Below are 104,732 nucleotides of genomic sequence, written 5' to 3' on the forward strand. Positions count from 1 at the left end.
TCCCAAGGGAATTTTTCAGGCTGTTTAGCTGCTAAACCAACCAAAAAGTCTTTGATAAAGTCCTTAATCGCAGCTTATAAACCTTTTCTAAATGGTACTTTCTTCGTTCATTTATGTTCGGTGCTTTGAAGTAGACTTTTCACAGGTCTGTTTTGGATTAGATCCAAATTTAAGCCCAGTGAAGACCTGCCGCTTGATTTTTTTCCACCAGTTCGTCTCCAGCTGTATCTGTTTGCTGCTGGGCAGATCGTGGACACTCTGATCAGAGCTTGTTTGATGTCGCAAACACTGAGACTGAACCAGACAGGAAATGTAATGAAAAGGGCTCAAAAGCTCCGTAGAGCTGCAGACTTGGCGACAGTTCTCTGTGGCTTCAGGAATAGGAGAATACAGTTAGAATTTTTCGGTAGGTGAATCGAAAGCTTAAGGTAAACACAAAATGTGTCTTAGAAATAAAATAATCTTTTTTTTTCTGTTTGTTTCAAAGGTATGATATGATAGCAAGCTCAGATCCTCAGGTCCTCGTTACCTTGACAAACACATCAACCCCCACACAGTCATTTAATGCTGAAAAACGTCACCTATCACCCCTTTCAGAAAACATCCAGTGAAATAATGACTCTCAGATAGCAGTTATTTTCGTGCAAAAGGGCATAAATAGCCTTTGAATGACACCCAGTGGGCTGATAAGCTTCCTGCCGGCCCTGAGGCAAGGCCTCCCAGCAGCTGCCGCTCATTACCGCCTCGTTCAGGTTAAGCCATGGATCCACCTCTGCCTCTCCTCCCAATTACCTCTCCATCGAAGGCCTGGCAAGCCAAGAAAAGGAGGCCAGGCTACGGGCTGACACGCTGTCTGGCTGCACCGAGCCTGTAATCACACCAGAGCTGAAACGTGGCCAAGATCTCTTTCATCGCAGGTTGTGATAAGACTCGCTCAGGTCTGAGTTTCATTTGCAGGCGTCTGGAGGAGACTCATTAACAGCTGCTGCAGCACATGTTGAGATTCAGCAGGATGTCTGCGTGATGGTTGACAATTAGGTGATACCCTTTTTCTATTAACAATGAATCAAATCCCACACTGTGAACAACGGATGTGAGCCAAGATTTTGTCCAGGATGATCTCTGCCTATGAATATATCTCAATAATGACTGAAATAGAATAAAAATGTTTTGTTTGTTTATTTTTTTAAATCCATGATATATATATTGTTTCTGCCAATAAATTAATTATTCTATTTTCTTATGTCTATCATTTTTAAATTTTTGATTCAGTAAATGTATGTATCTTGTAAAATAAGTGAAACTGCTGTGTGTCCAGGACAGAGGACCTGGATGTGGTTTGCTTACTCGGATAGAAACCAGACCAGTCGTTGAGCTCAGTCAGCTTGAGGGTCTTTACATCTCTGAAAACATCAGTGGGCATTAACTTGATGAGCTGATCCCACCAAAACAGTATCAGTCAACAAATGCTAACAAATGCTAACACCACAATGTCTCATTTTTAATCGGTCAATTAAATAAAACATGTAAATAATGTGACTGTTAGAAGTTGTATTTTTTTCTGTTTTAATTGTGCTAGGCTAACCGCCTGTCTTTGTGCTAAGCTAGGCTAAACCTAGATCCATCTTCTTATGATTTATCTTATTTTACAAACTATCTGAATTTTCTTTTGACACGTCTGCATCACTCCCACCCCTCCAAGTTGTGACTGTGCGAGTCTTCGTTCAGATGAGCTGGTGTTGAGCCGGGGCCGTCGTTGAGAGCTGAGCGCCATCAGCGATGCAGCAGGCGGTCAGTGGGCCTGTCAATCAATCACAGTCTCCAGGGAGCTCCACCTGTGTGCTCGACAGGCAGGGAGCAGCATGCAGATGAAACAAACACACCCCTCTCTCCCAACGCTGCCTGCTTCACCACAGGGGAGGGTGGCGATATGAATTATTCACTAACACACACTCAAATAGACACATACACTTATATACACTGTGTGTATTTGCAGATAGACGCTGTGTGTATCATGCTTCACTGGATAAGGTTGTGTTGTGGTGGAATACATATATAATGTATGGAGGAGATGAGGCAGTGACAAAGATATATGAGCATTTATCAGCGTTGTCACCTCGGTTATCTGTAACACAAAGCTAAATGAAACACAAATGACAAAAAACACCCCCACCCCCAACATCTCCATCTCATCTTTGTATATCTGTTTAAGGTGTTTGGGAAGTATTGAGACTTTAAATAATCATAATTAATGAATAATTAAAAGTAGCAATATCACAATTCAAAAATACTTCATCACAGGTGAAATCCTGCTTTTAAAGTCTGTAGAAGTGCAGCATGTACTGAAGTATCAAAGTAAAGGTACACATTATGTGTTAACATGGCCTAAGCAGGGTTTGAATGTAGTAAAAAAATGAATTTGCACTTGAAGATTTTATGAATTTAGTTGTTTTCAAATGGCGAAATTAATAATTACATTTTCTACAGATTCTTCGTCAACAATGTGATTCAGTACAAATACGTTTTTTTAATACTACGACTGAACAGGAAGTTCTGAAGCTCCCAGTAGTAAGATTCGACAATTAGATCAATATTAGATCATCGCTGTGTGCTATGGATATATTTGGATATACTGGGTTTACCTCACATTATATTGGATATACTTCACATAAAGCAGGCGTAGCATTTATTGTTCCAGACCAGACAACATACATTTTACAGAGCTCAGGTGATGGGCCTCACACTAATGTTCTCATGGGTACCAGCACATTGGTATCACAGGAAGGTAAATGAGTCTATAGAAATGATAACACTGATTCAGCAATCAGCTTGAGCAGGACAGAGATGAAGAGCATGATGAAGGAGAGACTGACAGGAAGCTGCAAAAAGCAATGAGAGACACAATGAAGTGAACAGTCTGCAGTATTCAACAGGTCAGCACAGTTCAGACTGACTCAAAGCCTCAGGCAGATAACAATACAGATCTTCTACAAAAGAACTTAAGAAACAAGTTTTATCGAATCGTATTTTATTTTATTTTATTTTTGAAAAATGAAAGTAGTTTGGTTGTGGTCGTCACTCCTCCGAACCAGCTGGTGGCAGTAACGGTGCTAACAGAAGAAGGACAGTAGCAACAGCAGAGCTAACAGTGGCGTCCAGCTAATCCCTGATTTCAGAAGGTTTCGGCACTTTAATGTCCATAATCGTGACTTTCTGACTTGTCGACGAGCAGATATATTGAAAACTGATTGAAACTTCTGAGTTACGAGTGTGAGTCAAAGTTTGAAGCATGATTTCGCTAGCAGCTAACGCTAGCTACCTAGCCAGCTAGCGTTAGCTCTCGGTTGCCTGACAACGGAGCGGAAGCCAAACAAACCGAGCTAGCACAGGCTAGCACATGCTAACTGACCGAGGGAGTCCAAGAAGAACCGATTATTTCTCGTGTTTTTGTTTTAAACCGAGGCCGACAGGCAGCCGGTGAAGTGCACACATGGCGGAGGACGGGAGGCGGGGAGAGGAAGATGAGCGCGGCCCCGGAGCAGCTCACCAGGTGTTCGTGGTGATGGAGTGTTTACTGGAGAAACTGAAGGTGCTGAATTATGAGGAGGAAGTTCTGGCCAAACACAACATGAAGAACCTGTCCAGGTGAGATGACCTTCACTGGGGCAAATGGTTGGAGAGATAGTTCAAGCTTTTCAGGTGGTTCATTGATGTGTTAGTCATTTTACCAGGGCACTGCAGTACTTTAAATGCCGCCAGACAAACCAGTCAGTGTTTCATTTTACTGTTATTTCAAAAGAAATGAGTGAAACACATACGGTGCAAATGTGAAAATCATTTACCATAATGTATTACTCACAATTATGGTTGTGTCACTGCAGCGATTTAACACCACATTACAAAGTCTGGGTATAGCCACATATGAAACAAATATAATGGTGAAATGTAAATAGATTTCTGGGTAAATGTGATCTGAAGCTGGAGTTATCTCCTCTTTAAGGAGACTATAAGTCACATGTTGGACTTTACAGGACAGTAAGGTTTTTGAACGTCTTATTTTTGAGGAGATTAAGAATTAAATTTTGTTATCATGAGATCTGACCAACAGTAAAATAACATAAACAAAAGATGGGACTGATAAAGATGACACGGATAGATAAACATCAAAAAGAAAAAGGCAGAGAAAAACTGGTCAAGTATAGAAGAGGGAGAGTCTTCCTGGTTGTTTCATCTTATGATCTCCTCTGTGTTTTCCCTCCTCAGACATTATTTTGTCTCCAGTCCATATCTGGCATCCAACCCCGGAGAGCAGTTCTACATGTTTACCATCATTGCAGCGTGGCTAATCAACATGGCCGGGAGGCCATTCACCGAGCCTCAGGAGTACGACGAACCCAACGCCACCGTTTCCAACATCCTGGCAGAGCTCAGGGCTTTCGTAAGTGATGCCCTGCTCTGTGTCAGCAATAAAACACAGAAATATCCCGTCACTGTCGTAGTCAGAGTGAACTGCAGGTCCTGACACCAAAAGTCCTGTTTAAAATCAAGACCATAAAGGTTTTATCTATATATGTTTTGATATGTTTGGTTTAGTTTTAGAGGTGGGACATTTTTTTTACACTGACAAGTCAACCAGTTCATACAGACTTTAATAGTGATAGGCATGCAGCTGCTAGTATTTTGCACATATTTCATTCTCACTGGCATTACAAAGGCTGTAAGTGTTGACACTTAGAGATAAGATGCAATTTCAAGGACAGCCAAAATGAGCAGAGAAAAAAAAGCATTAAAAAACCAATGCCATCCCTCATAGAGCCCAGTGATACTTTAGTGTCATTACTGATTATAAATATATAAATATATATCTTTCTCTCTTTAGTTTCTTCTCAACAAAAGCCACAAAGGAAGCCAATATTGTCAAATGTTAAATGTTATCTGAAGAAAAGCAGCTGTACAGAAGCAAATTTTTAATAAAAATAAAATAAAAGGGAGAAAGATTTAGAGCAATGAATAAAGGCTAGAACTGCGACACTGTATAAGTTCTAAATGGGTGCTTGTGTTAACACAATTCACACAATTATTATTTCACAACTCTGGCCTCTAATTTCAGATAAAAAACAGTAGAAAAACATGATTAAATGTCATATTGTGATGTATCAGGGAAAAGTGTGGTTTTGGTCTCTGTATTGAAACTCGGGTATCATCAGCACTAGTGTCAGATAAACACTGAGTGATTATTTAATGACGAAGCTTCAGCACTGGACAGTTTTCTATATTTGGTTTGTACTAAATACTGGCGCTCACTACTCAGACCCAGTGGCACTGTCCTGTCTTCTAACAGCTTTACAGTTAGTTTTCATTTTCCTCTTTTGAAACTGGGTGTCTGCTTCATGGAGCTCAGAGTGAAAGGGTCTTTAAAAATGACAGATTTCACATTTACCCCGAAACTTGCTCTGCAACTCGACAGATGAATAGTGAATGAAACACATGAATGAAATATGTAACGATGAATAAAATATATTGGCGTGCTTTTGATCCCGACCTCAAACTCAGTTGGCTCCATGTTGTCAGCTGAACGCAGGGAGGTGAGTGTATGGGTGAGAGATCTGACTCTTCACTGCGTCTGTCAGGGTGTCAAGGTGGACTTCCCGCCCTCCAAACTGAAATCGGGCTCAGGCGAGTACGTCTGCTTGGTGCTGGACCGACTGGCTGAGGAGGCTCTGAGGAGGAGGGGCTTCTCCTTCAGAAGGTACTCAGACATGTTCTCCTCTAATGAAATCATTCTTGTGTCATTCTGTTGATACCAGTCCGTGCACCAGCGCTGGATATTTTCAGGTCAGATTGTGATATCTGGAATCCTCAGTGACTGCAGCACAACCAGTGTCTGAACTTAACTGAACTTTTTCTGGTTTGACCTCGTGGCCTGTTTCCTCTGTTTAGACCAAACTACCCGACAGAGACCACAGAAGAAGAGTCTATGATAGAGGACGACGCAGAGCTCACACTCAGCAAAGTGGAGGAGGAGATGATAGTAGGTGTCCCAGCTTTACTGAACTTCTTTTGACTTCTTCATTGTTACTCCTCATCGTTACAGTCACACAAAATGTTAGGACAGATTCAATAAGAGATTTACAACATGACGACATCATTCCCTGTCCACATAAAAAACATTTCACTTCGTGAGGAAGTAGAAGCGTTGCTGTCCCTTCTTACAGACCAGCTCAGAGTTTGCATTAAATTCCAGCTCATTGTCAGCGACTCTTCCCAGATATTTACACTGATCAACTAATTCAATTGCAGTTCCATCTATGAGGGTCTGAGGTGGTGAGTGAGCTGCTGTCCTCCTGAGGTCCATAACCACGTCCTTGGTCTTAGTCCGAGACAAAACTGTGCACTTCTGTTTCACTCTGTTTCCACGAGTCCAACTGTTGAAGCTCAGTTACGTGTTTGTGTGTGAACTCAGGAGGAGCCTGATGAGGAGGAGGAGAACGTGATGGATCTGGAGGCTCTGAAGTTACGCACCACTCTCACCGTGAGTTCACCTGGTCACACACACTTTCACATTTTGATGCTACTGCTCACAGGACAAATCCATAGAGCCCCCCTGCGTTATTAATGACTGTGAACACAGAGCCAGCCCTCAGTCCCAGTTCTCCCTTCAGCCTTTCTCCATTGATCTGCAGGCCATCAATGTCAGGGAGTCAGCTGGATAATTGAGATCCTTTTTTTCTTCAAATTATCTGCACATCAGTACGCGCTAAAAGATCACATCCATGGCAGAAAGAGGAGGATCAAAATAGATGCCTGCTTAGCAACAGGAAGAATATATCCTTCTGTTTGTTCTCTGACAGGAAGCAGAGCCGTCCTCCAAACCCGACGAGATCCTGGAGTCAACGGTCGACGCAGCAGAGTGGAACCTGGAGGTGGAGAGAGTCCTGCCTCAGCTCAAAGTCACCATCAGGACAGACAACAAGGTTTGGTCTGGTTTCTCTGAGCCCGCTTCACTTCTGGATCTGATCCAGGATCAGTTTCAGCTGGTTTTCCTGTCCATGATGTTTTTTTATGGGTGAGGAGGGTGACTCACATCCATATTTTAACTGTTGTGGGGGTTTTGTGGGATGTTTCATCACCGGCAGCTACATGGAGCAAATCAAACTTACGCTAGAAAATGTTTATTTTATGTTGATTTTCCTTTTAAAACGGCTCCTAATATCAGTTACAAAAGGTGATTCACTAACGAAGAGAAAAATTAAAACAGTAAAACAAAAAGTACAGAACTCCAAAGCGAATAAGGATAAGATATGTGTGAGTATGTAAACATGGTAGAAATAAACATTATGAGTCTAGTTCTAGAATATTTAGTTTATTTGATGTATAGAAATTAGTCTTAATGATTAGAAGTCTGGGACTCAGATGTCGCTGCAGTTTCCCGCCACTTTCCTACTGTGCTTGTTTCAGTTGTTTTCTGACTGGTCTCTGGTCTGTGTGTTGGTCTGCAGGACTGGAGGATCCACGTGGACCAGATGCATCAACACAGAGACGGGATCAAGTCTTCGCTCAAGGAGGCCAAGGTGCGTTCGCTGACCTGACTTAATAATACAGTTGTGCTGACTGTCTGTCTGTCTGCCTGTCTGTCTGTGTAAACCCTCATCACTCTGCACCAGGTATTATTGGTTTCATCGTACTGATGCTCTAAATGAACTCAGCCTGTTTCCATCTTTGCATATGTCCTGTGAGAAACATACAGAAGCCCCAACAGGCCAGTGATTTATTTATTTTATTTTTTTCTCTGGGAAGAAAGAAACGAAAAACAACTTGAAAATAATCCTCTGCAACACATTTTTTCATTTGCTTTTGTAATACTGATTTCTGTTCCCTACTATCCCCGTCTAAATCAGACTAAAAGCATTCCAGGTTTCCTTCTTGGTGATTTTTAATTTCTTCATTCACTCTAAACACAAGGTTCATATAATGTGTGTTAGCAAGTTATGTAACATTACTGTTCATTCTCTAGTCTAGAATCTGAGATAAATGATTTTAGCAAAAAATAAATAAATAAATTACATCACTTGTGTCTCACAGTTTGTTTTCACAGATAAAAAAAAACAAGAACAAAAAAAGCTTTCACTTGCCTTTCTGGACGTCAATAGGAACACTATTTTATTGAGCTGCATGGTTTTGGTTGAAATAACAACTAAAGCTTGAACTGAAGGAAACTGATGTTGAAGAGGAAAAACAGCAAAACAGGAAAATCCAGATTATAGGGGCAAGTCAGAGGTGTGTTTTTAGACGTACAGCACTGATGCTGCAGACAGAGAGAGCTGTGAGAACTCAGGAGAACAAATTACACAGGTGAAACAGTGAGAGTGAACAGTCAGCTCGTTTGTCTTCAGCCTGATCTCTGGGGAAAACAGCTGATGTTACAACACCACACCTGTCAGCCCACACGGATCCCACCACGCTATGATAATTAGTTCTTTCTTAATTGGTTTAAGTGCAGCAGGATGTGAGCTCCTCTGCGGTGGAAGTGTTTACTCATTTGCTGCTGAGTTGTGTGCTTTCTTATAAACATAACATTATGTTACACTGGGGCTCCTGTCAGTCACCTGACACCCACATAAAAATCAATTTAGTTAGTCATAGAAAAAAGGTTTATTGACTAAAACTTAAAAATGACAGGAAGCTTGTCCCTGAAAGATGCTGGAGACATCTTTATCAGGTCCAGTTCTGTGTGTCCTCTGTTGTCTCTGCAGAGCTACCTGGACAAACTGCAGGAGGACATCGGGAAGACTCTGGAGAAGGTGAGCAGCCGGGAGAAATACATCAACAACCAGCTGGAACATCTGATCCAGGAGTACCGCAGCGCTCAGGCCAAGCTCAGCGAGGTAAACCCCAGACACTCGCAGCTCACACCTGCACCTGAAGCCTGCAGCACACACACCTGTGAAGCCGGGATCAGTCTCCATGACGACAGCCTCACGCATCAGAAAGACGAGCATGTTAGAAATGTTTTGCCTTCACTTGTTTAGTTTGACAGTGTGTGACTTTACTCTGTGACACTGTGGTTGTTGACGCTCCTGATCCCAGGACTCTCTCTCTTCGGACCCCCCTGTACAGGTCCTGTGGACAGTCGCCAGGTTGTGAAACACCTTGGTGTTTTATTTGATAGTAATTTAGGTTTTGAGCAGCAACACCACAAATCTGGTCCAGTTGTGTTTTTATCATCAGACATACAAACTTTAAAGGTCCCATGTTTTAACTTCTGCAGTGTTTTGTCTGAAGCGTTGATGCACCAGTCTAATGGATAAAGAAACGACAAAAACACCGGAAACGTACAAAATGTTGGTCTATCATTAGATGTACATTTAGATTTCATATTGTGGTTTTCATCCAAAACACAAAGCTGCAAACACAGTTCAGCAGGAACCTGATCTCAAATGTCTTTTCTCCACCAGGCCAAGGAGCGATACCAGCAGGCCAGCGGAGGAGTGACGGAGAGGACCAGAGTGCTGGCTGAGGTCAGTGAACGCATCGCCCAGCAGCATTGTCTGTGGGAACAAAGATCTCCTACGAGCAGAAACCTCTTCATAGTTTGAGACATTGTGTGACTTTATGTGAACAGTAAAGTTCCTTCACTATTAATTTGATAAAAGTCGACAGACTTCCTGTTGTTTTTCACCAGATGTTTTGTCAGATGAGTTATGGAAGATGAAGAGTTGGTTTCTGTTGATTCCTGATCAGATCAATAGGCGCCATCAGGTGGTGAAAACATGTCACCACATGACTCAGTCCTGTCCTGCTCGACTGTTTCCATTCTCTGGAGCTGTGGTGAAACAGTTTAAAGGTGCCATCTGTGACGTGGACGACAAAAGAGGCCATTTATTTTCATTTCTGATACTAACACACATTTATTTAGTTGTAATGTATGTATGTTTGAATGCAGCTGCTAGTTGTTTGGAATCAGTAAAAACACGTATTAACTACATGAACCCTGAAATCCATATTTATGATCATTGAATGTGTTTAAGAGAAGCACTTTTCTATCTGCTTGACTGAGAACATGACAAATAAAAGTCATGAGAAGAGCAACATCATGTTAAAACCTGTAAAGTGAGGAATAATAAATTCAGGCAGGAGAAAGCAGAGGACAGGAGTTTAAAGAAGAATCAGTGACATAAGAAGAATTTCAAGGATTCATTTAATTATATATACAGTCTAAAGGTAGATGTCCATGTGTTTGTGATTATAAAGCAGGTCTAGGTTCTATATTAATACTGTGAAAGTATCAAAGCCTCAGTCCACAGAGAAATGCACACAGCCTGTATTCAGACACTGAGCCTTAAAACCAGCCGTCAGGACTTCTGTTGTTACTAGAGCTGCAGAGAGAAGCCTGAGAGAGGAGATGTAAAACTACACTGAGATGGTTTTTGGTTCTTAAAACCACAAATATATCTTCTGATGGAGATCAACACAGGAGAAGAGTAAAATATGGGACCTTTAAAACGATGACAACTCCCTGGATCTCCTCAGGTATTTTACAGGAAATGATGTGCAGACAGTCTGTTTATGACCTCATCTGTGTTTCAGGTCAGTGAGGAGCTGGAGAAGGTGAAGCAGGAGATGGAGGAGAAAGGCAGCAGCATGTCTGACGGAGGTGAAACTCAGAACAACAAATGAACAAATGACCTTTCTGGATCTGGTTCTCATTGAAGTCGAGTGTCCTCCTCACATTATGATGATGTTTTCACGTCGCTGAACACCCTGACCGCCTGTCTGTGTCTGTCCCTCAGCTCCGGTGGTGAAGATCAAGCAGAGTTTGACGAAGCTGAAGCAGGAGATCGTTCAGATGGACGTGAGGATAGGCGTCGTCCAGCACACGCTGCTGCAGGCCAAGCTCAAAGAGAAGTCCAACATGACCCGCGACATGCACGCCACAAACATCCCCGAGCCCGCCGCCGGGCCCTTCACTTAGCCACCTCACCAGGGGCCTGAGCCCAGACAAACACTCACTGCTCGTCTTGAACTGAAGCTAAAGTCTGATGACGTTGGATCCTTTAAACGTCCGAGAATTTCATTTAAAAACAGAAAAGTGTAAAAGTGTAAAAAAAATAATTTTTCAACTCAACGTGCTCGGCCTCAGTCCAGCAGCTGTTCACAAACATAACATTTTGCTCTTTGTTGTTATTTATTTTGTAGCTTCTTCTTGTATTGATAATATTCAGAGCCATTTTTGTGTATATGTATATGAACATAAAATAAATTTTGATACCAATTTACAGTCAATAGCTTCTCTTTTTGAAATCTTTGAGGCTAAATAATGATTTCAATGAGTTAATGAATTAAGTGACCACCAGATGTCACCAGCAGGTGCGTTTTGACCGGTGAGGACTCATTTCAATGATGAAACTGACACTGACGTCTTCATGTCTGTTAATAAGTTAAGCTTCAGAGCAGGCAGCAGTTGGCAGAGCAGAAACCCCCCAAAAAACCACCAGGGATATTTTGTTGGGATTTTGGTTTCATTTCACTTAAAACTTGTCAAGTAAATCAAACCTACTCCGGAAGTCATGGTGTTCTTCCTTCAAAATAAACATTGGATATACGAGACAGAAAAAGTGAGTTTGATCAATGAAAACTTTACAAAGATCGAGTTAAATCTGAATATTGATGATGGATACTGTAACATTTACTGTTGGGGAATGGTACGTTTATGACAGTGTCATTCATGTTTTCCTTTATTGGGATTAATATCTGGGTTTTTTAATTTTTTATCAATCACTGATTTCATTTGCAAAACCGTGAATTAGAAAAAAACACAAATGCTGAAATATGTAAATGATAACACTTATTTGAAAACATCAAATCTAAATGATGACTTTATATTACAAATACATTATTGAGTATGCCCTCACAGATATACTAGCATTATAACGCAACTTGCTCCGTGTGCTTTTACTTTGAAAATCCTGAGCGGAACCTGTATTGTTTGTGTTTTAACTTGACAGCCGGTGTTTCCGGTGAGGGCGAGGCGCAGTCAGCTGCTGCGGCTTGTTTTTATTCACACGGAGGAAACAAGAGGAAAAGCTTTTAATCAAAGTCCAGAGAAGGAGGAAGAGAAGAAGAAGTTTGATCGTTTCAGTGGAAGAAGATTAAAAAAGAAAAGAAAACTTCAGCCCGGTGAGTTCAGCTCGGTTCCGTTATTCTTTGTCTGGATCTGTGCAGTAAACTCTCCTGAGATCGACGGGAAATGCAAAGAAAGTACAAAACACAACAGTTTTATTTCATGCAGAGAAACAAACTAACACATGAACTTATTCTGCATCATGAGTTTTCTCTCAGGTGTGTTTTAATTACCATGCACCGCCGGAAACACCGCACATGCTTCCAGTCCTGGTGGGAATGTTACAGCTGAAAATAGCCTGAAGCATCAGGAATATAGGAACTATGTTCTAGTCAAAGTGTTGTAGAGATGTTGAGTCTATTTTACTGCGGCAGTAAAAACAGCAGACACAACATGAGGCACCAGAGCGACATTACAGGAGTCAGTGATCACAATGGAAAAGAAAATCATAAACTCTGAGCAGCTTCAAATCATGTAAAGAAAATTAGATGGAAATACTGAGCCACAGCAGAACCTCAGGTCACTGAGGATAAACTCAAACTAGAGAAAAATAAAGACACCATGAGGCTATTAGCAGGATATTAGATATTACTTTATTATTATTTAAAAGTACAATGCTGTAACAGTATTAGTATAATGATGAGAACACTGTAAAGCATCACTCCTGTAATAAGAGGCACGAAAGGAGAGAATAACAGAAGAAACTCCTCAATTTACAAATGAAACATGACCCTGTGAAAGCGTCTGCATGGATCTGATCAGACCTCACAGAGCTGGGTGGTCAGCATGCTGGAGCTGCTGGTGGTGGAATGGTTTGGTCCATCTTTGTGCTTCCTGCTACGCGTTTTCCTCCAACATCAGCAGCTCCAGCACAGAGCAGACTGCTGCTGCTGCAAAGCATGCTGGGAGGATGGGAAGAGTCCAACAGGGGAGCTATGGGGGGAAATTAAACAGATAAATGTGATCCTGTTATAAATCATTGAGGATATTGAGCATCAGTAACATTACTCTGTTATCATGGAGATAGAAATTTAAGATTGAATGAAAGCGACGTGAAAGAGACAAGAGTCACTTTTCTGAGCAACACAGACATTTTAAGACGATGTAGGAATCTTAAAGGATTTTTTTAAGGATAATAATCTCAAAATAAATAATGATACACTATTATGTTAATCTCACTTATTAGATGACCAAAATGAGATGTTTGCCTAAGAGCTTAGATTCTGTAAATTTATTTATTTTCTCATTTGCTGTAAAAAATGATAAGAAATAAGAAGAAGAAATTAAAAAAAATATAAAAACTAAACTTCAACATACAGAAATACAGATTGTACTATTAAACCAGGGCTGTAACTAATGATCGTCTTCATCATCAGTTAACCTGCTGTTACTCTCTTGATTAGTCGACCCTTCATTTTGTTTTTAAAATGTTAAAACGCCTTGATTTGTCCGATCAAGAGTCCAAACCCCCGAAATGTACTTTATCCTCCAAACACTCAGACTTCAGACAATTCTGCATCAAGACAGAGTCAGACAGTCGCCTCAATATGTGAAAATAATGTTTTCTTCCAAAAAGTCATTATAAAGATCATTTTAGTCACATTTCACAGTCAGAAAATGTTTAAGGATCCGGTTTCCAGATGGAAGGATTTGTTTTTGCTGCTCACGTTACAAAACACTGTGGTGAGACTTTGTGTTTTACACAGGATCATGTTCCTGCTCCCCAGAGGACGAACCCTTTAGATTTCATTCACCCCCATTGACAGGGACAAACTGAACTTGAGCAACAGCTCAGTCACCGGTTTGTTGTTAGTGTTGTCGCTTTCATGCTGTGGATCATCCAGGGGGCAGCAACGGTGCTCTGGACTGTTGTGTTTCAAATCACAAGAAGCACTTTACAGTTAGAAGAGGACACACACACACACACACACACACACTCCCACCCCCCTCCCCCTCCCTCAGCCCCCGGCATTCACTGTAAAACAGAGAGTCTCTGTTTGTCGCCCACTAACAGTCACTGACCCAGTTCATTGTCCAAACTGTTGTTTAGCTTTTATTCCACAAAGTAGAACAATAGTAGAGAGAGTGGTGGCTCTTCCTGTTAGAGCATCTTCGATAGAATTGCAGTTTCTGAGTGTGCTCAGTACAGACATACAATAAATTAAAGGTCCCATATTTTACTCTTCTTCTGTGTTTTATCTGAAGTGTTGATCAGAAGATATATCTGTGGTTTTTAAGAACAAAAACCATCTCAGTGTAGTTTGACATCTCCTCTCTCAGGCTTCTCTCTGGAGCTCTAGTAACAACAGGTCAGTCAGCCAATCAGAAGAGAGGATCTGAGGCTCTTCTGATTGTTTCAGGGAAACACCCAGAGAAACCAATTCCTGCAAGGTTGGATGGCTTTGTTGTGACATCACAAAGTTGCAGAAGTCCTGACGGCTGGTTTTAAGGCTCAGTGTCTGAATACAGGCTGTGTGCATTTCTCTGTGGACTGAGGCTTTGATACTTTCACAGTATTAATATAGAACCTAGACCTGCTTTATAATCACAAACACATGGACATCTACCTTTAGACTGTGTGGAGCTTTAAACTAATCTTAAAAAGTATAACTTCTTGGTCTGTGATTTTTAGCAGATTATGAAAAGGTACATTCACATCATGTCTTGAATAGAGTTCAACATTTAGAAAATGATACTGTAGGTACCACTCTCATGTCTGTGTGATTGGTACAGATCCTGTGTCAGGATGTGGTTAGCCACTTTATGCCAACCACTTTTTTAGCAGACTTTAAAGCCGTAAAGTACCAATCTGTCAAATCCAAATATAATCAAAGACCTAAACGTTAAACGTTAATGTTCATGGTACTGGCTTGTTTACAGCAGTAACGCCTGTATGTCATGTCCAGATGTTGACAGACACAGAATTTACAGAGTCCATTTAAAAACAACTAATATTTACCAGGGTGCTTCACAGAGAAATAACAGATTAAAATAGAGAGATTTAAAAAATCTGTAACTAAATAAATTAGATGGAATTACGTAGAGATGCATTGCACATCATCACTATGGCATCAAAAAAAATGTTTTTTTCATTTTTAAGTCAAAGTCTTTAATTTGGTTTGTGAATTTTAGTGGTGAAAGCTTTAAGAACTAGATGTTTGAAGTGTTTACTTTATGGTGTTTTGGCCTCATTAGATTACAGAGCAGGGACTGGTCTAAATGCAGTGAACCAGTCACAGGTTGTCAGGATTTATCAGATCAGACAGTAGAGACTGTAAACGTGCTTCAGCCTGACACCTCACCGTCATCTGCCCTGCTGTGAACAACACGCGTGACTGAGCCTCGAGTTGTCGTCTCAGTGTGAATGTTCCTCCAGCAGACGCAGGGTTAACAGGAAACATGAGCTCAGAGTCACAGCCCCTCTGTTTTTCTTTCTTCTGCATTTTTTCTCAGGCTGCTGCTCGGTCCCTGCAGGATGTGAGAGAGCCACAACAGAAAACACTCACACCGAGACCTGAGCGGGACGAGTTTACAGGTAAGGCTGAGAAACTGCTGCCACGAGGGTGTTTTTATAAACAACCTGCACTTATTTTGTGGTCTGATCAGATTTATTTTGGCCTGTAGACAGTTGATTCACTTAATCCCTCAAGTGCTCAGACTGGAGAGGGCTCCTCTGATCAGCTCTGCAGGGATTAACTGAGCTGACTGAGCTTTAACAAGCTACTGAAGAGCAGATCAGGAGGGACGGCACATTTTTAAAGAGCTGAAAAAGTGTAGATTTTTGTTCTCCACTTTCTCCTCTGGGAGACTTTATTGTATATTTTTCCTCTTTACCCAAACCGACACTGAAAGGCTCTCATGAACTGATGAATCTGATTCCTCAGAGCCATAGAAACGATTAAAACACAGCAGTCAGTCACACTTCATCGCCATGAACACACACTGTAGTTTATCTTTACACACACACACACACACACACACACACACACACACACACACACACACACACACACACACACTGCCACAAATACTCACTACAGCACCAAATGTGGATTAATCCTCTGCTGAAAATAGTTCCCAACAAATGCTTCATATATCTCCCCCTTTTTGTTTGATGAAAACTACAGTGAGCAGCTGTTTTAGGAAATTACTGAGCCTGTTTAAAAACAATGAAACCATGTGTTTGTGAAGTGTTTTTAAAGATTTACGTCGTCAGTAGAAACCGGTGTGTTCGGAGCTGAGAGCCACAGACAGAGGATGAAGACAGACAAAGCGTCCAGTGATTATTTTAACTGTGTTTCTATATTTGATTTTGTAGCTGTAACTATCTTTTCTAAGTGCGTCTTACTTCACTGAATGTAAATAACCAGATTTCATGGGTCTCAACAAAAAACATTTTGTTTAAATGTTAATGTACAAACAAGAAAATTAGCTTTGAGTTTTGTTTTAACCCTTAAAGTCATAGATTTTATTGAGAGTCTTATAATTTCAGCATGAGTTTAATCGACTTGGTCTGGTTTTAGTGTCTGGTGAAAATAAAAACAAGACATTTAACATTTTATAAACTAATCCAGAACCGAAACATCTCTGTAGTTCTCTTTTTATTACGTTTAAATCTGAAGTCCACACTTTTGTAAATAGTTCACGTCTCTCGCTGCCGTTGGTTTTAACTCCTGTGTTTCTGAAGTTTGTTTTTTTTGTTGTTCTGTCGGCTGAAAGCTTCTCACCACCGCCTGCTGCGTTTTCTTAATGTCTTTCACAGATCACCAGAAGAGACTCGGCTGCAGACAGACATGGCCCTGTTCTTCTCCGGAGCTGTTACAAGTACGTCTGCAACAACACAACAGCACCAACATCTGCACACACTGAACATCTGCACCGACAGGAGTCTTTCAGTGCTGCTCAGAGCAGTCGAACTCTGTGTGGTGAAAGTAGGATTTAATTTAACTTAATAAATACTAAACAACTTATTATTTTTTATCTTGGGATAGAGGGATAAAAAGATATTTGAGAGCGTGGCCTCTCTCAGCCTCTGTATTGGATCACTGTTGGTGAGGGACCAGTGTCCACAGGTTGTTCTTCTTTTCCACTGATGATTTGAGTTCATATGAAGTAAAATAATCCCTATTAAACAACACAACAATGACTCGGACAACACTGAAAACCTGGTGAACACACTGTACATCTGTTGTGAACAGGGAATGGTTTCCAACATATCTGTCCACACTCTGTGCACTGTACAAAACATCATTACATTGCCTTTAATTTAGAGTTTCAGCCGGATTATTTGATCAGTTATTGATCAAATATATCGTGAGCTAAATCAGGAAACCTTTCTAACTTTTATTTTTTGCAGAAACATTCACTTGGAGGATGAACTGATTAGATTTTAGTCGTCAAAGTTCAAAGTTGAAGGTCACTGTGACATCAGAAAACACATTTTTGGCCATAACCCATGATTTCATACAATAATCATGACACAGTGTAACTCTAATAAAATTAAAAACTAAATTAAAAAAAAAGGTTCAAACCAGTTGATACTGCCCAGATTATGTTACTGAACTATGTTTTTTATTGTTTCAGCACAGATATTGAAGGTTCTAGTGTAACACTGAACATCCCAACGCTCTGTTGTGTAGATTGTCGACAGCACAGCAAACAACAGGACAGTGTAAATTCCTCAAACAGGAAACCGCGCTCCTTCATTCATGGCTTTGCCGCTGTGAGAGTATTTGAATGAGCCTGAAAACAACGTAACAATAAGCTCTCTGTGTCACATTCCTACACGGTGTTCTTCATCATCATCATCATCATCATCATCATCATCATCATCATCATCATCACGTCGGCTCTGTTCACAGGAGTAGATTTACTCAAGTGGTTTCCCAGGCCGGCCTCAGGAATGCTCTCTGGCTCTTCAGACTGATAACAGGCGTCTTTATTTAGAAAGCTGTGTGTGTGTGTGTGTGTGTGTGTGTGTGTGTGTGTGTGTGTGTGTGTGTGTGAGAGAGAGCGAGTGTGTGTTTCCATTCTTTTACCTGTTTGTTAATGGAACTCCTCCTCTGGCGTCTGTTCAGGTTCACCAGTAAAACGAAGGCTGCGGGCGAATCACTCCTGTCAGAGGTAAAAACTTCTGCTTTGTTTACCTTTTCTACTCTAAAGGTATTTTGTGCTGCTGAGACACTGATTCTACTTTTATAAGATACATTTGTGAAAACTGTCCTCTCTCAGGCTTCTCTCTGGAGCTCTAATAACAACAGGTCAGTCAGCCAATCAGAAGAGAGGCTCTGAGCCTCTCTTCTGATTGGCTGATTGTTTTCTGAGCGATCTGATAAAAATATAGCAGATTTCAGGTAAACACTCAGAGAAACCAAATCCTGCAAGGTTGGATGGTGGGTCCAGGTGGGCAGGGCTTAGGGTGGTGACTGCTTTGTTGTGACATCACAAAGTTCCAGAAGTCCTGACGGCTGGTTTTAAGGCTCAGTTTCTGAATACAGGCTGTGTGCATTTCTCTGAGGACTGAGGCTTTGATACTTTCACAGTATTAATATAGAACCTAGACCTGCTTTATGATCACAAACACATGGACATCTACCTTTAGACTGGGAGGAGCTTTAAGTAAATGGGTTGCAGATAGCATGCTGACCTCCTACTGTCTTTGTCATCCTCAGCCTCGACCTGTCTCTCCTGTCTCCCGACTCCTCGTACGTCTGCTACTCCTCAGCAGACGGTGGGGACCCCTGCTGCTGCCGCCGCTCACCACGCCTCCTCACCAACGGATACTACACCGTCACCGAGGACAGCTTCTCCTGGGACGACGACGGAAACGTGTCCCTGACGCCCTGCAAGACCAACGTGTCCTACAAAGAGAACCTGGTCAGGTGAGAGCAGCACAGTGCTTTTTTTTTAAATGATAATAAACTTTATTTATACAGAATTGACATATTCTTTAACATCCACATGTTTATAACATTTATTTCCATTTCATTAACATTGTAATACCCTGCATATTAGCAGGGTATTACAATGTACACTGTACTTTCTGTCAGACAAGTCAGCAGGACAGAGCAACAGATCCTTCTCGTCTGTTTAACTGAAGTCAGACTTTAAGATATCTTGAGACTCTTTTCGGAGAAACTCCACTGGATCCTGCTGTGGTTCCCAACCTGAGGTCTGTGACCCCCTGAGAGGTCGGGTAGCACATCTGAGATAAAAAAAAAAAAAAAGAAAACACCTCTCTAGAACAAAAATGAAACCAACTCTTTAACTCAAAAGGGTTGTTGTGCTTTGTTGTGTTGGGAACCAGCGGCTGGTTTACTGGTTAAAGGACAGTTCCACTAAATGAACCATTTAAGTCCAGTTCAGCCCGAAGGATGAAGTCACATCAGCAACAGGCCCCAAAGTCACATGTTGTCATGACTATTAATGTACAACAGTTGTAAAACTCACAACTGTTAGAGACTCACACACACACACACACACACACACACACACTCCATCTTCAAACACCTCTCTTTATAGCACTGAGGTCATTCTCTGCGGCCAATCAGAGAGAGCCGTTAAGCAGGTTTGAAAGCTGTAAATTCTTCACGTCTGACATCTGCTGCCTTCGGGAGCCAGAGCGCGATGTCATCTGCCACGGTTGCCTGGAGACTCGAGTGTTATTGAAGCCTCCGCGTCAACATGAGAAGAGTTTCTTTGTTCTGTTACGTAACGGCACAACTCACAAAAGTCACCGTCTGTATTAAACTTCAGCACACGCAGGAACCACACAGACCGGATCCTGTTACTTTGCTCTGCAGCTGGATTGAGAATAAAACACATCTGGTTCATTACGTGATGGAACCTCTGGAGCCTTCAGCCGCCTAAAACACACACAGGCTTCAATTAGCAAACGAGCTGAAACGACATCGGTATATATAGAGTTTTGTTGTGGTGATGATGTTGTTGAGGATAAATTCAGTATGTTCGCTCTTCATGATGTTTCCTAACTGCATTTAAAGAGAAGAACTCTATGGATTTGGAGCTCAGCCAATCATACAGCTGCCGTGGTGAAACTACAATGGTGCCTCGCTTTAAATGTTGGTGCAGCAAGGAATTGTGGGACAGCATAATCTCCTTTCCTTTCGTAAAGGGAGGTCCAGTGTTTCCTATGCTTAAGGAGATAGGAAGCACTGAAACTCCTTTCCTTATCATTTAGAGACCTGGATCAGCTCTCATCACGGCTGCTGCTCAGATCAGGTTTTACCTCAGTGAGGATCCGTCCTAAGACAAAACCTTTCGACCGCGGCCCAGGATCAGGATCTTAAATGATTCTCTTCTTCTCTCAGGGTTTTCCGGCGCAGGCGGAGGCCTCGCGGCTCTCTGGCTCGCCTCCTGAGCGACGTCACGGAGACCTGCCAGTCGTGGCTGGATGAGAAAGTCTTCAGAGGCGTGTTCAGGACGGGACAACACCACAACTGGGACCAAGACCAGCACCAGGACCAGGACCTAGATAAGGACCTGGACAGAGAATATGAGCGAGATCAGGACTGGGCCAGGAGCAGCCATCAGGGCCCGGCCCCTCTGGACGAGTCCTCCTGGTCTGGACTCTGCCGCACCGAGCTGGACGACAGCCGCAGCTTCACATACGGTGGGTAACAGCTGGAGGTCTGGGTTCAGCCCGATCATGGATCTGATGTGGTTCAGATGAGAACAGATTCCAGACAGAAAAAAATACATAAACCAAAAAGTAATTTCTGTTTTTTTTTCCTCTTTCAGACCCAACAGAGATCCCACCCCCTCCTGACAAAGTGTCCCCGCCCCCGAAGATGCTCATCCAGGAGGAGATTTGCTCTGAGATCTGTCAATCAAAGGAGCGATTCACCCAGTCGCTGGGTGGACTCTCAGAAGTCCCGCCTCCCCCTCCCTTCTACACCAACACCTGCTGCTGTCAGGCCTCACCTGAGCACACAGGTCAGCTGCATCATCATCATCATCATCGTCATCATCATCATCATCATCATCATCATCATCATCATCATCATCATTATTATTATTATTGTTATTATTATTATTATTATTATTATTGTTATTGTCTGTGTGCCAGCAGGAACTTAACAGGAGATAATTACATTTTTTACTATAAACAGCAGCTGTAGTTTGTCCAGTGTTAACCAGTGGGTGGAGTCAGAGGTTAAGACAGCTGTTTTTTTTCTGTTCTTTCTTTCATTATCAAACTGAATTTCTGGTTTTAAAGTGCAGTAAAGAAAGAACCGCAGATGATTCCTGAGACGTTAGCTTATTAGCTCACAGCTCACAGCTTTTCTCATCAGCTCTGACATGTATTTGTGTGTGTTCTTGTTTCAGGGTTAACGATGAAGGCCTTCCTCCTCGTCATGTTCACCATCTTCATCTTCATGGCTCTTTATTCAGGGTAAAACTGCTTTTATTTCTGACTATTTTCTCTTTAACAGCAGAAAAGCTGATCCACTGGTTTAAACCTTCAACTTATTTTTAAAGGTCCCATGTTTTACTTTGAAGTGTTGATCTCCAGCAGAAGATATATCTGTGGTTTTAAGAACCAAAAACCATCTCAGTGTAGTTTTACATCTCCTGTCCTATGTGGACTTTTAACAAACAAGCTTTGAATGAATCCTCCTCTCCTCTGCAGGTGTCTGTGGTGGAGCTCCACTGTGACGTTGACTGTGTTCATGATGATTTCATCATTTATGTGTAAGTAACATATGAGATTAGACTCACACATCGGGTCAGTTTCATGGATCTGCTGATTAAATATTCTCCAATAAGACCGAGCTTTTCTGCAGTAAGAATATTTGTTTTGTGTTTAACATTAATTCACTTGTGTTCATTTCTGTTATATGTCAGTCAGTCTTCATTTTAAAGCAGTGATGTTTACTTGACTTCTACTGTGACAGTAGGGAAAAATACTTGGTTGAATTTAATTTTAAGTATTTTGAATGAAGGGACCTTGTAGCAGCTGTCTGCAGATTTAAAACCGATCATTTAAAATCAATATCAGTTTTTAAAAACCTGCAAACTGTACTGTACTCAACAATTTGAGGATGAAGAAACTGAGCAGTTTTGTCTCTTTCAGTCCTGACAAAGTCTGGACCAATGGGCGAGTGGAGGAGGGCGAAGACGGAGGTGAGTCAAAAAAATCACTTCAGTCACTTTTCACTTAATTTTGGCGCAAAGAGGAACATTAAAGGTCCCAAACGTTCACTTCTCCAGTGTTTTATCTGAAGTGTTGATCTCCATCAGAAGATATATTCCTCCAAAAACCATCTCAGTGTAGTTTTACATCTCCTCTCTCAGGCTTCTCTCTGGAGCTCTAGTAACAACAGGTCAGTGAGCCAATCAGAGGAGAGGATCTGAGCCTCTCTTCTGATTGGCTGACTGTTTTCTGAGTGATCAAATAAAAATATAGCAGATTTCAGGGAAACACTCAGAGAAACCAAATCCTGCAAGGGTGGATGGTGGGTCCAGGTGGGCGGGGCTTGGGATGTGGCTGAGAGAAGTGACTGCTTTGTTGTGACATCACAAAGTTCCAGAAGTCCTGACAGCTGGTTTTAAGGCTCAGTTTCTGAATACAGGCTGTGTGCATTTCTCTGTGGACTGAGGCTTTGATACTTTCACAGTATTAATATAGAACCTAGAAAATCTACCTTTAGAGTATATGGACCTTTAACAGTTTCTAATAATTCTGTTTTGTTTTTTTTTTCAGGATATCACATCAAGAAATGAGTAAGAAGAGAGAAGGAGGAAAAATTCTGATGGGAACTCAGCAGAAATATTTTACATTTCACCAACTGTTTGCATGTAAGTTGCACTTAAAGGACCAAGTTACACTGAGCTCTGGAAAACATTTTACAGCAACAACTGTGCGACTGCAAAACAATTCCCCCAGGTGTGAATGTAAATGTTTGTGTTTTATGCTCTGAGATGCATCGGCCAGAAGGGCTGCACCTCTCTTTCTGACTGAAATCAAATTAACCTTTAGATCTAAAGTAGAACGCTGGGGAAATCAGGATGGTGTTGCATCCAAACAAACTTTTATAGTTTCTGTCGACACAGCATTCAAGCTTTTTAAATTGAGAGCTGTACAGAAATGTTTCCGTGTCTCGCTGTGAACGGATGTTGTTTCGCGTTTCCTGGGTTAAACGTTGGAGCCATGAAGCTTTTCACCAGCGAACAGAACAGTTTGTTTCTGATAAAATGCTGAAGGAACTCTTTAACATGGTGACACAAGTTACTGTAGTTTAGCCATGAAAGATGAATAATTTCCATATCAAACACAAAACATCCAAATTACCTGATGTTTTTTGAAAAAGACTAAATGTATCTTCTATTGTTAGTAGTTGAACTTGGCTTTTTTGAGCTGTCCAAAGTGACCAAACGCCTGATGTTCAGTGTCTGAGAACAAATTCAGGTCCAGTGGCAAAAAAAAAAAAAAAACAAGCAGTGAGTGTCACTGTGAAGTTTCAGTTCAAATTAAAACAACAGCTGTGACTTAAAAAAAAAAACAACAAATGCACAAATCACCTGAAATTCACGTTGATCTACCTGGAATTTCAAACTGCAGGAGTTAAGTTCCACTTTTTTCCTGAGGAAACTGAATGAAGAGTTTTACACCAACATGACTGACGCTATAAAAAACCAGATTCATACACAGCACAAGCTGTTTTTAAAAAATCATGTAGGTGCTGGTACGTTAAAGCTGCACCAGGTGAGACTGACCAGAGAGGGAAAGATAACTCCTGACTGCTGAGGGACTCGGTTACATCCGTGTTGTCTGCAGAGGCACATGTTGTAGTTTCATGGCTTTACATTCACTCTGGTGAATTCAGACTTAAAAATGATCAGGTGTTGTTAATGTAAAATCAAACCACTAATATACAGTCAAAGCCTCTCAGTACTTTTAAGATTTGTGTCCTTTCATCTTTTAAACAGCTTGAAAAGTCAGAAATGACATCAGATGGAAAACACGAAGCTCATGAGATTTAAGTAATGAAACATTTTTATCATGTTCCCTTGTGCAGCTTTAACGGCGTCATGTTAATCTTAGATCGGCTCGTTCTCTGCAGCGTTTTGCAGTAAAACTCAGTTAAGTGCCTTAAGTGCAGAAATACAGAATAATACAGGGAAGTGATTTAAACCTGAAATGCTGCTCAAACATTAAACAGACCTGCTCCAGTGCTGAATGGAGATGTTTGATTTCTCCTGCATGCTGAAGCAGACGGGTGGAGTTTCAAATACAGTAGATTTATCTGTGTTCACACACTGTGGAGGAATCAGTGACTGGTTCTGTGAAAGCAGACTGAAAAGGAGTTTTAATGAGAACAGACACAAGACATGGGACTGGTTTATCCTGTCCTGAAGGAGCCAGAATACAGATCTGAGAGTTCAGCAGTGAACAAGCTGAGTGTGGCTTCGTCTTCATCAAGTTTAGTAAAGACCAGTTAAATACAGACCAAACATTTTTCTTCTTTCTCAGTTATCGTCTAACTAAAGCTCTCTGGGACTTTGTGTTGTTGTAGTTTGAAATGAAGTGAGTCCATCACCGTGTTAAAACGGTCCAACCAAGCAGGAAAACCTGAGGCCGACACCGAGGAGCTGAGAGCTGCAGTTCCTCTAACGACCACTAGAGTCTGGCTCCAGCAGTGAGTCAGTCCCATAGACTCCCATGTTAATGTCCAACTTTACAGCAGAAAGAAACATGTTTACAGCCTGGAACACAAACTGTTCTGCTCTCTAGAGATCATTTCCTCCTTCATGACACCTGTACGGCTGAGTTTTATAGAACTCACCTGTTTACATTTTATTAAGGACTAAAGATATGGAGAATTGAGGGCGTGGCCTCTTTGAGTGACAGGTGGGTGAACGTATGCTTGCTACAAACCGACATGCGGGAGAAATGAAAACCAAACTGTCTGATATTATCCGGTCCACTCCTCAGACCCAGGCCTCGGTCAGACAAGAGGTTTTCCCAGCCTCTAAAAACACAGTTTCAGTGTCTGTGCATCTGTGCCGGTTTTATAATCCATGTGTGAACGCAGCCTCCACCCAGCTGACATCACAGGCAGGAAAAACATCATCATCCACAGCTCCTGTACGAGGCCGGTCTGCTTCTGTGTGAAGGTTCACACTTTTTACAGGGATTTCTGAGGGAGCAATAATTTCAGAACGGAGAGGAATCTAGACGATGAGTTTTCTGGGAGAACATTTGGGATTTCTGTAACAAAGTCAGGGAGTTAATCTTCGTTTGAATGATCCCCTCCCCCTGAAGCTCGTTTAAGACGCCAAATCAGTAAAAACTGTTTGTGTGGATTAAGTTACTGCTCTGTGATTCCTGTAGGAGGAACAAAGAAATAAATGTTTTCATCAGGAAAAAAAAAGTATTGCAGGAAACTGGACAATGCAAATGTATAAAAAAAACAAAAAACAAAAAAAACACGTACTGTACAACTTTATAAGGTTTTGACTTTATAAAGTTTTTAAAATTCAATCATGTTTGGGCCTCAAACTACGCCAAGACTTTAAGCAAACCTTGAAAAACGAAGAGATGAGCTTTGCTTGTTTTTAGCAGCAGCACAGGTCAACTCTTCTGTGTGAAATTTAAATGTTTTCTATGTTTTTGTGTAACAAACTTTGACCAGAGGAGCAGATAAGTCTTCGTCTTCCAGATCATCTGAATAAAATAAGTAATATATAAAGAATAAATTAGAATACCAGGTAAACTACCACATCAACAAATTGTGAGGTATTTGTAGTTACAGTCAGGAAACTGACATTTTTCTGTTTCCAGTTTTGCGCTAAATGATGCAGAAGTGCTTGAGAAGTCAAACAAACATGGATGCCTCATGAACCAAGCTTTATCATAGAAAACAATATTTTTACCCCTCACATGACCAACTCTGCCGTCAAGTGCAAAAATTCAGTTGACAAAAAAAAATTTTCTATCTCAAATAACATGAACGCAGCATAAGATCTGGAACATGAAGGGTTAAAGGTCCAGTCACGCCAGAAGTGACGCAGCTAACTGCTAGTGTACTAGCAACCCAGTAATATGGTAGCACCAAATTCCACTGAAGTAAATTGGTTTTGCTGTAAAGTTTAATCGTATTAAATTCTGGTGAGACTGGGCCTTTAAAACGTTCCCTCTTTCTGTGTAAATGAGTTTCTGAATCGTCTGATGTGCATTTATTCACTCAAAGTGCCAAATTTGTTAAAATCTAATGATTCAGGAAATGTTACATCACCAATTCTTCATCAATGAACAAATATCAATCTATATTATTAATATTTTTAATACTGCTCTGTATGACTTTGTATTACATTGCATTTAAAGCTGCACTTATAAATATTTTTATATTAATGATGGATCAAATTACTCTGAAATGTGAAAGGTGTTGCTCATAGTTTTGAACCCACTGAGAATCAACACCAATAAAACCTTTTAGCCTGTTTTAGCTCCTAGTTTTGGTTTTAAAGCCAAAAATATGAGGCAGGTATTTTTCACAGCAGCTGGTGGAGACCAAAAACAGAGATAAAAGAGAGAGAATACTGGACGTCGACTCATCAGGTGGACACAAACACGACTCCAGATGAACGGTCACGTTCTGTGTAACTGCTGGTTGTGGAAATAAGCAAATAGTTGCTCACGTTATTTTTAGCTCATTGTGCTGCCGTCTGGTGGCCAAAACCAACTAATGCAGCTTTAAATGATCAAAGTTAAATGTGCATCACGTTTGGCCATTTTGTTTAATTAAAAAGATGTAAAATATTGAATTTAATTCAAATGTCAAAAGACAGGAAATTCCTCTGATTAAAAAGACATTTATGTTGTATTATATATATAATAATTACATGTATTACACGTTGTGTGTGAAGCAGCTACTGTACATTGTGTTAATGATGTTGTAAATAGATTTTTTTTTCATTGACTGCACTTGTTTCCAGAGGTGGAAATGTGATACTCTGCTTGCGACAGCACTTATTACATCTGTTTGTTGTTATTCCCCTGTACTGTATTCATGTCATTAAAGTCTCTGATAGTTAAACAGCTGTTCTGAAAACTGTAAAATTAAACCTTAAACGAGAGGCATACTAGATTTAAATTTAAAGAGAGAATTTCAAGAAAGAATTGAGATTTACCAAATTTTGTATGAATTAATTTGATGTACTTGCTTTCAGAGCGACAGTGGCAGGGACAGTGTTGATCGCTGTGTCTCCGTCAGATTGGATGATGGGTAGTTGCCCTTTTCGGGCTTTCGTTGGCGCTGTGATTTAAGATTTAATTTTTACAGTGTTTAGCATATTGACGGAGTGAAAATTAAAATGAATGTTTTTATCGTCCATTAAACTCTGTTATAAAGACAAACAGTTCATTTGTGATCAGTGTAACCTGGATGTTTGTTTCACTGAGACGGTTTTTTCTGACTGGAGAGGAGCCTGAAGCTGGAAACAAGCTCTGCTCCTGCTGCAGCTGCTGAAGTGACCACAGATGAAAGGTAAAAATACACTGGAGGAGCAGCTGTTCATCAGGAAGAGGGGAGATTTTTGTTGAAACAGAAAATTTAAACTACTCACAGTCCAAAATGAAACGGCTCTTCCCTCCCTCTCCCTCATACCTGTCGCACTCACCTGCAGGTTTGACTGTGACGGCTGAGGTTATATTCTCCTCCTGCCCTTTGAGGAGTTCATGAGGAAACTCGAGAAGGAAAATCTTCAAACCCTCACAGTGTTTATAGAGCTCTTCAAAATACAGGTGAAACGTAAGTGAGTATATTTACCATGCACAGTACCTGAGTATTTCCACTTGAAGTTACTTCATATTTCTACTCCACCACATTCAACAGCTAAAATACACTCAACAATAACTTAGTGTATTATTATTACATTATTATTGCTGGTTAAGATAAGACTTTAATTTAGCTCCACATTTACCTGCTGCAACATTAAGCTGATGTTTATACATTCATGCATCAATAATTATAATAATAATCCAATAATACAGATAATTCTCAAATGGGCTATTCTGCATAATGAGCATTTTTACTTCTGGCACTTCATATTTTTGCTGCTAATAGTTTTGCCCAAGTAAGTTTTTGGATGTAGTTTTGTGTATGACTACCACAGTGCAGTACTTTTACAGTACTTCTTCCACTAGTGCTTAAACCAGATTTTCTGTTTATAAAAAATGCAGCACAAACAGATGATGACCTGTCTTTGTGAGACTCAGAGAGAAAGAGACAGAAGACAGCAGCTGCTTTTATTACAAAAGGACACAATCACAAAAACCCAGTGACAGTTTGACAAAATGTAAACATGATCATTGTGCTTCGTCTTCACTCGTCCCACCATAAAATATAAAGTGATAAATACTGAACAAGCAGCTGTTGGGTATTCATGGAGAGAAGTTGCAGATTTAACTGTTTGAGACAAACATGCAGACTTTTTTTCTAACACAGATTCATCCAGAGTTACTGCTAAAACAGAAACAGCTGCAACAATCAGTCGGTTAACAGACGTTTTTAAGCTAAAATGCCACATGTGAGGATTTGATGCTTTTATTTCTCATATATGATAAAGAACTGAATGTTTTCACGTTTCAACTGTTGGTCAAACAAAACACAACATTCAATGGAAATTATAAAACAGGAATTTGCACTATTTTGACATTTTATGGAAAAAAAATTAATCAGTTAAAGCTCCACCCAGTCTAAAGGTAGAAGTCCATGTGTTTGTGATTATAAAGCAGGTCTAGGTTCTATATTAATACTGTGAAAGTATCAAAGCCTCAGTCCACAGAGAAATGCACACAGCCTGTATTCAGAAACTGAGCCTTAAAACCAGCCGTCAGGACTTCTGGAACTTTGTGATGTCACAACAAAGCAGTCACCACTCTCAGCCACGTCCCAAGCCCCGCCCACCTGGACCCACCATCCAACCTTGCAGGATTTGGTTTCTCTGAGTGTTTACCTGAAATCTGCTATATTTTTACTGGTGTACTCAGGAAACAGTCAGCCAATCAGAGGAGAGGCTCAGATCCTCTCTTCTGATTGGCTGACTGACCTGTTGTTACTAGAGCTCCAGAGAGAAGCCTGAGAGAGGAGATGTAAAACTACACTGAGATGGTTTTTGGTTCTTAAAACCACAAATGTATCTTCTGCTGGAGATCAACACTTCAGATAAAACAGTGGAAAAGTAAAATATGGACCTTTAAATTAGTAAATAATTAGCAGATTTATTGATCATGAAAATAATTAGCTGTGGTTTGAAAATGTCATGAATGATTTCAGCTGGGACATTTTATGTCAGTGAAGGTTATTTTTTATTTCTAAACCGTTGATAGAAGATTATTTAGAGAAACTGTAGCATCTGTGTCTGGTGTGATGCATTTCTGAGATAATCTGATGAGCAGCTGTTTGGAGAGCCAACAGTCTGCAGCTTTCACACCACCCACCGATGTAGACAGGAAGTACCGGTCATCACTGATCAGACTGTTGGTTGGACGCCGCGGACCAACAGGGGCACGTGATCCTCCAACTTTAAAATCAGATAAATGTTCACCAGGCAGCGACGAGAAACTGAGCCCGGGACAATCGAGTCTGTATCATGACACTTTACTACTTTTAAACGTGAGTTTCCATGGCAACTGAAGCCAAACCGGGGGGTAAAATGATCTCACATGGCAGAGACAAAACAAAACAAAACAAAAAGACATGACTATATATGAAGACTGCATTAGTAAAAGAGAATATGACTTCAAATCACTTTACAGGATATTTTCCTCAACGAAACAACGAATATCGACTTTAAAAAAACGTAACACTGTTTGTTGTTTTGTGTTTGTTTCCCCTAAAACGGATTCAGGAAAACAGCAGCACTGGTGTGAGCCGCCTCGTCTTCATGGCCGACATGTTAATGAAGATTTCTAATAACATTTCAGTTCAGCTGTCAAAATGTCCCTGTTGAACTTTGAGGTTGTGATGAGGTGTTTTCAAAATTCAGGATTTTATTGTTTATTTTCATGTCTTTACATTTTGGGACCACGTTGGAAATTTTACTTTAACTTACTTTATCCCTTGGACTGTTTCTGTCTCCTGTCCTCCCACTTGTTATTGGGGCTTTGATTGATTGATTCAGCTTTTTTTTCTTTAAATAAGGGGCCACAAAATTAGCTCATGGTTATGAAATGACTGAAACCAGTTGTCATTCAGTGAAGCTGGTCTGGTTATTTACAACCAGGGTTTTGTGACGAGTCGTTGGAGGTTTTCTCAGTTTCAGATTTAAAATGATAAAGACGTGAGGCTTCTGGGGGAAACAAACACTGCAGGGATTTTTTTCAGAGGCAGAACTGACCTTCAGTGCAAGAGAAGCTCGACAGCTGTTCGACAGCTGTTCGCTGCTGGGCTGTTGTGTTGTTGTTTTGTCCACCTTGTATGTGCCTCTGGTGGGGTCTGGGATCTGACCCCTGACCTTTGTCACTGTAACGTGGGAGTGAACCGTTTCTCTCCTGCGTGGACCGTGATGTGCCGTCGCAGGTGGCTGCCCGATATAAAAGTCTTGCCGCAGTACGAACACCTGAACTGTTTACAGTCTGTGTGGACCGTCATGTGGACCTTCAGGGATCCGGACTGGGCGAAGCGTTTTCCACAGTGCACGCAGCCGTAGCGTTTCTCTCCGGTGTGGACGCTCTGATGGCGTTTCAGGTTGCTGGAGTCGGAGAAGCGTTTGCCGCAGAGCGCACAGACAAACGGCTTCTCGCCCGTGTGGACCCTCATGTGGGTCTTCAGGTTCTTCAGACAGGCCAGAGTTTTACCACAGCAGTTACAGACAAACGACTTCCCCCCGCCGTCCTCTCTGCTGTGGTTGGCAGCTCTGTGGACTCCATCCTGATGTCTCCACCCGTCTCTCCTGATGAAAATATTTTGTCTCCCTGTCACCTCTTTCCTCCCTGGATGCTGAGGCTGGTCCGAGGCTGACGGCGCCCTCTGCTGGTTGTCTGGGAACACTGCAGGCGGCGGGTGCTCTGCGCCCAGACTCACCTCACTGACAGTGAAAGGGAAGCTGCTGCTGCTGCTGCTCCCTGGATCAGCTGAAACACTCAGCACACCGGCGTTCAACACATACGAGCAGCCGGGATCCTCACTCAGAGGATTCTGGGTAGCGTGGGAGGCGTGCTGGAGCTGCGGCTCATACATCAGACATTCATAGCTGCTGGTGTCTGAGCTCTGGCTGGTGTTCAGGGTGTTTTGGACGGTCACGGAGGTAGAACCGACTTCCCCGTTCGTCCAGGATCGAGACGAATCACCGCCTTCATCTGCTGCTTCCTGTTTTGTCAGCAGGGGCGGAGCTTCTGTCTTAGTCACCTGTCCTTCACCGACACGGCAAAAACTCCCTGGAGAGAAGAAAAATACATTTTAATTTGTTTCTGTGTGGGGCCCGTTTGATTTGAGTCAAATGTTCTACATGTACGGTGTCAAAATCTGAGGAAAATCTAGATCAGAAATTTTCAACAATTATTATTTTCATTATGTTCATCTGGTCCGTACGCAACACGCACTGATGGACCAGTGGCGGTCAACTCCTGGCCGCCTGTCTGACCCGCACTAACTGCTGCATGAAGGCAACTGGACTTTCTTATGGATCAGAGCGGTTTGAGATCCGTCTACGTCAAACGGGAACAACCATTAAACAGAGATGGTTGATGACATCACCTATCAGCCACCCATCCACCCCATAGCTGTGCTGAGTAAACCTGCTGAAGTTAGTCAGTCACGTTTGAGTTAAGTGGACGTGTCCCCTGCTGTACTTACTGTCCTGCTCAGACTGGCACCAGGACTCATCGTCGTCCTCCACCTTGATCACTGTGGTCGTCAGGCAGGCGGACTCACCTGCAGCCGGCTGAAATCACAGCAGAAGAAGACGGACAGTGAGGGACAACTCCAGCAGGTAAAGAAGGAGCACGGTGCTCACCCAGTCTCCTGCCTGTCATTACCTGCGTGGTCTCCTGTCCAGAGTCGGGGGGCCGCTCGGGGCCTGCGCACTGGGGCGGCTCCTGCGGGGGCCCTCTGGACAGCACCACCTCACCTAGACAACATGGTTCATGGTGACGTTTAAAGGTGTGGAACTGTGTACAGCAAGGTCACAGGCAGCGGCTCGTTTACAAGTAACACCTATACGCCACAATTAAGATTTATTGGTTTCTTAACTGCTCTTGATGGTTATTACTCTCCCACAATGCAATGCACACAGGGAGTGGAGGATCTGTTACAGTGTTCAAGTAGAAAAATAATGTTTTTTATTTTATTAACAGTGAAGAGCGCGGCGCCAAATACTGAGCACAAACATAAGGTGGAGTTGATATCTTACTTACACCTGTAACTCGAAGAATGAACATTCACACTCATACATATCTATCTTTAAACTTAAAGGGTTAAACCCTTTCTAAACTTACTTCTATAACCACATTACATGGACCTCGTTGTTGGCGCAGCGCTGGTTTATTTTCATCTTCTCAGCTCTGAATTTTACAACTTCCTTAAGCCTTCAAAATAAAATTCCATCACGGAAGTCGCCATGAAATATCAAAATAAGGCACAAAATGAAACTAACAAATATACCATAAAATAAACGTGTTACTGATACATGGCGCTTAATATATATATGTATTGTGAGTGAAAAGGGGCGTTTTCCCCCTTTTCACTCACAATTTGAGGATTATTTTCCCGCTTGTCCGCAGCTTTCAAATGTTAGCTAACTTTGACTGTTGCGTGTAGAACAGGTGCTCAGTTTTCCACAGGGTCAGTAAACACAACTCACGTCCGTTACTCTTCATACATTTGAAAGTTAACGGTTACCTGCAGCTGATCGGCTCCTCCTCGGGTCGTTGCCCGGGTGATGACAGGCCCACTGAGCTCGAGCCCGGCCGCTCGCGGTGCTGCTCGCGGCGGCGGCGGCTCGCAGTGCGGTCGCGCGGGCGGCGCGGAGCTCCACGAGCCGCAGTTTCCTCCGCAGCGCCTCGTTCTCTTTGCGGCTCCGCGAGAGCTCGAGCTGCAGCACCGAGTACCCGCTGTCCACGAGCTCGCAGATCTCCGCCACGGCCGCGCGGGCCAGCGCCTCCACGATGGAGGCCAGCTGCGCGTGGAAGGCCGCGGACATGCTTCCGTCCGCCGCGCGCGTCTTTGTCCGAACGGGGACCGGCTCACGAGCCAGGTAAACGGACACGGAACCGCACGCGCCCGCTGCGCGTTTATTTTGAACGTGCGCTCCCACCTGCCGTAAACCGGCCCGACACAAACCCGGAAGTGATGCGAGGGAAGTGCGCATGTGCAAGTTCTCAAACTATATAGATATATATATTCCAGGTACGTCGACCTGAAAACATTCACTCCCCGGAGAACAGGAGTTACGACCATAGACCGGAAACACAAAGGTCACGACCAGTGATCTGTCCTCGTCGATTAATCGTTGCCTCGAAAGTGTCCGGAAACAGAGAAACACGTCACCACAGGTCCACTGGCCGCAGTGACGTCTTCACGACGCGCAGCTTAAAAGCAGCAGACATGAAGAAGCTGGGTAATTAGTATGTTTTTGTTAGTTTTTATTTTAATATCATTGTTGATGTCGTCATTATCATTGTAGCTAATGACTCGTGTGGTTTTTGTCCCTCACTGGAGCTGTTGTGTTTGTCATGTTGTGATCATTTTGCTTCTTGTTGTGTCTTTGTGGTTGTGCACCTTATCTTTGAAGCCATTTGTATTCGTTTCGTTGACTCAGTCTCCAGGCGTCAGCTAAGATATTAAACTGGCTCCAGTCCTGACACAGTCCTCCTTTCTCCTAACACTGGGGCCGCTGTTGTTTTTCGCCCTTTCTTATTACGATGAATCACATTGGACTGTAATTTAAAGGACAGGTTCACATCTGTTCGGCTCATCTTGTGATCCTCGCACAGTCTTCGTACTGTGTGAAAACCAGGTGTGAAGTTCAGCTGAAGCTAATATGAGGCTGTTGTGAATGTTTACTTCGGGTGATTCCTGCTGTGTTGGCCTTCATTTGGTTTAATCAACAAAAACTGGGGTCGACTTCAGCTCAAATTGACAATTACCGGCCATGACAACACCACCATGATTAAACTGTCTTATCAGGAAAAAAACAACCTCACACTTATTTTTTATAACAAGCTAATTAAATTTTTCCTTCAACTTTGTATTTCAATAAATTCTTTGTGTGAAGTTTTAATCCTGAGTGTAGAAACAAATGTATAACCACAGAAGCAATAACTGATACAAAACAATGAGAATTTGTTTTATTAACAAGAATGGCACATAAACTGTATTTCATTTATAGTGTTTTGCTTTTTACACAATCATCAACCTTTTATATGAAATGTACAGAAGCTGAGAAAGGCCATACTCGCAAATATTTTTTTTATCAGGAGAGAACGATTTGTTTTCTCGAGATATCCTGTTATCACCAGATAATGGAATAATCATATTCTGGAATAATAATTATTATCTTATTATCTCAAGGAAAACAAAAATTAATCTTCTCCTGATATGTGATTATCTCGAGATAACGAGCTTTGTTATCTATAATAGGATGAAAAAGATATTTGGCCTTTCTCTGCTTCTGTGGAAATGTTTTTTGATCTGTACACTAGACTTTAAACAGTAGAGACAGAGCTCATCAGAAATCTGGAAAAAAATGTAGGTTTCATTCCCAAATCAGGCATATATTATTTCACCAATGAGACGCTGTTATCTGGCAAATATTTTCTAGATTAACTGTCTGTGAAGCAAAAAAACCTGCTGAGGTGACATCTTCAAATGTCAAAACCAAATATATTCAGTTTCTATAATGATCAGAGTAAAATAATCACATTTGAAAGCTGGAATCATCAGATATTTGGAATTATCTTGTAAAATCACTGAAATGATTATTTGCTGATCAAAGTAGTTGCTTTAATTAACGGATTAATAGGCTAATTGTTAGACGTAAAACATATAGATATTGTAAAACATCAGGGCTCAGTTTGCTTTAAAAACTACGCGCTTGAGAATTTCACTTTCTTCTTTTTAAAACTGGATATTTACAGAACACGAACACACTCCTCCCCTCAGATGTTTGGGTGACACTTCTTCATGTGTAATTTGAGGCTGTACTTGACGATGAAGCTCCTGGAGCAGAAGGTGCAGGCGTACGGCCGCTCTCCAGAGTGCACGCTCAGGTGCGACTTCAGGTGAGCCGACTGGGTGAACTTCTTGCCGCACTGGCTGCAGCTGAACGGCCTCTCGCCCGTGTGGATCCGCATGTGAACGTCCAGGTTCTGCGACGTGGCGTACGTCTTGTTGCAGATGGAGCATATGAAGCGCTTCCCTCGGGCGCCGGCGCCCGGTTGCCCGTTACAGAGCTGAGACCGGCCCGACTGGTCCCTGTAGAGGGCGAAGTTCATCATGTCGCCGTCCTCGTACTCAAACGGCGAGTTGCTGCTCTCAGACAGCTGGCAGTCCGTGGAGGTGGAGCCTGAGACGCTGATCAGCTTGAGCCCGAACGCGTCACTGTCCATGTTTTCATTCTGGTGAAACTGAGCAAAAGACATCTGACTTTTCGACTGTTTGGTCCATGTGAGGCTGAGATCCACCTCTGCTCTGTTGGAAGGAGACTGAGACTCCATCAGAGAGCTGCTGCAGAAGTAAGTCTGTCTGTTAGCGCCCGGAGAAACCAGCGAGCACTCCTGGTGGACCAGGTGGACGTCTGGGTCCAGCTGTGAGGAGTAGGAACAAACCGACTCGCCCGCCTCCACCTCGTCACCGCCGAGCTGACCGGAGCAGCCCGGCTCGCTGCGGGGAGAGTCCAGCGTGTAGACAGACACGCTCTTCCTCTGCGTTTTCAGCGCGAGCTGCTCAGAGGACGACTTCGTCTCAGCCTCTTCGTTCCCCGGCCAGTGTCTCTTCATACCCCGGCTGATCGGGGTCGACGTGACGCTCTCTCTGGCTGCAGCCGTCCCTCCATCGGAGGATGTTTTGTTATCTGGAAGAAAAGACGCAGTACATCATCACCAAGGTCGAAAACAACAGTCTCCAGGTTTTCTGGTTTTTTGGCCGGCCCTCCGGTGTGGCCGCCCTTGAGGATTGAGGACGGTCAGTCCAACTACTGGACCGTCTATAGCGCTAATAACAGTGAAAGTCTAATTGGGACTAGACTTTCACTGTCAGTGGTTGCTCTGCATTTTGAGATTATTTTCGATTAAATATTGACGTATTTATAGGAGTTATTTTGCTGAGGCCCTTTGCAGTGGGGCCCTCACAGAACCAACACATGTACCCATTTATATAACCAGCGACCGTATTTGGGGCCCTGAGCCAGAGGTTGAGAAGCTCTGCCTGTGAAGTAGAGGTTGACACTCACCTTCCTCAAAGGTGTCGTTGCTGTCCGAGTCTTCGTCTTTGATCAGCACCACCTCCGGGAGCTGCAGGAGGTGAACAATAACAGAATTAATGTCACTAATACAGGAGAGAGTAATGTTGTATCTGTACATTTGAAAAACAGCTAATTAATCAAGATAAAATGTCTCTTGAGTCCTGATTGGCTGACTCATCTTTAGGGTTAATTTAAACGTTAATGAGAAACTAATTAAAGAGAGGAGATCAGGGATTAAGATCCAACAGTTGTTGAAGCCGAGATCAAGCTGCAGCCAAGTGATTCACGACCAACACACTGAACATTAATGCACTGACCGCACCACGTCTTCACCACGCACTTCATCATTCTGCCTTAATCCCATTACCTCAAAGTTAATTATCACATTATCTCAAAAACGACCTTTTGGTTTCATGAGATAACGAGATAATTAACACGTTATCATCAAGATGTGGCTTTCAGCCCGAGGTAACCAGCCTGAGATGAAAACAAATAAAAACCAGATATCTTGAGATTAAGGACCAACATGGCTGTGACAGCAGAGATAAGGAGATAATTAACTGCTGATCTGGAGATTATATGGGATTAAAAATATAACTGCATCCACACCTGCTCCTGGCAGCACAGCACTTTTAAAAGACAAGCTGCAGTGACTTGTATCTGCTGCTGTATTATCAATGTTAAACTGTTCAATTGCTAATGCAAAAAGGAAAAACTGTGAGTACCACTCACTGAGAATAAATCATACACAGGGGCAACGATTCATCAGTTACTCAACACAATGATCAACAGTAACTATTCTGATAATTGAATAATCGTTTTAATTAAGTAAAGTAATGAGAGGGTTCGGTGCTTTCCTTCGTCAAACATGAGAATAAACTCAATATCTGTCATTGTCATTCGAAGACGTCTCTTTAGTCTGTGAGAAATTATTACGAGAATGTTTCACAGTTTTCTGGCAAACAATTAACTGGAAAAAAAAAGGCAGATTAATCGATGATGCCAATAATCATTAGTTTCAGTCCTAAAATTATAACAATGTGGGGAAAAAGTTTTGTATTAACTAATTTCCAAAAAGATAAATGAACCAACTTGACAACATTTTTCTGTCTTGTCGTTTCAGTTTCCAAGTTCCTTTTTCTTTTCACTTTAAATGATGACCTTTTTATCTTGAGCATCATTATATATTGATATGCATTTACAGCATGTATATGTTCACCTGTTTTAATGAATTAGTGTTATTACTACTCTTACGTCTTCTCCTTCCTCCAGTCTGAAGTCCTGGGATGTTGCTGGAGGTGATGTGAGGCACAGCTCTGTCAGCTACCACTTACTTTTCACTGGGACAAGTTCAACTACAGTAAAGCTGAGTAAACCAGGGGTCGGACCTAGTTTAGTTCACTAAAACTACTTCAAACTAGTTTGTCAAAGTGATCTGATTTTGTTGTTGTTTACAGTTCAGATTAAACATCCCACTATTCATGGGAAAGTGCAAACGCTTCAGTTTGGCCACGGTGGTTCTCCCTCGGGCTGAGACTCAGGAGGTTCACTGAGCAGCGCTGCCCTCGGCTTTTACACATGCACTACACAAAGGTCAGGTGTGCGGCGGTGCCTGAAGAATGTGCTGCCTGGGCTGCTCGGAGGAGGTTCAGTTACAGTAGAGAAGCGACGGTAAAATAAAAATTTAAAATGGCAAAACAGTCATTGAACTACTTGAATCACTTTTCACATCTGAATTTAGTGGAACTATGAGCAAGCTGCTGCAAAATGTAGTTCAGCCAGTTTAATTACACGTCGTCCACTTCTCCACAACACAGGTGAGCTGTAGAAACCGGAGCAGGGTCATGAATAATGCACTGTTACAGATGGAGCGATGCAGTGGTGGATCAGACCGGAGATCACACAGCAGCCACGGCGCCGTCAGCATGTTGACGTTCGGCCATCTTTAACTCAGCCTTCATTTTGATCTCAGCTACACATCTGTGAGCTGTGACAGACACACAAACATCCTCTGTGCTAGTTCCTGCTGCAGGACCACAGTTTGCCATGATGACACACACACACACACAATGAAAACAATAGCGGCCACATGCTGTCGTGACAAACTGTGACGACATTTCTCATTCACTGTCCTCTGAAGTTTTACAAACCCATCGATCAGTTAATCAAGACAGCAGATGAATCCACAACAAACACTCATCAGTTGCAGCCTTATTGTACATGGCCGTATTAACGTCCTGCGGGGCCCCGAGTCCCAGGGCTCCTGTTGACCCACACAGTACATGTCAGTCTCATTACATCCACTGAGATGATTAAGTGGATCAATCAATTAGTCAGTTGACAGAAAATTATTTGGCAACAGTAAATTTGGTTTTAAAATACCCAACGTCCACTGGTTGAAGCTCCTGAAATGTGTTGAGTATGTTCCCATGGGCCTTTAATCATCCAGTTCCTGAGGGAAGCAGCTGTCAGATGATACTGACAGTGGCAGCTCCGCTCATCATTCATACGACCTGACCCAGGTGCTGCATGAAATCCACCCATTCTGACAAAACTACACAAATAAAACAGTGAGAGGGTGTGACATGTTGTAATTAAATCAAATGATGTGGGGATGAAGTGCTGCCGATCATGATCATCACTGATCTAATGACACAACAGTGTGGACTCATCCTTCCACACATGTTCATTTGAAAGGCAGGACTTTGTATTTTGACACTCTGGTGTTAGTACTGAATTGAGGGTGTCTGGAGCCGTTAACAGAGGAGATGCAGCCGGCCGTGTGTTTACCTCCTCCCGCTCCACCGCCGCGGCTCCTCCGGCTCCTCCGGCGCCGTCACCCCGCTGCTGCTGCGGGGGCTCCGCCGGCTGAGCGCCCTCCGCGGCCGCTGCCACCTCCAGCTCCGCCGCCCTGCCCCCGCCGCTCCCCCGGACCACGATAGACTCGATGAGGTGCAGCTTCTTCTTCAGGTCCTCGTTCTCCCGGTGGCTCCGGCCGATCTCCAGCTGCAGCACCGCGTAGCCCCGGTCCACCACCTCGCAGATCTCCGCCACGGCCGCCTTGGTCAGGGCGCCCATGATGACGGACAGCTGCTCGCGGAGCGCCTTGCTGCTCAGGGCGGCCATTCCCGCTGCTGCTGAGGGAACCGGGCCGGGCTCAGACTCCTGCTGACGGCCACACGGGGCTAACAGCCTGAGAGACGCGCGACGCAGGACAAGGAGCCGCAGCCCGAACCTGTGGACTACAAAGGCTGAGAGACGAGGTTTTTCTGCTTCCGCCCGACTCGCACTTCCGGAACACCGCTGACTTCAAAATAAGAGCCTGCTGTTGTTTATTAAAGTAACGCAAATTGGTAAAAGAGTAAAAGATGTAAATATAAATTCAATAACTACCTAAATTAAAAATAAAAATATAAAGGGGAAAAACATTAAAAAGTAAATAAAAGTAGGAAAAATAGGTTAAAAAATATTTATTAATTAATATAATATTTATATTTAATATTTATTAAAATAGTTGAATGGATTAAACGTAACTAGATTAAATAAATAGGCAGATCAAATAAAAACTAAATGGGTAATAAAATATCAGAATATTCGGATAGGTAGTTAAAAAAATGATTAGATTAAATAGATCTAAATAGATGGGTAGATAAAATGAGAAGATAACATATATACATAGAAAAGAATAAATCAAAGGTGAGATAAAATAAATGTTTAGATTAAAAAGCAAATGAATAGATAAAATAGAATTTAATCAAATTCATTACAAAGTAATTAGCTAGATACAAGAGACTTGGAACACTGCTCTACAGCCTCGTAGATACATGTGCAGGCTATACATTCTCATGTTTATTAAAAACTACAGCCTCCTCCAGGATCAGTACTCAATCTTAATTCTGCCTGTAAAACCTGTCTGAATGAACGACGGTTTCCTGCGTCTTCCACACTGACTCCAGCAGGCTGTTACAGCAGTCAGCAGGCCTGTGTGTGTGTGTGTGTGTTGTAAACAGATTCTTTTGTGTGCACAGTGAAAAGCTGCTTCTCTCCTGTCTGAATGGTGAGCAGCAGCTTGTGTGTGCTGCTGTTGTTCAGACTGTAAATGGGAAACAAACAGAACACAAAAGTGGAGCGATCTACTACTCACTTTATGATAAATGGGCTCCATATCCACCTTTTATCAACTCCGAGTTTCTCACTGGCAACAGAAAATCCTCATGTCTGATTGGCTGTGAAAATGTATTTATTAACCTGAAGGTAACCACAGCAACAGTACTGATGCTTTAGGCTCTGTTAGCTGCTAAGTGACAAATGAAACTCACCTAATAATGGTTTGTGGTTAATAGTGACCACAAACACACTTCAAAACAGGGAGGATTTAAACAAAGACTGTCTTTGTTCCTTTGATCAGTGAGTGTGAGAGAGACTCAGCGCTGAAGTGAAGGCGCCGTTTGTCATTTTCATGTATCACGACATCAAACACTTCACCATATTATCTGTCGCTGCATTTTCTCAGGTGCATCAGTGCATGACTCTTCTTAGGTCGCATGGTAACGAGCTGTTTAATGAATGGAAAAAAAAAAAAACAATGGCAGAAAATGTAAATCTTTGCACAATTAATCTTTAAATTTAAAAAATACTGAAGACTAAACTAAATATCTGTAGCTGATAAAACAGTCACACCACAAGATCCATTTAGTGTCAGTTCTGACTGGAGCGTCAACAACATGGAAGAGAACTCCATGAAGAGACAGGATTAGTTTTTAAATAGTTATTTTCATATCAGTTAATCTGTTAATTATGTTTTCTACAAATTCATTAGTTGTTTAGTTTATAAAATGTCCTGTACAAGTTTTTATTTTGTCAGACCAACAGTCCAAATATATTCAGTTTAATATTACAGAAGACAAACCAGTAGATCTTCACATTTGAGAGGCTGGAACCAGGAAATATGAATAAATAAATGACTTGAATGATTACTAAAATGTTTGACTATTCATTTTTTTGTCAACTAATCGATGAATTGTGTCAGTATGATGTGATGCAAAACCACAGAGCAGCTACTACATGGACCTTGTGCTGAGGTTGTTCCGTGAACGGTTATTTCTGAGGTGGTGAATGTGAAAACCAGAGGAACCAGCTGCTGCTTCTCTGTTTGTGGAGTTATTTTTATTATCAGTGAATTTGCTGATTAATTGATTATTTTATCCCTAAAATGTCAGAAAACAGTAAAAATTATGGTAGAATTTCTAACAGCCTAAGGTCACAGGGTCAAGGTCAAATGTCTGGTGCTCCATGTCTGAAAGGGGCTTTTCACACACTGCAGTCAGATGTCAGGACCCCCCTCCCACAGCAAAACCTTTGACCCTGAATGAAGCAAACAGTTCATCATAGATTGCACGTGTTTAATCCAGATATACACCAACCAGTGAACATTCACATGCTTCCTACAGGTGTCTGCTACAGGAATCTGCTGTGGATCCCAAAGAACTGAAGTGGACTTGAAACGGCCCACGTTCTTTTTGAGGTAAGAATTGATCTGGATCAAGCTGTAGTCCCACTTTGCTTCTGTGCCAAGGCAGTTCACAGAGTTGAAATTAAGTAAGGCCTGAAATGAAAACAGTCTGTCAGTCTACTGGTCACTGTTTCTATGTAAAAGCACAAGTTCCTCTAAAAGCTTTAACTGAAGTCAGGTCTGTTTAAATCAGCAGTTCAGTAACAGTAACAGCAGTAAGGTTCTGGTTTATCACAGTTTAGAGATCGTTGCGGTGTCCTCGGCACCCAACAGTACCATGAGTGCATAAATGTGTGGACCCGCCTGTCGGTCACACAGGCGCGGCCTCCTGCTCAGCCGGATGGTGCTTCTGCTGATGGATCCTCAGGTTCTGCTTCCCTGCGAACCTCTTCCCACAGTGCTCGCAGGCGAACGGCCGCTCTCCGGTGTGGACGCTCTGGTGCGTCTTCAGGTGACCCGACTGCGTGAAGCGTTTCCCGCACTGAGCGCAGCTGTACGGCCGCTCGCCCGTGTGCACGCGCACGTGGGTCTCCAGGCTCCGTGACGACGTGAAGCATTTCCCGCAGTAGCTGCAGACGAAGCGCCTGTCCCTGCAGTACCTGTTCAGGTCGAGGGGGTCCAGCCTGGAGCCGCCGAGGCCCAGCGCCAAGGGAAAACCTGCGGCGTTCAGGTCGGACACTTTGTCCAGGAGCGTCGGCCGGGGGTCCGGTTTGAGATACGGCCGATGGGGCACCATGCTGGGCAGGACCTGATTGGTCCATGAGGAGCAGAGATCCAGCTCTGTGTCGTACGGGAGGGAGCTGATGAGACACCCGCCCCGCTTCAGCTCAGAGGTCCCGGGCAGGGAAGCTGGACTGCCCCCAGACCCGAGGAGGAACTGTTTTCTCGTGTGGGCTGCGGACTGAGCTTCACAGTCCGACTCTGAGGCCAAATCAGAGGCCAAATCAAACGCCACATCTGACGAGATGCTCTCCGTGGCCCCTGCAGGGCCCGGAGACCCCGGTGCACTGTGGGAGTCTCGATGCTCGACTCTCTCTGACAGTCCGTCGCTGCTCTGATCCCACGGCCTCACGTCGGCCGCAGAGGTGGAGATCATCATCCCGGAGGGCCCCTCCTCACTGTCATGGGCCTCCGACGGCTGCACCTCCGTCCCTGCAGACACACAGACCAATCAGCACGAGGTTAGAAACATCTCATAAGACACTGAAACAAGGCCGAATGGATCAGTCTCCTGGATCAGACCCTGTCCTCCCTTTGTTACACACTGACAGACATGGATGACACATGGAAGAGTTCACATCTCACAGTGAGTCACATTTTATCTCTGATGCAAACAAGAGCGTGAAAAAACTGCCCTGGATGAGAAGTGTCTGTGTGTTCAGCACTTTAAACCGTCCTCCTGTTAAACCTGCTGGAAGGAGCTTGTGTTGATCAAATTCCTGCAGGAGATGATTAAACATCCTCCTCTGTCACCCTCCCCCAAAGACCCCCGGGTCAAATCTTTCCAGAAGCTTGAGCCATCAAACGGGCTCACTTCTTTCTCCAGAATGTGTAAAACCTACAACTACAACAGCTTTAAACGGTCTCATGTTTTACTCTTCTTCTGTGTTTTATCTGAAGTGTTGATCTCCATCAGAAGATATATCTGTGGTTTGAAGAACCAAAAACCATCTCAGTGTAGTTTTACATCTCCTCTCTCAGGCTTCTCTCTGGAGCTCTAGAAACAGCAGGTCAGTGAGGCAACGCTGTATCATCTCCCTTAAACTTTCTTTCATCCTCTCTTTCTGACCACCTGTGATCGCACTTTCATTTTGCAGCCGCCACAGTTAGAGCAGCAGTGAGTAAAGTGTTTGTCGCTGGATTATCAGTTTCCTCTCTTACCGTCCTCGTTGAGAAGCAGCTCATCTGTGGCATCGTTGTCATTCAGCGCCTCTTTTACCGTTTCTGCCTTTATCAGAACTACGTCTTCATCACTTGCCTCCTCAGCAGCCGTCACAGTGTCCTGAGTGGAGACGACAACAGTGAGATTAACAACAGCCAATCAGAAGAGAGGATCTGAGGCTGACTTCTGATTGGCTGACTGTTAATAAATACATTTTAAAAATATAGCAGATTTCAGGTGAACACTCAGAGAAACCAAATCCTGCAAGGTTGGGTCCAGGTGGGCGGGGCTTGGAGCATGGCTGAGGGTGGTGACTGCTTTGTTGTGACATCACAAAGTCCCAGAAGTCCTGACGGCTGGTTTTAAGGCTCAGTTTCTGAATACAGGCTGTGTGCATTTCTCTGTGGACTGAGGCTTTGATACTTTCACAGTATTAATATAGAACCTAGACCTGCTTTATGATCACAAACACATGGACATCTACCTTTAGACTGTGTGGAGCTTTACATGAGACATTACAGTGAGTGGAAAATCTCTCTGAAAATTAACAGTGAACAGTTTTAACTTTAAGTTTCTCAACCTTTCCAAATGAACTAAAGGCTCCTGCTGGAATGTGTGAACTAATGTGACGTTTTCATCATGATTTACAGTAGTTTGAGGTGTAAAGTACAAGCGGAGAGGAAACATTAGGAAGCCCCATGTCGGACCTGTGCTGCTCCGACTTGCTCTCACCTCTTTGGTCGCAGGGTTCACGTCTGTCGCTGCCTCTAAAGCGGGAACCCTTCCACGTCTCCTGAGACTTGAGGCTTTTGGCTGTTTGGCAGCCACTGTAGTTGGTAAGGCACGTTCTGGGTGAAAAACAAAAACACACTTACTATATTGGCTCCTGAAATGAAATGCAGGAGATCACAAAGGGCCTTTGAAGGGGATCTATGTGGGTAACTGATCCCAGTGGGATGAGTAAGGCTACTTTACTGCTGGGTACGTACAAATATTTTCTTATATGTTCATTTCCATTGGTGGAAGAATACTCAGGCATCTTACCACCATGCAGAAATACTGTCACGAGTAAAAGTCCTGAATTCAAGCTTCAGAATAATGTTTCTGATTTTATTGGACCATTAATGTGTCTGTTAACTGTTTCAACTTGTTTCATTACTATGCTGTTAGGTGGGTTGTGAATTTCTCCCCAGGGATCAACAATGGCCTTATCTTAACCTGCAATCACACATCATCACTTAATTGTTAATTATGTTTTGTATAATTAATCTGAGTCTACAAAGTAAAGTAAAACGCACTGTACTTCAGTGCCTCTGAGTTGTTGTGGAGTAGAAGTTTGAAGTTTAAGTTCTCAGAAATTGTACTTGAATACTTTTCACCGCTGGTCACCTTTGGAAAAATGGTTCCTATTGAGTTATTTGAGTATATTCTGTTAAAGAGGTGTGAAATGGCAGGGGCTTGTTTCATTGCTCTTACAGTTTAACACTCTTTTATTTTTCTGTAACATCATATGCTCTGAGTGAATTAAGTGTCTCGATGCCATTTCTTATTATTTGACATCAAGTCTCCAGTCCAGCATTCATCAGCAGGGGAAGGTTTAGTTCAGTGAGATGTTAACCTGGATGCTGCTGACAGTCGAGACGCGTCCTGTGCGGGGATCACAGCACGGAGGTAGTGAAGAGATAAAAGTGTTAAAAAGTTGACAATGCCTGCAGTTTGGAGTTTGATATGTATGCCGAATTTGTAAATGACCCTAAAATGAGTCGCTATGTGATGCTGAGGTAAATCTATCACATTTCTGTTACACATTTCATCACGGAAATGTTTTATGAACAGTTTTCCGATGGAGTCTGGTGCGTCGCGCTCCGTACGGAACAGCGGCAGCTATCGGAGCGATGAGGACTCCAACCATCGCACATCCTGCCCCTTCATCGGCGGGTGAATCTGCTGAATCTCCTCCGCCGCTGTTTGTAAAAGGCCCGGGGACTCACCGACAGTGAACTCCATCAGCCCCCCGCCGGCCTCTGCCTCCAGCCCGCTGTAGTCCAGCATCGCGACGCCCCCCCGGTGTCCCCGGGCGACGATGGTCTCGATCATCTGCAGCTTCCTCCGCAGCGCCTCGTTCTCCCGGTGGCTCCGGCCGATCTCCAGCTGCAGCACGGCGTAGCTCTCATCCACCAGCTCGCAGATCTCCGCCACCGCCGCTTTGGCCAGCGCCTCCATGATGGACGCCAACTGAGAATGAAACGCCTTGTAGCTCGTCATCTTGAGCGGACGCGTAACGGCAACAACCGCCGCTCAATCAAACCGCAACCGGCGGACACGGCGCGTCCGGGAGAAGAGGCCCACGACCGGCGAGCTGCCCGCGGCGAGCTGGTCCTTGTTCAGACCGAACACAGAGCATCCGGCGGCGGGACGCGGCGGGACGCGGCGGGATGCTGCGGTGAACTGTTGTTGTTTGTTGTTGCTCGGTTTCTGCTCCTCCGCATGTCGCTGAGCGACTTCCGTAACGCCACTTTCAAAATAAAAGATCAGAGTGACTCGCGGGGTGGCGCCTTCATGTGCGCCCTGTAAACTATAGATTCGATTTAGATCTCCCCCCTAGTTTGTGCTTCTCCTCTCTCTCCCTCTCTCTGTCCTCATTCTGCAGGTCTCTCTGCCTCTGGAGCAGCAGGATCCAGATCCACCACTACTCATCTTTACTATTAACCACTGTTACCTGTCATTATTATTGATAACACCATTACCTCCACGGCTGTAGGTACACAGGCAGACCCCCCCACCCTGAGCCCGGTCCTGTTGGAGGTTTCTTCCTGATAAAGGGAGTTTTTCCTCCCCCCTGTCGCCAAGTGCTGCTCTTTGTGGGAACTGTTGGGTATTTCTCTTTAACAAAGTAAGGTCTCGGCCTGACCCTGTAAAGTGCCTTGAGATAATGTAGATTATGATTTGGCACTATACAAATAAAATTGAATTGAAAATTGAATTGATTTCATACGTTTAAAAAAAATTAAATAAATAAAAAAGCAACACCACAAAACAACTGTTTCTATAGAGATAATTGTTTATTATGATAACATATATTTTTATTATTATTATTGATAATATTAGCAATATTTTCTCCCTACTATTTGGATACCGCCATTTTCTCAAAAGAAAGTTGAATTAAAGCTAAAATAAACAATTTTACCTCATAATTGTAGTTAGAACAAAGTCTGATATGTTGTACTATTCTGTGACATATTGGACTGTTATTAATAAACCTTAATATGTTGGAATCGACCCAGGCGATGTTGATCACAGGATACCCTCCAAATGTTTAAAACCGATCCTAACCTGACTGATCTGAAAGAGATCCATCTGATCCAAACAGACTGTCACTGGAGGGGAATCTGTCCAAAATGTAGTCTGCTGTGATCATTATGAGGCACTGTGTGATTCGTGCTGACACAGTCTGCTGAGATTCACAACCATAACCAAGTATAGCACGCGAACGCAACACCAGGTCGGTTTCCACAGCAACGTCTGACAACAAGAGAAGATGGTTTACAGTGAGTTAAAAACACAAACAAACTTCCCCATAAAAACACTAATGATAATATTAACTGTTAATCAGTGTGAATATACGATTTCCTGTACAGTTTTATCCTGATAGTGAAGTTTGTAGTTTGGGAATTTAAGAGCTACAGTTGGTCCGACCGTTAGCTAAAACTGTTAGCTAGAACTGTTAGCTCCGACCGTTAGCTAAAACTGTTAGCTAGAACAGTTAGCTAGAACTGTTAGCTCCGACCGTTAGCTAGAACAGTTAGCTAGAACTGTTAGCTCCGACCGTCAGCTAAAACTGTTAGCTAGAACAGTTAGCTAGAACTGTTAGCTCCGACTGTTAGCTAGAACTGTTAGCTCCGACCGTTAGCTAGAATCAGAATCAGAGCTGAAGTTCATCAGCTTGTTGGGCAGTGAACGCACCTTGGAGAGAAAGATACCTGGGAGCGGTGTGCGGAGTCCGCGCCGGCGGAGACGCGCATGCGCACCGGCACGTTTTCCTCTCCTCCGGCGTTTCACTGCGAGAGCAACGGTCAGTGACCTCTGACCAAAATGTCCAATAATCCCACAGGTGAGTCGAGAAAGGTGGAAAAATCCTCTGGAGTTGTTTCTCTGATGTTAATGAGCTCTTCTCTGGTGAAAGAGCTCCGGAAACCAAGGCAGAAAACTGGATTTACAAAGAAAATAAGGCAAAAGAGTGTGCACCAAAATCTCATCTCTGGTCGTTTCCTTACAGGGAACAAGCTACAACCACAGCCCCAGTGACAGAAACATTACAAGTGACGAGGAAGTGACGTCCTCACTGATGAGCTGCCTCAATGAGAGGACTGAGTGCGTTTTCATTTTGACCCTAAAGAGCACAGTGACATGTGAATGCAGTGGCCTGAGGGCTGTTTGTTCATTATGAATAAATCCTGTCACTGCAGAGCAGGTTCAGTCTTTGAAAATCATTTTAATATGTTTGTAGATGAGTACATGCATGAGTATGTGAAAATGAAAATGCAAATTGGAGTACTGCATTTTCTTTTTAAATGGTACTTAAATAAAGCGTCCTGTGGGCAGTGGGGTCACATGACTGCTGGGCTGAGGAGCACAGGTGGAGAGCTGGGCAGCTCACACAGGTGTCTTGAGTTTTCTTTGTTCTCTGTCCTGAGCTCATTCTGTTTGTCCTTCAGCTGAGCTGCTCTCACCTTTGTTCCTGAGTGAGTCGTTTATTTCATTATATTTCCTCAAGTCGTGTGTATTTTGTTGTTCAGTGGTACATTTAATCTCCTTGGTTTGTTCTCCCACCATTATATATTTAAAGCGATAATGTATGTACTGATTTTGATTTAGAATCGTTTGTTGATTCATTCAAGATAAAGTGATAAAGTGAATTTGATCTGTGTGTTCGCTTTCTTTCATTTGTAGACATGAACCACTCACACCCGACTGACTGCAAGTAAAAGATTAAAAACCTTCAGATGGAACCTGCTTGTGCTGCTTTGCTCACATTCATTCAGTCCAGTGTTTTATCCTCGAACACATACATGTGTCAGAAATCTCAATTCTATCATGGATTTTTTTTCAGTTTCAAGTTTATATGATAATTCTACTGAAGTCTTCTATAGGCTTCTGGAATGAGCTTAATGTTTATAATTGAGTTCTTTTCCTGCACCAGAAGCTGTGAGGACAGACCACTATAACCATGGACTGGACTCTACAATCATGATCAGGATTGTGCATTTAAAGGAGAACCGACCCTCTGACAGAACTCACTGTTCTTATTCCTGAGCCTCAGAACAGTTTGGTCAATATTTGTGAACATGCAGCTCTTCACTGAAGTTAGAAACCAAGGAGAGAACATTAATGTTCGATGTCGACCTGGTTTGCTCTTTAACAGTGAACAGGGCTCTGATGCTGTGAGGCCATAAAATGTTTCTATCATTTCTTGGCCCGAATGAGATTCAAATTTCAAACTTTGTGCCCAATTTAAAGCCAAATGAGACACAACCCAGCTACTGTAGATTATAGGGTCAGTAAGGGAACTCATTTAATTTCAGCTGTAGATGATGAGAACAAACCTTTGATTTTTTCAGTCGATCGTTCCAGAGTCTGTTTTTCTGCTGTTTTTGTTCATTTGCTCTCAATGTGAGAGATTCAATTAAAGACTGATGCATTTCCTGCATTAAACATTTTCATTGATCACAGATTTTAATCAGTGTTTTGATGGAAGACAGAGCTGCGAACATTTCAGAGTCAGTGCCGCTGTGTCTCTGGAGGATTCTCTGGTTTCCAGCTTCAGGACAGAGATGTTTTCAGACTTCACTGCTCCTGGGGCCCAGGAAGCACTGGTGACATTTCAGCCTTTTATTTATTCAAACTTGCTGTTTCTGAATGTTGTGATTATTATTCACCAGTCAGTTAAACTGTGTGCACAGCTGCTGTGGGGCTGTTACCTTCACTCACCGCTGCAGTTTATCAACTTTAAACGTTTCCTTTAAGCACTTCCTGTTGTTTCCGGCCTTCATGTTTCTGCTTTAATATTTCCCGTGTGTCCATGAGACAAACCGGAAACAAACTGGTTAGACTCGGTCGAGTCTTTGCCAGAATGATGTGAGTAATGTCAGAAACATAAACCGAGAACAAACACAGAAACACGCTGATGCTTGCGGCGGTGTGGAGGCCGGTGGAGCAGGAGGAGAGAGGAAGCAGCAGAGCCGCAGAGAGCCGCTGTTTATCCGCTGCCTCCTGCGCTGATTGGCCAGAAAACGCGCGTTTTCTTCTTTAAAAAGCAGCGACAGACAAACTGAGGCTTTGCTCTGTCAACAGCCTCCAGCTGATCTGCTCCTCTGCAGCACCGAAGGTAAGAGAGTTAACTTTATTCATCAGAGCCTGTTTGGTTGGAGGACGAGTCCTTTGCATCATAAGAGAAATGAACTGAAATATTGATGCTTGTTGTTTTGTTTGCAAAGAGGGAAACTCGGCACAAATGAGACGCTGGATATGTTGAACAGAGTTTTTGTAGCTGCTGAATCTGAGAAGTGATGTTATTGTTGGAGACACCAGTGGTGAGCTGATGCAGAGACCATGAGACAGAAGTTGTGCTTTTGTTCAAATCTTTGTGCAGACAACTGTGAAACTAGAGGCGGGTGATCTCACTGTGGCACATGATCAACTTTTAATATGAATGTACAGACGCCTTCATTAAAGCTGCTATATTCAGAGAGCCCTGGTTAATATCCAGGGTTAATGCTGCTAACCTGCCCACTGCCGCCTGTTAAACAGCTAGCCTGCTAACCGCGGCTAGCCTGCTAACCGCGGCTAGCCTGGTGCATTTGGCTCACAGACATATATTATATTATATTATATTATATTATATTATATTATATTATATTATTATATTCTTCACCTGAGCAGAGCAAGAGCTGACGTCACAAGCCAATGAGACACCTGCGGTAAAGGCGGCACACAGGAGGCGGGGCGGCTGGTTAGCGGCTGGTTAGCGGCTGGTTAGCAGCTGGTTAGCGGCTGGTTAGCAGCTGGTTAGCAGCGACTTCACTTTCAGATCAAAGCGCTTATAACACCTCATAAATAACTGTGCTGTTTAAAAGAATCCTCCACATGAGAAGAGAGAAATGTGATTGTGGCTCAGTTTGTACATGTCAGACAACATTGTTGAGGAAGAGCTGCTAGCTAGCTAACATCTGGAGCTGGTGTCAAAGCGGCGGAAGAAGACGTCGTTACTTCCGGTTAGGACTTTCACAATAAAATCAGTGGAAACAATGTGGATCGTGATAAAGCTCGAAAGATTGACATTTGACCTTTGGCCAGATCGCCCACCCCTATGCTCAAAAATTACAAGCACACATTCTGACTCTCTTTTTTTTTTTTTTTTTTTTTTTTTTAACTTGATCTGATTGGACAGCGATTGTCCCACAAAGCAGAGTCCAATCAGAGAGCAGGTGGTTCCTTTACCTTCATCTCTGCCTATACCCTGAAAGGTGTAGTAGATTTTCAAGATGGAGGACAGCATGGGCTTGAAAACCTACTACACCTTTCAGGATCTGCCGTGGAGCTGAAGGCAACTGAATGACCTGCCCTCTGACTGGACTTTGTGATTGGATTGTCATTGTCCAATCAGTCAGGTTCAAAAAAAAAAACAAACAAAAAAAAAAACCAACAACTTCTCTTTTTTTTGGCACCAGTAAATGCCACTTAAACCACAACCAAGTAATGTAAGGTTTTAAAAGTCTTTCCAGGATTCCTGTTGACAGTATCTGCAGGTGGAGCTGTGTGCGGTAACCTCCTTTGAAACTGATGGGAGCTAACTTCATAACTTGCACTGAGTTTATAATGGTAAGTGAAATGAATTATTTAAAGTAAAAATGTTTCTCAATATTGTTTTGTGAAAAGCTGCCTAAAATGTCTTGATTTGCCCTGCAATGGAAAATGTATTTTAGTATAACTGCATGTTTTCATAGAGATGCCAGAACCCACCTCAGGCCAGGACCACATCCTGTATGGTGCCGCACACCCAGCAAAAAATGGTAAGTCATGGACATGACTCCATCACATACCTAAACCTAAACTAGGATCAAAAGGATTTTGAGCTTATAAAGTGATGTTCACAAATAATTCCAAATGTAGTTTTAAATCAATCTTTGTAAACCTGCAAAATCTAAATGAGAAACTCAAGTATGTACACGTGAAGACATTGTGCTTGTGTAGAGGAGATTTGTATTTGAAAAAAGACCGTGTGATTTTAAAATCTGACCAAATGAAATGAGTGGTGAGGTAACACAAAGACACCGTGGAAGAACTGCTTTTGTCAATGTCTGTGTATAGATACAAAGCAGACAACTGTGTAAAACTTGGTGTTCAAAGCTCCTACACAGTGTGTGACACTGAATTTACAAGTACAATTCTGACGCCATCCTTACACCTTAAAATGATTGGAAAAGATGGTCCAATCACAAAGCAGAGTCCTATTAGAGAACAGGTGGATCTGGTATCTTCATCTCTATCGCACATCCTGAAAGATGTGGTAGATTTTCAAGATGGACGACAGCGCTGGCTTTAAAATCTACTCCACCGTTCAGGATCTGCGGCAGATGAAGGCAACAGAAGCACCTGCCCTCTGAGTGGAATCTGCTTTGTGATTGGACCGTCTTTGTCCAATCATTTTTAAAGTGTGAGGATGGAGTCAAAATTGTACTTGTAACCTCAGGGTCGTACACTGTGTAGGAACTTTGAGCATCAAGTTCCACAGTTTGCTGCTCTGCATCTGCTCACAGATTTGGCAAAAGCACCGTCGTCCACAGTGTCTTTGCGTTTCCTCACCACTGATATCAGCTGCTCAGTTTTTATTTTTCAGTTCAGATTTTCTTTTTATAAATGCAAATGTTATTTGCACTTTTCACTGTACACTAATAAGACATAACAAGCTGTACTTGGTATCAGATTAGACAAAACTAGAATTATGTTCTTAGAGTAATTTACAACACATTAGAACAGAACTGTGTTGTAAACTAAAGCTTGCATAGCTTTGATGAGCAAAGTGATGCATCAAACAGATGTTACAGAGCAGCTCCTCATTACTTCATTATATCACAATGAATTACTTCACAACGAATAGAGACGGCAAGTTTCAACACAAGTGTTCATATTTGTGATCACATCCATGTTGGTTTTTTGATAAATTAGTGATGACAATTAATATACTTGTTTGGAAACTTGCTGTCTCTGATTGGTTGTTCAGGAACATATTTGATGATATAATGATGAATTGATGAGGAACTACTCAGTAACAACTCTGTTTGATTTATCACTTTACTGGCCAAGACTCTACAAGGTGTAAAATACCACTTTATCTACAACTTTGCCCTGCAACGGAAAATAATTTTATTTAATACAGTACCATTGTATGTTTTCACAGGGAGCCGGAATCCAACTCGGGCCAATACCACACCTTGTCGTACTCCACAACCAGCAAAAATGGTAAGTCATAGTCATGACTCCACCCCATACCGATGTAGGCTCAAATTAGGGTCCAAATGATTTTGACCTTGTGAAGTGATGTTCACAAATAATTCCAACGTTTGTAGTTGTAAATCAACCTTTGTAAACCTGTGAAATGAATCTGTATGAGAAAGTCAAGTCTGTGTGTGGGAAAATTATTTTTTCCTTTTGACAAAGATATTTGTATTTGTTACAAGCAAAATGATGACTATGAACAAATGATCAGTGTTGTGGTGAAACAAGAACACTAAATAAATAAATGGTTTTGTCAACAGCTGTGCTGATACAGAGCAGGAAGCTGTGAAACTCTGCTGTGTGTGACCTGCTGAATTTTACAGTTTTCAGCTTTTTATCTGTACACAGACATTTACAAAAGCCTTTCTTTCATGTGTTAAACCCTCACCACTGATCACTTGTGTAGTTTTATTCAGAGAGATACATAGGTATTAGTTATTCAGATTTCAGAGTGAGTGTGTTAGGCTGATGAAAGCTGTGCTCCTCTTTGTGGAGCGCAGAACAGACTGAAAGACACTTCCCTCTTTTCTCTTTTCTTCCTGCTTCAACACGTATCAAGCTCCACCCTGTCAAGCTGTTTCTTTGTTCCCGCCCCCTCACAGATCTGTAAGTGTGAGGATGGGTGTAAACAACATGTTGTGAACTGCAGGAGATGATGAGTCTGACTCACTGCAGCAGGAGAACGAGAGCAGAGATCTGTTTTCCTCCTGAGCACAGAGACTGTTTCTGTTCAGAGAAAGTGAAACTGTGTGACTGAGACTCTCAGGAGGTGAAATGGCGCAGCAAGGAAATCAGCTGGACCAAGAAAAATTCTGCTGTTCCATCTGTCTGGATCTACTGAAGGATCCGGTGACTCTTCCCTGTGGACACACCTACTGCATGAACTGTATTAAAAGCTTCTGGGATGAAGAAGATGGGAAGAAAATCCACAGCTGCCCTCAGTGTAGGCAGACCTTCACACCGAGGCCTGTCCTGGTGAAAAACACCATGTTAGCAGATTTAGTGGAGGAGCTGAAGAAGACTGGACTCCAAGCTGCTCCTGCTGATCACTGCTATGCTGGACCTGAAGATGTGGCCTGTGATGTCTGCACTGGGAGAAAACTGAAAGCTGTCAAATCCTGTTTGACGTGTCCGGCCTCTTACTGTGAGAAACACCTTCAGCCTCATTATGAAGCAGCTCCATTAAAGAAACACAAGCTGGGGGAGCCCTCCAAGAATCTCCAGGAGAACATCTGCTCTCGTCATGATGAGGTGATGAAGATGTTCTGCCGCACTGATCAGCAGTTTATCTGTTATCTCTGCTCTGTGGATGAACATAAAGGCCACGACACAGTCTCAGCTGCAGCAGAAAGGACTGAGAGGCAGAGAGAGCTCCAGCTGAGTCGACAAAACATCCAGCAGAGAATCCAGGACAGAGAGAAAGATGTGAAGCTGCTTCAACAGGAGGTGGAGGCTATCAATGGCTCTGCTGATAAAGCAGTGGAGCACAGTGAGAAGATCTTCACTCAGCTGATCCGTCTCATGGAGAAAAGAAGCTCTGATGTGAAGCAGCAGATCAGATCCCAGCAGGAAACTGAAGTGAGTCCAGTCAAAGCGCTTCAGGAGAAGCTGGAGCAGGAGATCACTGAGCTGACGAGGAAAGATGCTGAGCTGAAGCAGCTCTCACACACAGAGGATCACACACAGTTTCTATACAACTACCCCTCACTGTCACCACTCAGTCAATCTACAGACTCATCCAGCATCAATATCCGTCCTCTGAGGTACTTTGAGGATGTGACTGCAGCTGTGTCAGAGCTCAGAGATAAACTACAGGACATTCTGAGAGAGACATGGACAAACATCTCACTGACAGTGACTCAAGTGGACGTTTTACTGTCACAACCAGAGCCCAAGACCAGAGCTGGGTTCTTAAGATATTCACAGGAAATCACACTGGATCCAAACACTGCAAACACACATCTGTTATTATCTGAGGGAAACAGAAAAGTAACATTTAGGTTCCAACAGTCTTATTCTAGTCATCCAGACAGATTCACTGACTGGTCTCAGGTCCTGAGTAGAGAGAGTCTGACTGGACGTTGTTACTGGGAGGTGGAGTGGAGAGGAAGAGTTCATGTAGCAGCCACATACAAGAATATCAGCAGAGCAGGGAACTCGAAAGAATGTGTATTTGGACGCAATGACAAATCTTGGGCGTTAGATTGTAACAAAAACAGTTATAAATTTAGCTACAACAAAATCAACACTCCAGTCTCAGGTCCTCAGTCCTCCAGAGTAGGAGTGTACCTGGATCACAGAGCAGGTATTCTGTCCTTCTACAGTGTCTCTGAAACCATGACTCTCCTCCACAGAGTCCAGACCACATTCACTCAGCCTCTACATGCTGGACTTTGGCTTTACTCTTCTTATGGAGGCACAGCTGAGTTGTGTTAACTCAAATAGTCAAAGGTCATTTAAGGAGCAGTTGGTTCAAATCTGTATTTTAGTTCATCAGTTTATTTTGTCTCCATGTTTGTTGCTAAAAGCTCATTGCTGTTGTGTTTCTGCACTGCACACAGATCACCTGTCAATCAAACATTATGGGTGGTACTTTGACCTCTTCTCATTTCTGGTTGTGTTGATGTTTGAGTTTGTTCAGGTGGAGCTGCAGCCATGGAGGATATCACTGCTCATCATCATGTTTGTTTGACCTAAACTCACATTTGTCCACATGAAAACACAAACTTGTCTGAACTCTAAATGTTTGTTGGATATTTGTGTTGATGTATTTGTGTGTTGTTGTTTCTCTTCCACTGCATGGGCCTTAACAGAGAAATCAGCAGACCTTCCTTTATCACTGATGTTTTGTTCTCACTGTGTAAAGACACAAATCTATAATTACATTTACATTGATGTGTTTGTCAGAACAAATGTTGTTGTTATTCAAATCAACTTACAAATAAGGTCTATGAGGTTTTATCAAAGTGTCTTTATCATGATAATAATCAATGAGGAGACGATTGATTCTTTTCTTTTCCGTCTGAGATTCAGGTGAAACAAACTGATTGTGTGGATGAAGTCAATCTGTTCATGAAATCACTGAACAAGAGTCATTGAACAGACTTTACTGATTCAATGTGGGGACAAACTGAAGCTTCACGTCATCAATAAAGTTGATTTTCCTCAATAATCAATCAAATGTTTTCTTGTGTCTTCATTCCAGGATCTGATTCAAAGCTGATGGAGAAAATATGAGAGTATATCTGAGACAGTTTTCCTCCTCACTGCTGACAGGTCCTGAGCAGAAAGAGTCTGACTGATGTAGTCACTGGGAGGTGGAGAGGGATGGTGGATGTACAATAACACAACAGGATTTTAGTAGAACAGGAATTTTAAATAAATGTGCATTTGGATACAAAGACAAGTCCTGTGCATTAGATTCTTTTTGCTTCATGTATTCAGACAGATTAATGTCCTGACTGTCTGAGGGAAATACGAACAGTGTGAAAAGGTGTGAAGACTCAGTGTTTTGATCGTACTCAGGTCAAAATATATTTTTGTTTATTTTTAATAAATTTGCAAAAGTTTAAAGCAAACTCTTTTCACTTTGTCATTATGGGATATTGTGTGGTAAAAAATGAATGTAATCCATTTTGGAATAAGACTGTAACATAACAAAATGTGGAAAAAGTGAAGTGCTGTGAATACTTTTATTAAATTAGTAAATCCAGCTGCCATGGCTGCTCGGCGTGTTGGTCTTTCACCTTATTTTCTTTGTAAATCCAGTTTTCTGCCTTGGTTTCCGGAGCTCTTTCACCAGAGAAGAGCTCATTAACATCAGAGAAACAGCTCCAGAGGATTTTTCCACCTTTCTCGACTCTCCTGTGGGATTATTGGACATTTTGGTCAGAGGTCACTGACTGATGCTCTCGCAGTGAAACGCCGGAGGAGAGGAAAACGTGTCGGTGCGCATGCGCGTCTCCGCCGGCGCGGACTCCGCACACCGCTCCCAGGTATCTTTCTCTCCAAGGTGCGTTCACTGCCCAACAAGCTGATGAACTTCAGCTGCTGGTGCAGAAGAACAGAGACTTTTCTTCATCTTCCGTCCTGTGCTTCACGGAGACGTGGCTGTGTGGATGGTTCCGGACTCTGCGCTGGAGCTGGCCGGCTTCCAGCTCTTCAGAGCGGATCGCGACACAGAGCTGTCCGGCAAAACGAAAGGTGGAGGAATCTGTTTCTATGCAAACAGTGGCTGGTGCAGAGACGTGACAGTGATCCTGCAGCACTGTTCTCCTGACCTGGAGACTTCCATCATAAACTGCAGGCCCTTCTGCTCTAAACATACTTGGCAGTAAAACTGATTCTGATTCTGAAGTACACCGCTGGTCATTTGTAGTTTCCAACAGCACGCGAACGCAACACCAGGTCGGTTTCCACAGCAACGTCTGACAACAAGAGAAGATGGTTTACAGTGAGTTAAAAACACACAAACTTCCCCATAAAAACACTAATGATAATATTAACTGTTAATCAGTGTGAATATACGATTTCCTGTACAGTTTTATCCTGATAGTGAAGTTTGTAGTTTGGGAATTTAAGAGCTACAGTTGGTCCGACTGTTAGCTAGAACTATTAGCCCCGACTGTTAGCTAGAACTGTTAGCTTAGTTTCTTCATAGCCGTTAACGTTAACGACGTGTAATGTGCTAGTTTAACTGACGCTAGCAATATTTTTCAGTTTCTAATGTAGGTCTTGTTGGCTGTCAGTCATATTTCTACTACTATCACTTTTACTGCTGGTTAAAGTCCTGCTAACTTAACCTGGAACTACCCACAGCTGCCATTTACCATTCACTTAGCAGACCAGTTTCTGCAATGCTTTTTACTTACTGCGCCAGCAATAGAAGGGAAAGCAGGTTTGTGTAGCACCTGTCAGCAACAGGTTAATTCAAGGTGATTCAATGCTAAATACGACTCAAAATAATAATGTTAATAATAATCATAATGGTGTTTATTTTTGAAGCACGTTTCATGCAGTGCTTTTGCATTTAAAATAAAGGAGCAGAGGAATTGAGGCACGTTAAAAATGCAGATATACAACACAGCTCTATGGTTTTCAAGTACAAAACATTACAAATAAAATCACTAGACTAAAATACAGTACATTACAATATTAGGTCAGTCACTTTAAAATGCAGTCAAAACCAATACTAGATACTTTATTAAAACACTGATTAAAAGCTGCATCTCCAGTTTTCTATTTACTTTGTTTCAGAAAGTTTGATGAAGCAGAGCTGGACGATCTTAGTGAGTGTGAAGGCAAATGAGGAGACAGTGAAATGTAATCTGGACCTGGACTGTTTACAGCTTCACATGCTGTATCAGAACAGAGAGATTTTAAGCTTTAATTCAGAAAACAGAGAGTTGGAACAAACCTGAAATCTTCTAGTAGTTTGTGCTTGATGTGTGGTAAAAATTAAATGATGATGCTTCACAATGTGGAAATTAAACAAACCATGTCAAAATAGTTGACACGAGTGTTTCTCATTGGGCACTGTTGGGCACGGCACGGTCTGAATGGGCTTTAAGACTGGAATGACAGCAGCAATCACACACAAGTAAAATAGTCTCTTCTGTTCTTGTCTAAAAACAACATAAACTTGGTCCGTGTGTGTCATTTTTTGTCGTCCAGTCACAGAGGACATGGTCCGCCGGCGAGCTGAGCACAACGAGTGCGAGATCTTTTCCCTGGAGGAAGTTTCTCTGCATCAGCAGGACATCGAGAGGATCGAACACCTGGACAGGTGGTGCAGGGACCTGAGGATCCTCTACCTGCAAAACAACCTCATCCCCAGGATAGGTGAGACATCAGACTGTACCCCCCCATACATGTGACTCAGGTCAAAAGATTTCTGGGAAAAGTTTAGTTGAAAAGTGAAAGATTTCATACATCTAGATTACATATGACTGTATATTTAAATGACTGGTCTTACTCACATGTTGAAATGGATTCATTCAATTGTTATTGAACCAACAGATATATGTAACCGAGACATTAAATTCAACTGACTTCACCCAGTTTTAGTGTAGCCCCTTTTTTGAGTGTTTAAGTGGAACTTCACCAACAGTTTCCACAGACATGTTTATGTTTCATCACTTCTTTCATATCTTATTTGTTCATCTAGAGAGTCTCGGTCGCCTGAAGAAACTGGAGTATTTGAATCTGGCCTTGAACAACATTGAAGTTATTGAAAACCTTGAAGGTCGGTGTATAAAACAGAGACTGTGGTGTTTGGTGTATTTGGTTTTGCCTTGCTGAAGATGAATGTGGTTATTTTTCCAAGTGAAATTTGGCTGAGTGAGTCTTCTTTTATTTTTAACCTTTGTCAGTTAAAAACATTCTGACTGGGGCTTTAATTTACTGTCTTTATGTTTGTTTCTGTGGATTATTCAGTGAATAATTTAGCTGTAAAGTGTCAGTTCAGGCTGAAGAAATATGTTTCCCTAAACAAAAGAAACAAAAAAGCACAATTCCCTCTCAGCCTGAGCAGGTGCAACCAGCAAATGTTTGATATGATGATGAATATAATCCATAGATTAAATCAATGGCTAGTCAGTTATGAAATTTGGCATCAATTACATCATTAGCCATTGATTAACCAAATGTTTCAGTTACAATTATGACTGTACGTCCATGTTGTTATTGTGAAACTGCCCCTCATCATTACATCACATCACTGTCAACCCCAGTGTGTAGTTTTTGCTGTAAATGTATAAAGGTGGTATTTGTGTGTTTGTCTCGGGTCCTCAGGCTGTGAGAGCCTCCAGAAGTTGGACCTGACGGTGAACTTTGTCGGTCGTCTGAGCAGCGTCGAGTCTCTGAGGCACAACATCCACCTCAGAGAGCTGTTTCTGGTGGGGAACCCCTGCACTGAGTTCGAGGGCTACAGGCAGTATGTGGTGGCCTCTCTACCCCAACTCAAGGTGACTTCACTGTACCTGCCTCCCCCACACACAGCAGCAGGGCACACCTGGTCATCCAGAGCTCTGCACAGGGAAAGGCTCCAAAAACACCAGCCTGGACTTCAGGCTCTCTAAAATCACTCTCAACTCTTCTAAAAATGCAAATCCAAAGACAGACTTTAAAGACCAAGTTTTACTCAGTTCAGCTGTGTGTCTTTCTCAGCAACAGTCACTCAATCAGTCTTGTTGAACTGGAATGATGAAAACTAATGTGGCTATACATTTTCAATATGGATTCTAACAACACATTTATCTTATAACATTTTTATTGTAGAAATTGACAAGAAAAAAATCTGCGGCAAATAAAACAATGAGAGAGAACCTTTTCTTACAATTATTTTCTTAGTTTTGACCATTACATTGAACTCAACAAATTAATTACTTCAAAAGTTCAGCAGGACAAGAAACACGGGTGGTGAGTACAGTGTTCGATGAATATTAGAGAGAGCAGCCAAAACTACAAACTAAGACTGGGCTGGTGATGAACTTGAATGAACTGCTGGATAGAGGTGTGTTTGAAGAGCTGTGTGTCCTCAGTGGCTGGACGGGACGGAGATCAGCCGGTCAGAGAGGATTCGAGTCTCTCAGGGACTGGAGGAAGTGAAGAGGAGAGTCTCCGAGCAGGAGAGGCAATATCTGAGGAGGAGAGCCAAGGAGAGAGAGGATGCGCAGAGGAAGGCTGCAGGAGAAGAGACAGGAAACAAAGAGAGGGAAGCAGGCTTCAACACTGGCATCAGCAGCACAGTGTGAGTACAAACAGCATCACAGTCCAAACAACTTTGTCTGTACTGTCTCTGTGTTTACCAGTTGTTTTGTGATCAGTAAATCTGAGATCATTACTCCACAGCAGCTTGTCTAAGTTAACTAAGTTATACAGATCATAAAGCATGTTCAGGCATTTGTGATTTTGGGGTGCATTAAGAAAACTGAACCGACCGACAACCGCTGAAATAAAGTGAGGAAAAGGAGAAAGTATCCAAAATAGAAATATTCAGGTAAAGAAACAGAAAGTAAACAACTAGAGCAGGAAGTCAGAAAACTGTGACTGGATCTTTTATTTGACTGCCCCTGAAGGATGGAGCTCTGCACATTAAATCATGATGATCTGAAATGTTACAGTCAACCTGAAGCTGCTGAATCTTTTCTGTCCTCATAGTCCAGGGTTGGAGGAGAATAAGGAGAACCAGGAGGTGGAGAAGAACACACAGCTGAAGACGACGAGCCCCGAGCTAGATGAGGAGGAACAGGAGAGGGAGTTCTGGCACACACCATGTTCCTTCACCCCTGAATCTCGTGTGGAGGCTCACCGCCACCTGGAGGAGAAGAGGAGGGCGAAGGAGAGGTAAGGTTTTTTTTACTTTGACCCCTTTAGGATGAGGACTATGTGTTGTCTCTTAAACGTACTTTGATTGACCTCATTAACGCCCCTCACCTACGATTACCCCACATGGGAGATTTAGCCTTTTACACAGCTCCTTGTTGTCCTCATTTATCATTTATCTTAAAAGTCACCGTGACTCATCTTCAACCTGAGCAGTAAACAAAAGACTTACAGAATGAATCATCATAAACATCCTGTGCAGGCAAGAAGAGCGAATCTCCTGCCTGCACAAAGAAGATCTAACAAATCTAACGTTCCCTGAACAGAAAGGCCTGAAGTCTTTACTCAGTATCAGCAAAGATGAGTTAACAAAACACACAATTTAACTCGACTTTCTGACACAATTTAACTCTGCTTGTGTTCAGTTGTTTGCAAATGTTTGGGAAGGTGAAAACAAGTAGACAGAGTGGATAGAGCCTTTCTTCATGTGTTAATACTGTTACTTTTTATTTTATGAAGTTATAAAATAGAAAAAAAAATTAACAGTAACTGACATGTGCAAAAGTTTGGATTCACAATGTCCAAGATCAGAGATTAGAGTTTTGTTGGGTCTTGACTCTTTGACTGCAGTTCACTGTTTGAGCCACTGGGTGTCACTATAACATCAACCATCATGCAGCAGAGGGCGCCGTCCACACTGTCACACTGACACACACTGACTCACACAGACTCACAATGACTCACACTGACTCACACTGAAACACACAGACTCACAGTCAGAGGAAAGGCTCAGTTTCTCCTCCCTCACACTTCAACAGAGCAAAGCTTTCACACACAACAAAGTTATAACCTGGTCATCATCTGCTCACACACACACACACACACACACACACACACACACACACACACACACACACATATACATACACATACATACACACACCTCACGGCCAAATTTACGTGGACACCTGAACATTCCACCCCTATTGTGACAGATGAGGGCACTTTAGGGACTGCATGCTGGTCTGTCCTGGCTGGGGGTGGAGGAGAGGGTGGTGTGTATTCAAACAGCCAAACTGTCTTGTCTGAAGAAGAAGACTAACCTTTGGGGAGTAAGAGCTGATGCTTTAAAGAAGCTGTTGCGTACAGGGCGGTGGTCCACTCAACATAACAATTTACCATCATTTATCAGCAAGTCCCTGAATATGATGACATGAAAAACTGTGAAGGCATCAGAAACACTGTAGGCTCTTCTGACTGATGCATGGCTTGTACATGCGGCTGTAGCTCAGGAGGCCGTCCTCTCACCAGAAGGTCAGGTCGATCCCCGCCTCCTCCAGTCCAAGTGTCTTTGGGCAAGATGCGGAACCCCAATTTCCCCCTGACAGCTGGTCCATCTGTGTGTGTGTGAGTGTGTGTGTGAAGGGGATGTATGAATATGTGTGTGAATGTATTCTAAAGCACTTTGAGTGGTCGATAAGATAGAAAAGTGCTATATAAGTGCAGAGTCCATTTACTATATAGTTTTTGACAACAACATGGTTGATAAGTGTGTTGCTGTTTATTGTATTTGTAGTTTATGGACATCTGATTCCTGTGTGTGTGTGTGTGTGTCTGCTGCATCACTGCTGATAATATAACAAACTACTACTGTACCTTGTTTTATTTATTTTTCTTGATCTATATAAGTGTAACATATATGCATATATACTGTAATATATGTATGTATATTCTTTTACTTTTATTGACATTATCACACAAATTTGTTGGAGTACTTTTATTTCTATGGGCCGCGGGAAGAGTTCAACAAATAAACAGCAGCTGAAGATGTGTTTTTGACACCGTGGTCATTAGTGTGCTGCTCCAGGTTTCACTCTGTCCTGCAGATGTTGAACCTGCTGCAGGGATTTACTCACATTCAGACAACGACTGGTCGATTAATTAATAAGTTGATTGTCAGAAAATTAATCAGCAGCTCTTTTGATAATCGTTTAATTGCTTCAGACAGTTTTAAAGCAGAACTTCCAAACATCTGCTGGATAAAGCAAATCAAATGTAACGCATGCTTTTCGTTGTCATATTTGAGACAAAACAAGAGACAAACACAAACTTCTGACACAAATACTGTTGTCTAAAATATAAGAGCCATCCACATACTTTTGGCCACATAGTGCTAAGTCATTCAGTAACTAAATTTAGGCTGTTGAACCATTTTTCAGTGATATTGACTCTGAATTGTGCTGAGGCCACAGGTGATGCTGTAAGACATGTGCTGCATTCTCAACCAATCACTAGGAGAACAAATCAATCAATCACTGTAATGACCGCACGGCTGAGGTCAGTCTCATTTGTTTCCAGTTGAGCAGCAAAAATCAGACATAAATACCAGGTTTGACAGAGAGATGAGCAGGACAGAGAGATGAGCAGGACAGATGAGGCCACGTCCAGAGGAGCTGCAGCAGGAACGAGCTGTTCTCCAGGACGAGCCGAGAGCAGGTTCACAGGGTCAGAGAGGATTTAGTTCTGACGCCTCGCTCATATGTTTGACTAATGAATCAGCCAGTGGGCTGGAGGGTGCCAATAGTCCTGACTGATTTACTGATGGTGTGTTTAGGTGTCAGAACGGGACTGTGATGTAACTGAGGAGCAGAGGATACTTATTGACCACTGCTCTAGAGGAGGACAATAAATACAACTACATGTGCAACAATCAAAGTTAGATTTTAGAAATTATGAAGGGTTGTAAGACTTGAAATCTCAGCTAATCTGCTTCATCTGGACTGTGTGAATGACCTGGCTGTAGAGCTCTGAGTCACCACCCACGGCTCTGATTTGTTCAATGACTGAAGTAAATTCAGTCATGTACTCACTGACGATTATTTCTCTGTTTGGAAAAACAAATGAGCCACTCAGAGGTGTGTTTCTACAGAGCTGCTGTAGAAATGACAGAAAAACAACGATAAGTGTGCAACTTGCAGAAAGTGTTGCAGGGTTAGGTTGACTGTGTTTTTTCATCCACATGAGAAACATTAAGTTAACTGCAGATATATCTGTGTCACTGTGTATGTGGGCTGATAAGAAATAACAAATTGCAGATATGTTTGAGATAATTTAGTCTCCATAGTTACCTGGTGTGTCCTCCAGAGAGCACTGTCTACTGACACTGTAAATATCTGGCTCCATACACATCTGAGTCTCAAATTCTAAAGTTAACAAGTGAAAAGGATCCAAAAGATTAATGGTGCTGTTGTTGTCAAAGGAAATCTTCATGAACAGTGTCATACAAACAGTGATGTAGACTCAAGCTACATCAGAGCTGGACGTGACACTGTGAAGGTGAAACTGTGCGCACATGTACGACACTGAAGGGACATAAATGGAGCGATTCAACAGAACAGCAAAATTGTTGCTGACATGCTCACGTTTTCACATGGTAGACAGGGACTGCTGCATAGTGCGCCATGTTAATTCTTCTGAAACAGGTTTGGCAGATGAAGTCAGAGAGCATCATCACTGATGTGAAACATTTGACTTGTATTTGTGTGTGAGTGAAATGGCAGCAGTTTGTCTGAGCTGGTCGGACAGAAGAGGTTAAGTGTGTGAGTGATCCACCTCATGTTTTTGTCTTTAAAATAAACTATATATAAATTCGCTGTTGACATAATGAGTCAGCCTTGTAGTTAATTCCCGTCAACGCTGCAGCTCTGATCAGTTTTAATCAATCATCTTTTAACTCTTTCCTTTCCTGTCTGGTTCAGTCTCAGTGTTTCCAGCAACAGAAGCTGTTCTCATGAAACAAGCTCCAATTAACCTACTGTCCTCTACTTGTTGAGCAGTAAACAACACAAACACAGTCAGAGAGCAGCTGGTGAACACAGTGGAGCATTTAGCAGCTAAAGAGCTGGATGTTTCCCTCAGGAGCTGGAGGAGACCAAACACAGAGCGTAAAGAGAGGAAACACTGGACTGAGACTCATCAGGTGACACAACACGACTCCTCATGGATGATCCTGTTGCTCTGGGGTTCATTTGTCTTAATGCCTCTTATGTCTTATGTAAAGTACTTTTCATGGCCTCATCACTGAAAGGTGCTGTACGAATAACAACCAGTCCTCCAACCTGAACAACCACCCACCCTCTGATACCACCCATAACAGTGTCTCCTGAAATAGCGTCATTACGGCAGCAGAAGCACTGGACCTTGGTTGTCAGGGTTACAATAATAAACATGCAGACTGTACTGTCCGTGGCGTACCTTCTCACGTTACCATGGTTACTATAATACCAGTCATGGCTTGGTTAGGTTTAGGAAAAGATGGTGATTTGGATTAGAATAAGTACTTCAACATTAGATGATGATTTGTTGTCATGGTTACAATAATAACAGTGAACGGTCATGGATAATAGAAACAACATAAACTGCAACTGTCACATGGGAATCGAACACCACTCTCCTGGGTCATATTCATCCATCCACCCCAACCTCCTCCTGACGTGGACTCTGTCGCTCTATAAACTACGTCACCGCACTTTTCCCTTTGCTCCTGTCATCATTACTACGACCACTAGATGTCGCCTAGCAACAGATCCTAACTATGGGTCATAGCAACCTGCTGACAGTCGACCTGTGGGCTCGTTTGTTACAGGACAGTCTCACAAATCAACTTAGAAATATTTGTGACCATGTGAAGCATGACAAGTTTATGCAGTGATACTGTCTCAGTTGTGCTTGTCGGCCGGTTGAAGTTCGTCTTCCTTCTAATGGGCAAAAAAAAAATTTAAGATTTGGTCATGCCCAGATCCCTCCTGAGCCAAACACATGTACGTCAGCCATGTTTGTGCACCAACCAAACCTCAGCATGTTTCAGACTAGTTGGTAGTGAGTTGGCAAATTATTTTGTTAAAGTCTAATTCATTTTCCCGTCATGCCACTAATTAGTGATTGCCCTTAAGATGACCCTCTTGCTGGGGTGTTAATTGGGTGTGTGTGTTGCACATCCACTTCTCAGTGTGCTTCCGTTCTCTCTGTAACACGCTGACACTCACACACACCTCACTTCTCTCTGTCAGAACAGTGATGTCAGCTGGCAGCTGTGAGGTTTCGCTCAGTGAGAGCATCCAGTGGCCTGATGAGGACAACAGACACACACAACACACTGATTAGTTGATATTAGTTAGCAGTTAGTTACAACTGACACATCAACATAAAACAAACCTTCATGATTCACAGGGAATCACAGTTTTAGGTGTTTTTTTCTTTTCTAATCAATTTTCATTAAAAAAAAAAAAAAAATCAGATTTGATGTTTCCAGGCAACAACAACAAAAAAAAAGAAAATACAGTTCTTCTTGCTGCTCAGATGACTTTACTGTGAATAAGCTGCTGCTGATGAGAACAGATCAGATGTGCTTCCACTGATTAAAAAATAAAAAGGGAAAATGCTTTAAAAAGGTGAAGATGAGGGTGAAGATTAGCTGCCTACTAACACTAGTATTTTACAGTCCAGACTCTCCACATCAATTTTTGGACTTTATTAATGGAATTTTCTTTTTTATTTTAAACAAAAAGGAGGATAGTAATTAAAGTTTCTGGTAATTTATATGCAGTAAAAAGTGGCTCAGACCCCTGGGGGCTCACCTGTTAGTGTGTACCATTTAGGCTTAGTCCTGTCACTGTAATAAAAGCAAGACAAAAAAATGATGCAGAGGCAGTTGACAATTAATTTCCCCTCCTGAATATAACCCCACTGATCAGTGGTAGCATCTCACCTCGGAGTTGAAAAATGTGTTTGAAGATTAGATTAGAAATCCTGTGAAGTTATCCAGCTGGTCTGTTGTGAAACTGTTGTTTTATCTGTATCTGACCGGTCGTCTGGTTTGAACGAACACATACTCAATATCAGTTCAGTCCTGCTCTTTTTCCTGAGCCATTAATCTCTCTGACTGCAGTGTTGTTGCAGGGGGATTCCTCTTTGTGTTTAGTTGTTGTCAGATTGTCGTTGTCATTGACTTTTAGTTTGTTGTTCTGTGGTTTAGGAGTGTCTTTTTTATTTTCACTTCCTCTGTTGTTCCATGATGTGGGCGTCGTGAAACCATGGCTGTAACTGTGATTAAAGACCAAACAAATAAACCTCACATGTAATACATCTCCAGAATAATAATTACACGAAGCCTCCTACATTCATCCAGCTCCTCTGAGACTTCAGGGTCTGTCCGGTGCTCAGCTATGTCCAAGGGCATTCTGACAGTGGTAGTGGACTCTGTGAGACCAACATCTCCACTTCACTAAACCCTCTGGCTGGGTCTGGTTGTTAACCCATCAGCCCTCTGGTTAGTGCACAGACTGGTCCACTTCTACTATGGGTCCAGCTGCTGCAGGAGAGAGCAGAGGTTTGTCTGGAAATACATGTGTCTTTGTAGTTCAGTAGATATGTATTAAAGCAGACTGCACTAGCTGTTCTCCACACACCTTGTTTGTAAAGCGATGCGTGACAGATCTATGTTACTACAATTTTCTATCCTCCCCTCTCCCCTCTGACCCACGAACACAGCGCTGACTCACAGCGTTGTTGTCACAAATGGCTGAACAGTGTGTGATGGATGTTGTTTAAGTGCTCTCAGCGCTGCTTAATCTCCTGCCCACAGGAAACTCTTTACATTAGCCCGAAGGTATCTCAGTGTTTGTGTTTTTGTGTGATTAGTTTAATCAGCTGTTTGTCCTGCTGTTGTGCTGCTGGATGTCTGTCCCTGCACTCTGCAAAGGGATGCTCCATTTGTAACACTCCATTTATCATGTCTGTTGCGTGTGACACATCTGTCCATGAACTCCTGTATGGGAGTTTTGTAGTGAATATGCACAGGAAATGCTTCATTCAACCCCCTTTATTAAAAATTCACCGGGAGTCTCTGTTTAATATGACACAACTCACTTAGAACCACAGTAAAACCTCTCTCTATTGATAAGAAGTCAGGTTATACCCCCAGATAAACTTGATTTGAAGAAACCTAGTGTGATGGCTGAGACGCCAACCGGTGACAGTCCGCTTCCTAATCCATATTACAAAAACATCCCAGGCCTGCATGCTGTCCAAGCATAAAATCGGGGTGATATGGTGTTGCCGTTTTTACCGTTTCCCTGTGCGCGGCTGTCAGAGCGCGCTGACTTGATGCATGCAGTCGTGCTGTCACTGGATTGTCAGGAAAGATGAATTTCCTGCTCCTGAGGTGGATCCTGTGATAAGGTCAGCCAGGAGGAGGCTCTGTGTTTAATGGCTGCTCTGTTCCTCTGAGAGAGGGGAAAACACCAGATGAACAGCAGATCCAACCTGCAGTCTGCAGGACTGAACTTAAAAACATTGTCAAGCTCTCAGGTCGAGGAGAAGTGGCAGGCTGATAAATGGATGCAGTTAATTGACATAACGTGGTTTGTTGTTAACAGTTGATATGAAAAGGCTTGGATTTAAATGAGACAGACACTTCATAAAGTGACACTGGCTGTTTAAACGTGATTGATGATACATTATGAAAGTGCCTGGTGCCTACCGCCTGGTGATGTCACTGTTCTGTATTTTGACTGGGCAGCAGCACGGTGCAACTCAACCACCACATCTACTGGCTAACTAGTCCTAATAACATGTAGCATATGCTACATATTGCTATTAAACACCTTCTCCAATCTCATCATCACATAGCTAAATAGAGCCTGTTGTAGCTTAAAGGAGCTATTCATAAATTTTGCTATTGTGACACAGCCAACATTAGCATTAACATCTGTTTATGTACCAGTCTTGTCGAGAGCTTCTTCCATCGTTGTGTTTAAAATACAAGAGGTTATAATATGTTCTCTCACAGAGCTAATTCTTCAGTGTAGCCTGGTTGCTACAGTGACTCGGCATCAGAAAGTGATGGATCGAGGCCAGCTGGTTAGCATGCTATCTTTAGTAGAAGGAAAGAAGTAATAGAAACACTTTCTTCCTCTGGAGACAGCTCTTGGTGAGTAAAGGAATCAAACTTGATGCTGACCTTGCAATGTTTCTCCAAGACTGGTCAGTAAACAGCTGTTAATGCTAACTTGGCTATGTTGCAATAGCAAAAATCAAATAGCTCCTTTAAAAAAGATAAAATCTTTAGTAACATAACACAGTAAATCTAGGATGTTTAGCTGGAACCCGAAAATATTTGGTATTTGTTGACACAAACGATAACTTCAAAGACTACTGAGCAGCGTGCCATGTCTTATGGTAATACACCACCAGACAGAGGCAGAGGGTGTTCTCTTACCTGAACCTGCTCTGAACACTGATTGTAGTTCTGCAGTTAAATCCAGCACAGATTAAGACTCTCCTCCCTCTGAACATGGCTAACTGAAAGCTGTCTGAACACATCGTCCTCACCTCTGGACTCCACAGAAACCAGCAGTGGAGCTGTCACCACTGATGTCTCCATGAGTCAGCTGTTTGATAGATGCCCCATTACACCCCCCTTTAAAAAAAAAAAAGTAACAGAACAGGATTTTATAGTGCAGAGAGCCACACTGTGACCTTGGTAAGTCAACAGTATATGGCCTGGGATGAGATGAAAGCTGCTGTTTGAACTGGCAGAGTGATGGAGATGCTTCTTTCAGTTTGATCTTTTGAAGTGGATACTTGTCCTCTGTCTCACCCCAACCCATCCCCAACACACACACACACTATCGCTGACTGTGTCCACAATTATGACACACACTGAAACCACACAAGCAAAAATCACCAAATTATTAGCCAAATGATTGTAATGTTTTTAGTAGAAACGGACTACATGTGGAGTCCATGTGTAGTTCTGTTCCTTCAGCTGTGTGTTGAAGTAGTGAAAGAAATGGTGACAAACTAAAGGACAGGTCAACGTAAAGTGAGTTGGATTCATGGATTGATTCTCTAATTGTAGGAAACTCTACTGGAGGAATGAATCCTTCCAAAAAGTAATCCCTCATTCAGTGTTTTGATGATGGTGGTGGAGAGTGCTGTCTAACATGTACCATAAACAGGCAAGGCAGGCAACTGCTTGTGGCCCCAGGCTGTTAGGGGGCCCCTGAGCGCTGACAAACTCAACTCCACAGCAGTGGCTTAAAATGCAGCTTCTTCTCGCTTACAGCCAATGGACGTGGACATCCTCCTCTGGACTCTGGTGACCCTGTGCAGACATACATACAGGATTATTATTATTATTATTGCTATTTTTAATGTAAAAATATTACCATGTAGATAACTAGCTAACTAGCAGCTCATCAATGTGCATATAAATCTATCACCCATTACAAAACCTGTTTTATACAGCTGTTGGTCAGACTGTGTGTCTGGTGTATCTTGAATAGAGCTGTGGAATAGATTCACTCACAAAATCAAACTTAGATACTAAAGTTAAGTCATTTAGAATAAAAATGTGTCATGTTTGAGTTCATATTCAGTACAGCAGGGACGACAAAAGCAATGAAGAAGTTAACATGCTGTTTGTCATGAAGTGGAGGCTTATTGACCCGAATTCTTAATTTAAATTGAAATTACAGCACTCACATTTCGGCCAGTAAGAAAAAACCCAACAGATGCTGATATGTCAATAATCCTGCCTTGTTATCATGAAAGAGCTCAACCTGCTTACTAATTACTGGACCTCTTGTTCTGAATGAATACATATGTCATTACATCCCCGGCATCAATAGAAAAACTAGAAAGAAGCCATATGTCCTGCGTCCCCCTCACTGACTGACTGACTCTAACTGGATGACCACACTGGTAATGGTGCGTTAGTGGCTCGTCTGACCGCGCGGCTCCACAGCACCACTTAAACTCATTACAAGGCTCTCTGCAGGCCACCACTATAATAAAAACATGAACTTAACATCCTTGAGCTCAGCAGATTGAAGGCTCTTGGAACACACTGTCACGCGCGTCCTCTCTGTGGCTGATGTATGGTGGCAGAGGTTGTGATGGCTGACCCTCCACAGGGCGCTAAACACGCCTCGACCGCCACCTCATTCATCTGCTGCTCAGTGGGCTTAATAGATGGACGAATGCGCAGTGCGTGTTTCCCTGCCTGTGCTTGTGTCAGGGCCTGCTTAACATCGCTAATGGAGTGACTGGATGTACAGCAGATGGTGATGGGAGCAGAGTAAATGCAGGAAAATGCTCTGGGTGGCTTCAGGTTGAAAATACACACAATCTGAGTAATTTATTCAACAGGAGTTTTCTAAACATGTAAAGGTCCCATATTTTACTATTCTTTTGTGTTTTATCTGAAGTGTTGATCTCCATCAGAAGATATATTTGTGGTTTTAAGAACCAAAAACCATCTCAGTGTAGTTTTACATCTCCTCTCTCAGGCTTCTCTCTGGAGCTCTAGTAACAACAGGTCAGTCAGCTAATCAGAAGAGAGGATCTGAGTCTCTCTTCTGATTGGCTGACTGTTTTCTGAGTAAGTGTTAAAAGAAAGAGAAAAAATATTTTTTAAATTCAAAGGATGTTTATCATTTATCCTGTAATGACGGGTCACAGCTGAAGGCAACACAAACCAGTGGCATCCTGAGACGTGTCAATTTGCAGTGGTACACCACTGTCCTGGCTTCTGGATCCTTTTGTGTCTCATGTGTGCCATGGGTGTCAGCTGACGTGAGAGTGTGTGACATGGTCAGTGTGTTTTGCAATGTGGACTTCATTGTATAACAGGTCACAAGCCCAAAAGATTTGACCTGGTGAGTGTGCACCCACATTTCAGACTTTTCTCAACCAGTCAGAGCTTTGAGAAGAATCTTTTCTTTTTGTGCCAAGTAATGTTTTGTAAATTTGCACATTTCTTTTGAATTATTGCTTTTGATTAATATAAGCAATAATGCACAGTGAGCTGTGTGGTATTAACGTGTCATTACCTCTAGCTGCAAAGTGAAGGGACACACAGAGGTTTCTTCAAAGAACACCACACACAAGGGCACTGAGCTGGATGAATAACCACTTTATTTCCTGCTGGGAAGAGTGTAGATCTGTATGATGGGAACCACTAGAAATAAAATGTTTACAAGCAGAAGCGACATTGTCTCATATTATGTGGAAAATTTCATAAAACATATATATAACCATATTCAAACAAAATTTGGTTTTATTTAAAACATCAAAGTTATCTATTTGATAGGTGGATTTCAGTGTATCTGGCTTTACATCGTGTGTGTGTGTTTGTGTGTGTGCGCATTCTCGTAACACCCTCCATTATACATCAACCTTATGGATGCTCCTAGAGGGAGAGGTGGTTCTCTCCTTCAACCCTCAGACCCCATAATTCTGCTGGTGTCGTCTGTCAGTCCAGCCTTCACACACTCATGCTGTGCTTTTCTCCTGCAGGGAGAAAGAGAAGAAGAAACCGAAGGCCTCGAGGACCCTGATCACTGCTGATGGACGAGTCATGAACGTCAACGAGCCCAAGTATGAACCGACACAAACGACTGTGTCCATTTTAAAGCCCATTTTTTAGCATTTCTGTCTCTGCTTTACTGCTGAGATCTGCTGATGTGGAGACTGTGTAAAACAAATCAGCCACACAAATAACATATGTCCTCACTTCAACTCAGTTATTCCTAACATTTATTTAAATCCATGTTGTTTTTTTTAGTTACAACACCTAAAAGCACAAATTGCTTATTTTTTTAACATATCTCTACAGATTAAACAGACGACATACACTGTTTCCTACTGACCCTCAGAGGTGTTGGTAGCTAGAACAAGGCTAGCTGTTTCCCTCTGCATCCAGTCTTTATGCTAAGCTAGGCTAACTACATCCTGACTTAAAGACACAGACATGGGACTGATCTGAGATTGGTCTCTGGAAAACAGTAGACAAGTGTTTTGTTTTTTTTACAAATATGTGTGTGTGGCTGAATGGTGGTTCAATCCTTTAAAGATCTCATGTTTTACTCTTCTCCAGCATTTTATTAGAAGTGTTGATCTCCATCAGAAGATATATCTGTGGTTTTAAGAACAAGAACCATCTCAGTGTAGTTTTACATCTCCTCTCTCAGGCTTCTCTCTGGAGCTGTAGTAACAACAGGTCAGTCAGCCAATCAGAAGAGAGGATCTGAGCCTCTGGACTTCAGGCATGGCTGAGGGCGGTGACTGCTTTGTTGTGACATCACAAAGTTCCAGAAGTCCTGACGGCTGGTTTTAAGGCTCAGTTTCTGAATACAGGCTGTGTGCATTTCTCTGTGGACTGAGGCTTTGATACTTCCACAGTATTAATATAGAACCTAGACCTGCTTTATAATCACAAACACATGGACATCTTTATTCTATATGGGACCGTTAAATAGGACATTTAAAAACAGTCATAATAAATATGACACGGTACACACAGTGTAGCGGGGACTCTACAAGTCCTGCCTGCAGACAGAAGCAGGCCCTTCGGTACAGAAGACTGAGTCTCCACCCTCTCAGCAGCTTTGTAATGCTGCAGTGGTACAGTATTACCAGCTGTGATTGACTGTGAGGGTGATTGACTCTACTACAGCAGCAAACGCAGCAGAAAGCAACATAATTGTTTTGTTCAGCCAGAGCAACAAAACACATCCAATCAACTGCTTCAATCTTACTTTGGATCACAGCTCCAGTCTTTCAGCTTCCATTCACAGTCCTTCATATCTGTAATGTTTTTTCTTTGAGACCCTCGATTACCTTGTTCAGCGATTGGTCCAGCTGCTCAGACAGCGAGGCGGGTGTTGTATGATTGCTTTATTAGCAGCCTTCAGATTTTTTTAGCTCTGGTGCTGTATTGGGTCTCCTGCCATCAGAGAGCTTCAACAGTGCAGTGGTGGTGGTGGTGGGACAATATGATAGCTGTGGGCCATCCTGGACTCCCTCCATTAGCCATAGGTTTATAACCAGTGCAAGGCCACAGGGGTCGAGGCCTTAAAACATGGCTGATTTCATTTGTAATCTGAGCTGAGGACACACTCAGGTCAGGAATGAATCCTTTATATGAAATATCACCTTTCATCAGCAGGGAGACAGGACGGTCCGCTTCACTGCAGCCTGGCGATAACAGTCAAAACACATCAGTAATGTTTTTACTGTTCTTTCATGACCGGCTTGTAAAGTCATGTTCTGTAGATTGATGCTACACTAACACAATATTTCTTATAAGAAAAGGTATTTAACTGACCACTGTTTGGTGGAGCTGTTAGAGAACTGAGGCTGTATACATTATATACATTACATACATACATACATGGATATTTACATTTTATTGTATATTTCAGCAGGACTCAAAGAAAAGCAACAATTATGAGAGAGTTTATGGAAAATTTAAATCATTCCACCAAATTTCACCTGTAGGGTCCAGATCTGTATGTGTTATCCACAAAAGGTAAAATTTTCCAAAGACAATTTAATTGTGTGCTTATGCTGCAAATGGCAGATGTTAACTTAACAAGCCAAATTTTCTTAAAATGTGAGTTTTTTAAATGTGGATTTGTATGGGAATTATTGAGAGGAGTTGGTGTCAGTTTAAGTTTAAATAATTTCTATGAGGGTTTGAAATGTTATTTTCAGCTTTAAACTCTGTGTGTAGTTAACTTATCAGTTTGCATGTGGGCACTGAAAGAAGTTGAAGTGTCAGTTAAAGTGATGGGGTAGCTGAAGTGTGTGCTCTGTAAACAGCTGATGTGTCAATGGTGTTTAAACAGACATTTGAAGTGGAAAAGTAAAATCAAATCAAGTGTCAGTTAAAAATGTGCACACTGAAAGTAGTTGAAGAGAGATTAAAGTTGTGTGAATGTCAGAGTAAATTTAGTGAAAGTAATGAAAGGGTGAACAGTAGTAGGTTTCAGTTGGTATAGAAGCAGGTTTTTTTCTGTTCAATTTATTTAAGTATTTAAGGTAGAGTTGCTCTGCACTGGGACCAGTTGTGAGTTCTTCTGCTCTTTGTTCATTTCCAGGCTGGACTTCTCTCTGACTGAAGATGAAGAAAACAACACCATAGTCTTAGACTTGGCAATGTACAGGTAGGAACAATGAGCCCAAACTCAACAGCTCAATTTATATAATAAATATTTACTGGGGTTTTTTATTGATATTATCACATAACAGACCGTATTTCATACATTTCATACTTTGGTTCCTCCTTTAATGCTAGAAAGACATTACAGTCATCAGGTTAAATTGAAGAACTCATTTTGTTGAATGATTAAAAATTTAAAGTGACCATGGATATACAGGTCCAGAAACTCTGAGGCTTGTTAAGTTTTATTCACGTCAAATTTACCTACTCACTGAATGCATGCTTATTCTTGTATTCCTTTCTTATTTGTTGTTTGTTCAGATTTTTGTCCGTGTTGGTTCCCAGCTTGTGTGTTTGTTGTTTGCACAGTGACAGCTACTGAGAACCAGGTTCAAAGTCTCTTCACTTGTCAGCAAACTCGACCAATTAACTTGGTTCTGATACTGAAATATTTACTCGATGTGAAGCTGTGGCTTCATCAAATCAAATTGATCTTAGTGATCCTAAGAATTCTCATGGACCTCATGTCATTTTAAGTCCCGGTCCAGTTGGACTGCCTCTCAACAGCTCAGCTTCATGGCTCAATCACTCTACCTGCGTCTCTTTATATAAACTGAGCTGGACCTCCCCCTCGCTCCCCGCAGACACATGGACACCTCCCTGATAGATGTGGATGTTCAACCGACTTACGCCCGAGTCACCGTCAAAGGAAAGGTATGCTGTGGAGCTTTTCAGAGTCAGAACTGTTGTGTACCTAATTTTAAGTGTTTCACTGTTTTGGCTGCACACACTGAATTTTCCAGCAAATGCATTAATTCAGATTTTTTAAAGGGCAGCAGCAGTGATTTACACACCCCTCTTAAATCTTTGTCAGTGTCTTGGGTTTATAGGTCAGACTGTTGCTCAGCAACTTTTTCCATCACAGTGATATTTACAGTCTGTGCTGATTCATTTCTGAGGTAGGCCTCCAGAGAATCTAAGAATATATTAAAGGAGCTATTTGTAAGTTTTGCTATTGCTACATAGCCAATGTTAGCATTAGGTTTTTTTTTTTTTTGAAATGTTATGTGTTTGCATGGTCTGTATCTCCAGTGGTCTGTGTGTTGGTGAGCCAAAGATAATTTTCCACTCTGGTGTACATTAAAGATTTATTCTATTCTATTCTATTTTATTAACAGCTGTTAATAGAATAGAATAGCTCTTGTTGCATTTCCAAGAGGTTATAATACGCCCTCTGAGCAGAGCTACTTTTTCAGGGCGGCCTGGACGCCACAGTGACTCAGTATCGGAAAGTGACGAGACAGGCTGACGGGCCACAGCTAGCTGGTTAGCATGCTGACTAAGTAGAAGAAAAGAAATGATTTGAACAGAAACAAAATAAAGTTGCTGTCCACCTCTGGAGACAACTCTTGGTGAGTAAAGGAATCAAGTTTGATGCAACATTTCTTCTAATGCTAACGTTAGCTATGTAGCAATTGCAAAAACTTAAAATCATATAAACTTTTTCACACATTTTAAGAAAGGTTTTATATTCAGGTCATCAGAGCTGCTGCCTCAGTTTCACCATCCACCATTTACACTGGAAGCTGTCCAGTTTAACCGCAGACCGCTACTGTCAGCCAGTCAAGGTCCTTGGTCAAGGGCACTGCGGCAGTAGTTGGCAAGGAAACATTTCTTACTCATGACCTTTATCCTACAGCAGCACAAATACTAAAGGGTAAAAGTTATATTTCATATATTTAGCTGAGCTGAGGTGACATTTACTGTATATAGGTGAGTTTCTGTGACATGTCTATTACTCCAGGGTTTTGTTGGTTTCTACAGAAGCCTGCAGAAACACTCCACATGCAGAGTAGCTGGTACAGTACAGCTCTAGTTTCTCCTAGTTAGGTGTTGACACAGCTGACAAGTCAAAGATCATCTCTCCCAGACTGAAGGCGGCAGCAGCAACAGGCGCTCAGCCAGAGCCAGCGCAGGCACACAGCCCAGTGTCAACATCACACTCAGCAGAGTCACAGCACCACTGTTTACCATCCCACCTCAAGGGAATTTCCTCAAATCTGGCACGAATATCCACTTGGACTTAAGGATGAACTGATAAGAATTTGGTGGTTAAAGGTCAAAGGTCAGCAATTTCACATTCTTATGAATGTGGTATATTAGGAACGCAGAGAGAATTTCATCTTGAACAAACAATCACCTGGACTCAAAGATCAACTGATTAGAAATTGGTTAATAGGCTAATTATGAGACACACATATCTCAAAGGATAAATGGATAAAAGGATGAAGTGATGAAGTTAGCAGTGTCCCAATTCAGGCCACATCCTTCTGAGGATGCGGTCTACAAAGGTGTGGCCCTTTGTAGCCGTCGTAAGCTGCAAAGGCCAAACCAAATTAGACAGACTTGCAGCCTCTGTAGGAAGCGGCCCCTGAACTGGGATACAGCTATCTTATCCAAAAGGCCAAAGGTCAACTTCACTGTGACATCATAATGCTCTGCAAAAACACTGCTGGCCATTATTCGTCCCTGTAACTAAGTGGAGGTTGTGACCATATTTGCTGCAGCTTGGCATCTTGGTGGAGGCGGTGATTCGAGTTGCTTCTGTGTTGGTAGCGACGAAGCCAAACTGCTTTTGGATGAGCATCAATCAAACATCTTCAGCTGAGTTCATACTGCCCACTTGTCTTTCCAGTGTGTGTATATGTGATCTTGGTGACTTTAAAATTAGCTTAGCATTCAGTCTGAACACTCAAAGACTCACAGGCGAACACACAGAGACTCTTTTTGCTTTAAAAACACAACGTTCCTCCTAAGTTTTCACTGACTCCTGTACCAGCCTGCTAATATCATGATCTATCAGCAGTATGGAGTGATTCACCCAATTACACGCTGCTGTTAACTGATGAGGATGATGCTTGCTGCTGAGTTGGGAGCAGAGGGAGGTGTGATGGATGAAGAGTCAGATTTAGAGCAAATAAAAGGCCGTCAGAAGCTGCTGAATCATCAGACCTGTTTCTGACTCTGACATTCTGATACGTTTATGGAGAGAGTTTATTACACCTGCTGTGGTGTCATTTCCCAGCTGTGAACATTAGACTTTATTTTTTTCCAGAGCGGCAGCTGTCCAGGATAGGATGGACACTCTCTCTCTGCTCTCTTTCTCTTGTAAATCCCAAAATTACAGCCAAAGTGTGGCTGTTCAGAATGAAATACAATCTGCAATCAGCTGAGCTTCCTGCCAAAAGAGGGAGATCCAGTGTCAGCGGAAGCAAACAGTATTTATCTTGCTTCAGGTGTTCATCTCCAGCCCTGTGTGAGATCTGCTGAAGTCTGACTGTGGTTTATTGTGAGGGGAGGCTCAGTTCTGCATGTCGTCGCAACCACGGAGTTAATTACCTCCATGTGTCCAGTCCGCCATATTTCCCTCAGCAGCACTGAGGAAATGTGTGGAGGATTTAATCTCCAACAAACAGACCACAGTGACCTTTAAGCCTGATTAAACAGATGTTTGGCCACACATAAATCCAAGAGGTGTAATGTTTCTTATTCCTGTCCCTGTTTTTTAGCCTCCAGGATACAAATTATAAATACAGAGCCCTTCCAGTTTGGAGTTCTTCAACCCTTGCTGCCAGAGCCCTGAATTTCATGGCTCTGCTTCAAGCCGTTGTGTTTATGGATGGTTGTTTTATGCCAGGGGTCAGCCTGATTGGACGGGTGGGGTGATTTACGGAGTGATACATCAACTCAGGCCTTTAAAATTCCTTCTTAATATGAACTCATTTAGAGCAGCAGGGGAATTGACTGGAGGAGTCATCTGTGAGGTGTGTATATCACATCAGCCACCTCCGACAGCTGCAGGCCCTGCACAGGAGTCAGCCCGAGTTTTGGAGTTTTCCTTCCCCTCTCCCTGCTGCTAGAATGGTCTCCCCTAAAGTTCCCCTCAGTATCAAGCAAAAGTAGATTGAAAAATGAAGTCTAATTTTACGCCCGTTTCGTGGGCATAAATTGTCCTCCCATATGGATCATTCTAGTTTTCATAGAATTTCGTCGCAGTGATTGATTGCCGCTGTTCTCAGTCGGACCTATTCTGGTCACTCTCCCAAGTCTTTTCTGGAAAGTGTGTCTATAAAAAGACCCACTAATGATTAAAGTCATTTGACACACTGGGACAGCGTCAGTGCCAGATCAGCGCATTAATCTTGCTAATTAAAGTTATGAATAATTTACTCTGCAGATATTTCAGATGGTTCTGCCTGCTGAAGTGAAGCCCGACAGCTCGACAGCTCAGAGGTCCCAAACCACCGGACACCTGGTCCTCACCATGCCCAGGGTACGTACAGTCACACATCGAATCAAACGCTTGTACCCCTGAGCCAGGTACAGGACACTGCAAAAGAAAAACTTCAAAAACTGTTGTGTTGAGTGGTTGAAACTTTCAGGATTAGTTTTTTGGTCTGTTGAAGGTTTGTTTGAGCTTTTTTTTTGCAAATACGAACTGAACGTTTGGCCGCGTTAGCAATTAGACACAACAGCTGTAAGTTTTAGCAGACTCATCACTTCAGCCTTCAACTTTTCCCCTGGCATCTGATCACAGTTTGAACGCGACACCTCAGGCGTCTCTGTGGTTCCACTGTAGTAAAGGCTGGAAAAACCCAAAAATACTTTAAATTCTTGAGTTGATCATTGGGTACGTCAAACCCCAAAGACCATTCCAATCAGCCCTACCTGTACAGTGAAATTAAAGGTGCCATACTGTCTAAAGTGAGATTCCCTGTCTTTTTTTGATTATAAAGCAGGTCTGGGAAGCTCATTTTTTTCTGTTTTGTTTGATGGCGGAGATCACTTATCTCTTTCCTTTTAATTCTCAGCTATCCATTTTGATTTGATGATGATTTTGAGTCCCTTCTGAACACTCTGCCCACTGTCAATTAAAACATCCTCATCCCCATCAGCCATAGTTTGTAAAACCCTCTCAAGCTTTTAAATAAAGGCCTGTGCTTCCATGTTCTGTGTGTGTTCAGGAAGAGGTTTTGCTGTGCATTCATGCTGTGTTAAATCTGAGAGCGTGCGCGTCCTGTAGGTGGCGACATCAGAGAAGAAATCGAATCACATGATGCTATATGATCCAGAAGTTTGACACCAATTCCTAAAACTTTAGAGAAATGTCATAAATTCTGTGAAACTGCGACTTTGCTGATTTACTTCAGGCTGCTTTCTGTGATTCTTCTGCTGCTGTCATTGAGGATCAGGTGTTTTGCTCTCTGAGGTTTAATGAAGGAACTCCTTACAGTCTCTATAAAGAGACACAGGTGCTGATACTGCAGAATCAGAGCTGCCACTATTAATCCTCCATATGGCTCCTGATACATCCTGCACCAGAGCGCCAGTAAACAGTTCAGAAATAAATTATTAAATTGGGAGAAGCTTTTTGCAAAGAATCTGAATAAACAGTTTGTTTTTAATTCCCTCTGACGTGTCTTTCAGGCTGGAGGTGAAATCAAAGGGACAAAGACCGTCCCACGTCCACCCAGAGCGTGTCAGAACAGACACAGCAGCTCGTCTGACAACAATACGAGGTAAAGATTTTCATGACACCCACTGCAGCTGCAGAGCTGATAATACAGGCGTCCTTATGCTGTCTGGACAGGATGGAAAATTCAACATGTTTGCTTCAGAAACACTCAGCTTCTGAATCTCATCCCAAAAAACAGTTTTATATTTCGTCCTCAGCCTGTTATGATGTTAGTCTTTTTAAAATACTTTTTACTCATTGGAAATGAGTTTTGGTAAAAACCAAACCAAAACCAAAACTGAACAAGATTTTTTTCTGTGTATCAACTCACGTACGTCCAGACTCACACCTTTTATTTTGAGTGCATAAGTGCACTCACATCGTGGTGAGTGTAAAACAGTGGGCATGGTCGCCATCTTGGTGACGTAGCAGAAGGGGGACAAACAACATATTTTGAAATATGTTAAAATATATGAAATGGCGACCAAAGTAGGAGAACACATCATCAGCACAGAATGTGGCTTAACTCCATGTCACATGACACAGGGCAACACTCTTTTTAAATCAAGTCAGCAAAGCAGCCAACAGACGGCGACAATTGTGGTCACATGTAGCTGTTGTTATTTCTGGTGAGTGCACAACGACAGCGTTTGATTGAAGACACTGTATTGTAGTACACTGTGTGCACAGTGTACTACATGTGAGTATGCTGACTGACACAGCATCTGTGTTTTTAGACATTTCACCAGATGTTCGAATTCTAAATAACAGGCAAGAAGATATAAGAAGGACTGTTTATGAGCAGCAGCAGAGCTGAAGCCTGCAGGCATCTGGACCGTCTGTGTGTTTGTATGAATTTATCAGAGTCAAGTGTTGGTCTCAGTTGGCCGTAGTGTTGGTCTTTATCTGGCCTTGAGTTGAATACACACATATTCAAATGCCTCTGGCTTATCAGGTCCCTGTTGTCCTAATTGCAGATACTTGTTGTATATGAAAGGCTGGTGATGATTCATTTTATCAGTCGTGTTGATGGTAGCGCTCTCCCTGCTGTGTACCGGACACAGATAACCTTGACCAGAGCTGCAGCATTGTGCTGGGAGGAGAACTCACTACAGTCAGATACTCAGCTGAACAAGTCTCATACACCACTGTTCACATTCAGCCATTCAGCTTCAGGCTCAAACCAACAAACACAGTAGCTGCTGTTATGTGATTTTTTTTTTTTTTTTTTTTTTTTTTTTTGGATGAGGATTCATATCTATTTTTGAACGTGACCCATATCCCTGACCATATTGATATCGACAGACTGTGATGGGAAAGGCAGATGAGACAGATCCACTTCAGCCATGACTTACATTGCTGTTCGGTTTTCTTTACATTCTTGTTCAGCATTGGTCGTCCAATCACTGCTCAGAATTGTTGTGAACCATGTCTTCATATCAAGGTCATATCCAGTTACCTGCTTCATGGTCTGGGAAGCTTTTTACCCTTGATATTGATCAGAAAACAACAGACCTGGGTCATGCTGGAGGAAAAATATGCATCTGGACTTCCAGCATCAGCCTTAAAGGATCATACAATTTCTTTTAGGGCCGGAGGTATTATGTTTTCAGGTTGTCAGTCTGACTGATTAAATTTTGGTGGTTAAAGGTGAAAGTGTGACCTCAAAAAACATGTTTTTTGCCTTGTGAACTTGATATCTCAATAATACCTCAATTAGCTTTAAAGATGCTACAGCATGTTTCAGAGAACAGTCATAACACGGTTATGAAGCAGTGGAAGTTCTCAAAGTATCTCAGAGAACAGCTGTGGCTGACAATCCAGTCCAACCAGTAAAGACCAGTCCCTAACAACAGCCAGGAGAGCTGCAAATACCTGCACTATAATGGCTTTGAAATTCACCATCATTTCTCTTAACTTAACTGTTTCTGTCAAACATAGAAAGTCACAGCAGCAGAGTGGTGAGCAGGGATAGTTCATTCTTGACTTTGGAAGGTGTAGTTTAACAAAAGAATTGTAACTCAGTGCCTGCTTACTAGATTTTTCTGGAGCTTTCACCTGCACCTCACAGTCTTCTGTTTGCGTATGTTATGTTTTGTTGTGTCAAAAATAAGAACATAGACGCTGTGGGACATATTTTCAGATCTTATGACTCAACACCGACCCTCAGTCCCTGTGCCTGTGTGGAGGAGACTGAGGCGGGATGACTGGCTCAGGGAGGGTTAGTTTAGCATCGCCCAGAGCACAGCAGCCTCACCTCTTAATGACCACATTAGTCTGCACTACTGTTTGACTGAGCTCCGTTTCCTCTCCTTGCCTGGGGGTGCACTCGTCAGCGTACTGTCATCATTACCATTTTATGACCGAGACTCGCTTCTTGTCCTTCAGCTGGCCCCATCAGACACAGTAAAGAGTCCCAGTGTAATCCTGTACCCTCAAATTAAACATTCGATAAAAATGCTAAGCTGCTCCAGCATCACGACAAGGTGACAGGTGAGCAGCGCTGCTGGCTGCTGAGTTACTGCATGATTTGGACATGATGAGGGGCGACCTTTAACCCCAGGCTTACCCACAGATTCTCCATTCAGCCTGTGGCGAGGAGGGAAATGGATCTGAAGGCCATGATTGGGTCTAAAATGTATTTGCTTGATGACACAAGGCAGGGTGATGTGTGAATGGTATCATGAAATGGAACTCAAACATTATCTAAACCCACAGCCAGTGTCGCCTGTGGTAATGTCCTCAGTGGTGTTGAAAGGTCAGAGGTCAGGGTCAACTGCAAAGCAGCATCTGTGTTATTATATTTAAGTGAGTGGATTATATTTCCTGCAGCTCGAAGTTCAAAAGCTTAAGAACCAGGACTGCACTAACAATTATTTTCATTATGATTAATCTGATGATCTTTTTTTTTCGATTAATCAATTAATCAACTAACAATTCAGTTTAAATAATTTCAGAAAATACTGAGAAATATCCTTTAAAAGTTCAATGAGCTCAAGGAGGCATCATCAGATCCAGATTTATCCTACCAACAGTGCGAAACCTGCGAAGACTAAATTTCTATAAAGAAAACCAGACACATGAAAAAACTCCTCTCACACTGCAGCTCCAAGATTTTACCTGTAGACTGTAAAGCAGTAAACTCAGGATCACGGGTGTCTGCAGAAAGATAACTGTGACTAAGCCCCTGTAGGGTTATCACTCTCAGTTCAGTGATATGTAATCAGCTGCTGTAACAACATCAGCAGGTTCTGTTCAGTGTCTGCAGCCAACGATCCGCAGAGGATTAGCTTCGGAGTGGATGTGACGTGATGTCACAGGTCTGATCTTAATTTCATCTGTTCACATTGAGATAAGAACCAGACTAAACAAGTTGCATGGACTCTGAGAAGGTTGATGTCATGTTCAGCACCGATGAGAGTTTGATGTCGTGATACTGAACTGCTTCCTGTTCATCAGCTGAACATCCACCCTGCTGCTGTGATGACATGGACTTTTATTTATTTGTCTGAGAGTCAGAAGCAAAAGAAAAATACTATTTAAACTGTATGTAAATCACATAGTTTACTTCCTGTCTTTAGGGTCAGAGTTCAATCCCAGTCCTCCAACCTGAACAACCCTCTGATACGACCCATATCAGTGTCTCCTGAAATAGTGCCCCTACAGCGGCGGGTGTACTGAGCCTTGGTCGTCTTGGTTACAATAATAAACACGCAATCTGTTCCGAGAGTGTCATACCTACCTTCATCACCATGGTAACTTTAATAACGGTCATGGTGTTTTGGGTTAAAATAAGAACTTTCTCAACATTAGACGACCTTTGTTGTCACGGTTACAATAATAATGTAGTTAACATGGATGTTTTGTTCATAAAAGTTTCCTTTACCTGACAATAATATTCAGGAAGTTAAATGAATCTAAAATGTGTTAATGATAAGGAGGTGGAGTGTGGATAAAGATTTACGACATCTCGGAGCCTAGTCTAACTTTAGCTCCAACACTCATCTTGAAAGCGGGCTGTAACCCTAATGGTCAGCACTTCCCTATGCGAGATGGATACAGTCATTAGTCCAGGGCTCCTCTCCTCACACCTTTCCTGGTTAGGAAGTCCAAAATGGCTCCCTGCAATAGGTTAACCAGGGCAAAGGCCCGCTGGTCATTACATCTCACAGGTAATGAGGTCTGTGGATCGTCAACAGAGGAGCCAAGTCTCTGCCATTCACACCTTATTGTCAGACAGAGAGCATGATATAATGAGAGAGCTGCAGACTGATATTACTGCAGATGGTGCAATATTGATAAAGTCATTTGTTGTAAAATTTGCAGCCTCGCTGATGCAGAGGTCAGAGGGGGAGGAGGAGGAGGAGGGTGGGGGTCAGGGGTTGGGCGGTGACCACAGCGTTTATTCTTTTGTAAACGATAATCAAATCAGTCCTGAGGGACACTGTCACTGAGTCAGTTTATTATGAGCAGTCTCGTGCATTGTGAGGATGTATCGCAGAGGTTGTAGGACTCGGCCCCATCTCGTCTTTATGACGGAGGTAATATCTGAGATCTGGAGACACAGTGATGTTAATTAACAGAAGTACAGCTGAAACAGTAAGTCAGCAATTAAAGGGTGGCTGAGCATATGCTTGCCACAAACCAGCAACAAAGTCTTGGCTCCACGCACACCCCACCTCTTTGCCCATTTTTGGATTAGCTGGAAGTTGTGGGCGGAGTTAGGCACTGCCAAGATGGCGACAGTGGAGCAGCTCACGCTGAGCTTCAAAACTGCTCTTCAGAAACCTGGGTGGTGTCACAGAGGCTACGTCCATCTTTATTTACAGTCTATGATTTATACATATACACATAGTTGGGTCTTGACTTTTTTGTGTCTTATTTGCTGTTTGTTTTAGGTATTGACATGATTTTGTTTCATGCTTTACTCTTCTGTGTTTTATCTGAAGTGTTGATCTCCATCAGAAGATATATTTGTGGTTTTAAGAACCAAAAACCCTCTCAGTGTAGTTTTACATCTCCTCTCTCAGGCTTTTCTCTGGAGCTCTAGTAACAACAGGACAAACTGTTTTATGAGTAGCGAAATAGAAATATAGCAGATTTCAGGTAAACACTACAAAAAACAAATCCTGCAAGGTTGGATGGTGGGTCCAGGTGGGCGGGGCTTGGGGTGTGGCTGAGAGCGGTGACTGCTTTGTTGTGACATCACAACGTTCCAGAAGTCCTGACGGCTGGTTTTAAGGCTCAGTTTCTGAATACAGGCTGTGTGCATTTCTCTGTGGACTGAGGCTTTGATACTTTCACAGTATTAATATAGAACCTAGACCTGCTTTATAATCACAAATACATGCACATCCATGTTTAGACTATATTGGACCTTTAAATTAAACCAACTTAACTAAATAACATGATGAATTAAACCTTCAGTATTTATTGGGAAATAAATTGATTCTTGATTTTACAGGCCTGTAATGACCTAATAATTTCATCCTGTCCCACTGTATGTAAACCTAATTACAGGAAACATGGAGAAAAAAGTTCTGAGGCAGTTATTTATTCAGTTTTGTGAATCTTAAAGCAAAAAGTCTCTGTCTCCACTGTGAGAACTTGCTTGTATATCTGTAAATATCTGCTGATGATCTAGGAAACTTTTTTTTATTGTTTTCTGACATTTTATGATCAGTTAATGAAGAAAGTAATCAGATAATCAATAATGAAAATAATGAAAATAATTGTTAGTTGCAGATCTGACTTCTTGAGGAAGCTTCTTGAAAAACCTGCTTCATTTGAATACATAAGTAAAATAATTGACCAGCTATCACAATAAATAAAATATGAATTTAGAAATTTTTAGAGATTTTCTTTCTTGTGTGTGTTTGTTCGGAGATGTCTTCTTTTGCATGTCCAGTGTGTCGCAGTTAAAATGCTGTTTGGACACAGTCTCACATTTAATAAGCAGTCGCTCCAAAAATAGACTTGCTTCCTTCTCCATCAGCAGGAAAATGGGCTAAATTACTTTCCAATTTTCTCTGGCCGAGCTGCTAATTCTCCTGCAGAGTGAACTCACTGCAGTAGATGAGGATGGGACTGAGCTCACCGTGTACAGTATATTTCCTCTGGTGCTTTATTCCCCTCTCAATAAGCAAGAGGCAGAATGCACGGAGTGATGAAGTGGCTCCTCCTCCTCCTGCTGCTGTTTATTGTCGGCTGCTTCGGCAGCCACGCAGCACACTTCATTAACGCTGTGTGGCCACTCGATAGACTGACGCTACCAGCAAATATTAAAGGAGGGAACAAAATTATTTCTGTGAAAAGGTCAAAGGTCATGGTCTCTTTGTGCTGTTTCAGTAATGAATTAACCAATTAAGATAAACACTGATGTCATTTTAATTACATTTCTTTTACTCTTTGAGTGATTAAGTAAATGTCACATGTCAGATACAGCTCTACAGGGGAGGTTGTGGAACATAACTAACACGACAGTGACAGTTCAAACTGGCCAACAATAATTCAAGTAGTTCAAATAAGCTCATTATCAGCTGCTACATTAAAATGCCATTTACACAGACACTAGTCAAAATAATCCAGTAGTTTAGTTTATATAACAACAGTCTGAAGCTTTTGAGCGGATGATACAGTGTGGAGTTACTAGTTTGATCTGAATAATCACTAAAACGATAGCAGCAGACAGATTTAATATATTTCCACCAGTGGTGATCCTAGACTCTGGGGCCCAGGCAAAGAACTCCATTGCATAACGAGAGATAAGATGAGTTCATGGACGCTGTTTTCTCCAGGCCGCACTGAACACAGCTGCAGAACACATTTGTATGAAGTTATTTTAGTTCAACTTTTAATACTAAAGAATTAACTGCAAACCAGATGAAGAGATGTGTACAAAGCTGTTCTGGTCATTTTCAATAGTCATGTGATTTAACGGTATGGAGCTGAAACACCAAAACATATTTCCTTTTCTGACACCTTCCTCTGAGAAACTTTCTTTTTTGTAAAGTTTTTCTTATGACGTAATAAGTCAAATGTTAAATGTTGAAACACAAGCAGCTGGACAAGATCTTTGTCTAAGTAAAATATGATATGAAACTGTCAAAATTATAATTAAGATCAGGAAACATCTGATCACAGAGTTATTAAACCAGATTATATATTTGATCTGAAATTCTGGTGTTTAACAGTTTTTGATGCTACAGATAGAAAATTACTCAAATACACAGTGATCTTAAAAGATCACATTTTGTTCTAATAACATCAGAATTTATCTCTTTGTTAAACCCAGAGAGGATTTATATCCATCCCTGATATTAAACATACTGTGTGTGACACGTGGTCATTTACTTCACAGCTCCACAGCAGCCTGGTGTCTGTAGGTACCAGCCTTTCTGTGGTATAACACATAAACTGGAACGCACATATGCACAGACAGATTTATAGTGTGGGAGGGTTTAACTGCACATCCTGTGCTCTGCTTCGTATCATATATCACTTATATATCAGGTCCCATATTGACCTGCTACAGGAACATTAAATCTGGAAACTTTGGCATCTCTGCACCAACATTAGCAAATGACAGCAGATTTATTGACCCTGAGCTCGACCTCAGTGTCACTCTGACGATGATCAAGTGCTGATTAAATTCACTTAGATGAGAAATGACTATAAGCAGAGGAAATAAGGCTTTGCAAACAGTTTTTAGATTTTATACCAAAGCTACTGAAACAACCTGCAGCGTACAGCAATCATACATTAAGATTCAGCATCCCTGCTCCCAACCTATGGGTCGGGGCCCACTGGTGGGCTGCAAAGTTATTGCTAGTGGGCCAACAAGTGATTTGCAGAACAGAACAATATTGGTGAAAAATGTAATTATAAAAAAATTAAAATATCAATCATGTCTTAAATGATTCTTTTCCTTCATCTTCTTGCATTAAGACCTATCACTGTGATGAGCCAGTGATAGGAACTTTTATCTTGTCGCCAGACTGTATACTTGTTTTCTACCTCTAACTGGAGAATCAACATGGTTAGCTGATGAGCAGCAGGAAGAGTTAAAAGGAAGAGTCAAGTGACGTCTTCAAGCTTCGTAGTGTTTTATGGCATTTTTAAATCTCCATCCACTGATGAAGACTGTGAGGTGTGGTTAAAAGCTCCATGGAAAGCTAGTATGGGGATCTTTGGTTAATCAATTATCTTGTCAAAGCACAGTCACCAAAACATATGGCAGCTGTGCCTGAGGTCTGACAGACATGTTGGATTCATCACTGTGCTCATGTAAGACCGAGAAACACAAAAAACTCATCGCTGCTTGTTCAGATGTTGCTACTGAAAACCTCCACCACAATGTAAATTTAGCTTTAATGTTGATTAAAATGAATTTAAATGTTGATGTTAATTGTCCTTAGACGTGTGGTCACTTCGGAATAAGGTGTTATGGCCTCTGACGTCCTTCATTCCCTCACTCTGCAGAAAAAATGATGTCCCTGAGCGGCTGGAAGTGGACCCCAGCAGGCACACGGCCCTCGACCTCGTCAACATCGTGCCACGCCAGAGCACCAAAGAAGGTCCACTGGAAACATCCAGAATGGCTCCAGCTGCCTCCTCAGGCCACAGCAGCTCCTCTGACCGGTTTGTGGACGACCCCGATGTCCCCCCACTAATATAAGACTGTAAGAAATAATGTTTAGGATGGATGCATCGCAAGTGTTGGGAACATTGTGAAACTAATGATACAGCAGGTAGAAAAAGATTCTGAGAATCTTTAATTTATGTTCCATGTCTCAGTTTACAACATTTTCTAGCAGTTAGCTTCTGCTAACTTCTGACACCTCTTGGGAAAAAATCTGTTCACTTATTTCCAGAAAATAAAGGAAACTGGATTTGAAGAAACTGTAAATATCAGTGTTAAATCCTGATATACAAGTTCCTGCTCATCTAATGTTTGAACACAATATCATTGTTCCATGTATTGATTTTTTATCCTTAACCTTAAAGTTTTGAATATCAGAATTTTTTTAATCCAAAGATAGAAAACATGGAGGATTTTTATTATCGTACTTGATTAAAACCTGGACACGGACCTGAGTTCTCTTCTCTTGAATGTTATGAACAAATTTCAGTTGTTACAGAAAAATATTTGATGACCATGCCTGAGTGTCTGAAAAATCTCATCCAGTTTGAAAATGCTTTGGGGCAAACCAGGGACAAGGTGGTGGTAAAATCTTTGACCTTAAAATAAAATTAAATATCCTGATCATAGACTGTAAATAAAGATGGACGTAGCCTCAGTGACGTCATCCACAGGTTTCTGAAGAGCGGTTTTGAAGCTCAGAGTGAGCTGCTCCACCGTCACCATCTTGGCAGTGCCTGACTCCACCACTAACTAAGAGGTGTGGTGTGTATGGAGCTGAGACTTTGGTGCATGCTGGTTTGTGTCAAGCATTTGCTCACCCACCTGTCACTCAAACAGGCCACGTCCTCCATTAGGTTTAACTTTAAACCCTAATAAAATGTAAACAGGTGAGTTATAAAAAATTAATCCCTGTGCATGAAGGAGGAAATTAGCTACAGAGACCAAAACAGTTTTTTGTACCAGGCTGTAAACATGTTTATTTCTGCCGTTTTAACATGGGAGTCTATGGGGACTGGCTCACTGTTGGAGCCAGACTCTGGTGGTCATTAGAGGAACTGCAGCTTTCAGCTCTTTAGGTTTGGCTTCATGTTTCAAGACCGTCCTCCTGTAACAAACAAGCAGGTCGACTGTCAGCAGGTTATTATGACCTATAGTCAGGTTTTGTTGCTAGGCGACATCTCGTGGTCGTAGTAATGATGACAGGAGCAAAGGGAAAAGTGTGGTGACGTAGTTTATAGAGCGACAAAGTCCACGTCAGGAGGAGGTTGGGGTGGATGGATGAATATGACCCAGGAGAGCGGTGTTCGATTCCCATGTGACAGGAGCAGTTTATGTTGTTTCTATTATCCATGACCGTTGGTTGTTGTTATTGTAACCATGACAACAAAGATCGTCTAATGTTGATAAAGTACTTATTTTAACCCAAATCACCATCTTTACCTAAACCTAACCAAGCCATGACTGTTAGTATAGTAACCATGGTGATGAAGGTAGGTATGTCGCTCTCGGTAGAGTCCACGTGTTCATTACTGTAACCATGACAACAAAGGTCTGGTGCTCTATTTCAGGAGACTCTCCTATGGGTGGTATCAGAGGGTTGTTGGTTGTTCAGGTTGGAGGACTGGTTGTGTTTTCGGGCCTGGGGCATTGATGCTTTATTCTGACATTCATGACACGTAGCAGTGAAAGGTCCTGTGGTCATTTCACTGAGTTAAACCCTGTTGGTCCTTTTCAACAGTAACAGAAAAACATCTTCATGGAAAAGTTCTTTGTTACTTTTGACAAATGTTTGCTTCTTTTTCCTGTGAACTCCAGCTGGGAGGGCAACAGTGCAGAAAGAAAAGAAAATCAATCAGCCAAGTTGGGTCTTGCTTTGCCTGTGGCCTGTTTTTTTGGACCCTGTTGTTCTTTGGCCGGTTGTGTTTTCTGTTTTTTCTGTGTGATGCTTCTGCTGAATGCCCTCCTCAAAGCTCAGAAGCTGATATTGTGCCAGACTTTGATCAGAGGCTCCTCTCTGTGCCCAGAGGACACAGACCCAAACAGATTTTGAAGCTTGTTCATCTCTCCTTGAAACTCCGCTGAGTCTCCTTGCTCTTAACTTTCCTCTGAGTTGTCACTGGAAGAGCTCAGAAGGTCACGACTCCATCTCCTCCTCCCCCTCCCTCCTCCCTGACTGCCGTTACAACCGCAGAGCCTTGAGAGATCATCCTGGCGTTGGACCATTTTTCCTCCTGACAGCTCCACTGTTCTCTTATCATCCAGCTTTCTATATTTGGACTGCATGGTTCATATCATCCTGGAGGTTTTGATATTTGTAGTTGTTGGTTGCATGAAAAACGGCTCGTCCAGAGATGGTTTCTTCTGTGTAATTTCATTGTTGTCTGACAATCCAGATTTACTTGTTTAGATCTGAATCTGAGGACATGAGGATATTAAATCTTTGTTTAAATCTGTGTCTTGCTGCAGAGTTCAGGACACACTGTGCAGTATCAGTACTTTGCTTTTGCTTTGGATCAGTAAACTGATTTGTTTTTAGAAGACAGCACCAGAGACTTGCCAGAACCTGGTGCACGTGATGATGTGGATTCACCTGCAGCCTCGACAGTGTCACACTGACTGAAGTAAGGAACACGGTGGTTGGACAGTGGTCAGAGCTTTAGTCTGAGCTTTGGTGCTGAATCCAAAATCTTTCTACACTAATTTCACTAGTTTTCTCCCTTTAGTGTGACAGCAGGAAATGCAGTACATCAGAATGAAATGACTTTTGTTATGGTTGTAGTTTGCAGTTAATTAGTAATTAATTAAACCTAAGTTTATACAATCAAATCTTTAATTCTGGATTTGTGAACCTCCTGGATCTTTTCTGCCATCTGCTATCTTCTCATGTTGTAAACATACTAGTCTTTAAAGCTCCTCCCAGTCTAAAGGTAGATGTCCATGTGTTTGTGATTATAAAGCAGGTCTAGGTTCTATATTAACACTGTGAAAGTATCAAAGCCTCAGTCCACAGAGAAATGCACACAGCCTGTATTCAGAAACTGAGCCTTAAAACCAGCCGTCAGGACTTCTGGAACTTTGTGATGTCACAACAAAGCCATCACCACTCTCAGCCACGCCCCAAGCCCCGCCCACCTGGACCCCCATCCAACCTTGCAGGATTTGGTTTCTCTGAGTGTTTCTCAAATCAAATCTTCAGAAAGTCAGCCAATCAGAAGACAGGCTCAGATCCTCTCTTCTGATTGGCTGACTGACCTGTTGTTACTAGAGCTCCAGAGAGAAGCCTGAGAGAGGAGCTGTAAAACTACACGGAGATGGTTTTTGGTTCTTAAAACCATTTCACCATTAAAACAAATATGGGACCTTTAATTTTAGTTTAGTTAGTTTTTTTTTTTAAGTTTTATCTTGTTGATGATGCTCTTAATTTCAACTAATTTAACAAATATGATATTTTCTTCTGATCAGTCAGCTGAGGTGAAAACACTAATACTGAATTCATGTGGTTTCCATTCAATCAGTCACTTCAGCTGTGTAATGTGGATGTCATACAAAGTGGCTGACAGTACTGTGGAGCCATTTAAACTTTTCCAGAGTGAGCAATAAATATTTAGAAATATCACTTTGACCCAGATCTGAATGCGGTGAAGTGACAGCAGAAACTGATCAGGGGTCTGTTTGCAGCACAGCCTCTCTGCTTCGCCTCATTAGTTATTGATGAATAATCTTCCTGGCCTGTCGTGTGTCTGTGCAGATAACACATGTGTTCACGTCTCCTCTTCAGTTACATGAGATTGGCGGGGAACGGTTCATCAGTGATATTTAACATTTTACTGAATTCCTCATCATCACTCTCTGGTTTATTGGGTCAATGTGATGGAAATGTGTGAGCTGGTCGACTCGTGATGAAGGAGGTGTCAGGAGACTGGGATGACGTCCTAATCAGAAGCAGTTATTGAAGCTTGATTGATCAGGGAGAAGAGAGATGACACAACAAGCTAACTGTGTATTGTCATCCTGGGTTCTACATTTAACCCCATAACTACATCATACTCTCTACATGTCCAGAGGAGGTTATTCTCCATGGGACTACATCACATCCATACATGTGTGAAGATCCTGCTAAGCACTTGATCCTAAACAGTTACATCTGTCCACTAAGAGAGTCGAACTGGGCCTGAGTTACAGAGACACTGCTGTTTGTTAGGACTCTCACAAACCAAGTAACGAAACCTCATAATAACCTGCTGCACAGATGACCTGTGGGCTCTTTTTTTATAGGACAGTCTCAAAGTTAAAAGTTTAAAGATGGCACAAAATGTCCTCACTTTCCAGGTGGAGTGCTGCCACTGGTGGCCAGAAGCTGTATTGCAGCATTACCAGTACTGTCAGTCTCCACCATCAGACTCACTTTTAATTCATTGATTTTTTTTTGCCTCTGATGGTCGATAGAGACAGAAACATGGGCAGAGAAAACAACACGACATGTGATGAAGGTCCCAGGTCAGATGCAAATCGAGGATGCTGTCCTGTCATGTTGCACGCCACAGCCAACCAGCCCCCATGATGCCCCAGAGCCTGTATGTTACTGTGCACCAGAACAACAGAGCTACATGAAGTGTCAGCAGTGTCAAAAGCCAGCATTTCCTTTGTTTTTCAATCTCCCAGTATCAGCTGGTGGCTGAGGATCCAGCTCTGCATCAACACAGTTCAGCCTGTCAGTGACTCATCAAATCATCACAAATACGAAATTAGGATGATGTAAGACTGTACAAAGTTTTAATGTAACGAGTCTAAAAAAAGAAGAAGCTCAGACTTGTGAAGAGGGACCACCTTTACTTCTCTAGCCCTTCACAGTCCTCCTCCTCCATGTCTGGAAACAGAGTAAAAAGAACCTCCTCTCTGTTTAACCAGCCTGGAGGAGATCAGAACCAGACTGCAAAGAACCCAAAGTCAGCTTTTTGTTTCCTGTGTGATTAAATTCAGAGACAACAAAACCCCCCGAACCACCTGCCGCCTCTCCCTTCTGTTATCCATCTCTTATCTGCCCGGGCTCCATCGCTGCCTCATTGATTTTTGTCTGTTGCCATGACAGCGGATGGTCCCACTAGTTTTGTATACGCAACACCGCCTCATTGTGTTGACCCGGGTCAGACAGACCTGACTTTCCTGTTCCTCTTTTCTTTTCACTGTTACTGAGACTCGACACACTCAACACACCATCAGCCCCTGAGCAGACAAGGAGCCTTGGGTTTCTATGATGGAGTCATTTTTATTTTTTAGAGAAAAAACTTAAACTCTCGTCTTTTCTCTGTAAAATGCAGAACAGGTTCTGTTTTGTAGCAGCTTCATCACATGTCTCAACAAGTTTATCTTCACATTTGTTTTGCAGACACATAGATTAACAGGGATGTAATCATGTGTGGGAACAAGACTAAGAAACGAATGCTGCGTTCATGACACATCGGTAAGTCGGACATTACAGGCTCTGACTCAGAAAAATTATTTGAACACATGAACAGATCGGATTTGTTGCCTTCAGGTCCTAACAACTACAATCATGGCGTCCACTGTCATGACTGTACAGTAATATTACTTTCAACGAGACATATACGTGTACTTTTAATCGTATGTGGTATATTTACGTTCGTCACAGGACACAAGACATTTTCTGACAACAATGAAGTGTGAAGATGTTACTGTGGGTGTCCACATTGCTCTCTGAGTTGATCACATGATTGCATTTGAAAGTTTTTCAAGACTCTTGTCGTCTTGAACGTAGCAGAAGGCAATGCTAGCAGCTCTGTGACGCTGTGTTCAGGCTAAATGCTAAAATCAACATGCTAATATGTTCACAATGTTAATGCGAGCGTGTTTAGCAGGAGTAAGGTTTCCCTGTATCATTGTTTACTGTATTAGTTTAGTAATTAGCTGCTAACATTTGCTGATTAGCGCTGAACACATGGCACAAATGAGGCTGATGGACATGATATTAGTGACTGGTGCTAGAGGCTCATCAGAATCATTACGGTTCATCCTGAGGGGAACGTGAATGTCAGAATCAAACTTCACACACAGTAAGTGAATTGTATAACAGTGGAGGTGGAAAGCAATGTACAGTGTAAAGTCCAGTACAGATCAGAGCATCACAAAAGTCAGTAGTATTCATCCTGTGGGGACCACGACTGTATAAAATTTCATGGCAATCGATGTTGACATGTTTTCCTGGACCAACACTAACAGACAGACACTGCCGTCCATAGAGCCTGGAATGACTAATATTCATAATTTGAATAGGAATACTTGTCACGCTGGTTTGTTGAATCGCTCTAAGACATTTTCTCTTTGATAACCATCGAGCAGCAGCGAGGAAAACATGGTGGGAAGCAGCAGCCTGAGAAAGCTGAAAACTTCTTCTCTCTCATGTCTTCTTCTCTCATCTCTGTGGTGTGTTTTGGTTTAAAGGGCTCGAGCTCTCTGTCAGCTCTTTACCGTCTTCACTCTACAGCGTTTCTCAGGTTTGAAAGTTCAAACAGTGTTTGTGATGTGTGAAGTTGCTCGAGTTGCTTGGTGCTGCTTTGGGCTGGTGGTGGTGGCCAGATCTGTGGACCTCCAAACTTTCAATCGGATGTGGTCTTCTCATCAACTTATGACTTCAGTCAGATTTAGAAAACTGGTGTTCAGACTGTTACAGCAGAACAGCAAATTCCTGCTTTACAGTAATAAATTGTTTCCTATTGGCTGCTTCTGTTCTTAGTGCTGGAGAGCGAGAGCCCATCACAGCTCTGCATCTGTCCTTGGCAGCAGCACAGGAGGCCTGGCCCAGCAGAGATGCAGAGAGAGATGGAGGGATGGGGGTGTTACACTGAGGAGAGTTAAATAATTCATCCAGAGAGGAGCAGAGGGAGGGAGGGAAGATAGAGTCCAGAGGAAAAAAAAGGAAAGGCCACTCAGGAAACAAAATGTCTTTGGATTTCCTTCACATGAATCCTTGAAGTGTCCCTTTGATTCTGTTTTACACGGCTCCAGAGTGAGAATCAAACATTCAATCTGAATTTTCATCCCCAGCAGGGATCCAATCTTCTCCACATAATTTCTGCTCTCTGCCAGCGGAGGTGCAGAGTCCTCGGAGGGCTCAACCCCGCAGAGCGTCAGCGTGGCGTTAATTAAACACGAACTGCAGCCACCTCAGGTTTAAAGCCGGCACGACTCGCAGGTGTCACTGTTCGCCGTCTGCCTGAACGGAGCAGCACATTCTGAGACTGATACCAGCCCACAGGGCTCGAAAACATCCCATCAGCCCCCGGGACAGAGCCACATGTACAGGAGGCGCAGAGCAGCCATCCTGCTAATGCCACTATTCAGAGGTCAGAGGTCACATAGATGAGGTCTGAGTGAATCCTCCTAATGTATGTTTGAGTCAACCACAAACATTTATCCTGACGTGGAAATGAAGATGATGTAAAGTCAGTTTGACGTAGAACACTGACGACAGCTGACGTCCAGCGTCTTCCAAACGTCTCATTCCAACGTTATCTCTCCAAACATTCTGGCCGCGAACAAAACCCGGTGCCTGCTGGGAAAATCCATCTGCTGGTGGCCCTGGAGTCAAGTCAGAGCCGAAAGAGTCACTTGTATTAATTTCATTAATTACAAAACTTGATGGAAATCCATTCAGTAGTTGTTGAGACGTTTCAGTCAGGACCAAAGTGGTGGACCAGCCGACAAACACTGCCAGAAGAAATCCACAGTTCAGCCGTCACCAACTAAACTCAAACAAACGAGTGAACATGTTTACATATTAATGTATGTGTTGTTCTAATAAACTTGTAAATGTCATGAACATGTATGATCAGAACATGTTATAACATATAAAACATCATCATATAGACATTTACATGTTTACTATGGGTATTTCATATATGTTATGAACTTCATATATCCAGAGGATGTGATAATAATATTCACTTAAAGGTGACATATATGGTAACATCACATTGATATGGGGACGTACATGTCATATATTACATTTCAGTATCAAATTACTTGAAGTCAACTTATGTATAAAATCAATTTACTGTAGCTGACATTTAGTGATAATAACCACCTGACCTCCATTTCACTCCTTAAAAACCATCTTTGGCTGAGTGCTCAGGCTTCAGTTCACCAGATAACAGCCAACGAACTCGTCCTGCAGTTTGGCTAACTCACAAAATGTTGACACAGCTAATAACGTAAAAACATTAGCATTATTGATCTTGTACTTAAGGTGGTAAAGGGAGGTTGAAATGACAGGATAGTTTATGTCACAGTGTCGTGGTCGGGCTCCAGCTCAGACCGTGAGGAATCTGGTTGATCCTGGATGATGAACTGTCCAACATAGCAAACACCCAGGAGCTTGTTCTGTAGATTCCTTCTGTGCAACATCAGGAGGATTCGGCTCTTCCTGCAGGGGGGTAGACCCTGTGCTCACCCATGCCCGTCCTGTTCAAGACTGATGCTGGTCTGCTGGGCAGTGGTTAAACCCTACACTCCACTGTGGCCATTACACTTGATTGGCTGCCCCATTATCTGGAGGACCATGTGGTCACTCATATCAGTCAAGACTCTCATCTGTTCTCCACCCATCCATCCATTTTCTTTCGTTTATCCAAGGTTGGGTCATGGTGGCAGCAGGTCAACCAGAGTAGTCCAGATGTTCCTCCCCTAGCAGTGTTTTTCAGCTCCTCCTGGGGGATCCTGAGGCGTTCCGGCGTGTTCTAGGTCTACCCCGTAGACCTCCAGGAGGCATCCTGACCAGGTGCCCAAACCACCTCAACTGGCTCCAGATGTTTCTATCTCTAAGGCTGAGTCCAGACGCCCTGCAGAGGAAACTCATTTCAGCTGCTTGCATCTGTGATCTCGCTCTTTCAGACACCACCCAAAGGTCATGACCATGGGTGAGCGTCGGAACAAGGATTGGCTGAGCTTTTTATTCATCATGGCGGTCAGGTACAACGCCTGCTGCACTGATCCACCTGTCAGTCTCCCACAGAGTCACTGCACACCTTCCTCCACAGGCTGAAGACCAGCTTATCCAACGACACCTCCACCCTCCATGCTGGTGCTTGTGTTTCATTTATTGAGGAAGAAAACCCCACCCTAAGCACTGCGGATGATCTTTGATCTCAAAGTGCAGAGGTTTCAAATCCTTCAGTCACAAATATTCTTTTTTATTTATTCATAACAATCAATCAGCTGAAGTCAGTCAGGCTCCAAACCACACATGATTGGGATACATCGTAAAAGCTGCTTGCTGGGCGACCTTTTTACGTGATCCCTCGTAGCTGAGGCTTTTACACCTCTCCATCTGAGTGAAAAAGGAAGTAAAGCTGTTCAGAAAATCAATAATCAATGTTTCAGCTGCCCCAGAGGTGCCCGCATTTGCATTACTGCACAATCACACAGACAGAAATTCATGTTTGATATCAAAGATTCCTGCTCTGGACGACCACGTGTCGGTGCTGTTTTTTCCGCGGATGTGTCATAGTAACAGTCGCAGGTCTCAGTGTTCGTTTCTCAGCACCAAAACCAAACTCTGGTCTGCGGTGGCAGAGCAGGCCCCCTGGACCAAACGCTCCACCAGACCGTTGTGGGACACTGGGTACCTGAGGGGTCACATGGTGATTTATGCCGGTGCGTGAGATTGATATGTTTACTCTGGTTTTTATGCTGAATCGTTGTATCTGGTGAACTGTGAGCGTCAGTTCAGCAGCAGCAGCTCGATCGTCCGGGAGCCGACAGCTGTAGTCATTTTTCATGCGGCTGGAGACGCGAGCAGTTTGATTCATGACGGCTTTAAGTCAGCGAGCGTCTCCACAGGCCGAACCATGGGAGGGCCTCACGTGTTCCTCTCATGAAGGTTAACAGACGCCATGATAACTTCACCTCTCACCCACCCGCAGTCACACGGAGGGATGAAGGTGTATTCAGGTCTTTGTTGCTTTAAGGCAAGATGATTGAAACGGCTTTGTGTAGAGAATAAAACTCAGTTTATAACCTGAGAGTTATACAGCTGTTTATGAAAATGTTTCATGACATCCAGGTTTCTCAATGAGGAAGTCAGAGTAGATGAGCTTCAGCCCTGGTGTCCCATTTTTTTCACTTTTTATGTGGGAAAATCATGTTAAACAAAATATTAATAATAGCAGAGGATTTTTACGGAAGCTTCAACCTGCATACTTTCCTGTGTGTCAGTGAATCCATCACAGAAATAGCAGGCTGGAGGTTGTGGGTGGATGCACAAAGCTCAGGATTTGACACCAGAGCCCAGAGTCCACATCCTGAATCCTGGCTGTTGTTAGCACTTTGGTTAAGATCGTGGTTTCATGTAAACATTAACTGGTACATGGCGTCTGGCACTAACACAGGATTTCATAAAAAAAAAAAAAAAAAAAGAATAATGCTGCAGCCACTACGAGCTCTGACGTCCTGGAGGAAAACAATGAAATACACTGAGCAAAAATTGTACTGATTCGTTTTAGCAACAGACGTTAATTCACACGACAGTGGTTCCAGCAGCATTATGTTTCCTCCAAAATGTATCTGCTGGGGCAAATTAAAGACACTGACACATATTACATCCAATAGATTCATTTCCTTTACTGATTGTCTGCAGCAACACAGGATAAGTGGATTAGACCTCCTGCACTCACATGTATCTAGTCTAAAGCGAGTAAATAGGCACTTTGACAGACATCGCAGACAACAGGAGGTGTAAGATCATTGTCAGTGCTCCTCCGTGTCTAACAAACATGTCACACTGAGGGAGGGGAAATGACCTCATGGTCCAAAATAAGGTTTTTTCGACTGCGAGTGAATCTTCTTATGATAGTAAAGGCATTAAAATGACCAGGCCTCTTTACACTAAAACATTCAAACTATACGCAGACACTGTAAATGTCCATATTACAGAGCAGACGAGATCAGTCAATGGTGAAAACATCTGTATTTATTATATCGTTTCACTGTGGATTTATTAAAAATTACATCATAAAAAAATTGAACAGCCATGTGGACCCATTCAGGCTTTACTTCATATCAACCTCTTCTGCAACAGAAAGTTGATAGATGTGTGTTTTAGCTCTGTGTTTGGTCTCCACCTGGACGCAGTGACTGGGGCTCTGACAGCAGGTGATAACCAGCTGATCTCCAGCTCACGTTCAGAATCATGTTTATTAGTGTTCACCTCGGGGATCGTGTTGATTTCTGAGCAGAGAGCCGAGCACTGAGGAGCCGCCGTGTAACAGGAACCACGCCGCTCCCAAGACGCTTTCTCTTAATGAAGGGCTGAAGTCAGGGATTTTTTTTCCCCTGCTTGTCCTGTTGAAACTGAATCTCTTTTCCTCGAGGTCTGAGAGCAGTTGGATTTTTGTCAGACTTAAGAGGTTGGGGAAATCTGTGTTTGTAGTCTGTCTGGTTACATAGTTCAACAACAGCGATCCTCCATCACCATCAAACAGCTGGTTGAACTGAGATGCTCCCAGTTTTGATTCTGAGTAACTGTAAGAAGGTGAAGCAGAGGGAGACTGAATTAAATTATAATGATAATAATATGTTAAAAAAAAACAAACGTTCCTTTGTGAATGAAAACTGCGATTCTTGTTTTTCTCATTTTCTTCATAATTTCCCTCCATCGTAGTCACTTCCAGTTGCGTTTCCCTTTGTGTCTTTTAACCTTGTATAATGAAAGTTGGATGAAGCAGATGAATAAAACATGCGCCCTGTGCTGCTGAAGAGTCGGCCACATCATGCAGATATAACACAACGCCTGTACCGGCTTCAATTATTCACCAGCTGGAACTCTGACAAAGACCCTTCTACTCCGCAGAAAAGCAAACCACTCAGTGGGTTACACCGTCCACCTGAGTAAACAGGCAGTACTCAAATACCTGCGACCCAAAGCTTGGCAGAAATGTCTCATCCTGAATTTTCATCGTCAGTATTTTGTTGTAAAAGTCTGTCTTGAAGTTTTATTTTGAAATTCAGACAGTTTTTGAATAAACTGCCTGAATGTTATTGTTTAATGAAGCTCAGCAGAGTCTACAGATCATCAGTGTGTTTGAATTCAACACAGTGAGAAATGTTTGAGTCAGTTCATCAACATCAACATCAGGTGAAGAGTGCGCTTGATTTTCACTTTCTCTGCCGCCAAACAGCCCTTTACTTTGGAAATACATTTTCTCTGAAACAAACGAGCCCCCAGGTCGTCTGTCAGCAGGTTGCTATGACCCACAGTCAGGTTCTGTTGCTAGGCGACATCTAGTGGTCGTAGTGATGATGACAGGAGCAAAGGGAAAAGTGCGGTGACGTAGTTTATAGAGCGACAAAGTCCACGTCAGGAGGAGGTTGGGGTGGATGGATGAATATGACCCAGGAGAGCGGTGTTCGATTCCCATGTGACAGTAGCAGTTTATGTTGTTTCTATTATCCATGACTGTTCGTTATTATTGTAACCATGACAACAAAGATCGTCTAATGTTGAGGAAGTACTTATTTTAACCCAAATCACCATCTTTACCTAAACCTGACTAAGCCGTGACCGCTATTATAGCAACCATGGCGACAAAGGAAGGAATGCCACTCTCATTACAGACCATGTGTTTATTATTGTAACCATGGCAACAAAGGTCTGGTACGCCTGCCGCTGTAGAGGTGCTATTTCAGGCGACAGTGGAAAATCTGCTTTACTTTTAAATTGAAAGACTTCATCACTGTGTGGATGTCTGTTTCCTTTAACCCTCAGATCTGAACCTCTGCCAAAGCAGCTCCTGAAAAGAATCAAAGGAGACTCCGTGTAAATCAACTGAATCTAATACAAATACATGTTTGTTTTTCTAAGTAATCCACCGAGTTTCTGTGTAATGAAGAGGCTCTGCTAGAAGCATCAGTCATGGTTTACAGTCTCTGTCCGAGGACGGCTGCTGCTGTAAATCACCTAAAAACCAAAGTCGCCTCAACTGGACGTCACAAATCAGCTGATGTACGGCCTCCTGCAAGCAGAGGGTCGTTTATTTTCATAATCAGAGCTGACAAGATGCAGAGCCGCTGAATGTGGAGCGGCAGTTAGTGTAAGCGCTCAGAACAAACAGAGATTGTTCTTCTGTGACGTCTCTGACCTTGTGCCTCTTTCCTGGAAACAACCTGAATATGACTTCTGTGATCTTAGATATATCTGACTTGATATTAAGTACGGAGGCCGAGAAAGGACATTGTCACTTATCGCAGGATAACAGAGCTTTGTTTTCTTGAATTAGTGGAATAAAAAAATATTTGCTGTTTGTATGGCCTTTCCCGGCTTCTGTACTGAAGCACCAGAAAACCAAACCAATACATGTATGGATGCCTCATGAAGACCGAAGCGCCTCAGAGAGCTTGAAGATCTGTACAGTAAACACAAACCTTTTAACAGGACAGGACAGAACCATTGACCGTTAAAAACAGAGTCGAGGTCAAGCAACTTCCTGATGCCGCCAAGTATGGGCGGCATAATAATATTAATAATAATAATTTCATTTATATAGCACTTTTTATAACAAAGTTACAAAGTAAAAACGGATAAAAGAAAAGGCCAAAGTACCTGATCGTAATAAAAAGAGTAGGAGAGCATGAATAAGAAACATCATATCAACATTTTACAAAAAGGTCTGACAAGTGAAAAGAGGCAATAAAATATGTAAAAATAATAATTAGGGATAAAACACGTATCAAACATTACCAAAGACTAAGACAAAGAAATATCAAGCAAACCCACAAAAGCTCTGGAACCAGTGAGTAAGTAAGAGTGTGTGTGTGTGTGTGTGTGTGTGTTATTATCGGGGGAGGACAGGTGAGACCTGCAGGAGAGCAGATTTAACAGGTTCTCTTTTCAGGTCTCTGCGGACTCTAAACGCTCCTGTCATCCTGCTGTCGGGCTGCGCCTCACCGCCCGCTGCACTCAGCCATGAAAGCAGCGGCGAAGGTGCAGAGTGAACGAGAGAGGAGGCCTCTGACACACCTGACAGGTGGGAGGGCTCTGGTGCAGGTTTCTGACCAGTGAAAAAGAGGCTGTTTGAACCAAATACACGAACTAAAAACCTCACTGTGACACCTGTTGATGTTTAGTTTCTTGCTTAGTGACAGCGGCTGCTGCTCCACATCCTAAATAACCAGTTTTTCTCCAGTTTATTATTGTGGAGATGTAAAATGCTCCAGACATTTTTCCTTTGTCATTTGATAATACACCTGAAAACATTGTCTTTTTTTTTGAAGCAGTTCAATGTGTTGAACTTTTTTACCCAAATGGATACACATACTGGAAAAAGGGTCAAGTGCTCACCAATATTTAGATATCACCTGGTGGGGCCCTTTAAAAGCAACTGCTTGTGGGGCCCAGAGAGAACAAAAAGGACCACTTATGTGATGTGTTAGTAATAATTTACATTTAAAAAAAACAAAAAGTGTTCTCTCAGAAAATCTTGGTGTGTTTCTGTCAGTGTGAGCAGGTGGACGTTTGATTCCTCGTCCAGGACGCCCCGGCGCTGTGCAGAGTGAACCGGTGACAGGCCGGTCTCGTCACGTGTGCTGTCAGCTGTCTGCAGGACAGATGGCCTCTGAGCAGGGACAGCATGCTCCTCCCAGCCGGTAAAATTACACGAATGATGAATTTGCTTCCATTCGTGGACATGGGTATCGATCGGTGACGGAGCGGCCGCCGCAGGAAGCAGGAC

At 42.4% G+C, this 104,732-nt stretch overlaps 5 protein-coding genes across 11 annotated transcripts; 4 read left to right on the forward strand and 1 right to left on the reverse strand.

Moving 5' to 3' along the window:
• Positions 1–2,756: 2,756 nt before the first annotated feature.
• Positions 2,757–11,283, forward strand: ift57 (intraflagellar transport 57 homolog (Chlamydomonas)). The gene is made up of 11 exons (XM_071492026.1): positions 2,757–3,645; positions 4,264–4,438; positions 5,631–5,749; positions 5,941–6,031; positions 6,464–6,532; positions 6,852–6,974; positions 7,500–7,571; positions 8,754–8,885; positions 9,456–9,518; positions 10,588–10,654; positions 10,791–11,283. Exons 1-11 carry the CDS (start codon positions 3,491–3,493, stop codon positions 10,970–10,972), a joined length of 1,248 nt encoding a protein of 415 aa, XP_071348127.1. The 5' UTR covers positions 2,757–3,490; the 3' UTR covers positions 10,973–11,283.
• An 835-nt stretch (positions 11,284–12,118) lies between these two features.
• On the forward strand, positions 12,119–27,503 carry tmem71 (transmembrane protein 71). The gene is made up of 11 exons (XM_071492028.1): positions 12,119–12,177; positions 15,575–15,656; positions 16,884–16,945; positions 18,199–18,244; positions 18,793–19,002; positions 20,452–20,753; positions 20,882–21,076; positions 21,470–21,536; positions 21,774–21,835; positions 22,218–22,267; positions 22,848–27,503. Exons 3-11 carry the CDS (start codon positions 16,915–16,917, stop codon positions 22,869–22,871), a joined length of 987 nt encoding a protein of 328 aa, XP_071348129.1. The 5' UTR covers positions 12,119–12,177; positions 15,575–15,656; positions 16,884–16,914; the 3' UTR covers positions 22,872–27,503.
• An 877-nt stretch (positions 27,504–28,380) lies between these two features.
• On the reverse strand, positions 28,381–46,416 carry LOC139629697 (zinc finger protein 850-like). The gene is made up of 11 exons (XM_071492476.1): positions 45,936–46,416; positions 44,677–44,792; positions 43,944–44,064; positions 42,377–43,214; positions 39,341–39,857; positions 36,539–36,599; positions 35,253–36,160; positions 32,989–33,472; positions 32,127–32,218; positions 31,945–32,032; positions 28,381–31,526 (listed from the first exon to the last, which is right to left on the reverse strand). Exons 1-11 carry the CDS (start codon positions 46,207–46,209, stop codon positions 30,610–30,612), a joined length of 4,416 nt encoding a protein of 1,471 aa, XP_071348577.1. The 5' UTR covers positions 46,210–46,416; the 3' UTR covers positions 28,381–30,609.
• Positions 46,417–47,359: 943 nt separating this feature from the next.
• On the forward strand, positions 47,360–57,211 carry LOC139629409 (tripartite motif-containing protein 16-like). Of its 5 annotated transcripts, none has more exons than XM_071492018.1 (4): positions 47,360–51,822; positions 51,948–52,013; positions 53,402–53,463; positions 54,059–57,211. In XM_071492018.1, the coding sequence occupies exon 4, from the start codon at positions 54,274–54,276 to the stop codon at positions 55,933–55,935; it is 1,662 nt and encodes a 553-aa protein (XP_071348119.1). In that variant the 5' UTR covers positions 47,360–51,822; positions 51,948–52,013; positions 53,402–53,463; positions 54,059–54,273; the 3' UTR covers positions 55,936–57,211. The 5 variants fall into 5 exon arrangements, with proteins under 5 accessions (XP_071348119.1, XP_071348120.1, XP_071348121.1 ...); XM_071492019.1 differs by having other exon boundaries at positions 54,102–57,211; XM_071492020.1 differs by having other exon boundaries at positions 47,360–50,329; positions 51,726–51,822; positions 53,402–57,211.
• A 178-nt stretch (positions 57,212–57,389) lies between these two features.
• On the forward strand, positions 57,390–90,434 carry dnaaf11 (dynein axonemal assembly factor 11). Of its 3 annotated transcripts, none has more exons than XM_071492022.1 (12): positions 57,390–57,952; positions 59,173–59,340; positions 59,666–59,743; positions 60,292–60,464; positions 61,041–61,249; positions 61,660–61,845; positions 73,186–73,266; positions 75,771–75,836; positions 76,477–76,546; positions 80,070–80,165; positions 81,320–81,411; positions 89,829–90,434. In XM_071492022.1, the coding sequence occupies exons 1-12, from the start codon at positions 57,943–57,945 to the stop codon at positions 90,022–90,024; spliced, it is 1,425 nt and encodes a 474-aa protein (XP_071348123.1). In that variant the 5' UTR covers positions 57,390–57,942; the 3' UTR covers positions 90,025–90,434. The 3 variants fall into 3 exon arrangements, with proteins under 3 accessions (XP_071348123.1, XP_071348124.1, XP_071348125.1); XM_071492023.1 differs by lacking the exon at positions 57,390–57,952 and adding an exon at positions 58,088–58,433; XM_071492024.1 differs by lacking the exon at positions 57,390–57,952 and adding an exon at positions 58,088–58,396.
• Positions 90,435–104,732: the final 14,298 nt, after the last annotated feature.

The sequence above is a fragment of the Trachinotus anak genome, unplaced genomic scaffold, assembly GCF_046630095.1.
Source record: "Trachinotus anak isolate AG129_WGS33_773 ecotype Australia unplaced genomic scaffold, CSIRO_AGI_Tana_v1 ptg000012l, whole genome shotgun sequence".
Taxonomy (NCBI): Eukaryota; Metazoa; Chordata; class Actinopteri; order Carangiformes; family Carangidae; genus Trachinotus; species Trachinotus anak.

Bases quoted from the DNA above. Each gene is read 5' to 3' on its own strand.
- LOC139629409 (XM_071492017.1), top strand. From the start codon at position 54,274: ATGGCGCAGCAAGGAAATCAGCTGGACCAAGAAAAATTCTGCTGTTCC.
- tmem71 (XM_071492028.1), top strand. From the start codon at position 16,915: ATGGCCCTGTTCTTCTCCGGAGCTGTTACAA. The intron at 18,245-18,792 runs GTAAAAACTTCT...TGTCATCCTCAG, and splicing joins GCGAATCACTCCTGTCAGAG to CCTCGACCTGTCTCTCCTGT. The intron at 21,836-22,217 runs GTAAGTAACATA...TGTCTCTTTCAG, and splicing joins GATGATTTCATCATTTATGT to TCCTGACAAAGTCTGGACCA.
- ift57 (XM_071492026.1), top strand. From the start codon at position 3,491: ATGGCGGAGGACGGGAGGCGGGGAGAGGAAGATGAGCGCGGCCCCGGA. The intron at 6,975-7,499 runs GTTTGGTCTGGT...GTTGGTCTGCAG, and splicing joins CCATCAGGACAGACAACAAG to GACTGGAGGATCCACGTGGA. The intron at 8,886-9,455 runs GTAAACCCCAGA...TTTCTCCACCAG, and splicing joins CTCAGGCCAAGCTCAGCGAG to GCCAAGGAGCGATACCAGCA.
- dnaaf11 (XM_071492022.1), top strand. The intron at 61,846-73,185 runs GTAAGGTTTTTT...TTTCTCCTGCAG, and splicing joins AAGAGGAGGGCGAAGGAGAG to GGAGAAAGAGAAGAAGAAAC. The intron at 76,547-80,069 runs GTATGCTGTGGA...TTTACTCTGCAG, and splicing joins GAGTCACCGTCAAAGGAAAG to ATATTTCAGATGGTTCTGCC.
- LOC139629697 (XM_071492476.1), bottom strand. From the start codon at position 46,209: ATGACGAGCTACAAGGCGTTTCATTCTCAGTTGGCGTCCATCATGGAG. The intron at 39,858-42,376 runs GTGACCGACAGG...CTTATTTTGAAG, and splicing joins GAGCAGGAGGCCGCGCCTGT to TCAGCGGTGTTCCGGAAGTG. The intron at 32,219-32,988 runs GTAACCGTTAAC...CATGTTGTCTAG, and splicing joins GAGGAGCCGATCAGCTGCAG to GTGAGGTGGTGCTGTCCAGA.